The sequence below is a fragment of the Pistacia vera genome, unplaced genomic scaffold (genome assembly GCF_008641045.1).
Source record: "Pistacia vera cultivar Batoury unplaced genomic scaffold, PisVer_v2 Contig223, whole genome shotgun sequence".
NCBI lineage: Eukaryota > Viridiplantae > Streptophyta > Magnoliopsida > Sapindales > Anacardiaceae > Pistacia > Pistacia vera.
Window position 1 is genome coordinate 2,848,926 of NW_022196028.1, and position 143,855 is coordinate 2,992,780.

At 36.6% G+C, this 143,855-nt stretch overlaps 11 protein-coding genes and 3 pseudogenes across 12 annotated transcripts; 5 read left to right on the forward strand and 9 right to left on the reverse strand.

The window, feature by feature from the left end:
- Positions 1-22,061: 22,061 nt before the first annotated feature.
- Positions 22,062-24,758, reverse strand: LOC116130558 (annotated as a pseudogene).
- A 5,579-nt stretch (positions 24,759-30,337) lies between these two features.
- LOC116130560 lies at positions 30,338-32,850 on the reverse strand (annotated as a pseudogene).
- A 2,575-nt stretch (positions 32,851-35,425) lies between these two features.
- On the reverse strand, positions 35,426-39,339 carry LOC116130606 ((-)-kolavenyl diphosphate synthase TPS28, chloroplastic-like). The gene is made up of 12 exons (XM_031416329.1): positions 39,053-39,339; positions 38,774-38,957; positions 38,406-38,620; positions 38,192-38,312; positions 37,979-38,091; positions 37,658-37,884; positions 37,265-37,380; positions 37,005-37,103; positions 36,658-36,906; positions 36,343-36,466; positions 35,893-36,090; positions 35,426-35,693 (listed from the first exon to the last, which is right to left on the reverse strand). The coding sequence occupies exons 1-12, from the start codon at positions 39,306-39,308 to the stop codon at positions 35,460-35,462; spliced, it is 2,136 nt and encodes a 711-aa protein (XP_031272189.1). The 5' UTR covers positions 39,309-39,339; the 3' UTR covers positions 35,426-35,459.
- A 2,553-nt stretch (positions 39,340-41,892) lies between these two features.
- On the forward strand, positions 41,893-43,620 carry LOC116130630 (fatty-acid-binding protein 1). Its single transcript, XM_031416365.1, has 4 exons — positions 41,893-42,308; positions 42,449-42,698; positions 42,793-42,884; positions 43,283-43,620. The coding sequence occupies exons 1-4, from the start codon at positions 41,921-41,923 to the stop codon at positions 43,420-43,422; spliced, it is 870 nt and encodes a 289-aa protein (XP_031272225.1). The 5' UTR covers positions 41,893-41,920; the 3' UTR covers positions 43,423-43,620.
- A 2,716-nt stretch (positions 43,621-46,336) lies between these two features.
- LOC116130543 (protein TIME FOR COFFEE-like) lies at positions 46,337-52,421 on the reverse strand. Its single transcript, XM_031416271.1, has 12 exons — positions 52,180-52,421; positions 51,686-52,084; positions 51,160-51,305; positions 50,811-51,072; positions 50,338-50,707; positions 50,177-50,237; positions 49,999-50,088; positions 49,649-49,880; positions 49,489-49,555; positions 49,316-49,382; positions 48,818-49,207; positions 46,337-48,713 (listed from the first exon to the last, which is right to left on the reverse strand). The coding sequence occupies exons 1-12, from the start codon at positions 52,274-52,276 to the stop codon at positions 46,923-46,925; spliced, it is 3,972 nt and encodes a 1,323-aa protein (XP_031272131.1). The 5' UTR covers positions 52,277-52,421; the 3' UTR covers positions 46,337-46,922.
- A 7,896-nt stretch (positions 52,422-60,317) lies between these two features.
- On the reverse strand, positions 60,318-66,276 carry LOC116130615 (ribosome-recycling factor, chloroplastic-like). The gene is made up of 11 exons (XM_031416340.1): positions 65,978-66,276; positions 65,739-65,880; positions 65,573-65,642; positions 65,387-65,482; positions 64,673-64,770; positions 64,198-64,309; positions 62,832-62,873; positions 62,383-62,439; positions 62,196-62,246; positions 61,787-61,843; positions 60,318-60,610 (listed from the first exon to the last, which is right to left on the reverse strand). Exons 1-11 carry the CDS (start codon positions 66,063-66,065, stop codon positions 60,593-60,595), a joined length of 831 nt encoding a protein of 276 aa, XP_031272200.1. The 5' UTR covers positions 66,066-66,276; the 3' UTR covers positions 60,318-60,592.
- Positions 66,277-67,547: 1,271 nt separating this feature from the next.
- Positions 67,548-72,259, reverse strand: LOC116130561. Its single transcript, XM_031416284.1, is given in 11 exon segments — positions 67,548-67,906; positions 68,054-68,187; positions 68,241-68,505; positions 68,508-68,759; positions 68,762-68,862; positions 68,986-69,617; positions 70,065-70,313; positions 70,704-71,099; positions 71,130-71,832; positions 71,898-71,995; positions 72,119-72,259. Coding segments are annotated over 11 exon segments (3,330 nt in total).
- Positions 72,260-101,595: 29,336 nt separating this feature from the next.
- On the forward strand, positions 101,596-103,338 carry LOC116130636 (probable inactive patatin-like protein 9). Its single transcript, XM_031416371.1, has 2 exons — positions 101,596-102,835; positions 103,003-103,338. Exons 1-2 carry the CDS (start codon positions 101,900-101,902, stop codon positions 103,228-103,230), a joined length of 1,164 nt encoding a protein of 387 aa, XP_031272231.1. The 5' UTR covers positions 101,596-101,899; the 3' UTR covers positions 103,231-103,338.
- Positions 103,339-110,519: 7,181 nt separating this feature from the next.
- LOC116130562 lies at positions 110,520-112,589 on the reverse strand (annotated as a pseudogene).
- Positions 112,590-113,441: 852 nt separating this feature from the next.
- LOC116130635 lies at positions 113,442-115,803 on the reverse strand. Its single transcript, XM_031416369.1, has 2 exons — positions 115,041-115,803; positions 113,442-114,111 (listed from the first exon to the last, which is right to left on the reverse strand). The coding sequence occupies exons 1-2, from the start codon at positions 115,643-115,645 to the stop codon at positions 113,442-113,444; spliced, it is 1,275 nt and encodes a 424-aa protein (XP_031272229.1). The 5' UTR covers positions 115,646-115,803.
- A 10,532-nt stretch (positions 115,804-126,335) lies between these two features.
- On the forward strand, positions 126,336-130,376 carry LOC116130594 (derlin-1-like). Its single transcript, XM_031416315.1, has 7 exons — positions 126,336-126,490; positions 127,164-127,299; positions 128,287-128,360; positions 128,549-128,642; positions 129,010-129,138; positions 129,244-129,404; positions 129,981-130,376. Exons 1-7 carry the CDS (start codon positions 126,474-126,476, stop codon positions 130,102-130,104), a joined length of 735 nt encoding a protein of 244 aa, XP_031272175.1. The 5' UTR covers positions 126,336-126,473; the 3' UTR covers positions 130,105-130,376.
- A 154-nt stretch (positions 130,377-130,530) lies between these two features.
- LOC116130595 (profilin-like) lies at positions 130,531-132,394 on the forward strand. The gene is made up of 3 exons (XM_031416316.1): positions 130,531-130,958; positions 131,454-131,591; positions 132,051-132,394. The coding sequence occupies exons 1-3, from the start codon at positions 130,836-130,838 to the stop codon at positions 132,183-132,185; spliced, it is 396 nt and encodes a 131-aa protein (XP_031272176.1). The 5' UTR covers positions 130,531-130,835; the 3' UTR covers positions 132,186-132,394.
- Positions 132,395-133,769: 1,375 nt separating this feature from the next.
- LOC116130612 (profilin) lies at positions 133,770-135,710 on the forward strand. The gene is made up of 3 exons (XM_031416335.1): positions 133,770-134,051; positions 134,863-135,000; positions 135,326-135,710. The coding sequence occupies exons 1-3, from the start codon at positions 133,929-133,931 to the stop codon at positions 135,458-135,460; spliced, it is 396 nt and encodes a 131-aa protein (XP_031272195.1). The 5' UTR covers positions 133,770-133,928; the 3' UTR covers positions 135,461-135,710.
- A 2,035-nt stretch (positions 135,711-137,745) lies between these two features.
- LOC116130702 (glucan endo-1,3-beta-glucosidase 13-like) lies at positions 137,746-141,558 on the reverse strand. Of its 2 annotated transcripts, XM_031416429.1 has the most exons (5): positions 141,165-141,229; positions 140,816-140,891; positions 138,377-139,651; positions 138,254-138,284; positions 137,746-138,165 (listed from the first exon to the last, which is right to left on the reverse strand). In XM_031416429.1, the coding sequence occupies exons 3-5, from the start codon at positions 139,479-139,481 to the stop codon at positions 138,003-138,005; spliced, it is 1,299 nt and encodes a 432-aa protein (XP_031272289.1). In that variant the 5' UTR covers positions 139,482-139,651; positions 140,816-140,891; positions 141,165-141,229; the 3' UTR covers positions 137,746-138,002. The 2 variants fall into 2 exon arrangements, with proteins under 2 accessions (XP_031272289.1, XP_031272288.1); XM_031416428.1 differs by lacking the exon at positions 140,816-140,891 and having other exon boundaries at positions 141,165-141,558.
- Positions 141,559-143,855: the final 2,297 nt, after the last annotated feature.

The following is a 143,855-nucleotide window of genomic DNA, read 5'->3' on the forward strand; positions in this document are numbered from 1 at the left end:
GGGCTCGGCACTCATCAGTGTGATGCCCGTTATCCCGATGATACCGACAGTATTTCTTGCTGTTCCTGGCCGTTGCAGGAGTTTTCATGGGTTCTGGCTCACCGAGCAGGTGGCTTCCTCGGATTTGTCGAGGATCGCAGATATGGACACATTCAGCGGGGTGTATTGGGCCCTGTCGCGGTCGTGACGGGGGACAGGAGCATAGGAACTTTTTCTGCTCGTAACGGGGTTCTTCCCTTTTCGCTGATCGTCATTGTCTCTTTGCGATCAGCTCGCTGTTATCTCCCGACCTGACATACTGCTGGAGGTGCCGTGATCGCGACGCGGCGAAGTGCCGCCAGCGAATTCTCTATTCGGAGATACTTTTCCGCCAGGTTGTGAATCTGGTGAGGGAAATATGTCCTCAGCCTGTAGTTCTTCCACAGGTCGGTTTCGGGTAACTCGGCTATTATAAAGTTCGGATGGAATCTTCTGGGGCGTGGGCCACCTTGTTGAGTTCCCTGTGAAGCGGTCAACGTAAGACTGGCAGGGATTCGCTCTTTCTTGCCTATGTTGCTGAGGTCTCAAGGCATTGAAAATTTCCGATTGGCTTGGAAATGCCGCAAGAACGTCGTGCTCATCTGAGGCCACGAACTGATCGAACCCGTTGGGAGCGACCTTAACCACGTTTGGCGTGAGAATCAGCGTCACAGACAACATCGGCATTTCGTAAGGTCCGAAACCTGGTGGAGCTCCATCAGGTCGTTGAACTCATACAAATGATCCTGCGGATCATAGTTTCCATCAAACGGCCGCATGTCTGGCATTCTGAACCCTGGTGGAAGTGGGGAGCTGCACTCAGGGAAAATGGGGATGTAGAGACGACCTGTGTCTGCTCGTTTTGCTTCCTTAACCTGTCCAGAGCTCGCTGCAGCTCCTCAATTTGCCTGTAATGGAGCCAATTGGGGGTTGTTTTCACCCGTGCGAGCCCTCCCTTCTCGGTTGCGGTTCAGGACAGTCCGGAGATCGGATTCCTCCTCGCCTCGGCCGGCATTTTCGGCCGCACTCGACACATCTGACTATGGGCATGTGAAGACGACGGGTTGTGAGGGGTACTTCACGACCTCGCGGTGGTACGAACCGCCCCGCGAGGTGTGATAACCCTCCCGCATAACGATCGGGATTGCTCTGTTGGTGGTGATCCGGGACCACCATGCCCAGCATTTTTGCTTGGGTTGCTTGCATCGTGCTGGGACAGCTCGGGGTCCACTCTCTCGCCGAGTCTCAGCTTTGCTGATACCTGCTAGGGGCACCTTGGTATTCGCCGGCCCTTGGGAACCGTAGGCTTATTTTTTGCCACTTTTACCCTTGCGCTTAGCGCTGCAGTGCACGCGGCACGGGCTATCGCCCTTTGCCGCGCTTTCGCGCGACCTGCAGGCGTCTTGGCGGTTGTACGGCTCTGGCTGTCGTAGATGACATGCCTTGGTCCAGACGTCCACCTCTGGTTGACTGTCTGGAGAGTATTATCGAACCTCTCAAGGTAACTCCTGATGGCAGGGTCCAGTTGCGGGGCGTTGGGGTATTCCCAGCAGCATTTTGCGAAATTAGAGGTATGTTGGAAGGGGTGTCCCTCTGGGCCAGGGGGACTCCTTCTGCATGCTGGTTCCCTTGCTCAGGTTCAGATTGGCGGGCCTGTAGCTGTAGGACCAGTAGGTCAAAGATTCTCCTGATGAAGGGTATACACTAAATCAAGCCCTCCTTCTACGCCAAACTGTTGATGCTCGTTTTTACACCAACGAATTTTACGTGTATAATATCAATTGACTGTTCGATCACGTGAAAATGGAATATATGAAAAGTAGAATAATTGTAGAGGGAGTTTTTAAGTGGTTCGGATGCTAAGATCAAGTCCTACGTCCACTGGTTTGCATTGATATTAGTGGGTGTCAGGTCGCGGTCGCGAGCTGACTTACATCAGACGAAAAGTCAAAGAAAAGTTTTTAAGAGAGGAGTGATTTCTGCTGCTTTATGTAAAAATGGCCCATCCCTTAATGAAGGGTCTTCCCTATTTTATACTGAACCGAAGCGTATAATCATCACTAAATCCGTGGTTTGGTGTAATTGTCAGTATAATATCTGCTTTAGTCCATTTCCCTTTTTCCAAGCTGACATCGCACGACTTGTTGCAGGAGAATGGACGCGTGTGGGCTCCACATCACTTGGCAGGTCTGACGTGTGCGTGCTGCTCTGACGGGAGCAGGTCGCCCTTCACGTGACTTTCCCACGTCAGCCCTTATTTCCTGGGCACAACACGCCTCAAGGCGGGACGGCCAACACCTACAATAGATAAAATGAACACAGATTATCAATTGTTAGAAGGAATACACAACGCCGCCATCGTCATGAAATATAAAGCATGATAGTAAAAGCGAAAATGAAAACTCAAAATAAGTATATATATATATGTGTGTGTGTATTCTTCTTTCCTTCTTCTTCTTGATTTTACTTGTGTGTATTCTTACTCTCCACTGTTGTATGTCCATGCATCAAGGCATCGGTTGAAAAGGAAACAAAAGGACCAACAGAAGAACTTACTCGAGAAAAGAGAGGCTTTGAGGGATGATATTTGACGTTAGAGAAAGTTGAAGATCGCGGTGTGCCGCGAACGACTGGAGAAAGGCCAAGTAAGAGATTGGAGAATTGGGAAGCCATGTTGAAATATACTGTAGAGGAAAATATATCACAGGCCAAAGCATATATAGAGTGTATATATGTTGGTGATACAGTGAATCAATGATTTCATATTATGTAAAATTTAATTTAAAAAGTAAATTAATTACTGTTTATTTAACCAAAATATATTGGTCATGACATTAATTTAATTATCATATACGTGTTTGATGCATGCAGTAATTGAAGTTATCAGCTGTAAATAAAACTCATGCTGGTTCATTATTGTAAGATATCTGATAGTCAAATTAGATTAAAAAATCATTTCTAAATGCTATTTCTTTTCTATTACTCATTAAATCATTTTCTAAATTTAGGAAAACACAAAGATACTGAATGATGCTTCTCTCTCTTGGAAATAAAAGTTAATAAGCACAAAGCGAATTAATGGGTAGCCGACATGAGACAAATATATGTGGATGGGAATGAAGACTTCATGGGGTGTGATGTGAGCCAGTCATCACACTGCAATTTCACAGGACAATTAATAGTGCACGTACTATAATCAAAACCACATAAATGGAACCGGCAATGTTCCACGTTTTTCTGGTATATTAATTTCATTTCACTACTTTGAATCAATTCATTGAACATAATGTAATTAGTCATGTGACAGCCAAGAATGGAAAGTCTAGATCAGCGTATACGGACAAGATCATGTACGTCTATACCATTATGGTGATTTCAATCACCGTCCAATGGTGAGATCGATTATCGATATTAATGTGTATATGTAATATTTTTATTAATTTTAAGACTTTTCATTTGTAAGGGGTGTTTAACTAAATTAATAAATATTGAGAATTAAAAATAATTTAAATATTTTGAAAAATTTATAAAATACATTTTCAAATTCAAATCATATTCTCGTAATAACAACTCAACTCAACTTTTTCAAAAATACAATTTTAAATACTCTACCAAGCCTAACTTTAACTATTCAATACAAGTTAAGAGCCCTCAGTCATAATTTTCAATTAATATGCGTTTGTTGGCCAAAAAAAAAAATAATAAAATAATAATAAGCATAATTATTTGTTTTAATTAACAATGAGATGGTTTCATATTTTAAACAAGAACCCATACTCTATGTGAACTCGGAAGTCATAGATGCTTTCTTCCAACGGCAAAATTGTTCTTCGCAATAATCAACAGAAAATTTGATTCTGTTGTTGAAATTAATTTACTCACTTAGCGAAAAAAGAAATGAAAAGAAAAGAAATTAATTTACTCCAAACCTGATTTCTGGCAACACCAACGATTAGCTTATCTGCTATTCTGCTTAATGACGAGATTCTCAACACAAGAGGTGCTTTAATTAGAAACACTTTTGTCAGTTACATGTATCATGTATGCTGAGGCCCATCTCAACCATCACACAAATTAATAATTAAAAAGTGATTTTTAGCCCTACCAAATTCACCGTGTCTCCTATTTTTAGATATTTTTAACTCCCACCAAATTGATCAATATGTTTAACTTCCACTTCATTATGATTCCAATTCCCGCTCTTATCATGACCACTTATTTTTATTTTCATTGTTTAGTGTGATTAGTGAACACTATCACATTGTTTTGTAATATATATACAAGGATGAGAGAATATAACATAAGTAATAAAATATAAATGCATATAAGGGTTATTTTGAGATGGTTTATGATGGTGAATCTGAGCTAGTGGAGTAGTGATATGTTTGGCTCTTGGACAATTGCAGGGTTTGCAGTGCTTGAAGTGTAGGATCTGCAGTATTTGAAGATGGTTTATGATGGGTCTGCAGGGGTTGAAGTGCAGCCTCTGCAGTATTTTGAGATGGTTTATGATGGTGAATCTGAGTTACTGGAGTAGTGATATGTTGGTTGTTGGACAATTGCAAGGTCTCGTGCTTGAAGTGTATATCTGCAGTATTTGAAGATGGTTTATGATGGGTCTGCAGTGGTTGAAGTGCAGCATCTGCAGTATTTTAAGATGGTTTATGATGGTGAATCTCTATTGTGTCTGATGCTGTAAGATTTTTGGTGGTGTCTTTCTATAGTCTACGTTGAATGTTGAGCGGTGTCATTGCATTGGTTTGCAATGACGGTGGTATTGAAGTGTTGATCTGCAGTTTTGCAATGAAGTGTTGATCTGCAGTTTGCAATAGCATACTAGAGTAAAGTTTATATGAGTAGAGCTTTTATGAGAAATTTGTTAATTGTTTGTTAGGAAAATGTAAAAGAGTTTTCGGGTACTAATTTACCAAAATGTGTTATGTAAGAATAAATCAAGTTAAATTAATAAAATAAAGAAATATTCCTATATAACCTCTTACTAATTTAATTCCTAAAATATCAAAATTTGTTTAAAGGACTGATTTAGTCATAAATTCACGTGACTTAACTTAATTGGCATTAATGAAAATATCAAGGACAAAAATAGCTGAAATGCTTTAGGCTACCAAGTCTAGTATGGTCTAATATGCTTTAATTAGACTGTTTAATCATAATTTTAAATGCTAGATTGAGTTAGACTATTTAATCCTGTATAGTCTAACGTTATATATCATTTCTTATTTATTAAGGATATATTGTGGATTAAAGTGTCAGAATTCAGAAGTACGAGCTTAGTAAATATTTAACTAAGCAAACACAAAACGCTGTCGTTTTGTGTTTCTCTCTTAAGAGAACGAATATCTGTATTTCACTTTCCCCTTTTTCTCTTCACACTCTCGAGCTACTGATTCACTTAAGTAGCAATCCTAACTGTATTATACTCATTCAATCAAATACACAAAATTGAAGCTTTGTTTTTCTTTTAATTTTCTCTCAATTTACGAATTTCACTTGGTATCAGAGCTATCGACTAACGTCAATGGCGAACATCTCAAACTCAAATCAATCTGGCACAAGTCTTGAGAAAATGATTCTCAACTCTTCCAACTCAATCAGCTCAGCTTTTCCGTCAAGTCTTCAAGTTGTTACTAACTCACGACCAGAGATAACTACCGCGACAATTATCGATTCTAGAAGTCACAAGTTTTGTCAGCGGTGGGAGCTCACTATCTTGAAGATCACCTACAGGTCTTGTCCCTTGCCCTAACCTTTAATTACTGCAGATCTTGAACATTTGAATGAGTTAGGAAAACTAGATCAAAGGAGAAAGTTAACCCTAGCTATATTTCTTGGAAAAGAACTAACAAATTTCTAGTGACTTGGCTATTAGCGTCGATCTTAGAATGTATGTTTGCTTATGTGTCAAAATGTCAGTCATCTACATCAATTTGGCTAACCCTAGAAAGTGAGTTCTTAAATGACTCTAAATCCAGAGCACTTCACCTAAAAACCTTACTCAAACCACTCAAAAGGACCTAAGCATTAGTGATATGTTAAAAAGATGAAAGAATAGCCGAAAGTTTTCAGCTAGTGGCCAAGTGATATCTGATGAAGATTTATTGCAGTTTATTTAGATGGACTAGGCCCTGAATTTGATGCAGTTATTGTTAACCTTACTCAAGAATGAGTCCAAATTCAACTCAGTAACCTTACAAGAAGCACAATATTTGCTTCAGAGGTATGAAATGAGAATAGAGAGGTTCAATTCTGCAGATTTTCTCATAGTTCTTCAACAATTCTGTCAATATGGCTGCTTAAGTACTCCAGGGTCTCACACATCCACAACTATACCAATGATATCTACGGTAGTTTGCCTGTAGCACACAATTTTCCCTCTATCCAAACTACTGCTGCGTTCACAAATGTATATATCAATATCCTACTCATGTCAACTATTCGGTTCCTCATGTAAATGCTTTAGTGATCAGTTTAATGCATCAGCCTATATTGGGCAGTATGGAGCTCCTATGCAAAACTATAGACCCCTAGCATTCCTTTTTTTGGTAGAGGCAGAGCAAGGGGAAATCCTAAAGGAAAACCCATTTGTCAAGTTTGTAACAAAATGGGCCACACTGCTGTGCAGTGTTATCATCGGTATAACTCACCTACAATGGAACCCCTCCACAATTTGGGAGTACAAACTATGGGATAATCAAGTTGGTATTGGTTCTTCACACATCAACCACAAAGTCATTCTCTTGCTCTGGTCCTAACCTGCCTTATCATGGAAATCAAAACCATGAAAACAATGGTGGTTATCAACAATAGCAGTTTGTCTCACACTTTACCCAACAACAACAGCCTACACCAACCATTAATCGCACACACCTTCAACCTTTAATTACCTAGCCAACAAACACATAACTCATACAACTTACCTGCTCAACACACATCCAGTCAGCAAACACATTCCTCAATTCCCAATTAGCAAAAACATTCTTCAGCTCCAGTCAAGCCTATTTTGCTGTTCCTCATTCCCTGCCAAATAACCTGTCTCCTACTTTCCCACTCACATCACATCAACTACCATCCAAGATCCAGCCTGGTATATGATTCTGGAGCAACAGATCATGTTACTTCAGACCTGAACAATTAAGTGCAAGTAGGAGCTATGATGGAATAGAACACTTCAGGTTGGCAGTGGTGAGTTCCTTAACATCTCACATGTTGGTTTTTCCCTCTTACCTAGTACATTGCAATCTAAATCCTTATATTTGAAAAATGTGTTGTGTGTTCTCGTATTACAAAAAATTTACTTAGCATTTCCAAATTTACCAAGGATAATAATGTTGTGGTTGAATTTTCTGCTGAATGTTGTGTGGTTAAGGACAAGGTTACCAATCAAGTGCTGCTGCAGGGAGATCTTAAAGCTGGTTTTATCAATTGAATTTTCCATCTCCCTGTCCTCACTGTCTCCACTGTTAATACCTTCTTAGCCTGCTCCAAGTCTCCTACTCAAGTCACATCTAATAAGTCCACTAATGAAAAGAGTACGTTAGATAGTTTAGGATCTGTGAAGTTTCTTCCAAAAACAGCACAGACAGTTTAGAATCTGTGAAGTTTCCACTATGTACAGTCAAAACTTAGTTCTAGTCAGTCCCCTTTATTACATGTGTTGAGAATAACAATGAATCTCATGTAGTGATTTTACTTCTAATAATGTACTTCTTTGACTGAATAATAAAATACAGTTCAATGCCATTCTGTTCCCTACATTCTACTATACTGTGTGCATTGATTCTGATTCTTTGCATTCTTACATGTTGCTCAACTACTGCTAATAATTTAATGATACAATCTCTAATAATTCTACAACAGATGCACTGCATTCTCATTCACTTGCTGATACTTCACTTTCTCTGACAAAACTGATATTCATCTGCTGGTCTGTTACATGCTACTTCTTTTTTCATTCTGATTTGATAAATGATACATTACACTCTCAATTACATGACTTTAGTGCACCTTGTCCAACAGCCCTAGTATCTGCATCTAGTAAAACCAGTAACCCTGCTTTACTTTGGCACAAAAGAGTTGTCACCCTCTGCTGAGATGTTTCACAAAATCATGGAACAACTTCCCAAATCAACCTCCACCTTTAAGAACTCCAGCATATCATCTACTGCCTTTTGTGATGCTTGTCACCTAGGTAAAATGCATAGGAATATTTTCCCCTCTCTCACTCAGAAGCTACTTCTCCCTTAGAACTTGTCACAGTGATGTTTGGGGACTAGCCCTATAATGTCTTTTGAAGGATTCCGATATTATGTTGCATTATAGATGACTTTAGTAGGTTTACCTAGCTCTTCCCTTTAAGGCTAAAGGTGAAGTTAGATCACCTTATTAGATTTCATCACTTAGTTGAGAGACAATTCAACACCAAACTTAAGTGTCTACATTCTGATCAAAGAGGAGAGTATAAAGGACTTATTTCTTATCTAACCAGTGTGGAATTCAGTTTAGACACTCTTGTGCCTATGTGCATCAACAAAATGGTAGGAGTGAAGAGAAAGCATAGACATGTGGTGGAAACGGACTAACTTTGCTGCCCATGCTTCAATGCCTTTGCAATATTGGTGAATGCATTTGATACAGCAGTGTTTTTAATTAACAGAATGCTTCTCTGTTCTGAATTTTATTTCTCCTTATCAAATTTTATTTCATATTCTCCTCTTTATTCTACTTTGAAAGTTTTTGGTTGCACTTGCTATCCTTATTAAGGAGATTATCATCAGCATAAGTTCAATTTTCATTCAGAAAAATGTGTTTTCTTAGGATATAGTTTGGTTCATAAAGGGTACAAATGTTTAAGTCCTAGTGGTAGAGTTTATATCACACCAAATGTTAAGTTCAATGAGCTGGAATTTCTTTGATGACAAGTTTAATCTATCAACCTCTACTTCCAACACTTCAGTAGAGTCTCATATTGCCACACCTATAATTAGCTTCCTTTTGAGTCTGTTAAAACCTCAAGTTCTGCTGATACAACCTGCTTCTGATGGATCTCTACCTGCCATTGTATCTTGTGGTCCTTCGAATTCCTGCTCAGCAAATGATCAGCATGATTCAACCTCAGCAGTTAAATCTCTTCTCCTATCTCTGATGCATCTCTTGCCTTTAAATCACCTTCTTTAACAGCCCTTTCTTGAAACAGATTATTTTCCTATTCAAACTCCCAATCTAAGTCATCAAACTCACCTACATTCCTTTAGTTGTGGATTTTACTTCCTACTCTACCTTACCTCCTCACAAACTCCACAAGTAATCATTTGTCTTCCCACTGCCAACCTGAAACAGTTCCTAAGCATCACAGTCTACTGCTGCCTTTCCATTAGTCAGTCACAATATCCATCCAATGACAACAAGAACCAAATCCAGAGTCTTCCTCCAACAAAAATTGGCTTAATATCTTCCTCTACCTTTACTGTTGTTCCTGAACCATGCTCTGTTAAAGAGGCTCTACAAAAGTATTGAATGGCAAGAGGCAATGAACAATGAATTTACAGCCTTACTTAAGAACATACCTGGTCTTTAATGCCTCCTACTGGTGATATGAATATTGTAGGCAATAAATGGTATTTAGAATTAAGTATAATCAAGATGGATCTCTACAAAAGTACAAGGCTAGGTTGGTTGCTAAAGGGTTTCAGCAGACTCCAGGGCTTGATTATTTTGAAACATTCAGCCCGTGTTAAACCTTCCACCATTAGAAAGTTGTTACATTGGCTGTCACAAATGGGTGGGATATTTAGCAAATAGACATCAATAATGCTTTTCTGAATGGAACTCTGAATGAAACTGTATTCATACGACAACCTGAAGGTTTGAGCATCCTCAGTATCCTGTTTTGTCTGTATGTTAGAAAAAGCCTTGTATGGTCTTAAACAAGCACCTAGGGCTTGGTTTGACAAGTTAAAGGAAGCTTTATGAGTAAAGGTTTTCAAAATTCAGTGGCAGATTCCAGTTTGTTTACTTTTCAAGAAGGTGATCAAAAGAATATCTCTCTTATATGTTGATGATATCTTGATAACTGGAGGGAACACAACTTTTATCCACACTTTGATCAAAGATCTTAATGCTCAATTCTCACTTAAACACTTGGATCAGTTCACTACTTTCTTGGTATAGAGGCTGTTAAAACTGATCAGGTATGCATCTTAAACAAACTAAATATATTCTTGACTTGCTGGTGAAAACAAGAATGGCAGATGCACACCCTTGTTCTACACCATTAGCAGTAGGTACCAAGCTTTTGCAGGTGATAGTGAATGCTTTAAGGATCCAGCTTTGTATAGAAGTACAGTGGGAGCATTGCAATATCTCACACTCACCAGACCTGATATCAGCTTCATAGTTAACAAATTAAGTCAATACTTGCAAGCTCCTACAGAAATACAATGGCAAGCATGCAAAGGGTTCTTCGATATCTCAAAGGAACTCAGAATCATGGCCTTCAGTTTAGACCAGCAGCTTCTCTAAACGTTGAGTGTTATGCTGATGCGGACTGGGGCAGCAATCTTGATGATAGAAGGTCTACTAGTGGATTTGTATCTTCTTAGGTCCCAATCTGATTCAATGGAGCTCTAGGAAACAAAAGGTAGTTGCTTTTTGAAGATTAGGGATTTCGTGAAGGTTAGGGATTTGAGAGCAAAAACTCAATGAAGAGAATAAGAAATTCCCGTGTTTTTCATTAATGAACAGTGTTACAAAGTCAGCTTATAGCTGATTATTACAATTCAAAACGTTTAATAGCTGATTATTAAAATTCAAAAACGGCAACACTTTGGCTTTTACAAACGTCACCGTTTCACAATTTGTCTTTGTCAAAGCTTGTCCTCTACCGAAGCTGAATATAGGGCACTAGCTCACACAGCAACTGAAGTTGCATGGTGAAGAATATTTTTTCAGAATTAGGCCTGATTTTTCCTCAGGCACCTGTCATATGGTGTGACAATCTTAGTGCAGGGGCCTTGGCTGCCAATCCTGTATTTCATGCCAAAACTAAGCATTTGAGATGATGCGCACTATATAAGAGATCAAGTATTGGCTAAACATTTGTTGGTTCAATACGTTCCTACAAAGTTACAAATTGCTGATATATTAACAAGGCACTCTCTACAGTTCAGTTTCAAGAATTGAAGGAAAAACTTACTGTGATTCAGTTACCCTGTTCAGCTAAATGCTCTACTGTATTATCTTCTGCTGAAATGTTTGATTGAAATCAGTGGTCTGCTGGAATGTTTCTAAATGCAATCTGGAATTTCTAGTTTTTCTAAATGTCTGATTGAAGAAATCTGATCTGCTACAATGATTCCTGCATATTTGTGTTTTTGTTGGTAAAATCTGCAGATGTGCTTCAATGGATGATGTATGTTTAAGTTTGCAGATTGTATGGATGGTTTTTGTGAATCTGATTGAAGAATCTGATCTGCTGCTGTTTCTAAATGCAATCTGGAATTTTAGTTTTCTAAATGTCTGATTGAAGAAATCTGATCTGCTGCAAATGATTCCTGCAGATTGTGTGTTTCTTTTGTAAAATCTGCAGATGTGCTTCAATGGATGATGAAGTTTGAAGTTGCAGATTGTATGGATAGTTTTGTGGAATCTGATCTGCTGCAATGATTCTTGTAGTTTGTGTGATTTTGAGAAGTTGATGAATTCTGCAGTTGGTGTTTTTTTTATGTTTGAAAAATTGCAGATGTGCTTCAATGGATGATGAAGTTTGCAATGTATTCTGAAGTTTGTGTGCGTTGTTCTGTTGCTTCTGAAGATTGTTTTTACTGGTGTTCTTCAGTTGCAGTGACCGTTGGATGTTAAATTATGGTGCAGTGACTGCTGAATGATGAATTCTAGTGTAGTGACTGCTGGATGATGGATTCTGGTGTAATTGTTCTTGTACTTTTACTGGTGTTCAGTTGCTGAAATGTTCTGATGCAGTTTTTGGTTAAGTTGCACTGGACAGAGTATTCTGAAGTTTGTGTTTACTGGTGTTCAGTTGCTGAAAGTTCTGATGCAGTTTTTGCTTCAGTTGCACTAGACATGGATGTGATCTTCATTGATTACTGCTGAATGTGGTTAGTGAAGAACTTGCTAAAAATTTGCTGCTGAATGTAGTCTTGTGAAGACTGGAGCACTGGACATTGAATGTTGGTCTCCTGATTACTGCTGAATGTGGTTTAGTGAAGAACTTGCTAAAAATTTTTGTTTTTGGAGGCAATTGTTTTGAGTGGGCATGTGGATTAAAATGCTAGGTTATGGAAACCTGGACCAGGGAGTTAGATTTGATGGGCATGTGGATTAAAGTGTCAAATTCAGAAGTTAAGGGCTTAGTAAATATTTAACTAAGCAAACACAAAAACACTGTCGTTTTGTGTTTCTCTTTAAAGAGAACGAATATCTGTATTTCACTTCCCTTTTTTCTTCTTCACACTCTCTGAGCTACTTATTCACTTAAGTAGCAAATCCTAACTGTATTATACTCATTCAATCAAATACACAAAATTGAAGCTTTGTTTTTCTTTTAATTTTTTCTCAATTTACGAATTTCACTATAATTAATAAGTTATTGGATTTTATGGTTGACTTATAAACGCGAAAATGAAAAAACTCAATATATGCGGCGTATATATATCAATATATGTTTCCTTCTTCATTCTTTTGGTTTTACGTGTAATGTATTCTTTACCCTCCATTGTTATATGTTCATGCATCAGATATTAATCATCAGAAGAACTTACTCGAGAAAAAGAGAGATTTATTCGGTTGAATTTGACGTTAGAGAAGTTGAAGATCGTGGTGTGGCGCGAAGCACAGGCGAAAGGCCGAAAGAGATTGGTGGATTGGGAAGCCATGTTGATATGTTCACTTTTGTTTGCAGAGGAAAATATATTCAGGGCCAAAAGTATATATAGAGTTTCCTTTCTACAAACAAGATATAAAAAATCAATGATTTCGTAGTACATAAATTTCTTCGATAAATTATTAATTACGTTTATTTCAATTTTTATGCGAGAACATAAGATTCTTGAGTTTGGGCGGTGGCGTCCCGTTATTTTACTAATTCAAATTTCTGGATGAAATTTTAAAAATAATCTCAAATATTTAAGAATGAATTGATTTACCTTATTTTTATAATGAGATTGTGTCAAACTTCAAATTATATTATTTGAAGTTTTGAAATTAATTTTTGCTTCCTTATTAATTTATCATTTTATACAAGTTTTTTCATACAAAGTATGTTAAAAGTAAATGGTATGTATACATGTAAAATGTAGAATTAATAAATGTTCAATAAATATAGATGAATATTATATTAATAAGTTATGTTACATCAGTTTGTATACATTAGTTTGTACGTATAACTAATTTAATATTAATATATTAAATAATGATATGAAAACACTCGTAATATTAATTAAGTGCCATTATCTGTGATTAATGCATGCAGAAATTGAAGTTATCAGCTATAAAAAGAGCTCCGGTCATGCTAACGAAGCAATAGAATCTAACCAACTCTCTATTTAATTATTGTAATAAATTTTTTATCAACAAATTTGTCTTTATATTCCAAATGAGTAAAATTCAAACTTATTCAATGCATATAATCCTGCAGTCTGATCTGGTACAAATAATCTAATTTCTAGTGGCATCATTACTTCAATTTAATATTGGATTACTGTAATTGTATATTCCATTTTCCAAGGGCTGCTTATACAACAAATGGTGCTTGTTTATGTGTAAGTTGTATGCTGTCTTTTTAGATTTTTTAATTCTGGACTTTAACAGAATGGTCTTACATTCTGTGCTGCTTGTAACTTTCATGATTCCACTTCCCAAGGGCTGCTTATACAACCAAATGGTGCTTGTTATGTGTAAGTTGTATGCTGTCTTTTTAGATTTTTTTAACTTCGGACTTTAACAAAATGGTCTTACAGTCTGCGGCTGCTTGAGTTGTAACTTTCATGAATCTTTGAGAATTGGGAACAACAATAAAAATTAAGGCATGCAGATCCATCGGGCTTCTATATATATATATATTGCATTAAACACGGAATTTCTGACGAGCAAATAGGGGAATTTTCAAGAAAATGGCGAAGCCAAAGTGGAAATATTAGATAAATAATGTTCTATTACCGAATAACTATAGGAAGAGAGACGAGAGCTAGGCTGTGAGACCACTTAAATTAAACAACTACGATGATTGAAAATGTTATATACTCCTTAGAAGTACAAAACCTTGAGATTATTTTTATTGAAAAAGAAAAGAAGAATCAAGAACATGTAAAAGTATCAAACAGCCCAAATTTGAGGTTGTCTAATAGTTTTTTAAAACAGTGGAATGCTTCAAATTAATCGATTTATCCTTGAGTTTGAGAGAGCAGCATTGGTGAGGTTGTTCCAGTTTCTGGATAAAGTTTAAAAAAATGAATCTCAAATAATTAAATAAAACTGATTTAACCTTTTTCTATGACGCAATTGTGTTCAAATTATCCTTTTATTTATATTCTTTATTATTCTACACACATGTATATAGAAAAATATGTGTATATCTCATCGTGTCCAATTTTAATGATCACTGAAAGAAAGCTCATAATATTAGTTAACTTTTATGCGTATTTGATGCATGCAAAGTTGAAGTTATCAGCTGTAAATGAAACTCATGCTAACGAAACAATATAATCTAACCAACTAATTCATTATTGTTATAAATATTTGATAGTCGAATTAAACTTTATATTCTAATGCACTCATTAAATGCATATATAATCCAGTCTAATCTTGTCTTACATGAAATACGAGACATTAACATTAATATCCATTAATCTAATGCACTTCCCACTGGCTGCTTATACGTTTATATTATATATACAGCGGACCCAGCCCCTTAGAGGGGTCCCTTAGAGGACAGGCCTGGCATTTTCTTTTTTAAATTGTTATATAGGTCCGATGAATTTTTTTTATTAATATATATATCCAGACCTATCTTTGAATTAAAAAAAAATATATATATATTATACATATATCTAAACTCATAAAAAGCTTACTATATATATATATATATATATATATATATATTCCACGCATACATCATATTAAAAGTTTAAAACTCTCTTCATTATTTTTTACGTTCACTTTTTTTTTATAATTTTATCCCTAAAATTATTTAACTCTCTTATATTTATGTTACATTTCGTACTATCGTTTTTCCTTTATTTGGTTTACTTAAATTAATTTCCATTTAAGTAATCATTGAAAAATATAAAAAGAGGTAAAATTAATTAAAATAAAATCATTAATCAAAAGTAGAATAATCCTTTACTGAGACTTGCTTAAGATTTGGAGACAAGGAACCCTACAGTGTTTGAACTCAAAAGTCATATATAGATGCTTTCTTCCAACTATAAAATGTTCTTCCCACTAACCAACAAAAAATTTTGTTGTCATCTTCATTAATTTTTAAAACCCAATTTCTGCCCTTCGTCAGTTTCTTTTGAGAAACAATTGAATGGTCCATATTACCTGTGCACTTGGGCTGTGTCTCGTTCTCAGCTCTCAACTTGAACAACAATCAATGTATACCTTAATCCGAGAGAAAGCCACGCATGTGCATATATATGATTTAAAATTGGAAGAGGATCATGGTTAACTTATAATTAGCTGAATTATGAGATTCTGAGCAAGGAAGTGCTTTTAAATATTGTGACTGTTGTAACTTTTCATTACACCTTTATGTCAGCTTTAGTAACGATTAGACTTTAGTAATGTAGGTGCTTTTTTTATTTATTATTTTAACTCACATAGTTGGAGGTAGGATACAGTGTACCAGAAGATTCTGAAATGGTAGGACTCTCATAATCAGTTGTCCAGATCTGAGGTCAGGTTTAGCAAGTATTGCATCGTGTGGGAACAACCGGAACTGGATCAAGGTATTTGGGAGGAGAAACTGCAGGAGGCGATTCTGCCAGAGAATCGTCAAGGACTGTTGTGTCAGTATCTGAATCGGAAGTAATGTTAGCCTGAGGAACCTAAGGAGCAGGTATCAAATCATATAAGGGATCCAATGGAGTAGGTTCATCAATTGTAGGAGACCACCAAGGAGATGGAGAGGAGACCATGTCTTTGGTGGCAAACGAAAAGATGTCTTCATGACACACAACATCTCTAGAAATCAGGAACCTGTTTGCAACAGATCACAACTTTTAACCCTTTTGGAGCATCGGATATCCCATGAAAATATAGCAAGTGGCTCGGGTTCCAAACTTGTCATGTGACCCAAGAGTAGCAGCATAACAAAGACATCAAAAAACTCGAAGGTGACCAATGGTGGGTTGATTCTTGAATAATACCTCATAAGGGGTTTTTCCATGAAGAACTCTGATTGGCATGTGGTTGATCAGGTATATAGCTGTGATCACACATTCACCCCAAAAAGAGAGAGGGATATTGGCTTGGTGTTTAAGTGCACGGGCGACTTCTAGTAAATGGTGATGTTTTGTTTCAAAAACCCTGTTTTGCTGTGGGGTATATATGCAAGAACTTTCATGCAAGATGCCAAGCGATAAGAAAAGAGAAGAACAATAATGATTAAAAAAAATCTCTAGCATTGTCAGTTGTAACCTTTTGGACAGAGGTATGAAATTGGGTGGTGACCATGTATAGAAAGTTTTTTATGTGGGTAAGTGTTTGGCTTTTGGATTGCATGAGGAATGTCCATGTACCCCAGGAGAAGTCATCGACAATAGTGAGAAAAAATATGGATCCATCATGGTTTGGGGTGTGATATGGTCCTCAAATGTCAAGATGGATTAAGGCAAATGGTTGAGTGGTGATGGAAGTGCTTTGTGTAAAGGTGATGCATGCTTGTTAGCTAATGGACAAATTGGACACTAAGGTTGAAGGATAGTGGCACTGTGACCTAATCTTTGATGATGAATAAAAGAAGTTTTATTAATCATTGTATTACAATTGGAAACTTTATTGTTTGTAATACAAGTAGAAAAATTATTAAAAGATTTAGCAAGTGCCTAGCAGTATAGACCTCTATTGCCTCTACCCAAGCCTATCAGTTTCCTAGTCAAAGGGTCCTGAAATTCACATGTATCTGGACAAAACTTCACAGTGCACCTATTGTCCTCGCAAATTTTGGATGCTAAAATGAGGTTGAAGTGGAATGCAAGAGCACATAGTACATTCCTAAGTGTTAAATATGCAGATAATTGGGCAATCTCTATATGAGTGGCTAAGGTTATGCATTCGTTCGGCATGCGAACAAAAGTTGATAATGTGGTGGAAATGGTGGAAAAAAATTTTGGGTGGCAAATAATGCGATCACTAGCTCCTGAATCAATAATCTTAATATCGGTTGTAATAAAATTTAAGCAGTAAGAAGTACTTGCATAGGATGTTGTAGGGGCATTTGTCATGTTATTCAGCATTTGAAGCAACTAATTGTACTGATCCAGGTTAAGAGTGGGAGCTGGTTGATTTCCGAAGTTAAGAGTATCAACTTGAAATGATGAGGAATTGCCATTTTTGTCCTTGGTAGAATTGGGGCGACCATTTAATTTTCAACAGTGGTCCCGATCATGGTTCCTCATTTTGTAATAGTCACAATATAGCTGTCCTTTTCCAGATTTTGAACTTCCTGGCCCGTTTGGCCCATTTCTAGAACCATTAGACCAAGAGTTTGATCTAGTTGACCAGCCTGTTGACCTGTTTGACCTAGACCTTGATGTGGCATTGTTTGAGCCGTTAGATGCGTTTAAAAACGTGATCAATTTTTGGCCGTCAAATTGCGTCAATGAACTTGAACCCTTGATCTTTTTTCCCCTTCATATTAATTGGCCCCTTTTGCTATTTCAGTTTGCCTTAACCCTAGCCGCCCTTCTTCGCCATTGCCTCTAATCCCTGCAAACACCATCGACTCACCAATTGAACAATCTGTGTTTAGCTGGTGTTGACTCTCATCTTGTATCGCCAATTGGAAACTTTGGTGGAGAGTGGGTGGCGGTGAAGTAGCCAAGATCTGAGTTCTAAAGGCCAAAAAAAATTCATTCAGGCCAAGCAAGAAGTGCAACAATCTATTGCGATCTCTGATCCTCTAATATTGCTAGAGAGTCACCGGTTATCCTTCAAGAGTCTCTTCGGCAGCACCCAACTCATTCCAAACGGCAGAAAGCCGATTGAAATAAGTGGTGACATTTTGGTTCCCCTATTTGAGTTCGACAAGGCGTTGTCGGAGGATGAAAGCCTTGGCCAAGTCCAGTTTAACATACATCTCTCTAATATTTGCCCAGATCTCGACGGCCATTTCTATTGGTGGGAGCCCTGCCACCACTTTTGGTGAAAGGCAATTGCTTATCCATGATTAGACCAGCATATTGCATTGGCTCCAATGGCATTGAACATGTGGTTGAGGTGGCGATTGGAATGGTCCATCGAGAAAATGGTCCTTGTCATTTGCGATGAGGGCTTGCCGGAAATCTCATGACCAAAAGGCATAGTTGTCAGAGCCCATGAGAACTTGCTTGATGAGGACTAGTTCTGGTCCATCTGCAACCGGCGAGAATAGCATATCGCCTGGTTCAAGGCAATTGCTGCCGACCGTTTGTACAAGGTGAAATGGGTATGGGTAGGGATTCGTGTTTGGATCCTAGCCCAATTGAGGCAAAAGACCCGATTGTAACCTGGTTAAGGAAAATAACCTGGGAGTAAGGCTGGGTCAAGCCTTGAACCGGTAAAGGAACCTAGGTTATAACCCGACATTCCAAATGGGTAAAGGGCTGGGTCAGGCCTGGATATGTGGGCTGGATCAGGCCTTGATTGTGTGTTTGGGGCATGAGTGGTGATTGGGCTTTCTGTACTGGTTGGGCTTTGTGTAGTGATTGGACCGTCAGTGGTGATTGGGTTTTTGGTGTTTGGATTGGTTTCCATTTTGGAATCTGATAGTTTGTGATGGTTAAAAAAAACACTCTAATCGAGTATCTGTTTGATTTCAGGGACGTAAAAGAGAGGTTAGGTTGATATGGCAAGCGGAAGTTGGTTAGTAGTGCTCTGATACCATGTCAGAGATTGAAGATAAAGAGAGAAGATGTAAGAGAAGCAGACTCACTACCAGAGAATGCTAAGAATGAGAGTAATTGAAACAGAGAGAAAGAATCTCTATATTACTTGTAAGCCCGTACAATGGCAAATATATACAATTCTTCTAAGTGTAAAATATGAAAGACAATGAATTACAAATCCGTATTAATTCAATCAATCCCAAGGATTAAGGTGATTGATTGAAACTGTAATCATCCTTGATCTCAGCATGCAAAGATTGAAGAAAAGCTGTATAGTAAATTCATATCTCATCGCAAACAATACACTTTGAAATTTTTCCAGATTCCATAACATAAAATAGAGAACTTAAACACCAGCTGAACCAGATTCCAGATTCCAGAACTAAGAACACAACAGTAGAAGAATCCAGAACAGAAAACACACCTGCAGCTGAACCAGATTCCAGAACAGAAAACAGAGAACTTGAACAGAAAAATAGCTGAAATAAACCAGAGTAAGCATGAACATGAAACTTTTGATCTCTTTTCTGCTTAGTGGCTGCTGACTACGTAACAGAAAAGCGCCACTCACCTTATTTTATTCCATTTATTCAACACATTCAGTGTGAATGCTTGGAGCAAGTCCAACTATGCCTTTGCTCTCAACGGTCCATCCATTTCTAAGTATATATGCTGCTTTCTAGTTTTTTCCCGCTCTCTTCAATGCATAATTGGTTATACCTGGAACTATTTAGAGTGCTTCGGGAAATACTTTATATCAATCTTACGTATCAGAGACCCATCTCAACCATCCCAGCCCACCAACAGAATTAACAATTAGGCGGACGTTCATATAACGTGTGCAAAATTCATTTGTCAATCTCAAACAGAGAACATTTATATTATCGCAAGGGTACCACTGAGGTCAGAGAACACCGATATTTTCATCCCAAAGATATAAGTCACGATGTTCTTAGAAAATAAAAGCAAGTTTCATTTTGACAAGATATAAGTACATATTCGATTTACTCTCTCAAAGAGTACTTTGTCAATGTGAAATACAGATTTAATTCACTCTCTCAAAGAGTACTTTGTCAATGTGAAAGTTAATAGTCTCAGTATCACAATAAGCAATATAGTAAAAACTCTTTGCCACTGTCAGAAATGTATGCTTGACATTAGAGTCGATATCATCTGAGGAATGTTGGAGCACTAACTGCACAAGCTCTTGCATTTCGGACTCAATTTGTAAGTTCGTGATGCTATCACTGTTGTCATTATGGCTACCACTGTCACGTACCTGAAACAAAATTATAAAATAAATAAATTTGAATGAAGAACGAGGAGGTGTAAATCGAATGTAATTTATCACAACCGACTCTTTTGATATTCTAGTTGATGACAACATGATCAGCTATCAGTTTAAGCTTTCTAATAAATCTGAGAGCCATTTTAAAAATCCTGGAGAAGGAGTTTCTGATTATGTTTGAGACACATCAATTTATATGACTACTTATATACAAGTAATATAGTTAAATTAAATTAATCACATTAAGGAAGGTCCAAGAATCATTTGAATTTTCCTATATTAGCCTAAAAGATTGCCCCTCTGATCAGTAGATTAAATTGAAAAAATATCAGATTTAGGAATTGGGAGTAACCAAAGAACAATTCAACACAGGAGAACTTTTAAGATTTGTGTATGGCTAATTTTTGAGTGGAAAAAGGGGCAAAGATTAATTGAATGATTTGAGAATGTTTTCGGGTCTGTCAGATGAGACATATTGTGCTATTAGGTAGAAGCAAACCTTCCTTGGAAATAGAGGCAATGAAAACGCTAAATAGAAATTACGTACGTGTAACAAAAGAGATAACGAATCAGCATTTTGTCCTTGTTTAGGTTATTATATTGATGTCTCTCAAACTGACCTTTTGCTTCTGGTAATTACCAAGTTTATAGCAAATTCTGTTGGTGAGTTCTGTGAGTCGCCTGTACTGAGGATGATGCAACAGTTCATCTGAGAACGGATGGCCACCAATTAGATTTATTGTGTGTACAAGTAACTCTGCTTCTTCTTGATGTCTATCTCCTTCCTCTTGCCACCTCAACAGCCATTTTTCCCACTATATTAAATTTCGAAGAAAAGAAACAAAAAAAGTTAGCACATCGAAATGAGTTTTCTGGGTTGTGGGCAAAATCCTTTGCTTTGGTTTTGGCGGCTGAATGAAATTTAGTTTGTTTCAAGAAAAGTAACTCTTCATGTTTTATACATGGTACTAGCTTGAAATCAGGATAATACACCACGTTAATAACTCAGCCTAATTTTGAACATCAAATTGTGCATTTTTTGAATTACTTACAGCTTGATGTAAATGGTGGCTAATGTCTCGACCTTGCACAGCCAGAGCGTCCTTTGAAAGGTGTTTCAGCGTCCTAAGAAAGATTCGAGTGAGTCCCTGTTCTATTTTGCCAGATCCCCACCTCCTGTATGCATGCCACAAAGCACATTTTAGTTAAGCCTTTTATTCTTAATTTATTGGAAACTTTTATATGCGGCACAAATCTTAAACTTGCATTTGGAGTTGAATACTTTTACTAATAACTATTCATGTTAATCCTAATGACTACTTACGGCTGGAATAAGTTGTTGACAGATCTTTCTTTTATATAGTTGCTTGCATTAATAGAGTGTCTAAATTCATCAACGAAGGTTCTCCTCTGCTCTCTAGAATGTTTTGTATTGTGAAAATAAGACGTGATTGTTTCCAACAAGACTGCAGTCTTAGCCCAACCAATTCGCTCCTGACATCTTTCTGGCTCATATATACTGGCTGCTGCTACAAAGTACGCTGAGAGAAGGCCTCTTCTGCTCACTCCTAAATTGTCAATCTTACATTCTGTGTACCACCTGTGTATCATAGCATGTTTCTTGAGGAAAATTAACATGATTTGAGTGTTGGAAAAAAAGGAATGTCAGATGTATATATATACCTTCGCATATTGTCCCATTCGGTCTGATGTAAAGCTTGGCAATTGTTGTAGTCTAATTTTGCAAGCTCAAGATAGATGTTATTGTTTACATACAACATCCTGTAGGGGTAATTACATAGCCATTAGAATATAAATCGAATCAATGAATTAATCGAGATGTTTAAGATTGTGTACGAGTACTGCACTAAGTCATTTGTGCACCCATTCAATAGTACTATTACACGTGTATTACCTTTAAAACTAATTAAATATGATTATGATTAATTAGAAGATAGAAAAATGAAATGCATCATATTGTGATCAGTGATCACACAAATGAACTAAGGAATGAACAAATAAAAGCATACCTATACAAGACTGGCTAATCATGATAAACAAAAGGTCTACTAAAAAATAAGAGGATGGCATATCGCTGTGTGTTGTAGCTAATCTATAACATTTTGAGCATGGTAGATTCGTGAACTAATAAGTTGGTTGCTTCTAATATTTCAGTTTATCGAAAACAAGGACTCTTGGTTGAAATCATGACAAATGAACTAAGGAATGAACAACCAAAACCATACCTATACAAGACTTTGGCTATCCAAACGTCATCTCCGGCGCCATATTGTTCAATGTACAGCCTCGCGTCAACTCTAGGCAAGCTTGCGTACCATGGAACCTCCAATGCGAACCTCACCTGTATTGTAATTGTTATTACATTAATTATTAGTCCTTCCTTTTTTTTTTTTTTTTTTTGACATATCCACAATTGATAGAATTCAGATGTCCGTAAGGTCAAATTATCTACCATGGTTTTAGATGAAATAAATGACTTTTTCCAACCCAAGGTTTGTCTTAATGACACTTTCCCACCCAAAAAGTTTCAAAATATCATTATCCCACCCAATTTTTATATTTCATTACTACCAAAAGCCGATTTCTACCGATTCCGATGACAAATTCTCTCTGTCACCACCATTTGAACCATTGATCTCCTCTCTACAAAGCCCCTCTCAGTCCGACATCTGATTTCTCGCCGATTGCCAACTATCGCAAAACTAGGGTTTATTGTTCTTCGTTGATTCTTAGCTGATTTCAACCATGAATATTCAATCGATCATCACCATTTGATCCATGCATCCACTCTACGAAAACTCTCTTATCTTAGCTCCTAGTAACTCGTTGAACGTTGGCTAAGAAAGTAAAGTGTATTTTTGCTATTAACAGAATACAAACGTTGGGTGGGAAAGTGACATTTTTAAACTTTTTGGGTGGAAAAGTGTCATTAAGGCAAACCTTGGGTGGAAAAAAGTTGTTTACTCTTTTAGATATTATATCAATTCTATTAATTAGAAAGGTTATTTTATCTCTGGGATCTTAATGTGGGTGTGTGTGTATATATATATATGAATTGTAATTTGTAAGAGAGTGAGTTATATAATCTTTAAATAGTGTTTGTATAATGTTATTAAATAGTGCTAAGGTATCATGCAGCGCCCTAATTACAAAAGCAAGCAGTAAAAAATAACATGTGTTTTGTAAGGGTTAATATTTCTCAATACCCTTCCAATTAGAAAAAATACCAGACGGCGTGGATGGTCAATTAATAAAATCAATATATGCATTTCAATAACAAAAATAACTTAAGCTTCACTTTTATATGGGTTAAACTTTCTCAATACCCTCCAGTTTAGAAATAAATTTGGTGGATTGACAATTAAGGGTAAATTAATAAAATCATTAATGCCTCTTAATAACAAATAGCTGAGCCTTCATTTTTTTTTTTTTTTTTTTTTTTTAATAAATAGAGAAAAGAAGTTTATAGACATTGCTCCGTACCTCACCAGGCAAGTCCTTAGCTATAATCCATTTATCTAGGAGCTTATTAGCCACCAGTTTTTCTCTTAAAAATTTTGCTGAAAATTGCTTGGCATTCTCAGGATCTTCTCTCCAGGGAATCGCACCTGAGACGCCCGATACAAGTTTATATAGGTGTAACAGCCTCGGTAGATTGCCCATAATAGCAGAAGAACTCACCGCCCTTCTCAAAATGCTGAAAAACATCTGTCCCAAAAAATAACAGGATCACCATAATTTATGCAACAAAATAACGTACTTGTCAGAGATTTAAATTGAGTTCCTTAAACTGACCAGCAGAAACCTCATAACCATGTAATCTTAATAGTCTAAAGCCCATGGATGTATCATCAATATCATGAACCCTGCCATTTCTTCCCGAAGAATACCCTCTTCGTCCATTCTGAAATTTAATTAATGAATTAGTACTCTTTAGGAGAAGAAATTAAACTCCTTTTCATAGATGGGCTGTTTAGTAACTTTAAAAAAATAAAATTGTAAATAATACGTACCTATAAACATATTCCGTACATTCTTTAAATTGTGCTGAAAATATCTTGAAATTCCGAGACGCTGCAAGCGATCCACAACCCAAAGACGTTCGAACAGGTCAACTGGGTATACTTTGGTACTAAATTGGAGTAAATCCATAAAAATTCTTTAGAACCGCTAATTATGGAAATTGAAGGAGAAATTGAGATTTCTAGTCGAGAATTGACAAAGCGCGTCTTTATATATACCTCCACCTTGAATCTTTGAACAACTTTTGTTAAAAATTTCAAGCAATTTTGATCTTTAGTTTGCATGAACGCATAGGCATGGAGGATAAAGAGAAGAAAATGCCCCATCTTGGAATTGCAATTTTAGAAGCTTTTCCCAGTTGAACTAAGGTCTGGCATTCCTTCCAAGCTATGAAGTAATATTGTCGGTACATTGTGCATTATGTCCTTGGGTATCCTATTTCACGCGCACACGATTGGTTTAATAACCACAAATTACAGTATAATGGTAAAAATAAATAAAATAAAAATTCAGAACTAGATAAATTCATAACTTATTGACTCTTATTATGATTGATGTGGTACTCAGTCCTCACTTGAGAAGAAAAAAGAACAAAAAAAAAAAAAATTTGAAAATTGAAAAATTGTTAAGATGAACGTTTGAAATTTTATACCTTTTGAGCTTTAATTTCTTCTTCGCATAGATACTTGCAAGACAGGAGAGTGATCGGGTACTTCAATTTCTAAACTGCGAGCTTTTTCTAGAAGTGAAGGTAAAACAATTTCAAAGCCGCTAGGCATGTCTCATCATTCTCATTTTCGAGCTTGGATATGTTTCCTTGAAAAATGACAACCCTAGAGCCATGACAAAAGGTTGACTTGATTCATGTAAGTCTTTAGGAAGAGATCCTTTAGACTAAGTAATATATATATATATATGCTTGTTTCTATATACCTTTTTCAAACTTATCGTGATGTATATTCCATGTCTTTGTGCTACAACACAAGCAAGGTGCTGATTAAGCGATCATAAGTGAAAATATATCAGCATCACCCCATGAACCATCTGGGAGTTGATTATTTGCAATCCATTGAAGGGTTTTGGGAATTGAGGGGCACCACTGCCTTGAATATCTTCAATAAGAGCAACCCATGCAGTGTCATAAGCGGATATGCTTATTTCTCCATCGTTCAGAACTTACATGGATCTTATAATATGGACGCGTTCCTTGATCTCATTTGGTAGAGAAGCCTTAGGAAAAAACAAATCAAATTAATATTTCCCACAAGTGATGGCTGATGGTGCAATGGAAAATGGGTTTGTGATGGAGCTGAGAGAGTTGAAGGAGATATTTCTAGGTTGTATGAGTTTTTTTTTTTTTGCTGTAATTGTTAAACAAAGTGAAAGGTGATTATATATATATCCTAGCATTTGATTTAAATCATTAACTTCTATTATGAATAAATCCAAAGATAAATCCTAGCATTGATTAAAATGTTGATTGTCGTGTGAGACGTTTGTGTAATTATGGGTAGGCCGTTTTTCCTTTTATTGGTGGCTTGAGTCAAACATATTTATCCTTCAAAAGCTAGATTTGAATTTCACTACCATTAATATTTTATATGAAGTTTTAGTCTTTTAGATGTTATAATTGAAAATTCCACTGACTCTACTCTGATCCACCTTATTAACAAATTTATTAAAGAGCCAACCTTCTTTCTAAGGCCAGGATTTCCAAGTTCTAAGGCTAATATACTTTGATGGTGGCAGATTTTCACTTGTAACTGGGAGCAGCTAATTAATTGAATTTCATATATAATTATAGCAACTAAAGCAGTTGTATTAACACACAAGTTGAAACAAAAAGCAATAACCCATTTTTTCTTTTCTTTTTTTTTAAGTTCACGATGAAAAAAAAAATTGTCGTACTCAATAACCTTAAAGCGTCCTCTTCAATGTCAGCCACTGGTAGTAGGTCATTGTGCAACACATCTGCATATTCTTGTTGAAGAGAAATTTTATTAAATATACAATAATACTTGTACTATCTGAGATATGTTTCAATGTATTTATGCAGTATTAATGAACTTTCGATGTAAGATCCGTTACTACATCTTACCTTGGATGTGATTTTCCGATGAGAACTACTGTTACTGCATCTTGGGCAAACGTCGGAGTGAACTCGTTTGCCTTCAAGGCGGACGGCCAAACCCTACAATAATAAAATGAGACAACAGATTATCAATTGTTTAGAAGGAATACACACCACGCCGCCTCATCATGAAATATAAAGCTTATGTAAAAGCGAAAATGAAACTCAAAATAAATATGTATATATATGTGTGTGTGTGTGTATTCTTTCTTTCCTTCTTCTTCTTTGATTTTACGTGTGTGTATTCTTTACTCTCCACTGTTGTATGTCCATGCATCAAGGCATCGGTTTGAAAAGGAAACAAAAGGATCAACAGAAGAACTTACTCGGAAAAAGAGAGGCTTTGAGGGATGATATTGACGTTAGAGAGAGTTGAAGATCGCGGTGTGCCGCAACGACTGAGGAAGGCCAATTAAAGATTGGAGAATTGGGAAGCCATGTTGAAATAATGTTTTCTTTTGCTTTGTAGAGGAATATATTCACAGGCCAAGGCATATATAGAGTGTATATATGTTAGTGATACAGAGAATCAATGATTTCATATTATGTAAAATTTAATTTAAAAAGAAATTAATTCTGTTATTAACCAAAATATATTGGTCATAACATTAATTTAATTAGCAAATACGTGTTTGAGGCATGCAGTAATTGAATTTATCAGCTGTAATAAACTCATGCTGGTTCATTATTGTAATAGATATCTGATAGTCAAATTAGTAAAAAAAAAAAAAAATATGTGTTTGTTTTATTATTCAAATTACTATCCTATCTGATCCTATTCAAAATACATATTTGTTTCAATATTTTCAAATCCATCATATTCTATTCAACTCAAATATTTAATTTTTTTAACCTCCTAAGTTTGTTATTAACTAAACACCCCTACAATAAAAGTTTATAAATTGACAAAAACCACCCCGCCCACATATTCTCGATAGCCGACTACCACCATCGAAAGGTGGCTAAAATTTAAAATGGCGCACGACTGGCTGGATGTGGCTAGCCCTGCGTCAATCTGGTCTTTTCTGGCCAGATCTAACCGAAAAAATGTCAAATCTCCAACCAAAGATCTAGCTATTGAGGTCATATCTGATCACATTTGGTCGTCAACGACGCATGCACAACCAAGATATAGCCGTCGTCAACGACAGATGAAAGGCTAAATCGGCACACTACTGACCAGATCCAATTGCTTGTTGTGCCATTCTGACGACTTTCGCCACCGTTCGATAGGTGGCTGGCTGCCGACATTTAATGGTGGATGACGATGTTTTTGTTAATTTTAAAACTTTTCTTTTGTAAGGAGTGTTTAGCTAATTACACAAATAGAGATTAAAAATAATCTAATATTTTCAAAAAAAAATTTCCAAATTTATATAACACATTTTCAATTAAATCATATTCTCACATAACAACTCAACTCAACCTATTCAAAATACTATTATAATACTCTACCAAAGCCTAAACTTTAATTATTCATACAACTTAAAGAGCCCTCAGTCATAATTCAATTAATAATGCGTTGGTTCAAAAAATAATAATAAAAAATAAAGCATAATTTATTTTTTTAATTAACAATGAGATGGTTTCATATTTTAAACAAGAACCCATACTGTATTTGAACTCAGAAGTCATAGATGCTTTCTTCCAACGACAAAATTGTTCTTCGCAATAATCAACAAAAGATTTGATTTCTGTCTTGAATTAATTTCTCACTTAGCCAAAAAAATAATAATAATTTACTCCAAACCTGATTTCTGGCACACTAAACGATTAGCTTATCTGCTATTCTGCTTAATGACAGATTCTCAACACAAAAGGTGCTTTAATTGGAAACACTTTTATCATTACATGTATCATATCGCTGAGGCCCATCTCAACCACCAACCAAAATAATCATTAAAAGTGATTTTGCCCTACCAAATTTATCGTATCTCCTACTTTAGATCAATATGTTTAACTTTCACTTCATTATGATTCCAATTCCCGCTCTTATCACGACCACGTTATTTTTATTTCATTGTTTTAGTGTGAATAATGAATAAGCACATGAAATTTGCATCATCAGCTAATAATATGACGGACTATCATCATGTAGTGCTTTTCCTTTTTACTGTTTTAACTTCTGCCGACTTTGAATAATTTCCATTTCCTAATTAAGCATTGGAATGTTGCATTTGATACTTTTACTATTAATTTTGTGGAGGAATCAAGAACCGACCTGTTTCAGGAACACTTCAAACCACATTCCCATTTGTCTTGGCCCAAAAATAATCCAGGAACATTAAGTTGTTAGAGCGATAATCCCATCAAAGGAAGTCAATGGTTTGATCCGAAGATATACTCACTGTGTTCCTATAATTAACTTTCACATTAATTTTGACAGAAGTGTAGACAATTCAATCCACTCTCTCAAACAGTACTTTGTCAATGTGAAGGTTAATAGTCTCGGTATTACAGTAAGCAGTATAATAAAAACTCTTTGCCACTCAAAATGTATGCTTAACATTAGAGTCATGTCGTCTGAGGAAAGTTTGAGCACTAACTGCAGAAGTTCTTGCATTTCAGACTCTATCTGTAACATTCTGATGCTCGTTATTATCATTATTGCTACCATTGTCATGTACCTGAAACAAATTAAAGCTAATTAAATTTAATAGAGAAAGAGGAGGTCTTAATAGATTTAATCTATGTACAAGCAAACCTTACTAAGAATGGATGCAATGAAAGGCTAAATAGAAAATATAAGAGTGCAACAAAATCTTGTAAGAGATGGGCAATTAGCAATTTGTCCTTATTTAGTTTTATAAGTCTCTAAGACTGACCTTTTGCTTCTTTAATGACAAGTTTGCTGCAAATTCGGTTGGTGAGGTCTGAGAGTTGCCTATACTGAGGATGATGCAACAGTCTCTAAGAACAGCGTTCAGCAATTATATTTATTGTGTTAACAGTAATTCTGCTTCTCCTTGATGCATATCCCCATTCTGATCTTGCCACTTTATCAGCCACTTTTCCCACTGTATATATATATATAGAGAGAGAGAGAGAGAGAGATAAACAGAAGAGTTAACACATTAGGATGAGTTTCTGGGTAGTGGGCATAACCGATTACATTGGTTTGGCGGTTGAATGAACTTTGGTTCGTTTCAAGAAAAATGTTTGTTCATGTTTTAAGCTTCAATTCAAGATCATAAAGAATCTAAGAATTCATAGTGATTGAAAATTTTGAACATCAAATTGTGCAATAAATGAATTACTTACAGCCTGATGTAAATGGTGGCTAATGTCTCGACCTTGATTCACTAGTGCGTCCAATGAAAGGGGTCAAGCGTCCAAGCAAGATCCGAGTGAACCTCTGTTCTATTATATCCGATTCCAACCTCCTGTATGTCAGAAATCACATTTCAAGCAACTTTCAATGTAAATTTATTGAAAATTGTATAGGGACACAAATCTTAAACCCGCATTAGGAGTAAATTTCTCTAATAATTGCTAATCACGAATTTAGTGAAATCTTAAATCTAAATAGTTCATCACGTTAATTCCAATGATTACTTACAGCTGGGACAAGTTGTTGATAGAAATACAGTTTCTAAATTCATCAACGAAGCTTCCCTCTTTTCTCTAGATGTTTGTATTGTGAAAATAAGAAGTGATTGTCTCCAACAAGACTGCAGTCTTAGCCCAACCATTCGCGCTTGCCATTTTTCTGGCTCATATATACTGCTGCTGCTACAAAGTAGCCAAGAGAATGGCTCTTCGGCTAGTTCCGAATTGTCAGCTTCCATTCTGTGTACCACCTGTATATCATAGCATTTTTTTTTGAGGAAAATTAACATGATTTGAGTTGTTGGAAAAAGGAATATCATATGTATATATATACCTTTGCATACTGTCCATCATCTGATGTCGTGCTTGGCAATTGTTGTAGTCTAATTTCGCAAGCTCAAGATAGATGTTATTGTTGACGTAGGGCATCCTGTAGGGTAATCATATAGCCATTATAATAAATTAAATCATTGAATTAATCAGGATGCTCCTCTCAATAATACATCGCACATATGCATTAACAAATAAAGATTCTCGTTAAAATCAAGACAAATGAAATAAGGGATAAAGAAATAAAAGATAGACCTGTAAAAGTCTTGCCAATCCAATGTCATCTTCACCACCATTTGTTCTATGTAAAGTCTGCCTCGCACTCTAGGTAAGCTTGCATACCATGGAACCTTCAATGCAAAGTTAACCTGTTATTATCAATTATTAATGTCTGATATATATATATATATAATTGATAGAATTAATTAATATCCTAAGGTGTCCAATAAGTTGTCATGATATAAGATATTATATTAATTATATTAATTAAAATGGATTAAGTTAATTAAATTAGTAATATATTTTTAAAGTAATAAGTGTATTGATACGAAAACATTACCCTTTAATAACAAAAATAGTTTAAGGCTGCACTTCTAAATATAACAGAAAAAATGAAAGTTTACACACATTTGCCTCCGCACGTACCTCACCAGGCAAGTCCTTGGTTATAATCCATTTATCTAGGAGCTCATTAGCTGCCAGTTTTTCTCTTAAAAATTTTGCTGAAAACTGCTTGGCGTTCTCAAGGATTTTCTCTCCAGGGAATAGCACCTGAGAAGCCCGAAACAGGTTGAATATTCCAGTAACAGCCTGGGTAGATTGCCCACCAAAGCAGAAGAACTCACCGCCCTTCTCAAAATTCTGAAAAACATCTTGTCAATGAAAGAACAATAAGACCACGATAATCTATGCAACACAATATTGTACTAATTTCAGATAACTTTTTATTTAATTTCCTAAACTTACCAGCAGAAAGCTCATAGCCATGTAATCTTAGCAGTCTAAATCCCATGGCTGTGTCATCAATATCTTGAACCCTGCTATTTCTTGCCCAGGAAATACCCTCTTCAGTACAATATCTGAAATTTAATTAAGTACCCTTTAGCAGAAGGAATTTCCTTTTCATAGATGGGTTGCAATTATAGTAAAAGAATTACTTCTTTTGCGAATAATATGTACCTGTAAACATAATCCATACATTCTTTCAACTCCGGTTGGAAATATCTTAAAATTCCCAGCCGCTGCAAGCGATCCACCACCCATAGATGTTCGAACAAGTCAACTGGGTATGTGCTCGGTACTAAATTAAAGTACATCGATCAAAATTACTTAGAAACCAGACATGTATGGAAAGTAATTTCAAGTCAATAATTGACAAAGGACTTTTCTATACCTCCGGTATTGAATCTTTGGACAACTTTTGTTAAAAATTTCAAGCAATTTTCATTTTTAGTCTGCATGAATGCATAGGTAGTGGAGGATAAAGAGAACAAAAATGAACCATCTTGGAATTGCAATTTTAGAAGCTTTTCCCAGTTCAGGTCTTGCATTCCTTCCAAGCTATGCAATAGTGTTGTCGGTACATTGTGCATTGTGTCCTTGGGTACCTATTCACGCGTACACGATTGTTTAATAACCACAAATTACAGTATAATGGTAAAAATAAATAAAAAATATTCAGAACTAAGTAAATTCATTACTTATTGACTCTTATATGATTGATGTGGTATCCTCAGTCCTCACTTGAGAAGAAAAAAACAAAAAAAAAATATTGTGAAAAATTGTTAAGATACGTTTGAAAGTTTTATACCTTTTGAGCTTAATTTCTTCTTCGCATAGATATCTTGCAAGACAGGAGAGTGATCGGGTACTTCAATTTCTAAACTGCGAGCTTTTTCTAGAAGTGAAGGTAAAACAATTTCAAAGCCGCAGGCATGTCGCACATTCTCATTTTCGACTTGGATATGTTTTCCTTGAAAAATGAAACCCTAGAGCCATGACAAAAGGTTGACGTGATTCATGTAAGTCTTTAGGAAGAGATCCTTAGACTAAATAATATATATATAATGCTTGTTTCTATATACCTTTTTCACACTTATCGTGATGTATATTCCATGTCTTTAGTGCAACACAAGCAAGGTGCTGATTAAGCGATCATAAGCTGAAAATATATCACATCACCCCGAAACCATCTGGGAGTTGATTATTTGCAATCCATTGAAGGGTTGATGGGAATTGAGGGGCACCACTGCCTTGAATATCTTCAATAAGAGCAACCCTGCAGTGTCATAAGCGGATATGCTATTTTCTCCATCGTTCAGGGAACTTAACGGGATCTTAAATATGGACGCGTTCCTTGATCTCATTTGGTAAGAAGCCTTGAAGAAAAACAAATCAAATTATATTTCCCACTATGATCTGATGGTGCAATGGAAATGGGTTTGTGATGGCTGAGAGTTAAGGAGATGTTTTCTATGTTGTATGAGTTTTTTTTTTTGCTGTAATTTGTTAAACAAAGTGAAAGTGATTATAATATATCCTAGCATTTGATTTAAATCATTAACTTCTATTAATATGAATAAATCCAAAATAAATCCTGCATTTGATTAAAATGTTGATTGTCGTGTAGACGTTTGTGGTAATTATGGGTGGAGGCCTTTTCCTTTTATCGGTGGCTTGGAGTCAAACAATATTATCCTTCAAAAAGCATAGATTTGGAATTTCACTAGCATTAATATTTTATATGAAGTTTTAGTCTTTTAGATGTTATAATTGAAAATTCCACTGACTCTACTCTGATCCACCTTATTAACAAATTTATTAAAGAGCCAACCTTCTTTCTAAGGCCAGGATTTCCAAGTTCTAAGGCTAATATACTTTGATGGTGGCAGATTTTCACTTGTAACTGGGAGCAGCCAATTAATTAAATTTCATATATATAATTATAGCAACTAAATGCAGTTGTATTAACACACAAGAATTGAAACAAAAGCAATAAACCATATTTTTCAGTTTTTTTTTTTTTTTTTTTTTTTTTGAGTTCACGATGAAAAAAAAAAAATTTGTTGTACTCAAATAACCTTAAGAGCGTCCTCTTCAATGTCAGCCACTGGTAGTAGGTCATTGTGCAACACATCTGCATATTCTTGAAGATAAAATTTTATTAAATAGACAATAATACTTGTACCATCTGAGAAATATGTTATCAATGTATTTATGCAGTATTAATGAACTTCGATGTAAGATCCGTTACTACATCTTACCTTGGATGTGATTTTCCGATGAAGAACTACTGTTACTGCATCTTGGGCAAACGTCGGAGTGAACTCGTTTGCCTTCAAGGCGGGACGGCCAAACACCTACAATAGATAAAAATGAGACAAAGATTATTAATTGTTTAGAAGGAATACACAATGCCGCCATCATCATGAAATATAAAGCATGATAGTAAAAGCGAATATATATATATATGTGTGTGTGCGTGTGTGTGTATTCTTTCTTTCCTTCTTCTTCTTTAATTTTACGTTTGTGTATTCTTGACTCTCCATTGTTGTATGTCCATGCATCAAGGCATCGGTTGAAAAGGAAAGAAAAAGGATCAACAGAAGAACTTACTCGAGAAAAAGAGAGGCTTTGAGGGATGATATTTGACGTTAGAGAAAGTTGAAGATCGCGGTGTGCCGCGAACGACTGGAGAAAGGCCAATTAAGAGATTGGAGAATTGGGAAGCCATGTTGAAATATATGTTTTCTTTTGCTTTGTAGAGGAAAATATATTCACAGGCCAAAGCATATATAGAGTGTATATATGTTGGTGATACAGTGAACCAATGATTTCATATTATGTAAAATTTAATTTGAAAAAGAAAATTAATTACTGTTTATTAACCAAAATATATTGGTCATAACATTAATTTAATTATCATATACGTGTTTGAGGCATGCAGTAATTGAATTTATCAGCTGTAAATAAAACTCATGCTGGTTCATTATTGTAGTAGAGATGTGATAGTCAAATTTTATAATAACAAATTATTGTGTTTCTTTTATTATAAAGAGCCCTCAGTCATAATTTTCAATTAATAATGCGTTGGTTTGCAAAAGAAATAATAATAATAAAGCATAAAGCATAAAGCATAATTTATTTGTTTTAATTAACAATAAGATGGTTTCATATTTTAAACAAGAACCCATACGGTATTTGAACTCAGAAGTCATAGATGCTTTCTTCCAACGACAAAATTGTTCTTCGCAATAATCAACAGAAAATTTGATTGTGTTCTTGAAATTAATTTACTCACTTAGCCAAAAAAAAAAAAAAAAATCAATTTACTCCAAACCTGATTTCTGGCAACACTAAGCGATTAGCTTATCTGCTATTCTGCTTAATGACGAGATTCTCAACACAAGAGGTGCTTTAATTAGAAACACTTTTTGTCAGTTACATGTATCATGTATGCTGAGGCCCATCTCAACCATCAACCAAATTAATAATTAAAAAGTGATTTTTAGCCCTACCAAATTTATCGTGTCTCCTAGTTTTAGATATTTTTAAATCCCACCAAATTGATCAATATGATTAACTTTCACTTCATTATGATTCCAATTCCCGCTCTTATCACGACCACATTATTTTTATTTTCATTGTTTTAGTGTGATTAGTGAACACTATCATCATGCATGTGCTTTTCCTTTTTACTGTTTTAACTTCTGCTGACTTTGGGATTATTTCCTATTTCCTAATTAAGCAATTGGAATCAAGAACCGACCTGTTTCAGGAACACTTCATTATGGTACCCAATTCCCATTTGTCTTGGCAAAAATAATCCAGGGAACATTAAGTTAGAGCGATAATCCCATCAAAGGAAGTCAATGGTTTGATCTCGAAGATATACTCACTGTGTTACTATAAATGAAAGCGAGTTTCAATATTATTTCCCTTTCACATTAATTTTGATAGAAGTGTAGATAGAGATTCAATCCACTCTCTCAAACAGTACTTTGTCAATGTCAAAGTTAATAGTCTCGGTATTACAGTAAGCAGTATAATAAAAACTCTTTGCCACTATCAGAAATGTATGCTTAACATTAGAGTCAATGTCGTCTGAGGAATGTTTGAGCACTAACTGCAGAAGTTCTTGCATTTCAGACTCTATCTGTAACATTCTGATGCTATCGTTATTATCATTATTGCTACCATTGTCATGTACCTGAAACAAAATTAGAAGCTAATTAAATTTGAATAGAGAAAGGGGAGGTCTTAATAGATTTAATGCTAAGCAAACCTTACTAAGAATGGATGCAATGAAAGGCTAAATAGAAAATATAAGAGTGCAACAAAATCTTGTAAGAGATGGCGAATTAGCAATTTGTCCTTATTTAGTTTATATTGATGTCTCTAAGACTGGCCTTTTGCTTCTGGTAATGACCAAGTTTGCTGCAAATTCGGTTGGTGAGGTCTGAGAGTTGCCTATACTGAGGATGATGCAACAGCTCCTCTAAGAACCAGCGGCCAGCAATTATATTTATTGTGTTTACAAGTAACTCTGCTTCTCCTTGATGCATATCCCCATTCTGATCTTGCCACTTTATCAGCCACTTTTCCCACTGTATATATATATATATAGAGAGAGAGAGAGAGAGAGAGAGAAGAAACAGAAGAGTTAACACATTAGGATGAGTTTCTGGGTAGTGGGCAGAACCGATTACATTGGTTTTGGCGGTTGAATGAACTTTGGTTCGTTTCAAGAAAAATGTTTGTTCATGTTTTAAGCTTCAATTCAAGATCATAAAGAATCTAAGAATTCAGAGTGATCGAAAATTTTGAACATCAAATTGTGCAATAAATGAATTACTTACAGCCTGATGTAAATGGTGGCTAATGTCTCGACCTTGATTCACTAGTGCGTCCAATGAAAGGTGGTCAAGCGTCCCAAGCAAGATCCGAGTGAACCTCTGTTCTATTATATCCGATTCCAACCTCCTGTATGTCAGAAATCACATTTCAAGCAACTTTCAATGGTGCCTTTCAATGTTAATTTATTGAAAATTGTATAGGGACACAAATCTTAAACCCGCATTAGGAGTAAATTCTCTTTAATAATTGCTAATCACGAATTTTAGTGAAATCTTAAATCTAAATAGTTCTTCACGTTAATTCCAATGATTACTTACAGCTGGGACAAGTTGTTGATAGAAATACAGTTTCTAAATTCATCAACGAAGGCTTCCCTCTTTTCTCTAGAATGTTTTGTATTGTGAAAATAAGAAGTGATTGTCTCCAACAAGACTGCAGTCTTAGCCCAACCAATTCGCGCTTGCCATTTTTCTGGCTCATATATACTGGCTGCTGCTACAAAGTACGCCAAGAGAAGGGCTCTTCGGCTAGTTCCGAAATTGTCAAGCTTCCATTCTTTGTACCACCTGTATATCATAGCATGTTTTTTTGAGGAAAATTAACATGATTTGAGTTGTTAGAAGAAAGGAATATCATATGTATATATATATATATATATATATACCTTTGCATACTGTCCCATTCAATCTGATGTCGTGCTTGGCAATTGTTGTAGTCTAATTTCGCAAGCTCAAGATAGATGTTATTGTTGACGTAGGGCATCCTGTAGGGTAATCATATAGCCATTAGTATATAAATTAAATCATTGAATTAATCAGGATGCGTCCTCTCAATAATACTATCGGACATATGCATTAACAAATAAAGATTCTTGGTTAAAATCAAGACAAATGAAATAAGGGATAAAGAAATAAAAGAATAAACCTGTAAAAAGTCTTGCCAATCCAAATGTCATCTTCACCGCCATATTGTTCTATGTAAAGTCTCGCCTCCACTCTAGGCAAGCTTGCATACCATGGAACCTTCAATGCGAAGCTCACCTGTTATTATCAATTATTAAATGGTCTGATATACATATATACAATTGAAAGAATTAATTAATATCCGTAAAGTGTCAAATAATCTGTTATGATATAAGATATTATATTAATTATATTAATTAAAATGGATTAAGTTAATTAAATTAGTAATATATTTTTAAAGTAATAAGTGTATTGATACGAAAACATTACCCTTTAATAACAAAAATAGTTTAAGGCTGCACTTCTAAATATAACAGAAAAAATGAAAGTTTACACACATTGCCTCCGCACGTACCTCACCAGGCAAGTCCTTGGTTATAATCCATTTATCTAGGAGCTCATTAGCTGCCAGTTTTTCTCTTAAAAATTTTGCTGAAAACTGCTTGGCGTTCTCAAGGATTTTCTCTCCAGGGAATAGCACCTGAGAAGCCCGAAACAGGTTGAATATTCCAGTAACAGCCTGGGTAGATTGCCCACCAAAGCAGAAGAACTCACCGCCCTTCTCAAAATTCTGAAAAACATCTGGTCAATGAAAGAACAATAAGACCACGATAATCTATGCAACACAATATTGTACTAATTTCAGAGAACTTTTTATTTAATTTCCTAAACTTACCAGCAGAAACCTCATAGCCATGTAATCTTAGCAGTCTAAATCCCATGGCTGTGTCATCAATATCTTGAACCCTGCTATTTCTTGCCCAGGAAATACCCTCTTCAGTCCAATATCTGAAATTTAATTAAGTACCCTTTAGCAGAAGGAATTTCCTTTTCATAGATGGGTTGCAATTATAGTAAAAGAATTACTTCTTTAGCGAATAATATGTACCTGTAAACGTAATCCATAAATTCTTTCAACTCCGGTTGGAAATATCTTAAAATTCCCAGTCGCTGCAAGCGATCCACCACCCATAGATGTTCGAACAAGTCAACTGGGTATGTGGTCGGTACTAAATTGAAGTACATCGATCAAGATTATTTAGAAACTAGACATGTATGGAAAGTAATTTCAAGTCAATAATTGACAAAGGACTTTTCTATACCTCCGGTATTGAATCTTTGGACAACTTTTGTTAAAAATTTCAAGCAATTTTCATTTTTCGTCTGCATGAATGCATAGGCAGTGGAGGATAAAGAGAACAAAAATGAACCATCTTGGAATTGCAATTTTAGAAGCTTTTCCCAGTTCAGGTCTTGCATTCCTTCCAAGCTATGCAATAGTGTTGTCGGTACATTGTGCATTGTGTCCTTTGGTATCCTATTTCACATGTAAGTGATATGAGGATGATTACCCGAATATAATCTTAAATAACCAGCCATTTGGTGACTTAAATTATTAAACAACAACCCAGTGGACGAAAACTACGAAAAAATTGTCACTCACAATGAAAGTATTAAGTTAGAATCTAACCTTGTGAGCTTTAAATTTCTCTTCGCATGGATGTCTTGCAAGACAGGAGAGTGTTCAGGTACTTCAATTCCTAAACCGCGAGCTATTTCTAGAAGGGAAGGGAAAGCAATTTCAAAGCCGATAGGGATGTGCTCATCATTCTCATTTTCAAGCTTGGATATGTTGTCTTTGAAAAATGACAATCCTAAAACCATGATAAAGGTGACATATCGATATATTGTTAGTCTAACCATCAAGTATTTAAAAAAAAAAATACAAATCGCTTCTTTTTCTAGATAACTTTTTGACACTTTTCATGATCGATATTCCATGATTTTAGAGCTACAACACAAGCCAAGGTGTTGATTAAGCGATCGTGAGCAGAAAATATTTTAGCATCACCCCATGAGCCATCCGGGAGTTGATTATTGACAATCCATTGAAGGGCAGATGGGAATTGAGAAGCACCACTGCCTTGAGTATCTTCAATAAGAGCAACCCAGGCTGTGTCATAAGCCGAAATGCTTATTTCTCCATTGTTCATGGAACCCAACATGGATCTAACAATATGGATTCGTTCCTTGATCTCATTTGGTAAAGAAGCCTTTTCACACTAAACAAAGTAATCACATCAGTACATTATGTTTTAATCATTTTTTTTTTTTTTTTTTTTAACTAGAAAAGAAAAAAAAAAATGGTTAGTTTTGTGCTTAAATGACCTTAACTGCTTCCTCTTCAATGTCATCTTCCAAAATCTCAGTCTCATGCCACTTTATCACTGGTACTAAGCCATCTTGGATGAATATATATACAGACTAGTAATTTATAATTGCATGAATTAATAACTATCAACATTGTACCTTGGATGCGACCGGATTTAGAACTATTATTGTTACTGCATCTTGGACAAATGTAAATATTAATTCTGATCTTGTCTTCAAGCTCGGACGGCCGAACTCCTGTATAATAATTAAAATAGACACAAAAATTAATCTTATCAACTACTTTCTGTTTCTTTAGTTTCTTGGTGTATATATATATATATATATATATTGATTTGATATATGAATAATATGATATACACAATACATTATAGACTTTGTCCAATCTCTTTATGAAACTTACCACTTCTTTATTAAACTAACGTCCCATCTAAAACTAGAGTGTTACATAAAATATATGATTATTACCAAAAATCCTAAAATCAGAATATCAAATATATTCAAAAATTAAGATTAAAATATAAAAGAAATAAATGAATCTCAAATTATTTGCATTTAATTATTAAGTTATTATAAATATTTTACTAAAAATTTATTAAAATATCATTAATTAACGATTAAATATAGTCTTGATTAAAAAACTATTGAAAATATTTAAATGAATTTGACAAATTAATAATCCGATCATAAAAGCTTGAACGGTATTAATAAGTAGTGAAACTACAAAAACTATTGCTAAATATATTTTTCTTTTAATTAATTAGTTTCTTTTTTATCTTTTTCTTTTCCAGTTTGATATATACATAATTGTTTCAATAGAATGAAACACTTTACCAATGATTTTTTACAAATTGTTCGAGGGTTTTCTGAACGAACAAAAAAAAAAAAAAAAAAGCATTTTATTTATCTTAAAAAATGCATTTTATAGAAATATTACAAAGACACCCCTATAATAAACTTATAAAGTCCACCTTTAAAATGATATTTATTATTTCTTTAAAAAAAAACTCCCCAAATAAACGATTGTATATAGCAATTTTCTTATGTTCTTCAGTATATTAATTTTTATTATGTAATTATAAAGTATACTAGTTTTGTGATGGATTCTGACATGGTATCAAAATGATCTCTTTTGCACGATCTATCTACCAGTAAAACTTTTAAAAAGCCTATTATTATTTTAGATTATTTTTTTTTTTCATATTTTAAGTATTATCTTTCTTTCTCATTCTCTTGATTTATAAATGACAAAACATTTTATTTTTATTTTTATTTTTCCTGGTGTATTCATACCCTTGTATTCTATTTATCTAAACTTTCTTCGAATTTATACCTTACTCATATCTTAATTTAAGTCGATTTTTTAGACAAGCATTAGATTACTTTTTTCTTCTTCTTCTTCTTCTTCGATTTTACCTGTGCATGTGTGTATACACGTTACTCATGCATATCAAAATACCGTTAAACCATGTAAAAGAAAAATAGAAATACATTATACATACATATATATATGTATATATATATATATAAACAATCAACGTACAGAAGAACTTACTTGAGAAAAGGAGAGATTTTGGGGGAAGATAATTGACGTTAAAGAAATGAGATTGTGGCACACCGGAAACCACTGGAGAGAAGCCAACAAAAAGATTCGTAGAACCAGAAGCCATATTGATGTTTAATTTATTTTTGCTGTGAACAGAAAAATTAAAATAAATACATAGCCAAAGCTCCTATGTAAATATTTATATACAACCGACGAAGTGAACATTAGCTGCATGGAATGGAATCAGTCAAACTCTGGATTGTTGTCCCATGCATGCTTTGCCTCTCTTTCTCTCTCGCTCTTTCTTTTTCAATCTATTTTTAATTAACGATTATTTCAAGGTTTCAGGCAAGAACAATGATTCATAAAATAATTATTTGTGACTTTCTATTTACCCATTTTTTATTGTATTATATCAAAGATTGAAAACTTGTCTTAACATTTTAAATTAAAAAAATAAAAACAAAAAACTATATTGATATCTAACCATTTATTAATGGGATTGGATTTTTAAACCTAAATATTTTACTTAAATTATTGATATGAATTTTCAACCGTTAATGAGGTGACAATAAAAATAACTATCTCCAACTTCCATCTCATATCCGTTATATTGTAATAAATTTATAACCATGAATTTGTATTTCAATTTAAATCATCACTTTATGCAAAAGGATCTAATTTCGTTTGAAGCATGAAGCTTACAAATATCACTCTATAAAGTGTTATTTTGCAATTTTAGCCGAAGGCCCAACCCAAGCTCCACGGCCCACCACAAAGATACCTAATTACTCTCACGTGCTTCCACGTGACACATTCATACTATATAAAACCCAACTTATTTACATTAATTTATGATAACAAAGAAAAAAAAAAAAAAAAAGCATTTTTCTAATTTCGATGGTTTCACTGAGGTTTCCATTCTTGTTTTCTCAACCCACAAATCACCAATACACCACCAACCCAACACATGGAACTTCCCGCCCTATCTCCGTCGCCGTCGCCGTTGCTACCGCCTCCGCCACTGCCGCAGTGGCTGGCATCGCCGCCTACCGAAACCATAAACACCCATTTGTCGAGAACGCCCTGAATTTTCTCTTTGCCAATCCTTCCTCCTCCCACCTCTGGGCTTCTCTCTCTTTTGCTGACAGTTCTTCAGCTACAGTTGTTGACTCCAAAACCGGCGTCTCGTTTCCTTCCGAACTCGGCGGTTCTCGGAAACTTCTCGGAATCGGGTTGAGGAAAAAAAGAATCTTGGGATTGAAGAACATTGATGTCTATGCATTTGGTAACAATTTTTTCTTTCATTTTTTAGTTTCTTCAATTCTATTAATGCACAATGCAGACTTCAATTTTATAAAAAGATTTAATTTTTTGAGTTTGATTGTTCAGCATCATTGTGAAATTATGTATTTGTAAATTGTACAGGTGTATATGCTGATCATGGTGATGTGAAGAAATTGCTGAGGGAGAAATATGGGAATTTATCCATTTCTGAACTGAAGGAAAACAAGGAGTTTAATGATGATATTTTGGAAGCTGATATAAGCATGACTGTTAGACTTCAAATTATTTACAGTAAATTAAGCATAGGTTCTGTTCGAAGTGCTTTTGAAGAGTCTGTTGGAAGCAGACTCCAGAAGTTTGGGGGATCGGATAATAAAGAATTGCTTCAAAGGTGTGAAATAGCATTCTTTAATGCTTCACTGGTGATTCCATCAAAAAAAGTGTTATTGTTGTTCAGACTAATCTGATGGCGCATTTGATTGCAGGTTCACTTCTCAGTTTAAAGATGAATACAAAATACCACGGGGATCTGTCATAGATCTTTCAAAGGAACCAGGCCATGTACTTCGGACAACAAGTAAAGTGTATTCGTGTTTTCTATGATTGAGCTTAGATAATAAAGCTAATAGACTGTTTATTTTCTTTCATTGGTCCTGTGGTTTTTCGTTCATATTGGAATGTTGAGACAACTGCCATGGAATTTGGACTAACATTATATTACACCAAATTTTGATTGAGGATGACCGGTCATGATGTTTCTTTGGCTTAGAAGCTGAGTGATAGGATTTATTTAAGGTTCAGGCTTAATATAAGAAGTGGGTTGTTTTCTTTGGCACATGAAATTTTAGTTTTAAGGATTAACATTTGCTAGACTAGAAGGGAAGAGTTTGTTTTATGCTTGACCCTTGTCTATTTATGCTAGGAATAAAACAATCAAATGCTAATTTGAAATTCAAATTTGTATAAATTCTGCAGTTGATGGTAAGGAGGTGGGAAGTATCCAGAGCAAACTCTTGTGTCGCTCAATAATGGATCTGTATTTCGGGGAGGATCCATTTGATAAGAAAGCCAAAGAGGACATTGAGCTCAATCTTGCATCTCTCGTTCAGAAGTAAATAAGTAATCTTTTTCTTTTTTAAATCTTCTCATCTTTTAACTGTACGGTTTAGAACTTGTATCTCTTGACTTTGAGTAATTGCTTTTATAATATAGTATATCGCAATACATACGTCAGATAACATCAATTATAGTATCCTACATCAATGAAGGACCACAAGTGCTTACAAAATATTCATTGAAAGAAACTTTTCAATTTCATGAATCCCTACGTCATATACTCAAAGTTAGTTTATTTACGTTGCTTTGGTTTCGTTCTTGGGGTGATATAAGATTAATCATGTAATCTTTGTTTAATTTTCAAGATTCTCTTGTTTAATTGTTAAGTAATAAAATATTACGTAATCTTTTATTGTAAATAGTATTTACTGTTGGTAATATTAAGGGTAATCAAATTACCTTCCTAAGGGGTGTTAATATAAGATTACTGAGGTAATCTTAATTTTGACTTTATTTTGTCCTTAATCTTTTATCATTTTAGACACATTTGCCCTTCTATGTCTACCAAATAACAATTTGCTCAGACCTCCTACATTTGAGAATTTAGCTAAAACACATTAGCTACAAAAAAGTGTAAAAGTTAACAAAATACCTCTAACCACCCAAGACTACCATCGGCCGTTAGCCACCATCGTTGGCCGTCGGCGAAAGTCGTCATATAGGCGCAAGAGTGGTAGGATCTTACCGGTCGTATGCCGGTAAGGACGTTTTCGGCCATGGATTTGTGATTCATGGTCGAAAACGACCAGATCTGGCCATGAAATGGCCACTGTTTCACGGCTGCATCTTTGGCAGTGAAACGACCATATTCACGGCCAGATCTAGCCATTTTTAGCCATTGATCAAAGATCCATGGCCAGATTAGGCCTTATCGGCGCACGACCAGTCAGATCCAATCGGTCGTGTGCCATTACGGCGGCTGCCGACAGTGGTGACTGGCTACTAGCAATGACTTGGGGTGGGTGGGGGTGATTTTGCTATAAATTAAAGTTTTATATGGCTAGCATATTTTAGCAAAATTTCAAATATAAGAGCTTAAAATAAATAATTTAAAAAATAATATAAGAAAATAATAATATTATTATTGTTATTTAAAAACGGAGGACAATTCTTTAATAATCTATCTTTCCAGTAATATAACATTCTCCAATAATACAATACCTTTAATAATCTATCTTTCCAGTAATATAACATTTTCCAATAATACAATATTCAACAGACCCTTTAAGAAATGTATAGTCAACAGTTTGAAATGATGAAGTACACTGAAGAAGTCAGGCGTGTGGCTTGCTCTCACATGCACTTGGTTCAGAATTAGAATCATGCCTTCAGTGGATTCTACTTCATCTGTTATTCTTCAGGCCCAGGTCATCCAGTTGGGTCGACCATAATTTCCCAAGATAGAGAGAGACAGAATTTCAGTAAATGGAAGAGCAATGAGAGTTTCATTCCGTTGTGATTTGGTTCCCTGGTGTGAAGTACAGAACAGAGGCATTCTGGGCCGACTACTTTGATTACATGCACATCTATTGCAGTAGCTTGGAATAAAAACCTTGACAATCTTCGGAAGTTCTAAATAATGTACTGATCAAAGGTTGTAGAGGCGAACTGCTGTACNTGGGTCGACCATAATTTCCCAAGATAGAGAGAGACAGAATTTCAGTAAATGGAAGAGCAATGAGAGTTTCATTCCGTTGTGATTTGGTTCCCTGGTGTGAAGTATAGAACAGAGGCATTCTGGGCCGACTACTATGATTACATATACATCTATTGCAGTAGCTTGGAATAAAAACCTTGACAATCTTCGGAAGTTCTAAATAATGTACTGATCAAAGGTTGTAGAGGCGAACTGCACTACAGTCAGCCGCGCCACGCTGACCCCGAGCAATCTTCTTTTAGTTGCAGGGCGAAATCCAGCAGCCAATTGGTAGCTTTTAAATAAACAACTCAGTAAGAAGTTCAATTTTAAGATTGTAGGGTTCAATAGTAACTCCAGGTTTAAAATCGCGTTTGGAAAGTGAGATTGGAGTTTACCATATTAAAATAATTAAATATAACTTTTTTATTTCACCTGGTGATAGAAGAAGATATCTTTCATGGGCTACGTTCCTTCAGGCTAGGTTGTAACTCCAATTTTTTGGTGGTGGAATCTTTACCGACCAATCAATGTGGTATTTAAACCTTTTTATCTACCCAGGAATCTGCATTTCTTTGATATATATATATATATATGTCATCTCACGTAAGAAAAAAGTAGAAGTGATTTAACCCAAGATATTGAATTTGTCTCCACCAACTAAATGCTCTGCATTTGAATAAAGAATTCTGTTTAAAATTGCTTTATTTTTTATTTTATTTTTCCCATGAACAATTCACAAAATCAAAGGTAATAAGCATCATGGTTTGCTCCCAGAATCAGCAATGGCAAAAATATCAGCCTCCACTTACACTGGTGGAGTGGCAAAGCTTTTTAAGAACTTTAAGACACCGGGGACCCATGGGTTGCTATCAGTACGATTACAATTTCACTCTTTATATGATTCTTGGGGGAAGATAATGAAGAAGAAGAACCCACCATGTGCTTACTACAAAACTAGCATCCAAAAAGTCAGGCACGTGATTTCACATCTCAGAAAGAGATGCCAGGATGCCTGTGGTTGAACTTGCTCAGTCTAGTTTGAAACAACTACAATAAGTTGAAGAGTTTATCACGATTTTTCCCCTAAGGTTTCATAAGATAACACATTTCCCCCTCAGGCATCTAAAGTAACAATTTATTTTTTATAGTCAAACTGTTTGGCTTTCCCATTCATCATCTGACTAATACATTTTACACTAAATCCATTGTAATAAAGTGTAAGTTGAACGAAAATAGGAGCGAATTCTTTTTGTGGGTTGGGTATTGCGTGGCTTGAATGCAAAGCAAGTTGGTCCCAAAAATCGGATAAAGCAAAGGTAGGTACAAGAGATAAGAAAACAGAAACAAGATTAGACCAATAAGATCAATCGCTTCTAGCTTTCAACAATTCTACTATCTTCAAGATTTTCTTCTCTATTTTGACTTTAACAATATGCCAAACAAAGGGTCCATTCAATAATCCCAAAATGAAAAGAGAAAGATTAGTTTAAGATACTAATATAATAATAATAATAATAATAATGAATTAGAACGATTAGTTTCTAATTTCTATGCAAAAGATTAAAAATTATATACATATTAGTATCAAATCAGGCCAACCATATTCCCCTTAAATATTGGCAGGTCCCCAGTCTCCACTTTAAATTCTGTACCAGTACGATCTTGTCAGAAGATGACTGACTCTCCCTGAATCTTTATCTTATTGCAACTGTAATTTTACTTGGTGCTCATTCTTTCGTTTCCACCTCTTCTGGTATGTCTGCAAGAAACCCACGTGTGGGCAGTCAAAAATGTGCAGGAGACTAAAATGGTGGCATTCTGGACAAAATTTTGGGCCTGCATTCTTGCTGCATCTAGGGTTTAGTACTTGAGTTCAGAGAGGTGGCTGGGGCACGTGCTCAAGATGGATGGTACGTTTCTTCCACAAACAGGGGAGTTTTTCTGGCCAGAGCTAGCTGAAGAATTCTCAGTTTGCTGTGGTTGCAAAGATGGAATTGATGAGCCAGCTTTGCTGCTGGTGGAACTAGTTCTCAGGTTTCCGGCACTTGGCGAAGATCCAACAACTAGGGGAGATGGAGACTGGCTGCTAGTGGGTATTTGTTGCCCTTGGGGTGCCAAGCCAGACTTGGAATTTCTTTCGAAAGATATCTGGGTACGGCCTTGTGGGGATCTCACTTGCTGCTGCTGGGAAACATTCTTCAGAGTTGGGGAATTGGATGATCCCAGTGATGTTGGAGGAACTTGAGAAGTTTGGGTTCTTGTTGAGTTCTTCCATTGGGGTGATTGACCAGAACTGTTGCTTTGGACTAGAGTTTGTGGGAACATAGGAGCACTATTCGAGAGCTTGGTGGCAATGGAAGATGAAGACAGGTTGGTTGACGGAGCTTTACTTCGAGCTGCTGCAGCAGATTGTTGCGGATGTTGCAACATTTGCTGCTTATGGAGCTGAAGCAGTTGCTGTTGCTGGAAATTCTGAGAATTAGCAGCGACAGAGGCATTTGTGGTTATTGTAGTCGCAGTAATGGGACGTGAGGACCAATTTCCCGTAACTGGGGATGAAACAAAGTTCAGAGTTCTAGGTGAATGGTCAAAAACAAGTGTCTGTCCATTTGAAGCAGGTGACTTCCCGAAACTTGCTTTTTTTCCATCATCATGATTCGATGAACCTCCTCCACTCTTCACCTCAGATATTTGGTGATTTTTCTGCTGTACAGCCTGAGCTGCGGGTGAAACCTGGTACCCTTGCCGGGCCATATCTGGAAGGCTCTGAAAGATTGCAGGATTTTGGGCCATAGATGAGAAATTAAGGTTTGAAGCAGAATTGTTTCCACCAAAGGATGCAAATGACATGGCGAATGCCTGAGGAGGGATGAGCTCAACTCCACCCTTTAAACTCTTCTGCTGTGATTGTTGCTGCTTCTCACCATGATTACCAGGACCTGCACCGCCAACAATTTGTGATGGCATCAAGGCAAAGTTTAGGGGCTGAAGTGGCATTGTGAAGTTTTGACCATACACACTCGTTTGATTGTGAGAGGCACGGCTATCAGCAAGTGAGGGGGCATTCTCCCCACTCATCTCAGGCTCAAGCTTGCGATTTTGATTGGATGGTGGCACGTGCTGTTTTTGCTGCTGATGTGGTAGCATGCTTGTTGAGCTCAATAAGTTACCACTAACTGGTCCCCCACGTGGCTGCTGAGACTGCGTTTGCTTGTGAGATGATGATGAGGCACTTGAAGTGGTTGTATTTTGATAAGCTGCTTGTATTAAAGGTTGTGAGGGAGGTTGCTGTTGCTGCTGAATTTGAGAAGGATGAAAAATCTGAGATGAATAGAAAGACCCATTAAAGTAAGGCAATGGTTGAGCATGGCCTCTAACTGCTGGTGGGGTTCCAATAGGGGTGGGGACAGGAAATGGAAACCCTTCATTCTGTACTATGGTCAAGTAAGGTGCTCCATTGGCTGCCATATTTGGGTAATTATAACTCACAGCTGCAGCTACTGCTGGTAATGCTGTAGAGCTTACCGGAATTGCAGGTGTTGAATTACCAGAGAATGATGCACTTTTGGCCAAGGCAGCAGATTTTGAAGGCCCAGATTGATTTGCTGCTGCTTGTTGTTGGCTTACAGGGAAGATGAAAGCAGGGGCATGCTACAGATCAAAGTAAAAAGTTTCAAAATAACAATTTGAAATTTTACAGAAATTTTGAAGCTCACAAAATTATCATGACCAAAAATGTAAGGGAAAGAACATACCAAAAAGTTACCAGCTGGGGCAGGATGTGGAGCTTGTTGAAGCACTAGCTGCTTTCTCTGTGCTGGGTCCATTAAACTTGCATTCTCAGAGCTTTTATCTTTCTGAGTAAGACCTGGAAAGTTGGTCGTACCCTGCCCTTTGTCCTGCACAGAATTGAGGTTCACAACCGGAAAGCTTCCTTGCAATTGGTTTCCATGAATTAAGTTTTCAGTGGAGGGAATAACATTGAGACTGTTGGATTTGGCCCCAATTAAAGAAGTAGAACTAGCTCCGGCTGGCCATAAGTGGTTCATCTTTGCAAACTGCTGATTCAAGTATATATTTCGAGCAATATAATGGTGGGTAGCACACCTCTTTGGCCGAGGTTGAGAGAGCATAAACTGGGGAGGCTGAATGTTTCAATTATTCAATGCCAAATCCAATATCAACAGTTACCAAAAATGAACCAAGAAAAAAATATTATGAAAAGCTTAACTTTGCATGACACAATGACATACCTGCTGAGTTGGGGCAGATCTGGCACTTCCATCCATGGACATAATTGTTTGAAATGGAGGCATGTATCTGGTCATAAATTTGCTTCTTAATAATGGAGCAATATTTACTGCACGATATTAAACCCAAAAAAAAAAAAAATTACAGATACATAACGAGGGAATAGATGTCTCACCCCAGAGGTGGAAGACCATTTGGCCAGCCAGCTACAGCAACATGAAAAGGCACTGAACCGGATTGACCTGAAACAAAGCACAAGATAGCATCAATGAATCTATTGAATCATAATTCAAGTCAACTCATATTAACAGGGAAGACCAAAATCGTCAAATTACCTGTTTTTTCCACTTTAGGAACTCCAGATTTAGGTGGTGGTTCCTGCTTTTGACTCTGCTGTTGTAATTTACAGGCATTATCTCTTCCATCATCTTGATTTGGCTTTTCAAAATCAAACTTCGATTTGCTCTTCCCTTCAATAGGCTCAATCTTCTTTTCTTCGACTTCCTGTACTGCTGTTTCCTTCTTCACAAACCTCTCTGCCTTTTCTTCGTCCTTAACCAAAGATTTCTACACAATAAAAAGAAAAAAAAAAAAGCATTGATTATTAAATTACCAGAAAGCAAAAAAATAATATATATATATATCAACAAAGATTATTAAAGAGTGAGTCACTGATTCTACTCACCATATTGATATCTTGGGCCGTACTTGTAGGATATGAGGCGAAATCATTGAAGCCATCCAGTTCAGGAGATAATACCATAGGAGGAGGAGCCTGTTGAAAGGCACTATTCTTCTTCAGAAATCTGACAGCAAAATAGCAACGATAATCTAATCCGGAATGCGACAAGAAGGTACCTCACCATCAGATCAATCTTGAACTTCTCAACGTTTAGGCTCCCAGTCTCCAGTACAGTTGAACTCCTGAGAATTTACAGGAGAAATAAGATTAAGAAAAAAAATTGAAAACTATCATATTCTCAAAGAAAAAAGAGAGAAAAAGCAAATATTATTTGATGCTCACGCTTGTGTCACTGTCGAATCCATTTTACAGCAGGTAGCACAAGAATCTTTATCAGCCGAAATCGGTTTTTTCTCTGTCACTGGACCGTTTGGGCAATCTGATCCTTCAATTGATAGTTTTACATCACGTCGCCTGGCTAGCTCTTCCTGTGGCTCCACCATCACAAATGCAACTTTAGGAGCATCTATTTCATTAGAAGCCTCACAAGATGCCACATTCAATTGAGATGTTTTCTCCGATTTCGGTGTAGATATTTCCGATATCGGTGTAGATATTTCCGATTTTGTCGGTAGCTGCTCGCTTTCAAACATAACTACGGAACCAACTGGGTTTGAAGAATTATCAACCTCGACTTTCTTCTTCTTCGTGGCTGCAGACGCGATAGTTAAGGGAAAAAGAAAACATAAACACATGCGGGGTAGAAAAACAAAATATTGATATTGGATTAAAAGCTTAAATGAAATAATACCCACCGCCACCAAGATCTGATGAAGCGCCGTCTTTCTGAGCCAAAACTGAAACAGATGGTTTTGTGTCTTGATTGTTACTAATACCATCTTTCGATTCAAGATTTTGCGCTGTCTTTCCCATGCTATCATCTTCCTTCTTCGAGTTATGGGATTGCTTCTTCAGCCCAAACAAAACCTCAGCAATCTCAATCTCGATATCATCTTGTTGAACTGAGCTAGAAGATTTCGCAACCTTTGGAAGACGAGTCTTAGGTCCATTTGGTTTCTGCAACATCCATCACAAAGCTCAAAAAGTCAACCTTTTAATTTCTCCTCCAGAAAACAATAATCAAATTCAAAAAACAACACTAACCATCTTTTTCCTCACTGAAACATTAGAAGATGAAGGTGAATTAGCCTCAAATCCCTCAATGCTCCGACTCGAAGTGGAAGCTCTATGGTCTTCCCGAAATCCACCATTTCCAGAAGCCCAATTCTCATGCGACCTTTTCACGGAAGCTACAAAACCATACACAAACGCCCATCAGACCAAGTCTCCAATAAAAAAATTAAAAATAAAACAAAATCCACATTTCTTGTACCAGAGCGGGCCTTCCTTGGGACCTTGACTCCACTCATCTCATCGGCGGCCTTCAAAGCCAGCGGCGTTGGCCGGCCGTGTCTAGTCGGAGGTAGGGATTTTCTACTATTTTGATTGGACANAATGCTCCGACTCGAAGTGGAAGCTCTATGGTCTTCCCGAAATCCACCATTTCCAGAAGCCCAATTCTCATGCGACCTTTTCACGGAAGCTACAAAACCATACACAAACGCCCATCAGACCAAGTCTCCAATAAAAAAAATAAAATAAAAAAAATAAAAATCCACATTTCTTGTACCAGAGCGGGCCTTCCTTGGGACCTTGACTCCACTCATCTCATCGGCGGCCTTCAAAGCCGGCGGCGTTGGCCGGCCGTGTCTAGTCGGAGGTAGGGATTTTCTACTATTTTGATTGGACAAAGACGAAGAAGAATATGAAGTGGTGTTGTGAGAAATTATGTGAGCTACTCTTCTTTCCTCAATTTCATACTCTTCTTCATCCGCTACACTTTCTTCTGTACTTTCTTCTTCTCCTTGGGTTAAACTATCGCCTCTCCGACGCTTGTGGTGACTCTTATGATTCGAAAAATCTCGATCTCTATATCTTTCTCTATCTCTATCCCTATCCCTATCTCTTCTGTTAGCACGATCTCTTAACCTCACTGTATCCTGCAACTCCATCTCTTCGTCTTCTTCTGCTAAAAAATAAAAAAAAAATCGTAAGAACACCGATTCAGTATGCCTTAACTAGAAAAAAAAAAAAAAAACATAGGATAGAGAGAGAGTTATCAACCGTGTGAATCTCGAAGACTGCTTGTTCTTTGCCGACGTCTCGACAATCCGTTCGTTGCCGCCATGTTTGATCTTCTAGCTTCTCTGCTTCTGTCCATAAGCTTCAACCAATTTACTTAAAAGTCACAAACACCAATTCACCATAACCTTACTGTTTTCAGATTCAATCTTTTCAGAGCCTCAACCTCCCCTCTCTCTCTCTCTCTCTCTCTCTCTTCTGTTGCGTCTCTTCTTTTCACCTGGTTTTGGTGTTCTTTTCTGCTGAAATCTCATCTCTTTCTTTTTGTATGCTCTCATTCACTCACGCGAAACCTACTCCAACAAGAGTCGACGGCTCAGATGTCTCGATTAGTCTTAAACACGATCTTATCCGTTGGATGGAAAGTTGATCTGACGGTCATATCTGGCAGGTGCCAACATGGCAGAAACGTCAATGTCTGATGGAATATAGCCATAGCGCACTTAATGGCAACGTGGCACATTATATTAATATGTGAAGATATCTTCTTTATCCGCATTCTCACCACGCGGTCTACGCGCGTGAGACATATCCCAGTCACGGGGCTTTATGACATGCCAGGTTCATTCACTATCAGTAGATCCCACCTAAGGTTCACACCTGTCGTATCCTGATTCGTCGCAGCGACAAAAAGCAAATATATTTTCCCACTCGTTCATCACCAGTCGCACGTAAAGCCGGTTGCCCGCCAATCAAAAGAGGGCAAGGTAAAGTCCACAAAAAGCATAGAATAATCACGTGAGACTTGAGGACCCAAATTCACCTGCTCCAGCGGGTCAAATTTCAGTTTTATTTTATTTTATTTTTTCCAAAAACTCCAAATGGGACCCATCAAAAAAGTTGGACGGATAAAAAATGATCCTTTCGAGATAGAAGAATTTGTACCGTCAGATTGAAAATCCGACGTGGACAGAAAGCGAGTCCTACCTGGCAACCCATCCACCTACCATCACATATAATTGAACAAAATCGGACGGCCGAGGATCATTTGGCAGAGAAGAGGAGTCACAATCACAATCACAATCACAAATTCACAATCACTGAAGTTGCGCGAGAACAAGTGGGCCCAAGATGGTTTCCAATCACAACACGTCCTTTGTTAAATTTGCTGACGTCAACACCTTACCTCTTTCACTCCCGCTGGATGCCAAGTAAAGTTAACTATAAGAGGGGAGATGATAGGGTGCGTGCGGGTGCAGCAGTATCTAAAATAAGTAATAAGGGAGGGTGGGGCCAGGAAGATAGTTGTTGACATATGGTATGGGGGATATTATAAGTGAGAAAGGCCACGTGGCGGGCAGGCCACGATCCAAGGCAGCAATCACTGAGAGGGGTGGGGCCGTGATTGTGTTGTTGTTTAACAACTACTCGTGGCCTTGGATCTCGTTAAGTTAGCTCCACTTGTTCATATTTTTTTATTAATTTTTATTTTCTTAAATTTTAAGATTTAAATTTTATTTATTCTTTGTCAAATCTTTGCACATTAGAGAATCAAATTATAAGTTAATCTCTCCGGAGTGGGAAAATAATAAATTTTTAGATGCCGAATGATTTTTTAACCCCCAATCTATCGTGAAACACCCTTTCCCCTTGATTTCATGAAAATCCAGCATGACCCCCACTATTTGAATTCAAGCACTAAAACTTAATAGTAAAAGGAAAATTTTGTTTATTAAACCTTACATATTTAACATTATGGAGATAAAATAAATAAATAAACCTAATCTAATATTATCAATTGACAAGATCATCCTTTTACAATTAAATGTTAACACTTGAATTCGAAAAATGAGGTTAGTATTAAGTATTTTCGAAACCAAAAGGTAAAAATTGTCATGTTACGATAGATTAGGGATCAAAATATAATTCACTCTTTCTTAGAAGAGTAATACTACACATACAATATTTTTATACAACATTATGTGGTAAAATATGATTGACTGATTTTAAATTAAAATTAACTTTCACCCAATCATCGTTTTAGAAACGTTTTCATCCCTATTATTAACATTGTAATCCTCAAGTATACTAATGATATGTACTAAAATGTCACTGATAAAGATTAAAGTGTTACTAAAATATTTTATTGGATTAAAAGTTATTGAGTTAAATATTAGGGATGGCAGTGTTATTATCCCTTCTAGAGAAGGCAAAGGTAGTTTTCAAAAAAAATGTTGCTTGTAACTGCAAGAAAGGTCAAACAACTAAACCAAATTGGCTTTCTTTAACCCTCGACATCAGTTTCAAATCAGTCAAATTAATTATGATTAATTTGATTTTGATATTAATCATAAGATTATCAAATATTTTATCTATCATCAAAAAATCTTCAAGTAACAGATGTGCCACTTTTTTCTAAGTTTATTGCGATAGTTTTTTTTTTTTTTTTTTTTTTTTTACAAGGATGGTTTTGAAAATTATTATAAATTTTATTAAACAGCTAATTTAATACATTATCCAATCATTATTCTAATGTTTTTCTCCAATGATTATCAAATTGCAGGGATAAAATTGGTTCATTATCAATAACTTATAAATAAAAATTCTGTTTAGTGCATAGTGATCCATACTTGTGCATCTAATCTCAATAATAAAGATTAATTAAATCTCGATAAATAATAATTCTCATTAAAAAACATTTGTTGTCTGTCCAACTTGAGACCAACGTGCTAAATTAAAAATTCACTAAATTTATAAGATAATACATTTAGGGGGTGTTTGGTTGGGTTAAGTGAGATTACTGGGGTAATGTCATCTTATTTACTTGATTACCATGTTTGGTTGTCAAGTAATCTAAGATACCAGTAATCTTCAAATACCAATAGTGGTTACTATTGGTAATATAAGAGGTAATCTGATTACTTCCATTTTCTTAGGTTTTCTGAGATTACCAGGGTTATCTTTTTTTGTTACAATTTTATCCCTTATTAATAAAAGTTTTGGACAATAATACCCTTACTTTAAAACAAATTTACATTAATATCCTATTTCAATTTTACCCTTATTTAATTAAAAATTTGGACAATAATGCCCTTATATTTAAAATAATTTACAGACCACCACAGCCACCACCGTCGACAGCGGGCCAACCACCACGGACCACCGTCGGAAAATCGCCGGAGTCCCTAAAAAAGAAGGAAATTCTTTGGGAGGCTTCGATATGGCCGTTTCCAATCATATTGATGGCCGAAAACGGCCATATCGGGCCAGATCTTAACGGCCAGATCTGGCCAGATACGGCCGTTTTCGGCCATCAATATGGCCAAAAACGGCCATAGCGGAGCCTCTTGGTCACGGTGACGTACTCACGGGAACTTTCGGGGACATCCGGTGGTGGTTCGCGGTGGCGGCGGGAGCCAGGGGTGATTTCGTAATAAATTAAATTTTTATATAAGCAGGGGTGTTTTAACTAAATCTGAAATATTGGGGGTTAAAAGAAATTATTCAAAAATTAATAATAAAAATAATATTATATTAATATTTGTAAAGGGGACAATTTAGTAATTTAAATAACATACCCACCAATTTATTCCCCATAACCAACCATATTAATATAACATACCCACCAACTAACCAAACACATTTTCTTAAAGATTCCCAGTAATCTTTCAAGGTAATCTATCTTTCCAGTAATCCAACATTCCCAGTAATCTAACATTCCTGAACCAAACGCCCCCTTAAAACAGACACACACACATATGTATTCTTTGATATATAAATTAATAATCTCCTTATATATCAAAATTGTATACAACAAGAATAAATACAGTTTGATATTTACAAAGAGAGAACAATTTCCTATAGATTAATTCATATATCACATTAACTATGAGCTAGTCCTTACATCACATTAACTCTTTATTATAAGCTAAGCTGATGATGTTATTTCCAACGTCTATTCGCTATGGCACATTAACTATATATAATATGTACATGTATTAAGTTAAGTGTTTTGAAAAAATAAAAAATAAAGAATGTCTCGATAAATTAATAATTTATTAATTTATACGGTTAAATAATATATCGATTAATTAATAAACTTTCATGGTCCCAAGAATATTAATTTATCAAAATTTATCTATATTTGATAATTTGCTTGGACATAAGAGTGTATAAAATTAACCCATGATTTAAATACATAAAATGACGGTGGAAATAAATTTAAGCTCATTTAAAAAAAAAAAAAAAGGATTAGGAAGTGGCTACAGTTTGATTCCTTAATTAAATAAACATTGCTTTAAAAATATTGAAACACATAATGACTCTTTGTATATTCATAATAATATTATATTAATTTCTTAATTACTATTGAGATATCATTGATTTAATTGTACACAACATGTATTATAAAAATTTTATATGGAAAAAAAAAAATGACCCATTAACTCAAAAAGAAAAAAGGGACTATTGAAATTGGATTAATTTAGTGTATTAATTGACCAATTAAAAAAGTTTGAAAATAATGGGCTATAAAATATGCATGAAGATATGCTATTATATTTGCAAATATACCTCGAATGCCATTTGTTAGTTTTCACATTAATTTAATTAGTCACTAATTTAATATATAGTACTTTGTACTAAAGTTGATGACCCCACATTAATTTAATTTATGTAAGAAAGATGCAAATCAAAGCAAGCATTATTTAATTCAAAAGACATATAATCATATATTTAAATTAAAAGCATGCTTCTTATAAGTTTAGGCTGCCCAACTTTCGAGTCTTATTATATTAAAAAATATATATAATAATAATAATAATAATAATTAAAGGAATCAAACCTCACTCCAACTTTCTATATACAAAAACCAATAAATTAAATAATATTAAAAAAAATACCTTAAAATCAAAGAAGCTAGGATTAATTAATTTTTAATTAATCCAATTTGACTTTAGATTAGTTATTAATAATTGTTTAAGTACGTGCACAACCAAAAAAATTATATTATATGATAGTGGGTCAAGACAACCTCATCGAGGCTTAATAATTAAGTAATTAAAATAATAAAATATAGATCAAAGACTAATTAAAGCATCTGATGCAAGTTGGGTTTTAATTCATTAATATACTATTGACAAAAGTAGAAAACATATTTTTGTCTTGACGGACTTATCAATGCTTTAATTAATTAATTAATTGTTTGATTAAGCTTAATTAATTAAGCATTGGAGAGGCACTCAAAAGAGGTTTTGGGAAGGTGCAATGCAAAAGCAGCATCTAAATATTTTAATATTTTTTTAATTGCTTTTTTCCAGCTGTATTATATTAATAATTTAATATAATTAGTTAGGTCTCTTGTTCTTGTTCAACAAATAATTATAAAACATGTGGTGAGATGAGAAGGTATCTTGAACGTCACAATATAATTAAATTAAGTATGTTCATATTTAAATTTATAAAATTTGAAATAATAGAATATTTAAAATGAGTAAACGGCATTTTATCACCCGTGGTTTAATGACACCGATTGGTTTTTAAAATATTATTTTACTATCTGAATTTATATTTTGTTTTCGATTCTGGCATCATTACGACTCCACACTACTACTATTTTCTTCTCCGATCATCGCTCACCAAAACTCCTCAAACCCTACTCTTATTAACCCCGTCAATCGTCGACAATGGAGCGATTAGGGTTTATATAGCCACTCCTCTAAGTCCAATTTCGATCAATCGTAACTACCAAAATCCAACCTTCAGCCACCAAAAGACTCATTGACTTTTTCTTTTCAAAAGCTCTAATAATTTGGACTAAGTTTGCTCTCTGTTCACCCTCTGAATATAAATTTGGATAGTAAAATTATATTTTAAAAGTCTACAGGTGAAAAAATGTGGTTGAGTCACTATTTGGTGGGAAAAATCGTTAACTTTATTTAAAATAGGTAAAAAATTTATATTTATCACAATAAATAATTTTTTATTTTCAAATAGCTGTATTTAAATGACAATATGCAAAGCACGTGACAGTGACACACATCTTAAAGATACATAAGATAAGTTGAAGAATAGAGATGGTCAAAGCTAGAGATGAGATAAGTTCCTTTAAATTTTATTTTTTTAATATATTATTGAGAATATAAGCGGTGGATGGTGGGCCTTTTTCTGACCAAATGACCTAGCAATAACGTGGGTTTTTTTTATTTATATCAATTGGGGTCCATGGCCTAACATTGGAATTAATTTCATACATCTATGTCATGCCTTAAATCTAATTGGCTCCAGTGAATAATATTTTATTTTTCTTTTCTTTTAAATTCATTATGGGGATAAGTCAATCATACATTTATATACAAAATTATATGGTCAAGCTTTTGTATCCAATTAAAATAATTAATAAAAATATGTGTGGACCTCAGCCCTCAGGATGGTACAATATTGTAGATTAGCTAAATACATATAGCAATCTTTATGTTTCTTAATGTTGTAGGGTAACATTACTTCATTAATATATTGAACATTGAATTGATCTAATGGTCAATAGTATTTGTTATAGATATATAATCTATGGATAAAGACACGCATATATGTTATATATTTATGTGATTTATTATTGTTGACTTGTTATATGTATATCTGTCATTTAAAAAATAGAGAAAATCTATAGTATCATAGAAGTATTGTTGACGTCGTACAATAAGTTTTAATAATCATTGACCACAAAACGAATATAAATATAGATGAGAGAAAAAAAAAACAAAAAAACAAAAAAACAGAGGTGATACAAATTTACTGAATGAATGTGATAACGATAGTATTCTAGATGTTTTTTTGGTGTATTTTAAATATGATAATTAGGTAAACAACCATTCAAAATAAATAAAATATTTGGAAGGAAACCTTAAAATTTATGGTTTAGGTTGTGGAAACATTGACAGGGTGATGATTAAGAATGTAGGGTAGGTATAAATAATTGAAACTGGGCCGGAACATATTTGAACAAATCTAGAGTTGGGTCTTTCAAATCTTGTTCACATGATAGAATTGAGATGACTTAAAAGCAATGAAGTTGATGATGAATGGAATCAAAATCAAATACACTTTTTTTTTTTTTTGGGTTTAAGAATTTAAAAGAATGGCTTATAATAATCCACCTTTAAAATTAAACAAATACCCAAAAAGCAGCAGCTGCTTATCTTGATTTTACCAGAGACGTCTCACCTCTGCTGTCCACTAATTTCAAAAACTAACTTCATTTAAAAGGAACATATGCACACAAATTGAACCAAACACGGTGGTGGTGGACCTCAAATTGAACATATTTTTGGTTATTGGAAGTTTCCGAGAAATCTTTTATTTCAACTTTAACTTGGATGAAAAGAATTAATCAGATGCAAAAGGAAATGTACTGGAAGCATCATAATTATATCGACAACTAAACATCCTGGACCCAGAGAGATGCCTATGAACAATACTTCCACAGTATATTGAGATAAAACTCCTGGGAAATCATGGAACTTCTAAAAGACTCACAGTCGGATAAGCTATTTTATGTCACAAATACATTTTTATTCCTAATCCAATACTAAAACATCTAACAACATTCGCATCTCAAAAGATTGAGCCACTTGGAGCAGCATTCTAACATAAAGCTATCTTTTAACCACAGGAAATATGAGACCCGGCAACAAAATATAACAAATAACTACAGATTCAGTCTCTTAAAAACTATTTGAGCTATTTCCTGTTACTCTACCCAAAATTAACACATTCAAGGGGGTGTGAATGGGATAGGCAATGCATGTGCTTTATTTAGCAGGCTCTAATGAACTTACAGCTAGATTGCTCAAATAATACAGGAAATAATTGTACCATCAAGCACTTTTGCAATATATAGCGGCCTTTCTGTCAAGGCTCGTCCAAGGCAGGAATGGAGTGATTTATGTCTTTGTTGTGGGATCTGGCATGGTACAGACTCCTCGTGCATTTTGTACGGTAAACTATAAGCAGAACAGTATGATTGGAAGTTAAACCTCACACATCACTAGATGTAATCCAGATCGAGATAAAAGCATAGGTCATAGAAATGTCTCACACTTCAAAGGAAAAGAGAAACTGAATGGGGCCTGGCATTGTTTGTTATTAAACAGTAAACATCACAGTTATTTGTGAGACAACCGTCTAAAACAGTCCTACTCATACCTTGGTCACCTTTCAATGTTCACAGGAAATAAGTGCATAAATTGCTATACAAAACAACTTTTACCAAAAGCTTATGAGAACAGATTTCCACCTTTCATTTTAAAGCAAAAGTATCATTGTATCACATTAGCATAAAAAATGCCATTCTAGGGGAATAGACAATATACACCATAAACTCACCCAAAAAAGAAAGCTAATTGTACGATTCACTGAAGACATAGCTCACCCATTTACATCTGTGTGCAAACAATCATTAAACCTTCAGCAACTCCTGAAAGAAAACAAAAAATACGTGCTGTGTCAACCACCATACTATGGGAGCCATCAAGTAAATTAATATACTGAAAATCTATAAAAGCAAACTGCAAGTCCAAAACTAAAGTTCATTAACAGGATTGGCCAGACAGATATGGGTAGTCCGTTTTGAAGATTGAATTGCCTGAAAAGCCCTTAAACTTCACTAACTAAGAGCTGTCTTGAATTGACTAAACAGTTCTTAAACTTCAACAACTATGAAAGCTTGACTTGTTTGTCAGCCTTCGGGATTTTAAGTTTTGCTTCCTCAGACACTTGGGCTGCTTTGAGGAAGAATGAAGTTATCCAAGGATGAAATATCTTCTTGCAATCTGACAATTTCTTATCATTGTCTAGCAACATATTTTGGATGAATTTACAAAACAATCACCCTTTTAATCTGCAAATCTCCCTAGTTCTCTATGGTTTACCGCAAGAACCTTTCACTTCCTCCAAAATAACACGATTTTACAATCCATCCATGACTATCACCCTAACAAAGTATACGATCATAAACTTTTTCAATTTTCTTCCCCATTTTTTCATTCAGCATTTCAAATGGGAGTACTAGTAAACCTTTTGCTAAACCGTATATCCTTTTATTCCATAGAAAGCTACTATAACCAGAGAGTTCTGACCAAATTAGCAACCCAACTTAGTCCCATTACCAAGTCAAGTGAAGGCCAACAAAAGCAATTTATAACTAGATTATGGGAATATAAATGGTTTAACTTAAAAAAGGTCAATATGCAGCACTTTATTCAACCTTAATTGCACCCGGCACAACTAGCTATATTGGAAAGGTTATGTTGATTTATTCCTGTTTAGAACGAAGAAGATAGATCTACTTTTGAACAGGAAAATTTGTCTAGTACATGTTCTATTTCGCTGAATTCTTTAACTCCTCAGCAAGATTTTACAACGGAAAGGCTCCTAGTCATATCAACATGACCTGATTTTAAGCATACCACCCCCTAATCAAGTAATAGAGGTTTCCAACATTGTATACAAAGGACGGTGGATTCCCACCATCTTGAACTTATAGCTCCAAAGAAAACAATTTTTTTTTCCTTTTTCCCCTTCAATGTTGTGTTAATTTTAAATTTACCAGACATTCATCCAGTGCCATCAGTTTTATCAAAAGGAAGCATACCTTCTCTTTCTGTTTGTAGATGCTCTCAACCTTCTTCATATACTCATCTGTCAGTTTCTGCATAAAGAAAAGGGATGTTATAACTTCAGAACCCACTAGGACGGTGTTATCTGATAAAAGAGAAATTACAGAATGAGGATACAACAAAGAGAGTCAGGATTCCCAAAGATTTTTGACAGCATCTAGGGAAGCAAGGTCGATGAATTTTTTATGCTTAATAGAATAATTATTATTGTGCCCACCCCCCGACCACCCCCCAACCCCCCTCTTTTCCTTTGTGTGCGCCGAAGAGGGAGGTTTTCATGATCATGTAGCAAAGCTCAGACTTCATTTGGGCAGTTCCCTGGACTTCAGTCCAGGTCCAAAGCTCCCTAAACAACATGGTACACAAAAGCAAGCACTAACTTACCTGCAAATCACTTGACAAGTCCTTCACGTTGTCTTCTGAGAGCTTCTTTTCCTGCAACAAAATGTTGAAGATAAGTAAATACTACTTGAAGTGAAAGAGAAGGATATATGTAGAGTAAGAGAGAAAATGCAGCAAAGAGGCAATAACAAGACTTGCATTGAGAGTAAGGTGATCTAAGGAGTCATACCTTCTCAAGTTTTTCGTAGGCTTTTAAAGCATCTCTTCTTATATTCCTCAATGCAACCTGAAATGGTTGATCAGGCAAGATTATTCAAGAGCACAATTCAGCAACTTTATTGTCCTAAAGTTTTGATATATTGTATCTTATAAACAAATAATTTAAAATGCATGTATATAGTTTGTTTTCTATTACCATGATCAAACTTAATCAATTACCATTCCATGTCTTAGAAATGGATTTTAAGCCATTTCATTTTCCCATTTTTAACCCAGATCTAAAAAATTTAGATCAAAACGTTATATATTTAAGAAAACATTTCCTTGTTGAGTTCTTTGATATCTGTCAATCCCTGAACGTACAGACACAGAGATCATGAAAACCCTACAGAACGTCTATATGAAGGATCATTTACAAAGTTGAGTGAATTTGCAAACCACGGGTATAAGCATGAGTACCTTTCCTTCTTCAGCCTGTTTGGCCACAACTTTTGATAATTCCTGCAATTTATCAATAAATTCCATAATCTCAGTTTTTAGAATGACATCGAATGAACTTATAGTGATCACTTATATATTTAGAGAACAATATGCTTCAATATTAATCACAAAATATCTAGAAAAAAATAATTAATTTAGCATGGATGTTGTCACTGTGTCAACTTTAGAAAAGAATGTCTTGCTAAAACTACTGTTAGGAACATAGAGTGCTACTTATAATGTGTTCTTTAACATGTATGTGAGATCCATGAATATAGTACCCAGGACGCAGTAAACTTTTCAATATATGCACCCTTACAACAAACTGTATTATAATTACTGACTGGAAATATATGAATAAAAAATAGCCAGACCTAGCAACATGGATATCTTAACATTTCCTCAAAACAAGTCAAGTTCATGAAATATCGATATAACACTTGAGTTTTAAGATTGAACTCATAAAGCAATCTGATCCTCCTAAAAGCAGGAAAAGGCAGAAGAGTTATCTATTCTATACAGAAACGTCATTCAGGAGACAGTGAAAATAATGATCTAATTATTCTCCATTAGGGATGGGCACAAAGCCCGGCCCCGTGGGGATCCGCCCCGAATTTTTCAGGATTCGGGCCCGGATCGGGCCCAAATTTGGCCCCGAAATTCGGGGACGGGCCGGGGGCTGGGATAGGTGTTTCCCCACCCCGCCCCGTATATTATATATATATATATATATATATATTAATTTTAATATTTGAAAATCAATTATACATTATACAATAATAATATATATGTAATATATTATTTGTTGTTTGATTGATTATAATGAATCAATAAATCACTATAATTTAGTATGATGGTTTTTATATTTAATATGTATATTATATATTTAATTTTTTTTTTTTGTTGGTATATATAATTTGGAGAAAAGAATAATAAAAGTATAAAACAAAGGATAAAAAATACAAAAAACCCCCAAACAGGGAATTCGGGGGTTTGGGGAACGGGCTTTTTTTTGGGGATTCCCCTAATTCTCCGAACGGGCTTCGGGCCGGGACCGGGGAATCCCCTAGGGCTTTTGGGCCGGGGCCGGAGACAATGGTCCCCGGCCCCGCCCCGGCCTGTGCCCAAGACTATTCTCCAAGGGATGAAGCACAAAAAAGTTAGCAATCTTCCACAAAAGTGGACCTATTCAATTGCTACTTAAAACAACCAAACCAAACATAGCAAGACATAATATAATATATGTACCAATCAATAATTTCATGGGGATTGAACACGCCTTTAAACTATCGGTGATAATACTGTACAACAAATCTTTTCACATTCTCAAGAAAAAGGGAGATACCTTTCTTCTATCAGATGTCAGTTGAGGAAGGGTCAAACGTATCACTTCACCATCATTGTTTGGAGTCAAACCAACATCAGAGCTTACTATGGCCTTCTCTATAGCCTTTAAGCTGAAACAAACAACATGCAAAAGGTAACATGAATTAACAGGATAAAGTATACAAACACTACAGGACATACTCTGGAATCAGAAGTTTTCTATTGCTCAATAATTCCAGAAAATTATATTAATTTTCTTGTCAAAGAAAATGAGTCAAAAGGTCGGAGAAGCTTAACTAGTCCATACACATTTACTTTATTTTCTCAGCTTACCATACAAAGCAGATTTTAGAAGACCTTTTTTCTTTTTTTTTTTTTACATATATATTTCCTAGTATGCATGGGGTGTCTACTGCAGAATATAACAAACTAGACATATAGGTTGGTACTCAACAATGCCAAACTTAATTCATGGCCTCGTATTTATGAAGTACCTTGATTTATCATACGGTTGAACCAGAAGTGAACTTGCATCAGGCGTAGTGACTTGAGCTATGCTCTTCAAGCCGACTGGAGTTCCATAATATTCCACCTAAAAAGGCATTGACATATAGGTTTATAAGAGAGGCATGCCAGGCACTACTTAAAAAATTCAAGTCAATGAATACCAATTTTTCTGATTTTAGTCTTGCAGTATTTCTTCAAACTATGTACATTTTCCTACTGTTGCTTACTGATTACCCTCTCCATTTATTATGTAAGCTTTAGTTTCTATAATGAGTTTGCAGGTGGAGGAATAATCCACTTGAGAACTAGAAAGAGCAAACAGAAAAAAATAACATGAGAAAGGAGAGAAGCAGAGATAGCACATAAGATTTATCACAAAATGGACTTCGCATGGGAAAAGTGGCTCAGGGTAACAGCAGATAGTGGAGTACAAAATAACTGGGGAAATTTCTACGGATGCAAAAGTGAGACACCGAATTTTTATTCAAAACTTAATGTAATGACTTCACCGTCTTAGCTTTAAGATCATTAGTACACATCACATATCAGCATTTATAGTTGGTTCATTAGGTTATGCTCTATTCCAACACAATTCATCTCTCTAAATTTAAACCAAAGCTCAGTTTTACATACACAAAAATAAGATTCAAAAACACAGGACAGAATGCAATCAGCACAGGAAATATTGCCAGGAGTCAAACCTCAATCTTATCTAACATGGCTGGATTTGCTCGCCCTGTCCGTACTGAATTGAAATTGGTCCGAACCATTTCAATAGTCTTATCCATTCTAGCTTTCTGAAAAATTATCCAGCGCAGTGATTATTCAACAACACGCTTCTAGAAAACACTAAACAGAATGTAAAAAACAATCACAAAAACACTCACAACATCTTTTTCAATGGAAGATTTCTCCGCTTCGATTTCTTCAATAGTTGCACACCTCACAAATCTTGTTCTGCATTGTTCACAACAATCAAAATTCAGCCGGACATTTTAACAAACAATAAACAAGCTATTTTATCAATCGAACTAAAACTACAAAATCTCTGACCTCTTGTGCACCAATTGTTTAACAACAACAGATTTTCCAGAGAATTTCACAAGTCTAACGTAGTTTGCAGCTGAGCTCCACTTGCTCACATTCACACTGCCAACGCGGCACGAGGCGCTTTCAGCTCTTCTATGATAAGAATCTGTTAAGAAAATAAAAAAACAAAATTACCAAAATATTTTGAGGAAAAAAAAAAAAAAGAGAGTAATAATAATACCGAAGAGAATTGTATGGAGAACCTGGAAGGAAAAGGAGGGACTTGGAAGGATTTGGTTTAGACTGGAAAATGGAGCGAACAGACCTAGTTGAAGAGAAGTGCGTCGCCATGAAAGCTTAGACTAAAAAGCAAAAGCGTTTAAAATGCGTGGTTTTGTTAGTAGCAGTAACTGAATGAGAGCTTGGTCTTTCTTTGTCAACAAGCTTCGAAGAAGAACAGGGGAATGGTTTGGACTTTGGATAAGAGTTTCGTTGTTACTTCAGGGACCCTGTTTGCCTTTTGGGATAAACTTGTTCTGTACCTGTATTTGGGATGTTTCTTTTCCGGACAGTATTGTTCAATCTTGGGATTACTTTCTTACTCTTGGGCGATTATAAAGCTACAATCTAATTCCACAAACTTTTTCTAACAATCCTGATATAATAGTTGGTCAGCTTGTAATTAGGGCAGGCGAACCCATTGCAAACTATCACGTCGACAGGGACGGATCCAGCCTTCAATTTTTTTTCTTAAATACTCATATGTACAAATTTTGGATTTTGGCCCACCTAACAAAATATGACACAAATATTAATTTACAATTAGTTTTTATTTTGGCCCACCCTAACAAAATTTCTGGATCCGCTACTACACGTCAGAATTATGAGAGAAAGTTTGTAAGATTAGACTGTAAGTCAATCTTTATTGTTGTTTTATATATACTCAAATTTTTTTTTTTAATCTTCATTTAACTATCTTAAAGATCTAGCAGTTGTGCATGTTGGAATCACATGTATTTTCTTTTAGAAAGAAACAAAAAATAATAATGTTATGTGATACGAACTCTACCAACAATTGTGATGAAACCCGATAACAATGATGGATTGAAACCCCAAGATCGTGAAGACAAGATTTGTTGAGACTTGACCCGTCACCTAACAAGATGAAAATCAAGACTACGAAGGCTTGAAACACCACACCAAGAAAACCTAAAAAAAATTCTCTCAAGAATTCAAGGTGATAAGTTTGGTAGTTTGAACGCCACAAGATTAACTTGATAAGTTCAAGAGTTCTTTTTAAGAACTAAGAGGAACACAAAACCTTACAAGATGATAATTTTCTAAATAACCAAAAATCCCTCTTAAAATTCGTAATACCCATCTATATACTTGGAACAACCCTCCAAGAATAGGCAAAGTCATAATTGCAGCTTAAAAATCCCCTAAAATTCGTAATGTCCATCTATATACTTGGAACAACCTTCCAAGAATAGGCAAAGTCATACTTGCAGCTTTAAAAACAACACAAAAATTAACCTAAACAAGTCTCCACGTTTTTTTGGACTCTTGGACTTCTAAAGACAGCAAAAAATAACTAAACAACTAGATTTAATGTATTTTAACATGCCCAGCCAGGACCGCGTCATTCTCCTATTTAATAACTTGAAACTCAACAAATTCAACCCTTTAATGGTCAAACCATGCTGGTTACGAATTTGCATGCTAATTAGTCTCTTCAATTGCTTGGATGACATGGACTAGGCAGGCCTTGATTATTATTTGAGCCCATCTTAGTCTTTTTAGAATCAGCCCAATTCTCTTGGATTAACCCATTTAATACTTCCTTGAAATGTTTGGCTCTAATCTTGTAATTGGGCCACTAGAAAGTGACAAAGAATCTTGTGCAAACTCAGCTCCATTCCCACTTGTATGATTAACATGTCCAGCTCCTTGGTTTCCATCATTCTCCCCCTCTTGAGAAGGATTTGTCCTCAAATCATCACCTACATCAAAAGGAGACAAATCAGCAATATTAAAGCTGGCACTGACACCATACTCACCTGGTAAGTCAAGCTTGTAGGCATTATCATTGATGCGTTCTACTACTTGAAATGGTCCGTCACCCCGAGGTAGGAGTTTTGAATGCCGTTTCTCCGAAAAACGGTCATTCCTTAAGTGCAACCAAACCCAATCTCCTGGTTCAAACACTACCTTCTTACGTCCTTTGTTGGCTTGTTGGACATATTGTTTAGTCCTCCTTTCAATGTTCAGCTGTGCCTTTTTATGAATCATCTTTACAAATTCTGCTTTCTTTTTGCCATCTAAGTTCACACGTTCACTCAAAGGTAAAGAAGTTAAATCCAAAGGTGACAATGGGTCAAAGCCATAAACAATTTCAAATGGTGAAAACTTAGATGCAGAATGTATACTTCTATTGTATGCAAATTCAACATGCGGCAAACAATCTTCCCATGTTTTCAAGTTCTTTTTAATGATAGCACGCAACAAAGAAGACAATCTTCCCATGTTTTCAAGTTCTTTTTAATGATAGCACGCAACAAAGAAGACAAAGTTCTATTTACTACTTCAGTTTGACCATCCATTTGTGGATGACAAGTAGTAGAAAACAACAACTTGGTTCCCAACTTTCCCCACAAAGTCTTCCAAAAGTAACTCAAAAACTTTGCATCCTTATTAGAAACAATGGTCCTAGGCATACCATGTAACCTAACAATTTCTTTGAAGAACAAATCAGCTATATGTGATGCATCATTAGTTTTATGACATGCAAATCAACCATCACAAAAACTGAATCTCTCCCCCTCTTAGTCCTAGGTAAACCTAAAACAAAATCCATAGAAATACCAGTCCAAGGTTCACTAGGTATTGGCAAAGGGGTGTACAAACCATGGGGTTTTAACTTAGACTTAGCCTGTTTACATGTAATACATTTCTCACAGATTCTTTCCACATCACGTTTCATATGAGGCCAGAAAAAATGATCATACAAAATTCCTAAAGTCTTAGCTACACCAAAATGACCATCAAACCACCACCATGAGCTTCTCTCACAAGCAATTCACGCAAAGAACACATAGGCACACACAACTTATTTTCTCGAAACAAAAATCCATCATGCTTATAAAACCTACCAAACGCCACTTTTTCACATGCATTGAACACATCACCAAAATCAAAATCTTGTGCATACAAATCCTTAATATATTCAAAACGAAGCAGTTTTGTATCTAAAATGGAAATTAAAGCATACCTTCGGGACAATGCATCAGCCACCACATTTTCCTTACCTTGCTTGTATTTGATCACATAAGGAAATGTTTCAATGAATTCCACCCACTTGGCATGGCGTTTGTTCAACCTTTGCTGTCCTTTCAAATGCTTCAAAGATTCATGATCTGTGTGAATCACAAATTCCTTTGGCCATAGATAGTGTTGCCAATTTTCCAAAGCCCTTACCAAGGCATACAACTCCTTATCATAAGTGGGGTAATTTAGGGCTGCCCCACTCAACTTTTCACTGAAATGAGCAACTGGACGGCCTTTTTGCATCAAAACAGCTCCAATACCTATTCCTGAAGCATCACACTCAATTTCAAAAGTTTTAGCAAAGTTAGGTAAAACAAGCAAAGGTGTATTAGTTAACTTATCTTTGATCCGATTAAATGTCTTTTCTTGTTCTTTCCCCCACTTAAATGACACATTTTTCTTGATGACTTCAGTAAGAGGGGCAGCTAAGCTACTAAACTCACGCATAAACCGTCTATAGAAACTAGCTAAGCCGTGGAAACTCCTCACTTGGCTAATTGTTGTAGGCGTTGGCCACTCTTGGATTGTCTTCACCTTTTCCTCGTCCACCTCAATTCCTCTCTTACTAACAACAAAACCAAGAAATACAAGCTTATCCGTGCAAAAGGTGCACTTCTTGATGTTAGCAAACAACCTCTCTTTCCTTAGAATTTCCAAAACAGATTTCAAATGCATTACATGCTCTTCCAAGTTTTCACTATAAATTAGGATATCATCAAAATACACAACTACAAATCTACCAATAAATGCACGTAAAACATGGTTCATCAAACGCATAAATGTGCTCGAAGCATTAGTTAAACCAAAAGGCATCACTAACCACTCATACAAACCATATTTAGTCTTAAAAGCAGTTTTTCATTCGTCACCTTCCTTCATCCTAATCTGATGATATCCACTCTTAAGATCAATTTTTGTAAAGACACAAGAACCATGCAATTCATCCAACATATCTTCTAATCTAGGAATGGGATGACGATATTTTACCGTTATGTTGTTGATGGCTCGATAGTCAATACACATCCTCCATGTTCCATCCTTCTTAGGAACTAATAGCACCGGAACCGCACCAGGACTTGTGCTTTCACGCACATACCCCTTCTCCAATAATTCACCTACTTGCCTCTGAAGTTCCTTGGTCTCTTCGGGATTACTCCTATAAGCAGGTCGGTTTGGAATTGATGCACCAGGTATGAGATCAATTTGATGTTCAATCCCTCGGATTAGAGGTAAACCATAAGGTACCTCTTCAAGAAGGACGTCTTCAAACTCCTGCAAAAGAGAAACAATATCGCTCGGCAAAGTACTGATGAGATTATTAGTACATAAAAGAGTCTCCTTGTACATGAGTACAATAAGGGGCTGATGTGAAAATAATGCTTTCTTGATCTCACATTTTTTTGCAATATAATTGAATTTTTCCTCTCTTGCTCTCACTATGGCCGAAATCCTCTCTCTTTCTTTTTCACTCTGATCAATGTTTTTCTCTCCCTTTTTTTTTTCAACTTCGGCCTTCCTTTCTTTTTCCCTTTTTTTTTTTCATTTGATCTTTGTAACTTTAATTAGTCCTTCCTGACCTGATTCGAAGTTAATGGCACAAGAGTAATAGGTTGCCTTTTCAAGAGTGAAAGAATACTTATTTGTGAATCCATTATGCATAACCCTCAGATCATACTGCCATGGTCTCCCCAACAATAAATGGCATGCGTGCATAGGAACCACATCACAAAGCACCTCATCCTCATATTTGCCAATGGATAATGCAACCAACACTTGTCTTGTCATCTTGATTTCGCCACATTCATTCAGCCACTGAAGCCGGTAAGGTTGAGGATGTTTCAAGGTAGTTAAGGCCAATTTCTCCACCAAATAAGTGATGGCTACATTTGTGCAACTCCCTCCATTGATAATGACACTGCAAACTTTGTTATTTACAAAGCACCGGGTATGAAACAAGTTCTCCCTTTGGTTACTTTCTTCCTCCTTAACCTGCGCATTGAGAACTCGCCTTGCTACCAATAAATCTCCAACCACAGCATTTTGCTCATCATCGACATCCTCCAAAGATGGCATGTCATCATCATCTACTCCTTCCTCATTCTGCGACTCAAGCTCTCCTTGAGCATTGATCACTATCACCCTTTTGTTTACACACTGGCTGGCTATGTGTCCCTGCCCCTGACATTTAAAACACTTAATATCACGTGTTTTAGAACTCGAAGCCTCGGTGTTACCTAAAGTAGTGACGGTCTTGGAGTTGACATTCTTAGATAGTTCAAGTTTTGGCTTATTTTGTAGCTGTTCGTCCCTTTTTGGAGCTGTCTTCCACGGACTGGTGGTAGCCATAGGTTGTCCCCTCCTAGCCAATCTCTTTCGTTTAAATTGTTCCTCCATCTTTATGGCTTGATGTACCATATCCGTCAACTCAACATAGTGTTACATCTCATATATATCCACAATCTCACAATTTAAACCATGAAAAAATCTAGCCATAGTGGCTTCCCGGTCCTCTTCTACATTAGCCCAGATCATAGCTACCTCCATCTCCTTGTAATACTCATCCACACTCTTAGAACCTTGAGTTAACCTCTACAACTTTTGATACAATCCCCTAAAATAGTTATTGGGTACAAAACGCTTCCTCATAAGCATTTTCATCTCCTCGCAAGTGTCCATGGGTGGCTCTCTATTCCTCCTCCTATTAATCAGTAATTGATCCCACCAAACAATAGCATAATTGGAAAATTTAATTGCAGCCAACTTAACCTTCTTTAACTCCGAGTAATTGTGACAATCAAACACCTTCTCCATTTTAGTTTCCCACTCCAATAAACTTCAGGATCATTTTTACCTTGAAAAGATGGGATTTTAATCTTTATGTTCCCTAAATCATTATCCCTCCTAGGCCTACCCATCCTAGCTTCTCTATTCCCATACCCACGCTCGAACCTGCCCTGGTTCAAATATGGCTCATTAAACTCCTCCGACTTTGCCTCTTCCTCAACATTCCGCCACAGAACACACCCACCTTGCTGCCTATTGGGATGTCTTGTTGCTGTCCCCTAGGCTGCTTCTACCTTGTCCAACCTCTCGTGAATAGGCTCTAATTCCGCCCTCAACATACGCCTCATCTCCCCTATAAACGCTTGCATTTGGAGGTTCAGAGCAACGGATTGTTGATATTCTTCGGTTATGTCTTCTTCTTGATTATTAAACATGCTTAGAATCTGCAAAACAAGGTTAGAATCCTCACAAGCACTCCCTCACGTATTTCACTCAAGAATTGATACACTTGCACTCGTGTTTTCACTCTAAACGGCTTTTACCCTCTTATGGTCTCACACACTCTTGCCTTTTTCCACTCTTTTGTGTCTTCTTTACTTCTTAATCGAACTTCAAGAAACTAATTCAAAATAATCCAGCAGCAATTCAAAAATGAGAAACAACAAATACTCATAAAAAGATCAAGAACTTGAATAAGGTGAGAAACAAGATTGAAAGGAAGAATTTTTTTTTTTAATTATTGGAATCGTGTACTGAGAATTGATATGAATTGAGAAATTTTCCTCTTTGTGTACTGAGAATTTTTTTTTTTTTTTTTTTTTACAGCAAAGAACAGGAAGTCTGGAAATAGAATGAAAATAAAAGATAGCCAAACTTATCTTAGAACTTGGCTCTGATACCAAAATGATACAACTCCACCAACAATTGTGATGAAACCTGATAACAATGATGGATTGAAACCCAAAGATCGTGAAGACAAGATTTGTTGAGACTTGACCCGTCACCTAACAAGATGAAAATCAAGACTACGAAGGCTTGAAACGCAACACCAAGAAAACCTAAAAAAAATTCTCTTAAGAATTCAAGGTGATAAGTTTGGTTGTTTGAACGCCACAAGATTAACTTGATAAGTTCAAGAGTTCTTTTTAAGAACTAAGAGGAACACAAAACCTCACAAGATGATAATTTTCTGAATAACCAAAAATCCCCCTTAAAATTCGTAATACCCATCTATATACTTGGAACAACCCTCCAAGAATAGGCAAAGTCATAATTGCAGCTTAAAAATCCCCTAAAATTCGTAATATCCATCTATATACTTGGAATAACCTTCCAAGAATAGGCAAAGTCATAATTGCAGCTTAAAAATCCCCTAAAATTCGTAATATCCATCTATATACTTGGAACAACCTTCCAAGAATAGGCAAAGTCATAATTGCAGCTTTAAAAACAACACAAAAATTAACCTAAACAAGTCCCCATGTTTTTTTGGACTCTTGGACTTCTAAAGATAGCCAAAAATAGCTAAACGACTAGATTCAATGTATTTTAACATGCCCAGCCAGGACCAAGTCATTCTTCTATTTAATATACTTGAAACTCAACAAATTCACACCCTTTAATGGTCAAACCATGCTGGTTACGAATTTGCATGCTAATTAGCCTTTTCAATTGCTTGGATGACATGGACTAGGCCTTGATTATTAGTTGAGCCCATCTTGGTCTTTTTAGAATCAGCCCAATTCTCTTGGATTAGCCCATTTAATGCTTCCTTGAAATGTTTGGCTCTAAGTCTTGTAATTGGGCCACTAGGAAGTGAGAAAGGATCTTGTGCAATTTCAGCTCCATTCCCACTTGTATGATTAACATGTCCAACTCCTTAGTTTCCATCATTATGCCTGGAAAAGTAGGGCTGACGCAGAGCCCAGTCAGCACAAGTGGTCAAGGTCTGGATAGATCCTACAGCCATTCAGACGCGGCCATGTCGCGTGCTGGCGTGAGTAGCATGATCCTGCCAGTGTAGTGGGTACATGCCAGTTTGATGAAAGGCTGGAGGACGTCTAAGTGTCCAATCCCTACACAAAGCGAGTAGATCACGCGAGTAGGTGAATAATAGGACGCAAAAGAGGATTTGCACGATACCTGACCCCTTTTTACTGATTCAGTAATGATTACCTCAATGTATCCCACTATAAATAGAGAGATTCTCTCCCGTTTGTGGGATTCGCTCATTTTTACTCTTGATTAGCTATTTTCTCTCTGTAATAGCTCTTTCCCTCTCTCTTTCTCAGTTGTACTCTCATCAGCTCGCTAGTGTGCGACCTGATCCCTCAAATATAAATACAATATCAGTGGACGTAGGATTCGCTTGGTCAAGCATCCGAACCACTTTAAACATTATCTTGCCACCATTTACATTCTCAATCACCTATTCCCGTGTGTCTTTTGGGCTAACTCAGCATTTCACACGTGCGGTTAGTAGGTCTCAAAATCACGCATCAACAGTTTGGCGTTAGAATGAGGGCATGATTTAGTATTCGTCATTCATCAGGAGAATTTCTGACTAACTGGTCCTACAATAGCAAATGGCTCGCCGACTTGAACCTGAGCGAACCAATCATGACACTGAGGAGATCCCCTAAGTGCAAGAGGACACTTCTCCTGAGGTACCCCAAATTCCACAAAATGCTACGCGGGATATTCCTTCAAGTTCACAACTTGACCCTACCATCAGAAGCTACCTGGAGAGATTCGACAATACTCTCCAAACAGTTAACTGAAGGTTGGACTGTTTGGATTGGGGCGTGCCACCCGAATCAGCTGGGGTGGTGCAACCGCAAAAAATGTATGCAGGTCGCGCGAAAGTGCGGAGAAGGGCAATAGCCTAAGCCGCGCGCACTGCAGCATGTCAAAGGAAGGGTAAGCAAATGGTGAACAGCGGGCCTAAGGGCTCCAAAGGGCCGGCGAACACCGACCACGTCCCGAGTAGATACCCGTGGCTTTAAGGCTCAGTGAAAGGTCACAGCCCGAGCCGTCCCATGCCACGTCTCATGAATACCCTGATAAAAGTGCTGGGCGGGGCGATTCTTATCACCGCCAGAGAAACAATCCTGGTCATCATTGTGCGGGAGGTTCCCACACTTTGCGGGGCGGTTTGTACCACTACAGAGGTCGTAAAAATTCCTCGCACCATTCATCGCTATCACACGACTCTAGTCAACGTGTGTCAAGGGCGGCCAGAACTGTCGGCCGAGGCGAAGAGGAATTCGACCTCTGGAATTTTCTCAACTGCAATTGCGAGAGTCGAACTCGTATGGGTGAAAGCAATCCCCAAATAGCTTCGCTGCCTCAGATTGAGGAGCTACAGCTAGCTCTAGATCAGTTAAAGGCTCAGCAAAACGAGCAAGGGCAGATCGCAACAGCGTCTCCCTTTTCTCAGGCGGTATTAGCCGCCCCTCTCTCATCAAGATTTAGAATGCCCGATATGCGGGCGTTGGATAGAAATTCTGATCCGCAAGATCACTTGTATGAATTCAACGACCTGATAAAACTTCACCAGGTTTCGGATTTGGTGAAAGGCCATTGTTTGATAGTAACTCTAACCTCTCATGCTAAACGGTGATTCAGGTCGCTCCTAGCGGGATCGATCAGCTTGTGGCCTCAGATGAGCGCAACATTCTTGAGGCACTTCCAAGTGAACCGAAAGTTCTCAATGCCTTTAAGCTACCTGAGCAACATAAGGCAAGAGAGGGATGAATCCCTCCAATCTTACATCGATCGATTCCACAGAGAACTCAATAAGGTAGCTCACACTCCCGAAGAGTCTGTTCGGACTCTCATCATAGGGGAGTTCGCCCATAAACTGACCTGTGAAAAGAGTTATAGGCTGAGGATGATGTTTCCTTCACCCGCTTCTATAACCTTGCAGAGAAGTATCTCTGTATTGAAAACTTCTTAGCGGCACTCCACCACCGTGATCCCGGCACTTCAGGTAGTGCGCCTTGTCGAGGGGAAAGTAGGAGAGTTGATCGCAGATGGGATAATGACGATCAATGAAAAGGAAAGAAACCGTGGTACGAGCCTAAAAAGTCTTATGCTCCAGTTCCTCGTCGCGATCGTGACAGAAATCAGTATACACCTTTAAATGTGTCTGTATCAGCTATTCTTGACAAGTCAAAAGAGGCCAGCCTGCTCGGAGAGCTTGAGACTATGAAAAATCCCCCATCAGCCAGAAATAGTAAAAAATACTGTCGCTTTTATTGGGATAATAGGCATCACACCGATGAGTGTCGAGCTCTCAAACAGGTGATCAAAGACCTCATCAGGCAGGGGCATTTCAAGGAATATATTGATGACTCCACTCCCGCACAGGAGAAAAATCAAGGAGAACCAGGAAAGAAGCATCGTGATCGCAAAGGTATTTGTAGCGTCGGAATGATCTTCGGTGGACCGCACCTCGCGGGGAACTCGCAAGGTGCCCAGAAAAGATATGCTCGTGCAACCCATCACGACCCCATTAGTGTGATGAACACGACGCGACAACCAATGTTCTGAAAATTGGACTAGACAATGACCTGTTCAAGGGTCCGGTTTCTGGTTTGACCGGTTGGAACGGTCGATTGGACCATAATTAATAAAATTATATTTTAGTCCCTAAAGGTTTAAAATTCATCAAAAACACCCTATAATACTCCCTTAAGGTTTGAAATCTATCTAAAACACCCCTGTTGCTCGAAGATTCTGGTGAGTGTGGCGGCAACGACGATCGACGGGCAATCAAAGCTGGAATCTTGGGGCTTTTGATGTGTAGGTGCCAGTGACTTAGATGGTGGTGCGACGAAGTTCCATCAACGTCGAAACTCGCCGAAATCAACGAAAGAAATCTGACGTCGCATAAAGCCGTAAACTTTAGGTGGACGGCGATCGATGAAGGCTGGACGACGGCGACCGAAAATGGATGGGTTTGGTCATGGAGATGTCGTTTGTCGAATGAGGGTGTTTTCTCCGTCAAAAGATGCCGGAATCCGACGGCGATTGGACCGCGATTCGGCACTATTCTGGCGGTCCAACCGCGGTCCAATCTGATTTAACTTCAAATAACGATTTTTTATATATATCAGACCGGATTTGCCACCGGTTGCCTGTTGAACCGATCTGATCGGACGGTCCAGTCTGATTTTCAGAACATTGGTGACAACCACCAAAGGTTCGCAAGGAGGAGGAAATTACCTTCTCCGAAAAGGATGCAGTTCGATTGCATCATCCCCATGATGACGCTCTCGTGATCACGCCCCTGATAGGGCGCTACGACGTCCACAGAATGTTGGTGGACAACGGAAGTGCTGTGAACATCCTGTTCCAACCAACTTTCGAAAGAATGAACTTAGACAAGGCCGACCTGAAGCCCGTCTTGATCCCCCTATATGGTTTTACAAGAGACCACCTGATCCCCAAAGGAACGATCTCGCTTCCAGTCACGTTGGGTGACTTTGATGAGGTGACCAAGGTAACGGAATTCTTGGTAGTGGATTGCCCATCCACTTTAATGGTATCCTCGGGCTATCTCTGCTGAGGAATTTAAAAACGGTCACTTTGATATACCATCTGAAGATGAAGTTCCCCACCCCGATGGGGATAGGGGAAGTTAGCAAATCTCAGCGCGCATCTTGTGATTGTTATGTAAAAGCAGTGCAGATGGCGTGTAAAGGGAAATGCATCTCGCGCGACATTCCCCGACAGGCAATGATGATCAACTGGATCGAGCCACAGCCTGACCTAGCCGAGGATAATATGGATCCTTATATTTAGGAATGCCCTTCCATTGGGCCAGTTGAGGATCTGTCTGAAGTATCGGTCGACCAGAGTGAGTCGAGCAGAGTGTTAAGGATTAGAAACAATCTCAACCCCCAGCTCACCACTAAACTAACTAGTTGCCTCAGAGGGAATATCGATGTATTCGCATGGTTGCACACAGATATGGTCGGGATCAACCTAAATATTATTTGTCATGCCCTAAACATTGACAATGAAGCCAAATCAGTTCGCCAGAAAAGAACAACAATGGATCTGAAGTGATATGTGAAAGATGGATGCATGGAGAATCAAGCATATCATACTATAACAAGTATAGTCATAGTTTAAAAAAAAAATTCAATCAAATTGAAATAAGTAAGGTAGAACGTGTTACCTTAAGTCCTCAGCAACCTTGGAGACTCTTAATTTCAAGAGAAATTAAGCAAAAGAATATCCACACCGAGGGAAGAAGAAATTTGGCCAAGAGAGAGAGATTTAGGGTTCTTAGAGATTTTGATCTCTCTTTTAAAAATTGATATATCATTTTCTTTATATATGAATCCTTGTAAACAATTCAATAATTGTTTTGGAATTCCTTAAACAATTCCATAATTGTTATGAAGTTGTTAAACTTCTTTAAATTATAACATTGGATTAACATTTAATCATAATTAACAACTTAACTCTTAAATTGTTTACATAACAATTTAACCCTTAAATTGTTTATATGTTTTCAATTACAACCCCTTATAAAGTCCAATTTAATATAAAGAAAATGATTAATATAAATAACTTCATTACCCTCGGTAGGTGCTAGCCAACCTTGGATAATCAACTCTCTTTGGTTATTTCTCTATTCTCCTTAGTTTTTATGTGTGACCTCTTAGGTTCACTGTGGCCTAGTCGTGGGCCCAATATCACAGTCTATTTCGATATGTTTTGTCATAACTCTTTATGGACAAAACTCCCACTGATTATGGTAGGCATCTAGAAATGGTCCATAACCCCTAAGTCACAATGAAGATATACTCCAACGAACCTTTTACAATCATACACGTTGTATAATCAAATCCTTTCGTTGTCTAATCCCAATTAAGAATGGATTCATAGTATGTCAAAATCCTTATCTTAATTTTAATTCAATACATATGGAACATGTCACCATGAAACAACCTTTCATGTAACATTTTATATACCCCGGCCGGAGATTTCCCTTTTCCAATGTATCTTGACATTTGTCTAGGAACTTGCTATCAATCTATACCAAGTCAACGGATCCCATCTTGACTATCACTTGTCCTCACACATAAACAACACATGGCCAAATCGGCTTATTAACACATGGCATGATTAGCCTCATGTTTATACACCATATGAACCATATGCGTTTATGCAGAATCCAACCGTGATATCTAAGTGTTAAGGATTAATAAATAACTAGTACGATCTTATGATAAATCATTGACTCATTTTAAATGTCCATGTGATTCATCATAAATGGTCATATTCGATAAACAGTTCACTAACTACGTATCCATGCTAATGCCCTAGTGAATAAATTATAATCACCCACACTAAACCATCACATGATATTCTACGGAGGCATTCAGCATACCTACTATGTAAATTATGCCTAATTAATATTACCTATGTAGGGATACTTTGATGATTTTGATCTTCTAAAGATTTTATCATCCGAACATTTCACATGTATACATATATATAAGTGAAGCAATGAACCACATGTGAAATAAGAACACTTTCTTCTATTGATAAGATAAAATGTATATCAAACTATATACATTCATATATATATACAAAACATAATGCCTCGGAACCGATGACACAATTGGTTCCTAGGGCATACACTAACAAAACTCCCACTTGCACTAGAGCCAATCATTGTGGTACTAATACCCATCTTCTCAAGATGATGATCTAATTGCTTCTGTGTCATCGCTTTAGTAAGGGGATCAGCTACGTTATCGCTGAAGGTGTTTTCTACACCAAAATTTCTCCAGCTTCAACAAGCTCTTCAAAATATGATATTTATGCTGAATATGTTTTGATTTTTGGTGTGCTCTTGGTTCTTTTGCTTGTGCAATAGCACCATTATTGTCAACAAACAGGTTATCGGATAACTCATGTTCAGAACCACATCAAGTTCAGCTACAAATTTGCGTATCACACACACCTTCTTTGTGCTTTCTGAAGCAGCATATATTCAGCTTCTATAGTGGAGTCGGCAGTGGTTGACTGTTTGAACTTTTCCAACTAACTGCTCCTCCATTCATGTAAAGATGAATCCGGATGTAGACTTTCTATCATCCATATCTGATGAAAATCAGAATCTAAGTATCACTGGATTTTCAATTTTGAACCTCCAACTCAGTATTAAATCTTTAGTCCTTCTCAAGGACTTAAAGATTGTTTTAACTGCTGATAATGGTTCTCTCCTGGATTTGATGATATCTGCTCCAAAACTTACAGCACAGGCTATATCAGGCCTTGTACATAGCATTGCGTACATAAGACTACCTACGGCTGAAGCGTAGGGTTATTACGCATCTGCTGTCGCTCCTAATCAGTATTAGGACTCATATACTTAGAAAGATGTAGTCCACGACCACAAGGCAAAACACCACTTTTGGAGTCTTGCAAGTTGAACTTTTTCAACATTTTCTCTATATACATGCTCTGAGATAAGCCATCAATCCTTTCGCTCTATTTCTATAGATGCGAATTCCTAGAATGTAATTTGCTTCTCCCAAATCTTTCATTGAGAAAACGTTTGACAACCACATTTTAACTTCAGTCATCATGCCAATATCATTTCCCATTAATAAATGTCATCTACAGTAATATGAGGAAAATCATGACATGATCTTTTACTCACTTGTATACAATGGTTCATCCGGATTCTTATGAAACCAAAAGTTTTGATGGTTTCATCAAATCAGATATTCCAGCTTCTGGAAGCTTGCTTCAATCCATAAATGGATCTATGTAATTTGCACACTTTATGTCTCTCGGCATTGGATACAAAACCTTCAGGTTGTTGCATATATAGTTTTCCTCAATAAATCCATTGAGGAACGCAGTCTTGACATCCATTTGCCAAATTTCATAATCATAGTGTGTGCTATGGCTAGCATGATTCTGTGGATAAGCATTGCAATGGTGAGAAAGTATCCTCATAATCCAACCCTGTTCTGAGTATAACCTTTCGCTACCAGTCTAGCCTTAAGGTCTCTACCTTTCCATTTGCACCAACCTTTCTCTTGAAGACCCTTTACAACCAATAGGAACTATTCCTTCTAGAGGATCAACAAGTGTCCAAACTTGATTAGTGTACATGGATTCTATTTCAGAATTATCGCTTCTAGCCATCTTCCAGAATCGATATCTAATATCGCCTCTTCATAAGTTTTAGGATCATCTCCATGATCAACTCTCCACTGAAAAAGATTCAAAAACTTTTTCATGTAGAAAGTCATAATATCTCTCTGGAGGTCGAGATATTCTAAAAGATTTACGGGCTGGAACCATTGTGTCATGCGTTGAAGGTTTTGATCTGGTCACCTATCTGAGTATGATCGATTTGAGACTCTTCGGAATTTTTTGAGTTCAACTTTTCTTCCTACACCTTTCTTCTAAGAATTCTTTCTCAAGGAAATGTGCATTTCTACTGATTGAAATTCTTTGGTCAGTAGGGAAGTAAAATAATATCCTAAACTTTCTTTAGGTATCCTATAAATCGACCTTTTTAGATCTTACATCCAACTTGTTTGTTTAATAATCTTGACATAAGCTGGCACACCCCAGACCTTTAAATAGTTAAGACTAGGTGGTTTGCCATACCACACTTCATATGGGGTTTTCTGGACTGATTTAAATGGTGCTCTATTTAAAATATGCACTGCTGTTTTAAGGCATACCCCCACAAGTAAATTGGCAAGTCCGTAAAGGTTATCATCGATCGCACCATATCCAATAAAGTACGATTTCTCCTTTCAGATACACCATTGTGTTGTGGGGTAAATGGAGGAGTTAATTGTGATATAATCCCATTTTCTTTAGAAAATCTCGAAATTTCGTACTCAAGTATCACCTCCATGATCTAATCATAGAATTTTAATACTCTTTCCAGTTCGTTTCTCTACTTCATTCTTGAATCCTTGAACTTTTCAAAAGATTCTGATTTGTATTTCATTAAATACAAGTACCCATACCTTGAATAATTATCAGTAAAGGTAATGAAGTAGTGAAAACCTCCTCTGGCCATTTCATAAATAGTCCACATACATCTGTATGTATTAATTCCAGCAATTCTTTGGCCCTTTCCCCTTTACTCTTAAAGGGTGACTTGGTCATTTTTCCTTGAAGACAAGATTCAAGGTCGGATAGGGTCTGAACCCAATGAACTTAAAAGTCCATTTCTCCTAACTGGATTGTTCTCTGTCTCCTATATGACCTAATCTATGATGCCAAAGTAATTTAGGATTAATTTCATTTCGAGTTCGTTTATTAGTTATGGAATTCATTATGCTATGCCATTTAATTCTAGCACATACAAACCATTTGTATGATAGCTTTGCCAATAAGTTTATTTCCAAAATAACTAAACAGTCATTCTATTAAATTGTATACTGTAACCATTTTTACCTAATACCGAAACATAAATTAATTCTAGTGGCTTTAGCAAAATACAGGACATTGTACAAATACAAAATGTGTCCTGATGTAAGCTAAGCTGCATGTTTCCATGGCTTCGGTAGCAACATTTGTTCCATTCGCCATTCTTAACATGACTTGATCTTTTGCTAGAGCAGAACTATTCTGCAGATCCTGCAAACAAACACAAATGGTGAAGTAGCAGCTGAATCTAATATCCAGGTTGAATTAGTTGAATTAACATTTAATTCAAATTCAATGACATAGCATTGGGACATACCTGATCCAGTCTTCGCAATGCGAAGAGCTTTAGCCTTCTTAGACTTTCTAGATAAAGAGGACAATTCCTCTTCCAGTGCCTACTTTCTTACACCAAAAGCATTGGCCTTTTTCATTAGATTTATTGGCTTGAGGAGCAGCCTGTTTCTTAAATCCCTTTCCCTTGGGTTTTGTTCCCAATTTCTTGGGATTCATTGGCTTTTTCTTTTTTTGTCTTACTGGAAGAAGCACACTTACAACCTCCTGGCTTTTGCCTTTTCTTTCCTGATCATAAAACTGTTGAATCTCATCAACAAATCAAGAAGTTTTTCTCAATCCTATTGAGATGATAATTATTGATGAAAGGTGTGAAACTTGGAGGTAGAGACTGGAGAACCAAATCCTCCTTGAGGGTATCCAGCATTACAATTCTCAGGCATGTAATTGCCCTAGAGTTAATCATTTTCATGACAGTTCTTCTGGTGACACGCCTTCTTTCAATTCATTCCGAATAAAGTTGAACTTATTCATATTGCCTTATCCTCGAATTCTCATGATACAACTCTTGCAACGCGAGGTAAATTTCATTAGCACTTTTATCTTTTCACACTTTCTCTAAAGCTCGTCACTCATCGATGCCAACATATAAGAGGGAGCTTTAAGTTCATCTTCCTTCCATTTTTTTATTCATTATGCTCATCAGAAGGAGCCTCAGAAGGAGGAGGTTCAGACAGGGTGTTCTTAAACATAGGGTGCGTTTTCTGAATTCAATTTATTGTCAGTTTCCTCAGCCAATCATTGAAATTACTACGGCCAAATAACTTGTTATTATCATCCAGGATTTTCAACAGTAGATTATTCATCTTTCATTATTTTATATTTTAGAGATGCTGCAAGAAAATTAAAAAAAAAAAAAACAAATTAGAGTGTTTGTTATATATATATTTTATTAAGCTAATCTAATTAGCTCCCACTATTTTATTCAAATCCATACTTCCCTGGATAAGATTCGGAAATTTTGCTGGATTAAAATTTCTAGTGGGGAATCAAATTCTTATCAAATTTAATAAACTCACATAATAGAAATCTTGGTCTATAACTTCAATAAGTAGGAAACTATTTCCTTTTATATCACCATATAAGCTATGTACATTTCCTTGCCTCTAGTTTCAGATCACTCACATAATAGAAATCTTGGTACCCTCACTAGTTAAATCCGACCCATTATGCTTTCTTAAAATAGAATCCTATTATACCCTCACATAATAGAAATCTGGGACAATGTGAATTCTATCCAAGAACTAAGACAATCAATTCTAAGTCCTAATTAGCATCCCTCACATAATAGAAATCTTGGGATCTCTAATTTTATGGCAAAGAATTAAGTGATCATAATGGAAGGCATAGACTTAATATTTTAATTAGGGAAGATTTAAAGGTTAGGTTAATTTTAGGTTAATGTTTAATATCTAACCTATACATATCCCACAATATGTATCAACTAAATACAAAACATAAACCCCCAAATACAAACCTAAAACTAAATGTCATGCCATAAAATTAAGTTTCACAACACTTCATATAAATTTAAAAACTTAACTATATATAATGGCATAATTAATATGCATAAACATATAAGCATATTGCATGCTTCAATATAGCATATATGTTATCAAACATAACAAATATACATTATGTTAATATAAAACACATATATCTCAATATTTAATAAATTGCCCATTAATAATCATTAATAAAAATTTATTAACTTTATGGGATATGTAACACTTACATTAAATAAGCAATTATACAACCAACATTTGCAATGAAAAGTTGGTGAGTAAATTTATGCTTATCTTATCACATGGAATATCAATATGCATTAATGATTAATCCAATTAATCTTATCAAACCATAATTAACAATTAAAATGTGTCACACTACTTTCCCATATTTTTGGCACAAAGATAATTTTACCCTTAACTCTTAAGGCAAATTATCTTAATACCCTTAATGTCCATTAAATACATATTTAACAAACACAATGTAACATAACAAATTATGCCAATCAAGATCAAACAAACCCTTTTTGCACCTTACTAAAAAATAGCAACTATTCTCATATGACACAAAAAAAACATCTCCATGTATCCATGAACATTTTAATCACTATTAAAACATTCATTTGAATTGTCTAAACAAGTATGCTCATTAATCAACAATTAATTACAAACTTGTCATGGCCAACTTCAATCAAACACTAAAATTCCATTAAATATTGATGGTTGTACCATAACCTTCATGTTCTTCAAACAAAAGTCATAAGAACATTAATTGAAATAAAAAAAAAAAAAATTCAAAAAGGTGAAGTCTCTCTGGCCGAATTTTGTTCATCAACCAACATGGTCAAAAACAACTTTTTATGACAAATAAAGGCTACAAAGCATGGATCTACAACCTTACAAAGCAAGCTACATATAACTTCACAAATCAAACTTTGGAAAAATTACCCAACATTTTTCAACATATGAACATGAACTTTTGGCCAACTTTAGACAAATAAGGATCAAATCCTTGGCTCTGATACCATTTGAAAGATGGATGCATGGAGAATCAAGCATATCATACTATAACAAGTATAGTCATTTTAAAAAAAAACAATCAAATTGAATAAGTAAGGTAGAACGTGTTACCTTAAGTCCTTAGCAACCTTGAGACTCTTAATTTCAAGAGAAATTAAGCAAAAGAGTATCCACACCGAGGGAAGAAGAAATTTGGCCAAGAGAGAGAGATTTAGGGTTCTTAGAGATTTTGATCTCTCCTTTAAAAATTGATATATCATTTTTATATATGAATCCTTGTAAACATTCAATAATTGTTTTGGAATTCCTTAAACAATTCCATAATTGTTATGAAGTTGTTAAACTTCTTTAAATTATAACATTGGATTATCATTTAATCATAATTAACAACTTAACTTTAAATTGTTTACTAATAATATTAACCCTTAAATTGTTTATATGTTTACAATTACAAACCCTTATAAAGTCCAATTTAATATAAAGAAAATGATAATATAAATAACTTCATTACCCTTGGTAGGTGCTAGCCAACCTTGGATAATCAACTCTCTTTGGCTATTTCTCATTCTCCTAGTTTTTATGTGTGACCTCTTAGGTTCACTGTGGCCTAGCCGTGGGCCCAATATCACAGTCTATTTCGATATGTTTTGTCATAACTTTATGGACAAAACTCCCAACTGATTATGGTAGGCATCTAGCAAGGCTCCATAACCCCTAAGTACAATGAGTATACTCCAACGAAAACTTTTACAATCATACACGTTGTATAATCAAATCCTTCCGTTGTCTAATCCCAATTAAGAATGGATTCATGGTATGTCAAAATCCTTATCTTAATTTTTATTCAATACATATAGAAACGTGTCACCATGAAACAACCTTTCATGTAACATTTTATATACCCCGCCGGAGATTTCCTTTCCAATGTATCTTGACATTTGCTAGGAACTTGCTATCAATCTATACCAAGTCAACGGATCCATCTTGACATCACTTGTCCTCACACAAAACAACACATGACCAAATCGGCTTATTAACACATGGCATGATTAGCCTCATGTTTATACACCATATGAACCATATGCCTTTATGCAGAATCCAACGTGATATCTCAGGTCTAAGGATTAATAATATAATAGTACGACTTATGATAAATCATTGACTACATTTTAAATGTCCATGTGATTCATCATAAATGGCCATATTCGATAAACAGTTCACTAACCGCGTATCCATGCTAATGCCCTAGTGATATAACTTTTATAATCACCCACACTAATACCATCACATGATATTCTACGGAGGCATTCAGCATGCCTACTATGTAATATTATTGCCCAATTAATATTACCTATGTAGGGAATACTTTGATGATTTTGATCTTCTAAAGATTTGTATCATCTGGACATTTCACATGTAATACATATATATAAGTGAAGCAATAAACCATATGTGAAATAAGAACACTTTCTTCTATTGATAAGATAAAATGTATATACAAACTATATACATTCACATATATATACAAAACATAATGCCTCGGAACCAATGACACGATTGGTTCCTAGGGCATACACTAACAATATGCTGCCTTGAAAATTGAGGTAGATAATCTCTTTTGGAATTGACCCATTCGAGAAGCACTCTATCCGAGCTGGGTTGCCAACCCGGTTCCAATAAAGAAACCTTATGGAAAATGGCGGACCTACATTGACTTCACCGACCTCAACAAGGCATGCCCAAAAGATAGCTTTCCCCTACCCAGAATCAACCAGCTCATGGTTGCCACCTCTGGGCACGAGCTGCTGAGTTTTATGGACGTGTACTCGGGATACAATCAAATCCTGATGTATGCACCAGATGAAAAGCATACATCCTTTGTTACAGATCGGGGGCTGTACTGCTACAAAGTTATGCCGTTCGGCCTCAAGAATGCTAGTACAACTTACCAGCGGTTGGTTAACCGAATGTTCTCCGAACAGACCGGGAAATCAATAGAGGTCTATGTGGATGACATGTTGGTCAAGTCGCATGTCGCTTCAGATCACATAGCGCATCTCGTTGAGATGTTCGACATCCTCCGGAAATACAAAATGAAGCTAAACCCCCTCAAGTGCTCATTCGGAGTATCCTCGGGAAAATTCCTAAGATACATGGTTAACCAAAGGGGAATAGAGATCAACCTTGAGAAAATCCAAGCTCTTATTGATATGAAAAGCCCGACCAACAAAAAGCAGGTCATGAGCCTCAATGGGCGAATAGCAACACTCAGTCATTTTATATCGAGGGCAACAGATCACTGCTTGTCATTTTTCAATGTTCTAAGGGACAACAAAAAGTTTGAATGGACTCCCGAGTGCGAACAGGCATTCCAGAGTATTAAAGAACACCTCGAGAAGCTGCCTCTTTTGTCCAAGCCTCTCCCTGTAAGAGATCCTCCTTTTTTATCTGTCCGTCTCTCAGTTCACGGTCAGTGCAGCCTTAGTTCGGGAAGAGAACAGGGTCTAATGACCAGTGTATTAAGCGAGCAAGCGTCTATTAGATGTCGAGTGCAATATCCAGAAATGGAACGATTAGCTTATGCCCTGCTAATCTCTTCTAGAAAGTTACGACCTTACTTCCACGCCCATACGATCTATGTAATGACCAATTACCCACTCAGGCAGGTCCTCCAAAAACCGAAGGCGTCAGGTAAGTTACTTAAATGGGCTATGGAATTAAGTCAGTTTGATCTGAAGTACAGACCGAAAGCAACTATCAAAGGGCAGGTCGTTGCCGACTTTATATCAGAATTCTTATATCATCCGACGAATGAGTCGAAGCAACAGCCCAGCGAAGTCGTTCAGGAAACTACTCAAAATCTATCGACTTGAAGACTCTACATTGATAGATCATTGAACAGAAAGAGAGTCGGGGCACGTCTTCTCCTTTTGAGTCTCGAAGGGGCTCGCATTGATGGCATTCTCCGATTCGGTTTTAAAGCAACCAATAATGAGGCCGAGTATGAAGCTCTACTCGCTGGACTGCAGTTTGCCAGGAAAATGGGTGCAACCGTGATCAGTATCCATAGCGACTCCATGCTGGTCGTTAACTAGATTTTGGGGGAGTACCAAGCCAAGGAAGAAAACATGATCCATTATCTGAAGAAAGCTAAGGCTGCACTTAAGCTATTCAAGCACTTCACGATCACACAGATTCCTAGAGATAGCAACTCTATAGCAGATGCCTTAGTAAGGATAGCCTCGTTCTTGGATTCAGATGCACTGGAAACATTCCTGTTCGGTTCATCGAGACCCTTAGTATCAGCCCAATCGAACAGGCCGTGAATGTAACAGAATCAGTTTCTTAGATGACCCCTATCATTCAGTATCTCATAGATGGGACCTTGCTTGATGACAAGGTCGAGGCAAGGACCCTTTGAACAAGATCTGCTCGTTACACCCTCATCGGAGACCAACTGTACAAGCGAGGGTGTAGTGCCCCTCTCCTTCGATGTGTAACCAGCGAAGAAGCAAATTACATTATGAGGGAGATACATGAAGGGATCTGCAGTAATCACACCGTCGCACGATCTCTTGCCAACAAAGTTGTTCGTCAAGGGTACTACTGGTTCTTAATCCAAGAAAACACCTACAACTTTGTTAAAAGGTGTGACAACTGCTAGCGGTTCGCGAACATATCGCGAGCTCTTTCCCACCAGCTGATAACCATGACCAGCCCCTGGCCATTCTCCATGTGGGGAATTGATCTCATTGGTCCCATGCCAGTTTATAAAGGGGGAGTCAAGTATGTCGTGGTTGCGGTGGATTACTTCACCAAGTGGGTCAAAGTAGAACCGTTAGCCGCGATCACGACCAGAAAGCTCAAGGACTTCGTCTTCAAGAACATCGTGTCACTATGGGATTCCTCATACTCTCATCTCAAACAATGGCAAGCAATTCAACAACGAGGAATTCAAGCAGTTTGGCGACAAGCTGGGTATTCAAAAAAATTTTGCCTTGGTCACAAGGCCGCAAGCAAATGGTCAAGTTGAAGCTGTCAACAAAACCATCAAGCACACTCTTAAGGACAAGCTTGGCGCAGCCAAGGGGAATTAGGCTGATGACCTCCTCGAAGTCTTATGGGCATACAAGACAACTCCGAGAACCTCTACCTCAGAAACCCCTTTTTCGCTAGCATACGGCTGCGAAGTGATGATCCCTGTAGAGGTAGGAACCGATTCATTTCGGAGAGACCTGTACAACAAAGCCGATAATGAAGCGCTTATGCGCACGAGTCTGGACCTATTTGAAGAATATTGCAGCAAGGCTCAGCTAAGAATAGCAGCTTATCAGCAATGCACGAAGAGGTTCTTCGACTCTAAGGTCGGGAAAAGAGACTTCTAGGTCGGCGACCTTGTTTTGAAGGAAGTTCTTCTCGGTACTAGAGAACCAAGTGCAGGAGTTTTGAGACCGAACTGGGAAGTCCCATACCGCATCACCAAAGTGATAAGACTGGGGACTTATCATTTCAAAAGGTTGAATGGTTTTGAAGTACCCCGAGCTTGGAATGTTGAGCATCTCCGACCTTATTATCAGTAATTCCAAGCTCAATTATTCCCTTGTAAAGGTCGATTTAAATTTTTGTAATCTTTGTAATAGCAAGTGTACAATTCTGATCATTTGTAATCATTACAATTCTGTTCGTATAAACTTGTACCAATATTATTGTAAACAGTTAGAATGCGATCTCATATGTAAAAGAATGCGAAAATTGTAAATACTTATGAAAGAATATGAAAAGCAATATCTTTATTAATGGAAAAAAGAAAGAAAGTACATAAGCATAAAGGGAGAAAATAAGAGAAGTGGATCAATGGTCCTCTCCCCCAAGCTGGTCGCCGGCCGCCTGATCGGACGCGGTTTCTTCGGGAACGAACTCAGCTTGTTCATCTTCTGGGTTAGGCCCCCAAGTCGCTTCCTCAACTTCAGCCTGCGTCATGGAAGCAAGCTCGCTCCTATAATCCTTAGGGAGGTCGGACAGATCCTTCTCAGGATTCCTTGAAGGAAGGGCAAAGATAGACTGAATCATCCATTCTGTAGCCCTGTTCTCGATCTTCGCCTTCTACTGCTGCATCTCTGCAATTAGCAAAGTGACGCGACCCCGAGTAAAGTGGAGCTCGACCTCCAACTCTGACAGTTGCTTCTCAGTATTCTCCCACAGCTCGCCCCTATCCAATTCTACTCGCTAAGCTCGCTCAATGGCCGCTTTTAGCTCCTGATCTTTCTCACCGGCCTTCCTGGTGAGTCTGGCCATCGACCTCCCTAGTGAGTCTAGCCACCAGCCTCCAAAGCTCATTCATCTCCTCATCTTGCCTCTCCAGATCGACCTTCTAAAAGTTCACTGTGCGAAGAGCAGCATTTCTCTCGTTCAAATACTGGTTTGCCGAGGTGATGGATAAATCTCTCTCTACGTCAGCGACCACCAAGTCCCACTTAAGCCGCGGATTCTCTTCCCTCATCTCTACCAATCCCTCAGCAGTCCCGAGCTGGACCTTCTGCAGAGACAGGTGCATGAAGAGCAGGGCCTGCATAGCGAAGAGAATAAAGTTAATTATTTCGCATAAGCAAATGTCCTTGCCAAGGGCAGCTCGTTTACCTGGCTCAGGTGGTGGAAGGACGTGGTCATCAGATCCATGGTACCGGAAGCCACGAACTGCTCAAAAACATTCGCGAGCCCGCATTCAAGCAGCACAAAGACTACCAGCTGCAGATGGTCCGATAGATGTCCCATTGATTCCAGGACGGGGGTACCACTGCTCGTCGTGGGCAGAGTCCCCCCTGCTAGATCCTTTCCCAACCTTTTCCCGGGAACAGAGGTCGTCTATTGCCTCACCTACTGACCCCTGGGAGCGATGGAGATGCCGGTTGTGCCACCAGCTGGCCTTCCCAAGCGGTAAGCTTGGTAGGGCTACAACCTCTCGGGCTGGACGCCCAAGCCCTCTAATTCAGACTTTGACTCTTTTGTCCGAATTAGCCTCCTCTTTTTAGGCTTCTAGGCCGTAGTTTTCTACTTAGGGCGAACAGCGCCCTCAGGTCGGGCCGGAGCCACCACTAGTGTGACCCTGCCGGAGGGACTACTGGGAGCTGCTCCAACTTATCTGGTGGTGCCCCTTGAGGGGAAGAAAAATTGCCTTAGTCGTGGTGAGTTGGGCACTTTGGGAGGCATGGTCGCTGCATGCGAACACCGTTAGAAAGATAGTTCGCTATGCGAAGAGTAAAAAAGGAAGTCAAGAAACTTACTCAACAAGGTCTCTAAGGCCGCGTCTTTGTTGAAGAAACCGTATTTTCGCAAGTTTGCGTTTGTCACGAGCAGCCTCACGTTGCACCTTGCTTCGTGCAAGAAACCAAAGGTTGTGATCCTGTTTGGGTCTGCGAGCAGATCTAAGTTGGCCATTTTGTTAACTACCAGAAAAATAAACAGCTCGTTAGCCAAGGGCAAATAAATTCAATGAACTCGAAAGGAAAAATGACCTATTCGGCTCTCGAAAGTGGCAGAGGCTGTCGTGAGGAAAGAAAAAGAACTTCGTCTCATACTGTCCTACATTAGTCAGGTAACTGTGTATCCCCGCTTCTATGGTAGGTCACCTGGACAAGTAGTAGGAATCCTTGTCTTTGCTCTTTTTTAGGATATATGAGCAACCGAGCTGTACCGCAGTCAGCTCGCCCAGCCCGTTCTCACGACAAGCGATGTCCATGGCCACGGCAATCATGTACGCGTTCGACGTGAGTTGCATGGGCGCAATCCCAAAATGATCCAGGACCGACCTGACAAAAAGGTGGAAAGGGATCAACCCCTACCCCTTGAAGATGTCCTCAGAGATCGCGGCCAACACTAGTGACGGATACCAAATTGTGCGTGTCCTATCACAGAAGACCTTCACGCTGATAGCGCATTGGTCTATCACCCTTTCGAGCTCTTCCTCGGTAAGTATCGAGAAGATCTCTCAAATGGGGCCCGCAGGAGCATCCTGCATGGGTGAACTGGTCCCTTCCTCGGCTCTAATCATTGGGGGGTCCATTCTACTGCGGTCTGTAAAAGCGACAAGTAGGGAACCATCCAGTCCTCGTACACTATCTCATACGATGACGTGGAGGAAAAAATAAATGTTTCCTCCCTTAAACCCTAGAAAAACCCTAACATAATACTTAAAGGGCCACCATCAATGGACCTGACTATTCATCTCCGATGAGATACCAACGGACAGTCATCGCATGGCGACTGTAGAAAGCAAAATTAAACCAAAATACGAGAAGAGATTCGTCTTTACCTATTAGGATGAGAAAGATTGGCTCTTCTACTCCGAATATCAGTCAAACACCACTCTGGAAGGCAAAGAACCAAGATTTGCAAAAGTTTCTAGCTCTCTCTGAGAATGAAAATATTGTGACTTTGCCTGAAAAGAGCTTGGGGTTTATATAGCTGAGGAAGTGGCGTTTTGGTTTCTCAGAGTCAAACGACGTTTGGGTGGAAAACACATCTGACCGTTGATCGTGACCACGTGTCATGAATCAACGAAGAAAAGTGACTATCACGGCTCGAAAAATCAGATCATCATCCCCTTCTGTTGAAATACTCAAGCGACGGCACATTTTCCCTCCTCCACATTTAATGCTCCCACGTCCGCATTTAATGCTCTGATAGGGAATGTCGTTTCAACATGACTCGCATTTAATGCGCATAGCTAGCACTTATTATGCTTAAGACACGTCTGTCATAGCAAAAGGTGTTTCATTTAATGTTCTGCTGCAAAAGTGTAACGAATGACATCTGAAGAGGTCGTTCTAAAAAAAACTCTTTGTTTTGTAAGTCGCGAGGTGACGTGACTCTCCAATCTTGCCTCGCCTCGGTTGCGAAGTGATGTGATTCTTTGACCTCAACAGAAATCAGTTGCAAAGCAGCGACCATTTATCCTCTTGAAAACTGCTTAGTGTAAACAGGTCGAGGATTCCACCCAGGTTGGAATCATTATTATAGCACTGGATCCCTAAATCCAGGTCCCTGAATGTAAAGGCAACGATCACCCTAGGTCGCATGTGAGGTGAAGTTCTCTCAACCTCTTTCACAATCAAGTCGCTTCAAATAGCATCAGGCACGTCAAATCAAGGTATTTGTAATTTCTAAGGTTCGATTCTCAAACCTTAAAAATTAGGGGAATTCTGTTATGCTTGGAAAAGTAAGGTTGACGTAGTGCCCAGTCAGCGCAAGTGGTCAAGGTCTGGACAGATCCTGTAGCCATTCAGACGTGACCATGTCGCATGCTAGCGTGAGCATCATGCTCCTGCCAGTGCAGTGGGTGCGTGCCAGATTGACGAAAGGCTGGAGGACGTCCAATCCTTGCATAAAGCGAGGAGATCACGCGAGTAGGTGAATAACGGGACACAAATGAGGATTTGCACGGTACGTGACCCCTTTTTTGGATTCAGTAATGATTACCTCAATGTATCCCACTATAAATAGAGAGTTTCTCTCCCGTTTGTGGGATTCGCTCATTTTTACTCTTGATTAGCTATTTTCTCTCTGTAATAGCTCTCTCCCTCTCTCTCTCTCTCAGTCATACTCTCATCAGCTTGCTAGTCTGCAACCTGATCCCTCAAATATAAATACAATATCAGTGGACATAGGATTCATTTGGTCAAGCATCCGAACCACTTTAAACATTGTCTTGCCACCATTTACATTCTCAATCCCCTATTCATGTGTGTCTTCTGGGCCAACTCAGTATTTCACACATGCGGTTAGTTGGTGTCAAAATCACGCATCAACAAATAACAAGCCACAAGTTATGTAAATCAATTGAAAGTTATAAACAATATGATATAGTAAAATAAAGCCAAAAAATGTAATGCTTGTATGTTATTGATCAAATTCATTCAATCATCTTGATTATTTAAAAATAAAATTAGGTTTATGAGGTAGAAAAGGAACTAAATTTTTTTAAATTAATAGCAAAATCAATTCTAGATAGATTGTGTATGAATTATGAATTAATTTTGCGTCTTATTTAATAGTTTTTCATAAAGGATAAAAGTGTAATTAAAAAGAATATAATAAACAGGGTCAACTAAAATAATTAGTGAGAGTCTGAGAAACTAACAGCACCATCTTAAAATATTAGTGTTAATAAATGTAGCAAAGTAATAAATAATAATGTTTTAGTAAAACTTTAAACAATAAATTTACTTTAGTTCAAATAATTACATGGTCACCCCTAAAGCTTGGTGTGAAATTTTTCTGCCTCCAATTTTATAAAAGTGACGCTAACATCCCAAAATAGAGATTATGTCAAGTAGATATAACTCCGATTGCAGTATTACTTTAACCTCACACATTGAAATTAATATTCGACCTTGTTTCACCAAAAGTTTTTGAGGACACCATAATTTTACCGGAACCGTATTGTAATTAAATTATGTTCGCATTGTCCTCTACACGTGTTACGTCTAACGATAAAAATGTTCATTTTCTCCTAATAAGTTGGCTCAAATTTTTTGTTTGCCGTGTTTACCAACATAGGCACCTTATGTTTAGAGTTGTGACAGTGGTCAAGAGTAAGGGTGACAATCGAGTCGAGCCACTCACAAGCGGCTCGAGCTAGGCTTGACATTAGTCGAGTTGAATTCAAGTTCGATTACAGTAGAATTCGATTAAAACTTGAAAACTCAAATTCAATTGAAGCTCATATTCTCGAACTCGAATAAAATTTGACTAAAACTAGATTATACAAACTTGAATTCCAATTTCAGGTATCGAGTTCGAATTCAAACTCGATTTCTCATGCTCGATCAGGCTCAAACTCAAATTCGATACTGTAACACTAGAGTCGATTTTGATTAACCAGATACTCGACTCGACTTGACTGGATTTCACCTCTACTCAATAATGCCGCAGATGAAGCAATGGTTGCCCGACTTGTCGAGTGTGATCTTGTCCAAGCCAGAATTGTAGAGCGCAATTGGAGATTTTGTTTCGCATGATTTCGTACACTTGATGGCCAATTATCATCATACTGTGCTGTGAGGGGTTGTACTTGAACACTACATTAATTAAAGGATACAAGATTACCCATTAACGATATGATATAAAATAAGGTTTAACTCAATTTAAGAGGTGATTAATTAGCTAATTAATTACTTTAATTACCTAGAGTGTCTTTAACAAGGATTTTGTTCCAACCGGTCACCTCGGTGCCGATCCACTCAGTATTAAAAAAGGGGCAAGTCCAACCAGCCACCTTGGTGCCGATCCACTCAGCATTAAAAAAGGGGCAAGTCCAACCAGCTTCACCACCAACCGGTTGCTCAATCGGATTAGTCCATTCCTTAGCTGCAATCAAATCTCTTCTTTGTGGATTTGATACTAAAAAAAATCATTAAATTTACTTAGTTTCTTNAAATGTCCTCTCGGCCTCCTTCACAATTAGGTCGCTTCGACCAGCATCCCTCCAAACACATCAAATCAAGGCATTTATAATTTCCAAGGTTCGATTCTCAAACCTTAAAAATTAGGGGACTTCTGTTATGCCTAGAAAAGTAGGGCTGATGTAGAGCCCAATCAGCACAAATGGTCAGAGTCTAGGCAGATCCTACAGCCATTCAGGTGTGGCCATGTCGCATGCTGGCGTGAGCAACATGTTTTTGCCAGTGCAGTGGGTGCGCGCCAGACTGACGAGAGGCTGGAAGCCGTCCATGTGTCCAATCCCTGTATGAACCAAGGAAATCACTCGAGTAGGTGAACAACGGGACGCAAATAAGGATTTGCACGGTACCTGACCCCTTTTTACGGATCCAGTAATCATTACCTCAATGTATCCCACTATAAATAGAGAGCTTCTCTCCCGTTTGTGGGATTCGCTCATTTTTACTCTTGATTAGCTATCTTCTCTCTGTAATAGCTTATTCTCTCTCTCTCTCTCTCTCTCTCTCTCTCTCTCTCTCTCTCTCTCTCTCTGTCTCATTTGTATTCTCAACACTCTAAAGTCAGCTCACTAAGTCGCGACCTGATCTTTCAAATATAAATACAATATCAGTGGACGTAGGATTCGCTTGTTTAAGCATCAGAACCACTTTAAACATTGTCTTTCCACCATTTACATTCTCAATCCCTCATTCACATGTGTCTTCTAGGCCAGCTCAGCATTTCACAAGTGCGTTTAGTTGGTGTCAAAATCAAGCATTGACATATTGTATTTTTAATTTTTAATATCCCAAATGCATAGTTTAAAAGGGATGATTTTTAAACACAGATCGCATGACCAACAAATCTCCATTGTCGTCGTTGACACCACATCCATCGGAATCCATTCTTTCCCACTGCCTCGCCATCGAATTTGTCTCAGTTGTAATCGTTGGAATCTATTCAACGTCATTTATAGGTCTCCATCAGTGGTAAAATTTATCGGATCCATTTGGATCTTACCATTTTTTATGTAGACATATTTAATTTTGTCTAATTTATGCAAAGTATCTGAACTAAAGAAGAAATAAAAGTTGTAGAAGACTTTGTTTATTTGCATGGACTGTTTTAGAGTTCTCAAATTTGATTCCTTCTTCATCTAGCCACTCCAAAAATCCCTCTTCATCTCCAAAAAGACTCCTCCAAATCTACAGCCACCCCAACCTCAACTTTCAACTTTACCTTCCTAAAGAATTGCCATCTCCTTCAAATGATTTTATTTTTTGGCTTTCCCATGTTCTTATGTGGAGTATACGAGATTCACTTGGTTATCACCAAATTCATCAATTCTGTTTTGTTTGCATTTCTTTCTGTTGATGTTGGATTTGGACACCAACTATTCACACGTGGGAAATGCTAAGCAGACTTAGAAGTCACACGTGCTCTGAGGATATTTACTTAAATAAAGGGTGAGAAGCAATGTTTAAAGTGGTTCGGATTCTCGAAACGAATCCTACATCCATTGATATAGTATTAATGAATAAGGTCAGGTAGTAAGCTAAGTTATGGCTTAGAGAATACAGGGGAGAGAGAGAGAGAGAGAGAGAGAGAGAGAGAGAGAGAGAGAGAGAGAGAGAGAGAGTAAGCTATTCTAGAGTGAAATTAGCTAATCTCGCAAATGAGAGAGAATGCCTCTATTTATAGTGGGATAAACCAAGGTAATGATTACTAATTCTGCAAATGGGTGGATACCCTGCAAATCCTTCTCTACGTCCCATTGCTCACCTGCCCGAGTGATTTCCTTGACTTATGCAGGGATTGAACACATGGATGATATCCAACCATTCGCTAGCCTAGCACTCACCCACGACATTGACAGGGGCATGCCACTTATGTCATTATACGACATGGGTGCGCGTGAACGGTCGCAAAACTTTCCCAAGTTCTAACCATCCCATGCTAACAAGACTCCGCATCAGCCCTACTTTTTTAGGCATAACAGAAGTCCCTTAGTTTTTAAGGTTTGAGAATCGAACCTTGAGAACTTCACAATTATGCCTTTATTTGATATGACCTGAATGACGTCTGGTTGATCTGACCTAGCTACAATGAGGTCGCAAAACATCTTCCTCGGATGACCTGTTATGGTCTCTTTCCGCAAGATTGACGACTTGGATCAGACCCTATTCAGTGCTGTAATGATGCGCCTCTTATCTTAACCGAGGTCCGTGACCTGGTTATACTTAGCATATTTCTGCTGAAGAAATCACATCGCTCCGCAACTAACATGTGACGAAGAGTGTTCTGTCCCAATGACCTCTTTAGATGTTATCCGTTGCGCTTGACAGCTAATCCATTAATGAGGAGTCCTTTATTCTGACAAATGTGCCCTATACACAATAAATGCCAACCATGCTATTAAATGCAAGCCATGCTGAAACGACATTCCTTATTAGGGCATTAAATATGGATGGGAGCGCATTTAATGCGGAGGAGAGAATCAAGTTGTCACTCGATTATTTCAACGGAGAGATGTGACGATTGAATTTCTTGAAGCATGGCGGTTACTCTTTCTCGCTTATTCATGACATGTGGTTGCGATCAACGGTCAAAGACACATTCCGTCTAAACATTGCTTGGCTTCGAAAATCCCAATTGCCATTTCCCCCACTATAAAAACCCAAGCTCCCTTTAAACAATGTCACACCACTTACATTTTCAGAAAAAAAAAAAAAAAGAAGAAGCAAGGAGCTCTTACTAGACCAGACTTCCAATTTTTTAAGCTGGTGCGTGTCTTCTGCTTACAGGGAGAAGTTCAACCCCCACAGCCAAAAGAAAAAGGTAAAGAAGGTCCTTCCATTGCTTTTTTTTTTTTTAATTATTTTTTCAAGTGTAGTTAACCGATCGATAATGGCGAGTTTCTGTAAGGAATAGGTTTTTAGGAGCCAAGCCATTGGGGGTGGTCCCCAAGGGTTTTTAGGGTTTTGCTCTTCCACGTCGTCGTACAAAATTTTTGTACGAAGACTGAGTAATCTCCATGTGTCCCCCTTTTTCAGACTGTAGACGATATGGACCTTATAATGACCAGATCGGATGAGAGGACAAGCTCGCAGACGTAGTACGCCTCAGTGGGTCCTACGCAAGAGATTCTGTCGGTAGCTACCCAAGATGAAGTATAGGAGGCGGTAGACCAATTCGCAATTAGGGTGGACATCTACCGTTACTGGAAGCATACAACTCGGAATTCACCAAAGGGAATGGCTGCGATCTCTGAAGCTATATTCAAGTGCAGAGCACTGATTCCTTTCCATCCCTTTATCAGGTCGATTCTTGATCACTTCGAGGTCACACCTTTACAACTATGTCTAACACGTGTATAATAGTCGTGACTATGTATATCGCGTGCATTGAGTAAGGTCTTGGCCAACTGACTGCGCTAGAGCTCACTTAGGCAGATTACCTAAAGAAGAGAAAGGACAAAGACTTCTACTACCTCTCGAGGCGACCCACAATCTAGGGAGGCATTCACAATTACCCTAGCAATGTCGGGGCATACAAGACCAAGTTTTTCTTTTTTCATTATGATGGCATCTGCCACTTTAGGGAATCGAGTAGGTTTTTCCCCTGATTATACTTGGTGAATTTTTCCTTTCTTTTTGGCTTTGTTTTCTAACGATATCTCTTGTCTCTTCGCAGGGAACAAGTCAACCAGGTTGACAGACCTTTCTAACCTTAGCTGAATAGTTTAATTCGGTACCCTGCCAGATTACTGTCATGACGTGAAGTGACTCATGACAACAGCGAACTTGAGAAAGTACGGCATCTTCAACTCTAAAGCGACCTTGGAACCCTTACCTCGTAAGTGTCCGTGGTCCCTTTAGATTTTACGTTTGCGTGCAGCAAACCTTTAACTAACAATACTTGTATGCAGTGAACATGCCGCCTAAAGTGCCAAAATCATTGAGGGAGAGAGCATTCATTTTTCCCCGAGTAGGCGCAACAGGACCAGTCGAGGTGGGCTCTAGCGACATCCTCATTGAAGGAACATAGGTGGGGGCGCATCCATTCACTGAACAACCAACTAAAACTACTCAGCCTGCAACTGCTCGCTCAAAGCAGAAAACCATGGGCCAGAAGGCCAAGAAAAGAAAGGTGTTGCAGCCCAAAGAGTTAGAGTATAAGCTGGAGGTCTTGGAGGTATAGCCTGAGAGGTCGCAACCTTATCAAGCTCTTCATGTCGGAGGTAGCTCGAGGCGTGCGATTGGGTTTACAATTGTCCAGAGCTGTTCGTGTAGAGGACAGACTATGGCCTCTAGGAGGAGAGAAGGCAAAGCGTCGGCTGGCGAGGTGCCCTCGGCTACAGGAGCTGACATCCCTGTGTTAGACTCTATGGGTCAGCTTCTGGAGCACCTTCAACCGGTGGTGAACTTGGAGTGCCAGCTTGCCAAAGTTTTTGACGAGCTCATGACCTCTAACCTTACGGACCTGATCGTCAGGGCGGTCCTACTGCAAAGATAGGTAAAATGGTTTATCCTTGTTGAGGACTTTCTAATACTTACTCATTTTCAAGGAAGCAGCCTAACACTTTCTTATTACTTGCGCAGTCTTTGCTCGCCCTGCACCTGGCCCAACAGAAAACCCAACTGGAAGCTACTGGGGGACTCTCCGAGTTGAGGGAAGAGAATGCGCAGTTGAAGTCGGATTTGGCATCTACAAAAGAAGGGTTGGATCTGAACATCGTCNTTATTGAACAAACATATTTGTTAAGAAGAATTTCATGTTTCACGTTTGTTTAATTTTTCCAATCACCACCTGGACATCAAGTCCGTCCCCTCCCAGTACAGAAACATTACTTTCCGTTTGTCCGTAAACGATATGATGGACATTTACGTAAACGATTCAAAGATCAGGACTGAAAATATGAATTAATTAAATTGAAATACTTATGGCATCCAGCAAACAATTATTTAATATCAAAATATAATAAAACTAACTAAAATCCCTGGTAAGAGACATCTTTATGGAACTGATAACTAAGCCCTCTTGTATTAACCGAGGTTTTCCCATTAATTAAGCAAATAAAATAAGATTTTTAATACATAAATCATATATTTATTGGGGGATTATTTGTTAATTAGCATGTGTTGGTTCCATGTTGTTTCGCTACTGCTTCTGCAATGGTTCAGTCCAACACATCAGAGTTAATAAAAGTGTAAATCAAAAAACCCCTAAAGTTTAGTTAAATCACAAAAATCTTCCCAAGGTTTTCTGAAACAACAAAAATCTCTCTATTGTTAAGATTTAAGTGTTAAAATTAATAGTAAGAGGAAAATACTATAATATCAAGGGTCCATTTGATATAGAATTTAAATGCAGATACAATCAATCTTATGAAAATACATTTGATAGAAATGACTCAAATTGTTATGAAAACAGTTTTCAAATACATTCCTAAAAATTAATGTAAAAATAGAAAATGATTAACAGTCGTCTAATATGAAAATCGTTTTTAAATATTATATCAAATAAATTTTCAAATATTAAAAATATTAAGATACAACTATAAAATTTGAATCATATTTTAGTTTTTCAAAATTATTTTTGAATAAAAATCAAACAGGCCCTTAGTAAGTAGTAAAAGTGTAATTCCTCTTTAATTTATCACTAATAGTAGGTGGTATATTTAAATTTCAAAAACCTTTTGAGAAATTTTGTGATTGAATCAATGTTAAAGGGGTTTAATGTTAACCGTTAATTAAATAAATTAAAGGGAAACAGAGGCACACCAAACAACAATTTAGTCAAGCCGAGCCGAGTCAGAAGCCGAGGTTCGCGCTTCCCGTTAATCGATAACAACACGCACAGTTGCACGTGCAAGGACAGTCAATACACGTAGGACTCTCACGACAAAGAAAAAAAATGAACCACCACCAGGAAAATAATTAAATTAAATTAAAAATAAAAAAAGAAATTAAAATATTATATAAATGTATATATAAGTATATAACATAACCACCTCCAACACCTAAAGCGTACTACTTCACTTCCGGTTTTAACTCTCAACAACTCAGAGAGAAACTCTACAGTGAGGGGGAGTGTACAGAAACACTAACAACTCTCAACTCTCACTCTTATACTTCCACTTAGCCCACACCACAGCCCACAGAGATTTTAGAGAGAGCGCGTTTTTTTTTCACTCATTTAATGCGTCTCATCAACAAATCGTGGAACCATTCCCTTCTCCTCTTTCTTTTCACGGACTAATCAAAATCTTTCACGCTAACAATCAATCATTTTGTAAAATTATTTACTGAGTGAGCGAGTTTGAGAGCTATGGAGTTGAGTAAGGTTACGTTAGAGATCTTTTCGAAGCTGGAGCAGAAATGGTTGTCGCACTGTGAAACCACCAAGAAAACTCGAGTTCTTAGCATCGATGGCGGAGGAACCACATGCATTGTTGCTGGCACTGCTTTAATCCACCTCGAGGACCAGATCCGTCTCAAAACTGGCGATCCTGACGCTCGAATCGCCGATTTTTTTGACATTATTGCTGGCACTGGCATTGGAGCTCTCCTTGCTGCCATGCTTGCCGCCGATGATGGCTCTGGCCGTCCTCTCTTCACTGCCAGAGACGCTGTCGAGTTGATCACTTGCAGAAACTCTGAAATTTTCAAGGTTACGTTCTCTGGAGTTCTTCGCCGCCGACGGCGATTCTCCAGCAAGAGCATGGATAAGGTTTTGAAGGAAATCTTCAAGAGAAATGACGGCAAGGTCCTCACTCTGAAAGATATGTGTAAGCCACTCCTTGTTCCTTGCTTTGACTTGAAAAGTTCGGCTCCGTTTGTCTTCTCCCGTGCCGACGCGTCCGAGTCGCCGAGTTTCAACTTCGAACTCTGGCAAGTATGCCGCGCTACATCAGCGACGCCGAGCCTGTTTAAGCCGTTTGCTCTAACGTCCGTCGACGGAAAGACAACTTGCTCGGCCGTTGACGGCGGTTTGGTGATGAACAATCCAACGGCTGCAGCGGTTACTCACGTGCTGCACAACAAGCGCGATTTTCCGTCAGTTAACAGTGTGGAGGATCTGCTGGTTCTGTCTTTGGGTAACGGTTCGCTAATGGGTGGATCTTGTGGTGGGAAACTCCGTCATAACGGCGAGTGCTCCACGTCATCGGTGGTTGACATTGTTGTTGATGGAGTCTCGGAGACCGTAGACCAGATGTTGGGGAACGCTTTTTGTTGGAATCGTTCTGACTACGTTAGAATTCAGGTATATATTATAAACATTTATATATCATTACACTCTGTTTGGTCTCCCAGAAAATGCAAGAAAATGAAAACGAAAATTATTTTTATTTGATTTTTCCTTATACTTTTAGTAATATTTATTTTTTGTTGAGTGAAAAAATGGAGTGATTGACGGCGTGAAATCTGTAGGCAAACGGTTTGATGAGCGAAGGAGTGGTGGGTCCGAGAATGGAGGAAGAAGTGTTGAAAGAGAGAGGGGTGGAGTCGTTACCGTTTGGCGGGAAGCGGTTACTGACGGAGAGTAACGGCCAGAGAATCGAGAGCTTTGTGCAAAGCCTTGTTGCATCTGGGAAGACCAGTTTACCACCCAGTCCCTGCAAGGAATCCGCCGTCAGCCCTCTCGTTAACGGCCATTAACCAGTTTTTTATTTTATTTTTTATGTTTTGTTAACCATTGTGTAAGTTGTAACCAATCTCAGGTTCTTTTCCACTTAACCATCTTTTGTCCTTGATCTTGAGTTAAATAGCAGCTAATAATTACTATCAGTTTAATTAATTACTCTCTTAATTATGATTTATAATAAAGAACAAAAAATGGAATTTATTAGGTAAGAAAGTAAAATCAAAGTGAATGCATGAAATTGCAGGTGGGGTTGAGCAGCCCAAAAATTGAAGTGGTCCTCTCCTCTCAAAGGGAAAATATTAATTTTGCTGTGACTATAAACGTGAGAGAAAAATTACTCTATTATGACAAGTCATGAGGTGAGGCCGTGAAGTAGAGGGTCCTTATACGATGATAACAGAAATGTCACATACATGAAATCGAAAATGAGATACCCTCTCTCAAAGAGAGAATTGTTTTAAATGACAAGTTCCAAATATTAATTGGCATATAGTTAAAATACTTCACGAAAACAAGATGATAGGTGCAGAGGAAAGTTCATTATAATGTCACATGGTTATTGATCAGACACTGCAGCTCATTTTTCAATATATATATATTTTTTTGTTATATCTCGAGATATTTGTAACAGTTAAAACTTTACTAATATAACAATACACTTTCAATTTCACATATTGCTCTGAAGAAAAAAAAAAATGTCACTTATTTGATGAAAAATAAAAAAGAATATCAAAAATTCAAGTGGTTAAAACTGAAGTATTCGGGTTATTAGAAAGTCTACTAAATAGACATTATCAAATGACATTTTTTGATGATAAATATGAATAAGAAACTCCGAGAAAACTCGCGTTTTCGTTAGAACATAAAAACAAGACTTTGAAGCACATTTTAACCTAGTTAAGAATAGAATTTCCCCCATTTTCGTTAGTGAAATTTGTTGCCATGAATACATGAAGTAGCTTTGGATGTGGGGATGGAAAAGGAAAGATCAAAGAGAAGAAGTAGCTTTTGAAGATGATCAACTAAAAAGTAACACAGAAAGGAAGCAACTTTTTAATTCTGATTTCACTTTATATTATAAATTTTTTTTTTTTTTTTTTTTTTTTTTCATTGATGGCAAGCTCCTCAGAGTTCTCATCACCTCGACTTTGGTAGGTAAAAATTTTTTTTTTTTTTTCATTAATGGCAAGCTCCTCAGAGTTCTCATCACCTCGACTTTGGTAGGTAAAAATAACATTTTGTGTACTTCTCCACTAAAGAGACAATACACGTAGTGCTAATTTTGAATTTAGAAGGGTCGCCGCCTAAGCCTAATTAAATGTTGTAGCTTTCTATATTTTTCTCTTTAATTTAATTAGTTAGGTAGAATATACTTTACATTACACCATCTTTAATTAATTAGGTGACAATGACATTATGTAATGACAAAATTTTGCACCTTAAATAACTTATTTTTCAATTGCTCGAAATTTTCCTAGCCGGCCTCCGCCAACCTGGTCGATGTGGACTCGGCCTAGGCACCACGTTACCTGATTTTACAGTGTTAACAAACCGAAACTACTGGACGAAGATAAACAGAAAAAGTCAAAAAAATTCTAGATTTTAGTTGAGATTTCTTTGTATGTGAGCTTCCTAAATATGGAATTTACATACATAAACAGACCAATCAGATTCGGACATCTTGCGTGGTAAAATTCTCCAACCCGGGATTAGTTAAGAAGCCCGAAATGCGCCTTTGTCATCACGATACTACTAGGGTTCCTTATAAATAGACACGACGGCCAATTCCCCTCACTAGTGGGAAAAAATCCACTCTTTGTAATCCAAATCATACATATACCCAAATAATATATCAGTGGATGTAGACCTTGTTTGTAAGTCGAACTACTTTAAAAACACTCTGTTCTCATATCGTTTTTCAGGAGACATGTTATTGCTTCAACGTTTTAGTTGGTACGGAATTTGACATTAACAAGACCTTAAGTATTTGTAGTTGTTATATATATATATAATCATATTTTCGTTTTTGAGCAGGGGTGTTTGATATTTTTAAAGGAGTTTTGGTATTTTTAATATTTTTTTGAAAGAAACGGATGAATTTAATACTAATTGATCCCATGACAGTCTAATGAAATTATATGAAAATGTCTTTCTAAATAAATAATGAAATATACATTATAACAATACTGGTATGTAATTTATATGTTTAATAACGTTACAAGAAAGAGTTTGAATCATATTAGTACTGTTTATATAACACATTTAATAACTAAAAAAATTATTGGTCTTAAATAGATTTTTTCTTAGTTTTAATGCTTCTTAATCTTCTATTGCTTGAGATTAACTTAATCCTTTTCTTCGTAAAAATGTGCGAATTAAATTCAATTTGAAGCTCTTGGCAATTTTGCCCCTGGTCGGATGGAATATATTATCTTAATGAAATTAACTGTTTGATTTGACATAAATTGTTTTATCTTAACTAATTTTCATGTCTATGTCTCTATAAATTGACAAGAATCTCCAAGCTTGGAGCCTCATAATAAATCGGCTAGCGAGAGTGGCTCGATCTCAATTCCAACATAAAAAAAAAAAGGGGGTTTTCAGAGACCACCTTGACCTGTACCCGACAAGCTTGGGAAACGGGTTAAATCCCAGGGTGAACCTTGCCCCTTTGGCCCACCCCAACAACGCTTATTAAATTAACAAATTAAAAAAAAAAAAAAAACTCCCCTGTGAGCTTTCTTTGTTTTATGTGTAAACAATATATGAAAAAATAAAATTAAAAATAACAGTACGTGGCTCAATGCTTTGGCTGTTTAGTGTTAGATTCAATAGATTATAAGATTCATTATAATATAATTCTTTCTTCGTATTTTAGTACATTATTATTATATTTTTTTGGCCAGTGGGTTTTAGCTTTAGGGTACTTTTTTTTTTTAAATTATTGAGGGATGGTAAGAAATCATGAGAATTGACAGCAAAAAAAACTCAATAATGCCCTTATCTTGTTGCTCTTATCTTAGAAGTGCAATTCTTTTGTACCAAAACTTGTACTTACATTAATTTCAGTGCTCCGACATGCTCTGATATTGACCATAAACTTTGCTGCAACCACAACAGTTCCAACCCAAAATCTCTTCCTTTATTTTGGGTAATTTATTAAAACTTTACCAAATCTAATGTTAAATCAAATCCAGTCCTCAAATATTAACAGGATTATTATCATACATTACTTCAGTGATCGTTTATTATTTTATAAGGCTAGCCTTGTCATTTACGAAAGTGTCAATAAACAAGTTATTCTCCCACAGGGTTTGATAAAAACTAGAATAAAAATTCTGCCATAAGGTAACTGTAAAACATAAAAGAACAAATTCCACAGTAAAGTAAAGCTAGATTCTAACCCTAGAGAAGCTCCAAAGTGGTAAACTTTACCCTATTTTTACATTAATATAATTTTATTATAAAGATTAAAAAAGCTTGTGGTAGGCTCTCTAAGCGACTCAAATACTCTTATTGCTTTCTTATCACTGCATATTTTAAGGAGGACTGTTTCTTCTTTCAGCAAAGCAGATTCTACGTCCGTACTCAATCAATATGGCTTCCTCCTTTAAGATGAATTTTTTTTGTTGTAGTTTTGATTTATTACATTACCACCCCTGAAATGTCGCACAAAAGCTTTCTTCCCAATTTGGGAAATCAATACTTTTAAATTAATAGCTCAAAGTTTTGGCAGAACAACACACAGTTTTAATTAACCAACCTTTGGGCGGTCGAGTGATTCAATAGAAACTTTTGGGTGTATTACTCAAAAGATCCTAAGTTTAAGTCTCTCATCGGTTGCTAATAGGGGTGACCACGAGAGCTTTTACTCGTCAGTAGTTTCAAGGTTTTGGAAGATTAGTTGAGGTACACGTAAGCTGATTACTCAAAAAAAAAATGTTTTAATTCTTGAATGTAAATATGGTTACTTGATTAATCAAAATAGCAAATTGTATATTCAAAATGTCTACTTTGCCACTTACATCGTTACATTTCTTAACAGAACCTCTATTTATGAGTATCGACATTAAATTTTTTTGAATTAAAGGGAGAAAAAAAAAGTGTTTTCGCACCAAATGTTAAGGGTGACAACGTAATCAACTCTTTTTCCTTTTTCAAAAAGAGAGATTTTAGTGGGTTTTTTGGTTGTCGCCGGCCAAAACCCTTTTGCTTAGAGATGGGTTTAAGAGTAACAATATAGGAGATATCGGAGAATTAAAGAAACGAGAGTGTGAGATGAAGCTTTAAATGCATGGTTGGTGGGAAATCTAAATCATACTCCTTTTATGATGATGAATACGTAAACTTAGAACCGTATGATTAAGACATAAGTTACCGTTTGATTGAGTGGTGTGAGGTTCAAGTGATATATATATTTATGCTGTGGTGGTGGGGCAGTTTAAACTTCATTAATTGGATTAAGCACCAAGTTATTCTCTTTAATTAAGAATCGTCAATATTAATATTCCCACCAAACCAACCCCCCATTTTCCTTTAACTAACTATTGAATCTTATCTTTCATATGATCTTGATCTTTTGTTATTCCATCACTATGCTTAAAGATTTTGAAAGATAATAAACATCATAATATTAACTTGCCTTTCATTAATCTATTGGGATAATATTTCGTCTTTTTTGTTTTTATCATCGGGAATATCCTAATCGGCTTTCATGCTCTACAACTAATCTCTTGAGACCTTAGAACTATTGATCGAATAAGAATTTCAATAAGCAGTTACCATCCCTATTAGTGTCTAGAGAGACTCTAACGTATACCTCAACTAATCTCTTAAGGCCATAGAATTACCTGTCGAGTAAAAACCCTAGTAGCCCTATTAACTTGTCTTTCATTAATCTAATTGGATAATATTTGTTTTGTTTTGTTTTTTTTTTATCACTGGGGTGTTTGAGTTAGCTTACACGCACCTTAACTAATCTTTCGGGGTCTTGAAGCTAGAGACTCAAACTCAGAAACTCATAAAACCTCTTTTTGCTCTTTTACCATCAGACTATCCAATGGTGGTTTAATATTTGGTTCTTATATGATTAATTTAATCACCAAGAACATAACTTCGTATCTTTGGTATTATCAATGTAACACGATATCTACACCGATAGCGAACATCGTCTCAAAACAAGATTCCTTTAATGTCATCTGCATCAACAACAATCAACACTACAACAACACTTAAATATATATATCCTTTTGTTATTCCATCACTATGCTTAAAGGTTTTGAAAGATAATAAACAATACGGTATTAACTTATCTTTAGGTATTAATATATGGAACGTCCAATTGAGGTACATTCAATTCCAACAATATAATATAAAAATTGCAGGAAAAATTAATTTAGCTCAGATCTCTATAAAAGTGTATAATATTTCCATGGAAACAAATTGAATTCATTCACCTAAGATACTGATAGCATTGTCCGGATAATAGGTAAAAGAATAATTCATTTCTGTACTGGTTGCACGGTGCTCCTTCATAAATGAATCTCAATTGTTAGGTATACAAATATATTCGTTTGGTAATTGGTATGGCTCATAATTCCTCTTGGTTGGTCCATCGCCATACTTATTTTTATTACTGTAGCTCAGCTTTTACTTAATTTCACGTAGCAGTGAAATTTTTAGAGCCCTACCTATCTTCTTCTTCTTTTGCGAGACACTTTCATTAATGCTCCATTCTTTTATCCTTTCTATTTGGTGAAAAATTAACTGTAAAGAGATCTGTTTATTTAATTACAGTCGTGAATATAATTTGACTGCATGGGAAATGAAAAGGTTACAATGCAATGCAAATTAAAGTCTTAGTTTTTTTTTTTTTTTTTTTTTTTTAAGTCAACACTTGATTTGTTTGAGATCTTAATTCTTTAGACTCTCATGGCTACAACCAACACAGAACCTCACCGCCCATTTCGCCATGTATCGGTATCTCTCTTGCATGCACACGTGTGATCCTCTTCTCTCGGCTTCTCTAACTCACTCTCATCATATATACAGTATTATAAAGTTTATATTATAATAATAATAATAGTGTGTGACACATTATATATTTATAATATATTTCTGAGTGCGAATCTATAAATATAAATGTATGTGATATGAATTTTACAGATTATGATAAGATCTTGTCTCCTTTATTTCTATTTTCTTGATGGATTTTAACCATCTTTTTTTCAATTCTTTTGTCATCTTCTCCCCTGTCTATTCCCTCCTCACCTTTACATTCACATTTACTTCATTAATTATCAGCTCCTTTCTCTCGTGTTCTGAATTGTTTAACCATTAAAAGAGTCGGTTTTAATGTTTCCATTATTTCACTTGTACGAGTGGATGAAAATTAAATGGCTTTCACAATTCACACCACAAGAAATTCAAGAAAGTGAAATATATACATATTTATTCACAACTTTGAAAATAACTAAAATCCATGTGGAAGTGTTGAATAATTTCAATAGTTAGGGCAAAAATGAATATCCCAAATTTATATAAGTAGAAATATATAGCTGTTAATTTGCAGTACCAGTTGGTAGTGTCAGGAGATTCCATGGAACTAGCTAATATATCAAACAAAATCTCTGCAAGCCAATCGAAACCCATATTTCAGCCTTATCCACTATTTTCTTCTAATTACTCTTAATTTGTTACCTTAATTAAAGTTTCAATTAATTAACAAGGGAAAACAAATAAAAGGGTTCTCGAAAATATAAAATTTCAACATGTTATTCCGTTCCTGGGACATCGAAATTGCTGAAAGGGAGGTGGAAACTTTTAGGAGGAAAAAGGAAGTGGTCGTGGTCTGGTTTGCTGAATTACATGTTTGGTTCTTCCATTTTACTATGTCCAGGGCTCAATTTTACATGGAAATTTAAACACGTTGCGCACATGCAGGGACGGTGGATCGTCTTTCAATAAACCTCGTGTAGAAGATGAAGATGAAGATGATCAAGATTATGATACGTTTACTAATTACACATTTAATGATTTGACAAAATCACGCCACTAATTGTTAACTAAAAATCTTAGTTTAATTGAAAAAGATCTTCGTCTTCCGGGTCACAAGAAGAAGCTAACTGGCATTAGGTCAACACCCTTTTGACTAAACAGGTCTCAAACATTAATGAACGAAGTGTTAATTAATTAATTTAGATTAAAATATAATTAAACCAGGTCTCTCAGAGGATCTGATTTGATCGCAGTCTTCAAAGCCAGATAATACAACTAATTAAAATTAATTAATGTAAATATATTACTAGGGCTCACGTGGGGCAAGTTGCTGNTGTTTTTTCAGATCATACAACACAAGTTCTTCATTCCTTTTCACTTTCAAGAGAAAATTATCAACACCATTATCCCATTCCCGGGAAGGTGGATTCAAGAAACTGAAAGGAAGTAATCGTGTTACTTCAATCAATCAAAACCAAATTAAACCAAGATTCCTTCACCCCGTATTCTTTCATCATCCATACATCAAGAAGCCCTTCATCATACCTACAAATCAAACATGATCTCCCATCCACCACAGCCAAATCAATCACTGCTTTGGGAAAAGTAAAAATAATCAGGCTGAGGCAACAAACTAATAGCTTCTGTACTGACATCAAACGCAACTGTTGATTTATCTTTACCCAACTCTGGACTACGAGGAAACAACCAATGTAAAACACTGGAAATAAAAACTCCATACATTCTTCTACGCTGAAGAGGATCATAAGTTCCAGAAATATGGCGAAAACGATTCGGAAAGATATTGATTGTTTTCCAGGAATTAGATTTTAAACTGAAAATATTAATTTCATAATCTACTAACCAACCGTTAAACCTCACAATTCTCACAACTTTGTAGTCATCATTAATGTGGTCATAACCAAATCCCGAAAACACAACACCGCAAAACGAAATATGGGAAAGTCATTACAGACAAAAGTTAACTTGAATAAATTTCTATTTGAAGGGTTGAATATGAAGATGTCCCGGGGCTTGTTTTAAAATCTGACCTGTTGTGAGACCCGGCAAAGTGACCAAGTCATGGGTCAGTTGGTCCAACCCAGTTGGGTCGGTCAGTTGAACTCTTCAATAATAAAAGTATTTTTAAAAAATTATAAATTAATCCTTTAAATTTTAGTATATTATAAATACTCCTAAAAATTATAAATTGGCCTCTAAAATTTTCATTTATTTTGAAATACCCAAAAAATTACATTTGTCCCTAAAGTTTTGAAATATTTCAAAAATACTCCTAAACATTGCCAGCGAGCAAGCCATTACATGAACCAGATACTTCTGTGTCTTCGCTGATGTTTTGTTGGTGGTGATCATAAAGTGGGGTGATGTCATCGAATGAATTAAGGTCCATTGATTAGAGGCTCAAATCTTTGGCAATCAAACTAAGATGGGATCTTAATGAAATGGAATAATTCAAGTGAAATTTGGACTGTCGATTAGGGAGAAAATTGGTTTCAAAGACAACGAAATCGTAATAGAGTTTTTACAGGAAGTCGGAAAAAAATGTCAAAAAATTGAAATCTAGTGGGATGCTAGACAATTTGTGTTTGGAATTTGCCATTGATGAGGAGGAACCAATATCTTGATAATGCATCTGTTTAAAGTCTCTTTGATAATTTTTTTAATAACTGAAAGTTGAAAAAGGAAGACATTTCTCCAAAGCAAGTTTTTCTCATTCTCTCTCTAGATTAACTTTCACCTTTCCTGCGTGGTTCCAGCCTTCCAGGTAATGCTTTTTCGCCCTTTTTCATTAAAATAAACTATTGTCTCATCTCATTTTCTTTCTTAAACGAGAAGATTATCCTTGTTAAAAGACCTATTTCAATTCACAATTTTGTATATATAATTTTTCTATCTAAAATAATTTTTATTAAAACTAAATTTTTTATGAGTAATACAACACTTTCTGACTGATATCCTAAAATTGTGTACTTGGCTGCTACAATACCAAGCTCGAGCTCGAGCCATTAGAAATTTCAATTCATCTTTTGTTTCTACGACCAACAAGATAATTGAAAAAGTGAAGCAAGAACTAGCTATAAGCAATAAAGAATTCAGCTCCTCAACTCAAACCCAATACAAATATTGGAAAAATGGAACAGAAGTGAATTGTAAGTAAGAAAGTATCTCTCAAACACTGGGTCAAAATTTTGCATACTAGCGCAACTCAACAGTACAACAATTGTGTTTCCTCTCACTACCAATCTGTACAGTTATATCTTATGACTGTAAAATTGACACTGTTACTCGTTAAGAAATCAAATTTAAGCAATACACTTACACTTTCAGTGGACTGCTTTTTGTCTCTCATCCGCATCTTCTTGCTCAACCTGAAAAAATTTAATTTGAAACATCAAGATTCACTCTAATCGTATTGATGTCAACTTAACCATGCAGAAACAGAAAAATAGCACTTGCAAAAAGAAGGATGGTGTAACTACATCAATCATTAAACCTCGTAATGCAAGAGGAAAGAACATAAATACTTGGAGATAAACCCTCACCTCAACAAGTACCCTTGCTTTCTTCTTTAGTTTGGCACCAGGTTCATCTTTCTCAAGCTTTCTCAAAGCCAAGTTAGATTCTCTTCTCTCTCTTTTGCGATCAACTGCTACTGTTTCCTCATCATCATCCACTCCAACTGTATCATTACACCAATATTAAGTTCACAATTATATCCATGAATAAAATATCATTTCAGTTTGATGTTTCAGACACTCTGAAAGAAAACATTCCAGAACCAGAGAGTGAACAATCAAAAGTGTACGAGACCCAAACAACATGTTATAGTGAGGTGTAACTTGCTATTTTATAACATAAAAGCGCCTCCTAGCAGATGACAATTGCGATTAATTAATCCATTTAAATGAAGGTTTTAATCAGCAACCAACACATATGTGAATAACTAATGAACGCATGTATTATGAAAAGTTGATGGATGCATACATATCCCATCGTATTAAAAAAGGCAACAAAAAGAAAGCATTGAAAACCAATTTTACCATCATCATCATCTGCATGGAACTTAGTAATTGCAAGACCACCAAAATCTTCCATATCCTCCTCCTCTTCAAGATCATCATACCCTTCAACATATTCTATTTCAGCTTCCTCCTAGTTTCGATCCCAAACAAAGGAAGTTCAGTGATAACATAATGATACTTCNGTTTTAAGAGAAGACATCTTGTTCATCGTGGCAAAGCTCCTTTCTAAGTTTATGTGAGAAAAGTCTGCAAGCGTCCATGCTCAGATCAATGGCGGCTGAAAGTGCTATAAACAGTGCAGCATCCGCCATGCAAGTCACGTGCTGCACCCCAACTTGTACCACAGGTTTACTAACCTTTCCTTCACCTTCTACACTCGAACCCATCACGAATCCTTTAACTGGAGATCTTAAACTCACTAAAGAATCTCTCATAATCCTACTATCAATGCAAAATTGGCCTCCCTTTTTTACATTCATTGTCGCTTCAGCAATGGAGATTCCACTGTTAGGGCCGCTATCGGTAACGAGCTCAAACTTGTAACCTAACCCATCAATCGGGCATCTCTCACGCCATGCTTCGAGACGGCCCCATGGTTTCCAACTGCTTACGGAGAAACCGTGAGGTCGGAGGATCAGCCATGCGCCAGGGTTTGAACGGGACACGCGGTCGGATCCTGGTGACGGAACAAATGGAGTGATCATGGAGGCGGCTGCCACTGGAGAGCCAGATAAGTCGTATATCATTATCATCCATCCTTTGCGCTCCCTTCCTTGTCGTTCTCTTTCGCCTGAAAACGTTCTCATCCATCCTCGATTGTTGGCGTTATTGTTGGTAAAATCTGATGGCAGAGATCTGGTTTCAAGAATCACAAACAACAAAATCTTAGAACCCAACCGACTTCAAACATAGATATGTCAGAACAGTTGACAGGAAATTGAATTAACGTGATGTACGTAACGACCAAATATTCTTGCACATGGAGGGAATCAAAAGTAGTTTGATACAGTATATATAGATTTCAAGTTCTGATTCGTTTGACCAAACTAGCAACGGATTCCATTATTAATAATCAAATTAGTGATTTTAGTTAGAAATTTGAGCGCTTTTTATTGTTTAATTTTCTTAACCATAGAAGTTCGTGATTAGTCACAGTGCATGGTCAGTTAAGTTGACATTCTCTTTTGGCCATAGACTGAAATTATTTGAAGACAAGATAACCAAGAACAACAGAGAAATCAAGGAATGAATCGTGAGCGTTAATTGAACCTACTAAACTTAGGAAAAGTAAAAGAAATAGTGGTGCCAAATGATAAAGACTATTGGGTGGAATTGTGATTGAATGGGACCAAGTTAAAGCGTCCACTAGGGGCCAATTGTTGGTTACTTTGATCAGCCATTTTCAAAGTAAATTAGCATGAAGGAAACTAAAAATGGAGGTTAATTTCATGAAAGAAACAAAAAAAGGGAAAATAGATAAGGTGGTGGCCAACTTAGCATAATAAGACATGTGATGTGAGTTACCAGCTAAGCAAAGAAATTTGACAACCCACATGATCCCTACTTTATCAAAAAAGCATATCCAAATACGGAATTATCTCAACACTCTCCAAATTAATGCGACAAACAATAATTTCTCAGGAAAAAAAATAAAAAAAAAATTATTAAAGTAATGATTCTTGACCACCCCACCACCACCACCACCACCACCATCGCCAACAGTATACGGTTACATTACCCTACAAAAAACCCATATAATCAAAATGTTGAAAAAGAATTGTTACCTGGATCTTGAGTTTCGGTCAGCACTGAACTTGCAGCTGAAAACAGGTTGCCTGATATTATTATTCCCTTGAATCTGAAAAACGACAGGACTACACTCCGGTTCCCCGCCAAACTGAAAAACAAACCGGGGGTCTGGTTCAGCCCGGACCATTAAGTGAAGCCGAGCCGAAGGCTTTTCAGTCTCAGTACTTCCCAGCTTCAGCCACCCATTACGGAACACAATTGGCTTAGACTCAGCTCCTGAGAGGTCAATAATTACGTGTACACGCCCCAGCAACTTGCCGGAGTTAACGCCGCACGAGCTACCCATGCGACCCGTGTAGACGGAGACGCGAAGAGTGACGGGCTTGGCTGAGAGGCGGCGGATGGCGGTAGCGTCGAGGTGGAAACCCAAGGCGGAGGTAGAGGATTCGGGTGGAGAGTCGTTGGGAGATGTGGAAAGCGGTACAAGAGCAGTTTGTGAAGGGAAATTCTTGATCTTGAGCTTGCAAAAACATGGAGTGGCGGATGGATGAACTCCCGGACCGGCTGGTTTAGGGGCGGCAAGTGGGAGTTTGAGAGCCAAAGATTCGACAATCAAACGTACGAATGGGCAGGGATCCATTGGTGATTGTAGTAGTTGACTGTATGTTTGGATTTAAAAGGAATTGAAGAATGATGAGTGAAACTCGAAATGTACGTCAGTTGATGAGATAGGGGAGCTCAAGAGCTTAGGAAACATCTATGTTCATGGACTCAATTGAATGTCGGCTCATCTGTCTTAACGTTTCACTTTCTCTCTTTTATTATTATTTTTAATTATTTTGGTTTCACCACTTTTCTTCTCGCGGGAAAATGGTAGGAGAAAAATTACAGTTAAGATGATGCTTATGTAGGGTCACTGGATGGGTACCCAGTTAACCAAATCACTGCTAAAATTTGTTGGTGCCTTTATATTATTAATTAATTAGGCAATAAGACTGTAATTTAATGCTGATCTTGAGTACAATATGCTTGTTGAATACTCAAATTGTGTAACATAATTATTAATTAATACAAATATTGATTGTTTGATGAGCATAGACGTATAAATTGAAGTTAATATATGGTACAATAGGTAACATCATAGATTCATAATACGTACAAGTCAATTGTTATGTTAATTGCAAACAAAAATTATATACATTTTGTAGTGTGTGGCATTATCACGTACTATTTTTAATTAATTTTAGCAATTATGTCTTCTTTTTAGGTTGCTTAAGGATTTGAAAATTATATCGTTTATGCTTCATCACTTATTCATTGTATATTGATTTGATTGGTTAAGTGTTAAATGTATATTTCATAACATTTTAAACATCACCGTAAATATACCTATATTAAAATACAAAAATTAAATAAGAATTATATAATTTTACATTTTTCAGTCATTTAGTTTTAAAAGAAAAAAGTAAATAATTTTAAAGGAAATGATAAATTGAGGAGAAAAGAAAGATGAAAATATCGGGGGGGAAATATAAATGGGTCCCGCAGTGGGGAGGGTTACAGCTGTGTTAAGGTTGTCACCACGTTGTCATGGGAGACTGGCTATGCGTAGCTGGAGTTGGATTGGGTGAGAATTTTCCTACATTTCCAAATCGTCTCCATCTCTAAATATCAGAACAAGAAGAAATCTGTTGACGTGTCATTCGTTGACGCCTTCCCAATCAGTTCGCCGTTTTGGACGGCTTCTTGACGGCGCTAATTGCAGTTAATCACTTGTGTTCATTTTTTATTCTCTATGAATTGGTTCACGTCTGGTCAAGGATGGTTGTTGAATAAATAGGCATAATAAAATGAGCTTAATTAATTTCTGGATGAAGCTTGCATATAAAGTAATGTAATGCAATATCCTCCCAACAAAATAAATTAAATAAAAACATTTTTAAAATTTAATTTAAGAATACATGCATGCTTCAAATCCACAACTTTTTCTTTTTCACCTTAATTTCTTGTAATATTAAAAATAAATTATGAGTGTTCCATAATGTTTGGTTGTTTTTGAAACCTTATCCTTTTGGTTTTGATTTATTAAATGATGAAAGTTGAGAGTGAGGGGAAGGTGGAAATGTTGACAGGAATAAGAGGGGACCCTTAGCATGCATTTATCAGTGACCGGAGCGTGGGGAGCAAGCGTGTAGGCGCACCATCCCTATTGCTTGCCAAAATCAGGTTTACAACATGATGTTTGTTTCATTTCTACGCTACCAAACACTTTTTGCCCAGTAACACAAACACTTACCAAATTCATTGAGTATTTCCAGTTCAAAAGGAGGTCAACTCAACCCATGGACGCCAGCTTTCTTAGATTGAGGGTCACTTTACGCCCTCAATTACCACCTTAACAACACCAAATCATTAATCTTATCTACCACTTTTGCATATTCCATTCCATGGCCCCATTTTAGCATTTTTTTTTTTATTTTCTTTTTGACACCGTCACAGTCACAGATAATATTTTCATGTTTATGTTGCGGTGTTGATGAATTATAAAATAAATAAACAGAAAAAAGAAAAGTGGAAAGCAATTTTAATTAGTTAGAGTGGGACAAGGGTTGGTTAATCTGTTTGCCATGTAAGCGAGGCAATTAGATGGGATCGATATATGGATGCATGGCACGTACGTGAGGTGGAGTGATATGATTGGTGATTCACTATGGGTGGGGTTGGTCGCTGCTGGCACAAAGAAGATTACTACATTTTATTTTAGTTTGGTCAACTGCCCAAATTTTAGTTTTTACTCTTTAAACACTTGATGCCGTGGTCAAGTAATTAAAGTTTCATAATGTTAAATCATAGCCTCCTATTATTGACAAGGTTTTCCTCTTTTTTTTTTTTTTTTACAAGTAATTAAAAGGTAGTGGGTGGGTTGTGAAAATCCAGAAGAGGGGGTTTTCCTATTATTGTGTAATGTTGGAGCCTCAGCAATCCAAATCAGACATGTTACATCAATGTCCGTTGACGCAACCCAAGTCACGACAATATACAATCTGTTCCACTTCTCTTTCCCTTACACCCCACTTGGCTGCGTGTTGCTCACGTGCTCCCTCCCTCCAATCTCCACAAATCTTTGGTGACAGTATCAAATTTTCTCAAAATGCAAAATATTTAGCCTCCGTTTGGTTTATTATTGGATAGTTTTAGAATAATCTTTTAAAAAAAGTTAAATTAGATGGATATTACGATATAAAATTTTAAAAATTAATATAAATATCCCCTATATTTATTTATTTACTAAACAACCTTAAATATAATATTCAAAGTTAACAATACACCCCCAATCCACTCATAAATAAGGACAACCGGCCACCACCGCTAGAAAGTAGTTGGAGTTGCCATATCAGTATATGATTGGCTCGATATTACCGATCGTGCATCGATATGACATTTTTTTGTCAGATCCACCGTGAATCTGATAGGAAAAGACTAGATATGCGGCTAGATCTGACCATTGACGGCCATATCTGGTCACATTTAATAGTTAACGACAGCCAAAGATACGACCGTCGTTGACGACTGTCTACGACCAAAGATTTGGCTGTAGATCTGGCATTTTCTAACGCACTACCGGTAAGATTTAGCCGGTAGTGTATCGATACACCAAATTCCAGCCAGCTTTCGGCAATGGTGGCCGGAATCTGATAAATTTGGGTTGTTTGAGTGTTTTTGTCAATTTTTAAATTTGTTTTGGGGGTTGTTTAGTTAAATTAATAAATTTAGAGGGATTAAGGGAATTGAATAATTTAGAAAACTATTTTCAAAATAGGTGAAATAAAGTTAACTTTTTTGGGAAAACTTTTAAGAAAACTAGAAAAGTTTTCCCAATATGTGAACCAAACAAAGCCTTATTTATTTAAGAGTAAACGACATATTCCCAATACTCCAGATTTAGCAAAACTTAAGTTGATATTATTGGTTTAATTTATTTCAGATTTTCACTCTTAAACTAACACTGTTAGTAACTATTAAAAATGGTAAAAAAATGATAGGTGAGATCAACAAGTGAGAATATGAATTTTGTAAAAGAGACTATGGAGAGTCCAACAATAATCTTGAAAATGATTTTAGACTTCGAAATCAACAAAAAAACTACCACAACCCAAAACAAAATATAAACCAAGTTTAATGTTTGAAATAAAAAAAAAAAAAAAAAAAACTAAAAACCATTGGTTTGAATGCTATTAATGTAAGCTTTATTTTCCGAACATAAACTCATCTTCTATCACAGAAAGCGTTGGTGTGCTTTAGTGCGTTAAAATGCGTTCTACAATAAAAAGTTAAAAATCTATTATAATAAAGAAAACGACTTGTGAGAATCTAAAATAAAGATAACCAATGTATAAACTTGGGTTTCTCTAAACCTCGGATGCCAATGCGTCTTTTGCTCTTTATTTAACGATGTATTGAGAATAATAATCAAATAAAACGTAAGATGGATCCAGGCAAGGAAACGATAAACGCCAAGGTGACATCAGGATGAAGTTGGCAGACAGGCAAGGTGGTTTGTTGTATGTGTGTGACTCAGACCCACCCGCCCATTTCCAATGATACAGTTAATTATAATAATCATAATTAACTGTCACGGATTTCATTGCTACCCAAACAAACTAATATTATTGTGCTTCTTTGTCATCATAATCATGGTTTAGGACCGCCTAAACCACCACGCCATTTTCTCATCAATCAGTATTACAAACCCTTTTTTTTATTTACTCTAATTTTGAGATAATATATTTCAGCTCCTCATGGCTACCTACCTCCAATAATACTTCCATGTATGCTCAAGAGAAAAAAGGGCAAATAAAGAATAAGAAATTGCTCATTAAATCCTTTTTATTATCCAATTACAGCTATATAAAAACATAATGTTGAAGTCTCAAGGACTAACTTTTCATGCCAACCTTAAACAATAAATTTCACGGGCATTATCTCATATTAAAAATGATTAGATTGCTAATGATAAGTTAAAATAAAATTACTTAAATATTGCTATAAAATAAAATAGAAAAACAAAATTCAAGTGTTATTATTTTAATAATTATGTAGTTAATTTTAAGACTTAAACCCAACTTGGCAACATAAACTTAGTTAAGGGTTTGTTATCTTCACACTGTAGCTTTGTTTGTCTTCGTCTTTACATATGCAAGTCAAAGCAATATTCTAAAAACTGGATCAGATCGACCGATCGAACCGGTCCAACAGTCGACCAATGTAATACTTTCTCTCTAGCTAGTATACTCGGAAAATAATAGTAAAACTCACTATTCACTCCCCACATTTTCAACTAATTATGAGTGAAAAGACCATTTTACCCCTAATGAAAGTTTAAGAGATTTTCTTCACACTTTTTCAAGATAACTTTAATAAAATTTAACTAAGGGTATTAGGGCATAAGTAAAACTATGTACCTCAATGTGGGCGTTACAATTGACCTCTTTTTCGGTCTAAGATTTCAATTTCATTGTTCATTCAATCCCTAGTTTGATCGCCGACAAACGAGAGGTTACCAAGTGCCAGAGTTAGAAGGCTTTTGTAGAGTGAAGACCGATGGTTCAATGGGTAGTGTCGGATTGAATTTTCGACGTCGGAATAAGCCAGAATTTGGCCAGAAAATTCAATCCAATATGGGAGTCACATCCAGCAAACGAGGGGCTACCAAGTACCGGGGTTAGAAAGGTTTTGTAGAGTGGAGGCCGATGGTTTAGTTGGTGGTGTTTGATTGAATTTTAGAGGTCGAAATAAGCCAAAATTTGGCCAGAAAATTCAACCCAATATGGAAGTCACGATCAGCAAATGGGGGGCTACCAAGTGTCGGGGTTAGAAGAGTTTTGTAAAATGGAGGCCGGTGGTTTAGTTGGTGGTGTTTGTTTGTTTGATTGAATTTTGGAGGCCAGAATTTGGTTGGAAAAATCAAACCAATAGCGACGATGTTTGCAAGTCACAGTCGACAAACAGAGGGCTATCAAGTTCCGAGGTTAGAGGAGTTTCGTAGAGTGGAAGACGATGGTTCAGGTGGTGGTGTTGGATTGAATTTTTGCCAGCGAAATCAGCTGGAATTTTGCCGGAAATGTCAAAACTCGAACAGATCACAAGAGTGTATTTGCTATATTTTAAACCTATAGGGACTGCCAGTAGTTTTTAGGGGTGTGTTTGTAAGAATTTAAACTTTTTGGACCATCGATTAAATCCATGGTTTAACCATGAGAGGTGAAGGTGTTTTTAAGGAAGTTCAGTTAGAAGTACAAGGGGTTAGGATTAACCAAGACTTCTTTCCTTTTGATTTGGGTGGGACCGATGTAGTTTTGGGGGTTACTTGGTTGAGCTCACTAGGAGATGTTTGGGGAAACTAGAAAAATTTGACGATGAAGTTTGAAGTTGAAGGCAAACAAGTGGTTCTACAATGAGATCCCCCCCTAATTAAGACAGTGGTGTCTCTCAATGCCATGCTGAGATCATTATACACTTCAGGAGGTGGTTATTTAGTCGAATTTTGCTCCATTGAGTATAAACCAGAGCAGATAGGAGAATCAGTGGATCCAAGGGTAGCCTTAGTGTTGGAAGAGCATGACCCATTTGTTTGACCAGCCTACTAAACTTCCTCCCAAAAGACAACATGACCATGCCATAGTTCTCAAAGATGGAGCTCAACCCCCAAATATAAGACCTTATAAATATCCCTATTTCCAAAAGAATGAGATTGAGTGAATGCGGGGAGAAATGTTGGTGGCAAGAATCATCCAACCTAGCACCAATCCTTTTGCTAGTCTAATTTTGGTAGTTAAGAAAAAGGATGGCAGTTGGCGTTTTTGTATAGACTATAGGGCCCTTAATGGTATAACTATCCCTAACAAGTTTCACATACCCACTATTGAAGAATTGTTGGATGAATTAGCACGAGCCACTATTGAAGAATTGTTGCTGATGATATATTAGAAGTTTTCAAAAATTTAGATACGGATGAAAGTGAAAATGTATGATACATGTACATGTAACATATAAGTTTATTTTTCTATGCATAGCATAGGTTTATTTTATTTTGTTGGATTAATTTCATCATGTAACCACAATATTCGTCCGTCATAAGTGAAGCATTAATAAAATTTCAAAGGTACCGTCCTTGTTTTTTATAAAATGTAATTTTAAAAATTTAAACGTTTTAAAAATTTTAAAATTTTAACAAAATCAAAATTTTTAAATTTTTTGAGAAAAGCCTAGGCTGATCCATGAAGGCATGGCACGGCCCACCGAGCCATGGGCCGTGCCTTGAGCCTTGAGTTTTGGTTGTTTGGCACGGCATGACACGATCCGTAGCACAGTGGGCTACGAAAATTTTGGCACAACACGACTCACTGCCACCTTTACTTACCATAGTTGTATTAAAATGATGTCGTTTAAAGCCTTGTATGGGAGAGATCCTCCTATTCTCCTCAAATTCACCGATTATCCTTCCCTAGTAGAAGATGTTAACTAACAAATACTTGACAAAAATGCCATCCTGAATGAGCTCAAACACAACCTAGAAGTAGCTCAAGGCCACATGAAGGAGTAGGCTGATCTTCATCGAAGACATATCAATTTCACACCAGGAGATTATATGTATCTAAAACTCTAGCCATACAAAAAACTAAATGAAAAGCTCAGTCCTAGGTTTTATGGTCCTTTTGCTGTTGGGGACAAAATTGAACACGTTGCTTATAAGCTGGATCTCCCTCCTACAACACGTATCCATCAACTACTACCTTATTTTCTCATAGAAGACCTGGAGCTTCAGGTTCAACTAGCTTATGTTTTGTCAGTGCATACCTTTCTTGATGGTTCTAAAGATGTTCTCATTAAATGGAAGGACTTACATCCCTTTGAAGCTACATGGGAGCCATTTGATGTAATCAAAACATGGTTTCCTTAATTTCACCTTGAGGACAAGGTGGCTCTTCAAGGGGGGGTATTTATAGACCGCCTATTACTAAGGTCTACAAGTTGAGGTGGCATAAAAGACACTAAAGGTAGATGGGTGGTAATGGGAGTTTGTTATGGGAATCTCGACGTGGCAGGTTAAAAGGAATGATTAGAGTGGGGATAAATCAGTAAAATAACTAGTATATATAGTTAGGAAGAGTCTTGGGGAAGGGTTAAGTATTTTCATCAAAGCTTTATCAATAGAGGTCCCTAGCTCCTCGAATTGCTAGGAATTATCCTTGTTTTGTGTTTACTTTATTGATTTGGTCTATTTTGCTCTTCAATACTTGTTTTACTCCTCTATTGATTAATATAAGTTTGTTGTTCAATTGTAATCTGTTATTTTGGGTGTTGTTTGCTTGGGTTTGATTCATTTTGGCAGGAGTTCCTATCAGTGTGAAATAGCAAAGCTCTTGCTTTTGCTTTCTATGCTATCTGTGAAATAGCAGAGCTCCTGTTTTTTTGCTTTAGTTCAATGCTTTACTTGCCTGATACAAACAAACATGATTGCCTTTTGTTTTTTTGAAGAAAAAATTCACATAATACTTTTCTTCTATTGTACAATACAAGGGAAGTATTATTTGGGGTCTTGAGTATGTTTTTTTGTTTTTTCAACTCAAAGCGGGTAAGGTAAATGTAAAATCAACTTCCAAGAAAGAAATATGTCCATGATAGTTTCCTCTCACACATAAGTATCAATAATTAGAATACATTCACATAAGAAATTCCAATTCATCTTTCGTTTCTACTACCAACAAGATAATTGAAAAAGTGAAGCAAGAACTAGCTATGAGCAATAAAGAATTCAGCTCCTCAACTCAGATCCAATACAAATATTGGAAAAACGAAATAGAAGTGAATGATGAGCAAGAAAGTATCGCTCAAACATTGGGTCAAAATTTTGCATACTAGTGCAACTCAACAATAGAACAATTGCGCTTCCTCTCATTACCAATTGTGCAGTTACATCTTATGACTGTAAAATTGACACTGTTACTCGGTAAGAAATTAAATTTAAGCAATAGACTTGACACTCTCAGTGGACCGTCTTTTGTCTCTCATCTGCATCTTCTTGCTCAACCTGAGAAAATTTAATTTGAGATATCAAGATTCGCTTGAATTGTATTGATGTCAACTTAACCATGCAGAAACAGAATGTGCCATGGCCAATGACAATCGCTTCCAAAATTTTGTTTCAGTTCAAAAAATAACAATTATGAGACATTTGCATATAAGATTGTTTGAATCATTTTTGACACAAACAACTGTCAGCAAACTTGTACTATCAACTATCAAGTCTTAAGTGTTACCACAATTAAGCCATAATTTACTGGAACCATGAACATATGCTATCATGATATGTAAGTCAACAATTTCACCAGGAACCATTTACTTTTAATCAAATTAGGAGTCTATGGAGCTATTCAGCACTCTTTGACAGTAGCTGTTTGTAATTCCCAATCAAGTGGAAGATATATCTTGAGACATAAGAAGCAGTGTATACCTGGTCAAGCAGAAGACTCACTTGGCCAAGAAATTGCAGTGATTGTTTTGTGCCTGATAACTTGCCATATAACCTCATCGTGCTCCATCTTTACTTGTTCTTTATTTAGGATTTATAAATAATAGAGAGTTTTACACAAGAAGTGAATGAAGGGATACAAATGAGAGAGGAAAGGAGTTTCAATAACTTCGAACTTTAGTTTATTAAAATGAGAATAAAAAAGAGTGTGATTTAACATATATTTTGAATGAAAAAGGAAATCGTAATCACTTTAGGGTTGATTCAGTAAGTTCCCTCATTATCAAGAAGGCCTATGCTCTACGTTGTTATTCGGATGTTGTGGACTTTAGGTTTGATTCAATAAGTTCCCTCATTATCAGAAAGACATATGCTCATAATTGTAACCAAATGGCCCAATTAGTGAATGACTATAAGCTTTCAATAACAACGCCCAAAGTTCAATCCCACTGGTTTACACGTGGGATAACACAACAAATAAAATAAACGACATCTGCCCCCCTATGGCTTAGCAAAATTTAGTTCCCACCCCTGGTTTCATTCATTCTACATTCCCACCCTTAAATTAACAGAAAATCATTTAATCTGACGGTTAATGGGTAAAATGATCATTTGAATTGCATTAAATCTTAAATAAAAATAAAAATTTTAAAATAAACCTTTACACCTTAAATTTCTCTCACAAGCACCCCTCATCACTCCCCTCCCTTGTGGCTGTTGGAAAAATATATATTTGGTCGGATTCTGGCATTGTTTGACATCATTGCCACCACTACTAACTTCCCCCACTCATCCCCAACAAAACCCATCTATCCCTCAGCCTCGTCCGCCTCCATTTTGACCGAATATGAGCCTTTTCTTTGCGATTTTCCTCTCCCTCGCGGCTGTCAGAAGAATCTAGATCTGACTGGATTCTGGTGTCGTTTAACATCACTGCCATCACCACTACTTCCCCCCACTCATCCCCGACAAAGCCCATCCATCCCCCCAGCCTTGTCCGCCTCCATTTTGGTCGGATTTGAGCCTTTTATCCTCGATATTTTCCTCCCTCGCGGTTGCCGAAAAAATCCAGATCTAGCCAGATTCCGACGCCGTTTGACATCACTGCCACCACCACTAACTTCCCCCACTTATCCTTAACAAAACCCATCCATCCCTCAGCCTCGTTCGCCTCCATTTTGAACGGATATGAGCATTTTCTTTGCAATTTTCCTCTCCCTCGCGGCTGTCAGAAAAATCCAAATCTAACTGGATTCTAGCGTCATTTAACATCATTGCCATCACCACCAGCTTCCCCCACTCATCCCCGACAAAGCCCATCCATCCCCTAGCCTCGTCCGCCTCCATTTTAGTCGGATCTGAGCCTTTTATTCTCAATATTTTCCTCCCTCGCAGCTGTCGAAAAAATCCAGATCTAGCCAGATTTTGACGTCGTTTGACATCACTGCCACCACCACTAACTTCCCCCACTTATCCTTGACAAAACCCATCAATCCCTCAGCCTCGTTCGCTTCCATTTTGGTCAGATATGAGCATTTTCTCTTGATTTTTCCCTCCCTTGCGACTGTCGAAAAAATCCAAATGTGTTTGGGTTAAAAAGTAATTTATTGGTAAGGATAGCTTGGTAATAACATTCACATATTGGCCCGAACCTAAAAATCATTAACAGTGTTAATTTAAGGGTGGGTATTGAAATAAATGAAACTAGAGGTGGGAACTGGGTTTTCGCTAATCTTTGGGTGGGAACATGTGGTTTACTCAATAAAATACACATACAATGGATTGATGGACTACTACAGAACCTTCTGGTTGGTACATCCTATGCTATTAACTTTTAACAACCGGTTTTCAACTCTTGGGTAAACAATCCATTAACACCACTTAAAGGGAAGATCTAAAACTGGGTTTTCAGCTGAATTAGCTTCTTGGGTCGCCAATGTCTACACCTGCTGAGTATTACCCTTTTCTCTTTGTCTTCATATTCATACTATTAACTTGGGTCTTTATTTTCTTGAAAATTCACTTCTATTCGTGTTTTTATGTTACTAATTCATTACCTAATGTAATACTCAAATTCAAACATGGTTTATGGTATTGGACTTGATAGGTTTGTAAGTGTGGGTTCGCCGATTCAAATTCAAGCGTTATTATTTTATTATGTAGTTAATTTTAAGACTTCGTTAAGGGTTTGTTATCTTCACACTGCAACTTTGTTTGTTTTTCGTCTTTACATATGCAAGTCAAAGTTAAGCGTTGCAGTTGTTAGATTTTAGTTTGCCGAGTGGCAGCTAGCTGACCAAGATGGATTTCTGTTTGCTTGCTTCTATGTTATTGCAAAACTAAGGGTACAAAAATAAGAAATGACGAAAACTAAGCAAAAAGAACATGCTTATCAAACAAGATATCTTGTTGTGGTGTAGAATCTCAATTATAGTGCGTGCTTTGATTTTAACCATTAGTTCAATGCTTTACTTCCCTGACAGTATGTGAAATAGCAGAGCTTTGCTTTCCATGCTATTTGAGTCTCTACTCTGGGTTTTTTCAATGTTATTTTTGTTTTAAGAATTGAAATAGTTTCAGTGACAATTTTTTATTTGTCTAATCCTTGTTGTTCTTCCTTTTTCAGATTTTATAACTCACTTCCACCAATATGCAAGGCTTATGGGACATTGTGCCTTGCAGTCACTACAGCTTGTCAGCTCAGATTATTGAATCCTAATTATCTTGGATTAGACTATGAGCTAGTCTTTTTACGTCTTCAGGTTTGGGTTCTATTTTAATGAATTACAAACCATTAGCTAGATTATTCTATTGATGTTGGAAGAAAAAAATATCCCAATTGTTCTGAAGTTTATGTTCCGACAATTTTAACTAAGTAGGCTTGTACAGATGTTGATGGATAATTTTATCTTTTATTATGATTCAATGCTTTGTTGTTATAAATATATTTTCTGAGAAGATGGTTTAGCTTGCATGAATTTCTGAGTATCACGTCTCTTGTGTGCTGAGCTAGTTCTTAAAAGAACAAATAGCCAGATTGTGTTTGAAATACGTTTGCATTATGTTCAGGGTATATGGATTGGAAAATAGCTTGTACCAATCTGATAGTTCTAACTGGCATAAGGATATCAAATATTTAAACTCTTACAATTCGACAGTGTTTGAATATTAAGGCTGTGCTTATCTCATTTCCTTGAGGTGTAAAACTCTTTGTTTTCCTGGGGAAGGATGTTTTCAAATTTCCACAAAGTTCTCTAGTGAGAATTCGAACTTTAAAACAACTTTTTATTTTTATATTTTAAACTGATATTTGGCTCCTAAGTGTATAACTGGGTACTATATATGTGTTTCCCATAGCATCTATATGGCAGAATGCTAGAAATTTGTGTTTCCCATGTTGTTGGTTAAATATGTGCCAGAAACAATCTGCAAACCAAGCCAGTCCCTTTTTGAGATTTGTCAAATGACCCTGAACATATTCCATTCAATCTCCCTCTCTCTCTTTCTAGCGCATGCGCGCACACACACACACACACACACTCACACACACACACACACACACACACGCACACACACTCAATTATAGACCCATATGCTCTTAACATACCAGCAAATTTGCACTGTTATGGATTGGCTTTGTTGGTATCTTCTTTTGGAGTTTGATATGAGATCTCAGTTAACAAAAACATTTCAATTTCTTTCTCGATTATCCTGTAGACTTTCTTATTATATTTGACTTGCAATCATAGGTGTGGAGGCTGTTTACAAATTTCTTTTTCATTGGTTTTTTCTCAATCAATTTTGGGATCCGCCTTCTGATGATGTAAGTATTATATCTTGAAAACTTTCAATTCGGAGCATCAAAATAGTTTGATTTTATTGTGCAACTCCAGTGGCTTTCCGCTATGACAACCATGTGGTAATTTGATAACATGTGTGTGGATTTTTCATTTTTCTTTTGTTTTTTCTCCTCGGCATTAACTTGCGTGGTAATTCTTATTAACTTTACAGAGCGAGATATGGAGTTAACCTAGAGAAGGGACCGTTCGACAGACGTACAGCAGACTTTTTGTGGATGATGATATTTGGAGCCTTGTCATTGCTGGTGTGTGCCTTCATCTTGTTCAGCTTTCTGATTTAATGTTTTACTGATCTTTTTCCTTAAAGATGATTCACTATGCAGATGACTAATTAGTTAAGTGGCACAAGCTCATATGAGCTGGAGTCTTGAAATTTTGGTTCTAAAGCAAAAAATGCAAATACCCTTTTTCAAGAAAAAAAAAAAAAAAAAAAGGAACAATTCTATTGCCTTTTTTGATCTTTTGTGTTTGGTGTGAATAATTTGAATATATAGTGACTGTAGTTGTAATGATCAGCTCTGTGTGACTTTGTACTTTATGAATTCTGAGCATCTTTGACCATTTTGCCTTGCTAACGTCATTGTTTGGTGGTACTTGTCTTCTGGATTCAAGGTGTTGTCAGCCATCCCCATATTTCAGACTGGCTATTTGGGGATATCCCTTGTTTTTATGCTTATCTATGTCTGGAGTAGAGAATTTCCGAATGCCCAAATTAATATATATGGCCTCGTGACGCTTAAGGTATGTGAGCTATAGTTTTGAGGATGAATGCAATGGGGTGGTTTCTTGGATTTGTTTTATGAGCTAGCTTGGACTGTCATATTCATTTTTCTTTTTAATTTGTAGGCATTTTATCTACCATGGGCAATGCTGGCTTTGGATGTTGTTTTTGGTTCACCTCTGATGTCAGACCTGCTGGGAATCATCGCAGGACATCTATATTACTTTTTGACAGTGTTGCATCCACTTTCAACTGGAAAGAACTTATTGAAGACTCCGAAATGGGTGTATCCTTACTTTGCTTGGTTTCTTAGTGTGAAAAGTTATGCAGTTCGGAGTATTGTTTAGCATATGGTGCTGAATGTGAAACCATCATGAAAGCCATCTTCTCTCTTTCTCACAACCACACCCACCCCCCCACCCCACCCCGTCCCCCCCACCCCCACCCAACTCACACACAGAGTTATATCAATCTTAGTCTGTTTTCTGCTAATCCTTTTCCATTGTACAAGGGAATTATTGCAGTCATGGACATTGGACATACATGCATGTACAATATGATGTCCTTAATCTTTTTCCAGCTCATCTTTTCTGCTGCACCACGAAAATCATTTCTGTCATTACCTGATGAGTCACCAACACTGATCCATATATCTCATGCATAACCATACAGCATATTATCTTATTGTATTATTCCAAGTTTCTTTCCCGTTCATAATGAGACTGTGAATCAGCAACACTTTAACCCATATTTTTCCCATGGTCATTAATTTACAATAATCTCATAGTACTCTGTGCAAAGCAAAAAATGAATCGCTAGTACATGATTTTTGTTGATTGCTGCTATTTCTTAACTTTTATAGACATAAACTTGTTGCAAGGTGGAGAATTGGAGCCCCATCCGTCAACCGTGGTCAGTCTACTGCCCCGCCTGAAAGGGCAACTGGTGCGGCTTTCAGTGGAAGATCGTACAGACTTAATGGATAATCACAATGGTTGTTACTTTCAGTAATCGCATACTGAACCAGAATATTGACATGTTATTGCAACTTCCTCACCATTTTTTTTTTAAATGATCCCACTAACAGAGGGAGTTTATTTTCGACAGAACAAGAGCAGACAATCAATAGCACTTGTGATAAGTTTTTGTTTTGTGTTTTCATTTAACGTTTCTGATTGTGTTTTCCCAAGAGTTCCTTTGTAGAAAAAACTAGCAAAAACACCATTGATTGATGCAAATGGAACTGTTTACAGATGTATTTCTGCATCGATTCTATGCAAATCTTTTAAAGTAATGCGGTATCAGGAATTGAATTTATTTTTGCAAGAATATAAGTTGTATTAATAATTGAATAAGCTTTTAAATTTGTAGATATAGTTATACATATTGTTTTAAGGAATTACATTTTAACTATGTTTATTATGTGATTATAAAGGGCAATGTGTGTCATGGTTTGACCGTGGATACGTTGGGGTAATTTGGGACATAAAATGGTTGATTTAACAGAAAGTGTGGATTGTGAAACACGTAAGAGCGTAGAATGCGGAGGTGAATGGCACTTCTTAAGCAGAGCTTAACGGACGCCTACTAATCCATCATCATTCTCGCTCTCTCTTTATTTCTATCAAACTAACCAAAACCAAACCAAATCAAATCTCTTCTCCAAACACAAAACAGAGAAACCAGATAACATTACACACACAGAGAGAGCACAAAAATGTCTTGGCAAACATACGTAGATGACCATTTGATGTGTGACATCGATGGCCAGCACCTCACTGCTGCTGCAGTCATTGGTCTTGATGGTAGTGTTTGGGCCCAGAGCTCTTCCTTCCCTAAGGTAACCTTCATTCCCGTGAATGCAGGACCACCCGTTGATGGTCCCATTGTTATGCTTTTTTATTTTTCATTATGTAAAAATATGTATCTTGATTGTTGTAGGGATCTATTGTGGGGATCAATTCATTAACGTTCTAAACGCGAATTACTTAATCAACTGAATAAAATTTTTGGGTTCAAATATGTTTCGATCAATCAGGATTTTATGTATAAATGTATATGTGGACATCAAAATCGTGCTGCAAGTTTGGTATGGGAGGGATATGACTGATCCCTAATTGAATAAGTCTTGTTGCATATATCTCTTTTGCAATCTCAGTAATGCTCTTTTCATGGTAAAAATTTTATTGGGGTCCGTAATTCTTGTTTATTTGTATCCTAATTTCTAAATATTAGTGCCTGAAAGTGGCAACATTTAAGGGTTGTCTACATATCTTGATATTTTCAGATTTGGAGGATTTGCTAAATGGTGTGGTTTTTGTTTTGGTGTTTGCAGTGCAAGCCTGAGGAAATCACAAATATCAACAAAGATTTCGAGCAGCCAGGTCACCTTGCCCCAATTGGCTTATTTCTGGGGGGCACAAAGTACATGGTAATCCAGGGAGAAGCTGGAGCTGTCATTCGTGGAAAGAAGGTGATGTATATGGCTATATTAATATGTTACTTATCCTTAAATTACAATGATTTTTTATTAAGTATTAATGAATGAGTAATTCACTCTAACCTTTCAATCACTTCTGAGCATAGACATAGTTATCTAAGCAATTCATCTTTACCTTTCTAAATGTCTCTTTTGCCACTTCAGAATCCACTATAATTAAGGTTTCATTTTTACAGGTTCAGGTTTTTGTATCTTGCTTTAATTTAACAACTTGAAAGTTTTTTATTTTAATTCAGTAGTTTAAAACGTTGCTCAGTTGATAATATTAAATGTTTGGTGCAAGCTTGGAAATCTGAAACTTCAAATTCAAAGAACCAGACCTTGTCAAAGTTTTTCATGAGCTTTCTGCATTTTCTTAGTCTAATTTAAAGGCAACTAGTCATATTTTATAATGGTTTTGTGAAAAAAAATACTCGTATTTTGGTTTGTCAGGGATCTGGAGGTGTCACCATAAAGAAGACAGCTCAAGCTCTGGTTTTTGGGATCTATGAAGAACCTGTGACTCCAGGGCAGTGCAACATGATTGTGGAAAGGTTGGGGGATTACCTCATTGATCAGGGCCTGTAGACCTAGGTCTATCAATTATTCTAGCATTTCTTTTCAGATTACAAATTTTTTTTTCCATTTTTGTGGACTTTGTGGTTCCAAGTTTGCATCTTCTTCTTGAATTGAGTGAGGATGATGCAGATAATAACCATGTGAGGACTAAATGGTTGTTTGTTGTTTGGTTGTTTTGTTTTGACTAAATGTGAGATTTTGGCTTATTCCTTTATGGGTTTTTTCTGCCTGATTGGATTTGGCACACTAGTTTTAATTTCATTATGGTTCAAGTAAACAAGTGGTTTGTATTGAATTGGGCCGGGTTGTTATAAAAGCAAAAGGTTTGGTGGCAAATGGGAATATGGATTTTGTTAACAAAAAACAAAAGTGGTGGAGCTGAAGCATTCCAATCTCAACTCGTAAGGTATATCCCCTCAAGGCCTCAACCCAATGCCAATCCATGGTTGGAAAGTGATGGCCAGCGAATCCCCTTTCAATTTTGCCTTTTTTTTAAAACAAAAAGAAGAAAAGATAAAGCTTGATATTGATTAAGAGTGAGACCGTCTCTCTAATTATTATTATTATTTTTAAATAAAGAAACGTAAGTGTATGAATGAGTATGGATAATTGTGCAATTTAAATATAACGATTTTTTCCTAACTAAATAATGATTTAATGACTTTTTTTTTTATTTACGTATTTTTAAAATATTATTTTATTATTTATATTTATATTCTAAAGATGAAAAGAGAGCAAACTTAGTCCAAATTATAAGAGCTTTTGAAGAGAGGAAACTGATAAATTTTTTGACGGTGAAAGATTAGATTTTGGTGGTTGGGATTGATCGAAATTTGAATTTAGAGGGACAGTTATATAAGCCCTACTTACTTGATTATCGACAATTGGTCAGGTCAGGAAAATATGGCTTAAGGGGATTTGATAAGTGATGATCAGAGAAGAGATTGTTGATGATGTAGGGTTGTAACGATGTCAAAATCGAAAACAAAATATAAATTTATGTAATAAAGTGATATTTTAAAAATATGTGAGTGAGAAAATGTCATTAAACTATTATTTGAGTAGAAAAAAAATAGTTTATTTATTTAAAGATTTATAAGTTTCACGTGAGATTCATTCTTATTTCAATTTTTTTATTAGCTCATTTAAAATAAAATTTATCTATTTTTCTTAAAAAATAAAATAAAAAACTCCTCTTAACCATCAAACGGCATTAAAAAAAAAAAATCAAATATTAAAAACCTTTTAAAAATATTAAACACCCCTTAAAAATTATAAAAAAATCCTCTTAAAATATTAAAATTACGAAAGCTCTCCTAATAAGGGATTTCTAATTTAGGAAAGAAGTGGACATCTTACAATTGGGAAAATGATATTTTGTAATTATAACAGTTTTTTTAAGTAAATTAATGGTTTGTAATAAATATTTTAAAGTGAAGATAAAAAATAAAAATTAATCGCTCTTTAATTGCTTTCTTGATTGTAATTATAATAAATAAATAAATATGGGATAATATTAATAAATAATTGAGTCGGTAAAGGAGAGAAAAAGAATAGCACGAAAAAAAAATAGATTTATTTTAATTTGGAGAAGTAGATCTCGTTGTCTCAACGCGTTGCTATATCTGTGTGTCTGGTCTCTCTTTACTCAAAGCTTTCATCACCAAACCAACGCTCTCAATACAATACTGGTTAAATCTACAGCAATTACACACCCAAATCAAATCTAGGAAACTCTCTTACAAGAAGAAGATGTCGTGGCAAGCTTATGTCGATGACCATCTCATGTGCGATATAGAGGGCAACCACCTCACTGCTGCTGCTATCCTCGGCCAGGACGGCAGCGTTTGGGCCCAGAGCGCTAACTTCCCTCAGGTTTTCACTATTTTTCTTATTAAAGTTGGAGAATTTTATTGTGCTGTGTTTGCTTTTGGTTTTCTTCGTCGCTCTGATCTTATTCACTCTTTATTGAGTTGATATTTTTTTTGTTTCTTGTTTATGTATACTGATCCGTATGGAACTATGGATGATTGATTTTGATTGGATCCGTAATGTGAGGTATTGGTGATTTGATATTTGGGTTTGGTTGAGGTCAACTGACAATGATTTTTGCTGATTCAATCAATCTGGTTCTTGCTGTCCTGTCAAAAATAGGGTCGTAGTTCATGGAAATGAGTACTGCATGTCCTTTTTTCTTTATAGATTGGCCTAGCTTTCTTTGTGTTTCTCTTTCTTGTTCGTTGATTTAGCTGAGAACATGTAGATTTAGTTGTGGAGGATGAGGCTCTATATCCCTGGTTTGAAGGTTAAAAAATGGATTCACGTGTTAAGATTGATCTTACCTATCGCACATGATAATTATTCGAAACGATGAGGAAATAAAAATGCTCTTTGTAGGTCAGTTTATTTGTTTCTTGCTCTATTTTATTTTTTCCCAAAAAAAAAAAAAAAAAAAAAAAAAAGATAGGAAACCCGATTGCACACCTGTATGAGGATCCCTGCAGATATTTTCTACTCCTTTGATGGTAACTATTATTCATTGTTTTGTTTTGGTTTTCAAAGCTTGCTTGTCAGGCTCCAAAGGGGCTCAAAATAGCTCATGATGAATCATATTCTTAAAATGCTATGCATGTTGTTGTTTTCATATCAACCCATTACATAATGTTTTTGTTGTGATCTTTTATAGTTAAAGCCTGAAGAAGTTACTGGCATCAATAATGACTTCAATGAACCTGGTTCACTTGCACCAACTGGTCTATATCTTGGTGGGACAAAGTATATGGTGATCCAAGGGGAGGCAGGAGCTGTCATTCGGGGAAAGAAGGTAGTGAACTTATATCTGATCTTTTTTTTTTTTTTTTGGTTTTCCTCTGTTCATTATGCTTCTGAAAGCCTTAATGTGCAGTTGCGAGTTCTTTAAAACTTATATGATTCTAAACAACTAAATGAGTGGGTTTTGATTATTGAATAATTAGCTCGTGCCTTCCATGGACTAAGTGTTGCCTAGAAGTACAATAATCTAGAACTAGATAGTTAGGTGAATAAATTATCCTTTCTCACCTGATGCTGTTATGTTGGAACGTTAAGTTGCCTCTTACATTTGGTTTTGTTTCATAGCTGATTGTTGACTAGTTTCATTTTAATTTCAGGGACCTGGTGGTGTTACTGTCAAGAAGACCAATATGGCCTTCGTTATTGGTATCTATGATGAGCCAATGACTCCTGGACAGTGCAACATGATTGTGGAAAGGCTTGGTGATTATCTTGTGGAACAAGGTCTTTAGTTGGTTTGTATGTCTGTTATTTGTTTCACTTCTTCTTGGCTTCTCTACAAACTTGCATCTTCCGAGCTGCAATGTAATAATATTTGGAAGTATTCAAAGTCACGGGAATTCTGTGTGGAAAGAAATAGTTTGGTGCCTGTGAAATTGATGGATATGATGGCTTACTTTGATGTATGATTGTGGTTGTCAAGTGAGTTATCTTATGAATATTATAGTGGAACATATCTAATGGATGTGTTGATTTGATTGTCATTAAATTTTAAAGTATTCTTCGTTTTCTATATGCGTTTATCTTGGTCATTGGAATACATGTAACCCACTATCATGATGGATGGTTAAGATATATTTATATTATATTTGTTAACAATCTATCTCTGACCCTTGTGTTTTGGGCTATGAACAATGGATTCTATCTGTTCTTCTTCGGTTGAAAGCAAAGCCCCTTTCAAGGGATCCAGATCCTCAGTATTCTTAGAATACTGAAAAATTGAGGAAATTTCGAGTCGGAGTTAGGACAAAGTTTGAGGAATTATCGAGTTGTGTTTGTGAAGCTAAAGGAGAAGATGAAAGTAGAAAGTGAAAGTTGCAACAACCAGCTGGCTTTGGTGACATAAAGTAATCCCTTTGCTTTGTCAATTAGAGCAATATTTAAATTTCGAAATGGGTGACAATATCAGAGGCTCATGACATCAGTGGCACCATTGCAAGTTCTTTCAGGGTAACTGAAAGGGCGAACCACTTGTGCAGACCCAAGGTTTGTCATAATAATAAGTTAGTATCCAAAATGTTTTGAAACGACAAATAGGTATCTTTCGTCATGTTCTGTTAGTGATTTCTGTTTATTAATAGTGAAAAGACTAAAATACCCTTAAAAGTTTGAATTTTAGTTATTTATAAATTTAAAAATTTCTAAAAAACAACCTAGGTTTACAAATTTAACTAAATACCCCAATATATAAAATTTTTGTAAAATAACAAAAACACCCTCGCCAGTCGCAATGCCAGATTTCGGCCACCACCATCGAAATCTGGCCGGAAAGTTGTGTTACGACACAGACCAGTCGGATCTGTGTCGTAACGCGTCGATCTGGCTTTTTCTGGCCAGATCCGTGGCTGATCTGGCCGAAAAAGGCCAAATCTACGGCTAGATCTGGCCGTCGACGTCACAAAACTCCATCTGCGGCGTCGACGGCTAGATCTGGCCGGAAAAGGCCAGATCTGACTGCTGTTTCGACGACTAGATCTGGCTTTTTCCGGCTAGATCTGTGGCAGATCTGACCGGAAAAGGCAAGATCGGCACGTTACGACACAGATCCGACGGGTCTGTGTCGTAACGCAACTTCCAGACCAGATTCCGGCGGTGGTGGCCGGAATTTGACACTGCAGGTGACGGGGGTATTTTTATTATTTTACAAAAATTTTATATATTGAGGTATTTAGTTAAATTTGTAAACCTAAGAGGTTTTTAGAAATTTTTAAATTTATAAAAAACTAAAATTCAAACTTTCAAGGGTATTTTAATCTTTTTACTATTAATAAACAGAAATCAGAACATGACGAAAGATACCTATTTATTGTTTCAAAACCTTTTGGATACAAACTTATCGTTATGACAAACCTTGTGTATGCACAAGTCGCTCTTCCTAACTGAAAAGTCGAAACTAAGAGCTCTCCCTAACTGAAAAGTCGAAACTAAGAAATGCCCATGACGTATACTCGATATAGGTGCGCCAGAGAGCTACATGGCTGACTGCTTTAACAGCCAATGATTTAATTTTTTATTCGGTCAAAATAACCTCTCAACGACAAAAATAGTCCTTTCTAGCAGAATGACAAATTAGTCCCTACACTGTTTAAGTCTAAGATGAGAATGATTTTACCTTTTGTGATTTGATTTTGACAAAGAAGAATTTCATATTCAACGATTTGGTTTTGAAGAATCCCTTGAAGCCATTTTAGTGGCGAGAAGAAGGCATTANCTAACTGAAAAGTCGAAACTAAGAAATGCCCATGACGTATACTCGATATAGGTGCGCCAGAGAGCTACATGGCTGACTGCTTTAACAGCCAATGATTTAATTTTTTATTCGGTCAAAATAACCTCTCAACGACAAAATAGTCCTTTCTAGCAGAATTACGAATTAATCCCTACACTGTTTAAGATAAGAACGATTTCACTTTTTTGTGATTTGATTTTGAAGAAAGAAGAATTTCATTTTCAACGATTTGGTTTTGAAGAATCCCTTAAAGCCGTTTTAGTGGGGAGAAGCAGCCAAGGCATTAAATATTGTTAAATCTGAAACAGCATACTCGAAATTGCAGTCCCTTTAATACAAGCAATATGCAACAATCAAAAGCTGCAAGATATGTGCAAAAACATATAATTAATCTTAACTACTGGAATGAAGCGGTGATAGCTATCAAATATCATACAAAACCAGAGGGCGAATTCCTCCACTGTAGTTACATTTTCTCCCATCAAAACTTCTACGGAAAATTGTCCAGATCAGTATTTCTCCTCCAACTCAGAGAGGCACCACTCTCATATTAGTATCGAACTCTTCACAGATCCTTCAATATTCAAGAGGATTGACAGAAAAGTCACAAGTAAAAAACTTGTAGTCCATGTAAAGGCCACATTACGTGCAGAGGAAGAAGTAGAAGATATCGCTGTTGTATTGCTGCTGGCTGCAGTTTTGTTTGCCCTGTAAGTTTATTGCAAAACAAGTTTTAGTCTATGGAGTATGACTACACAAAATTTTTAAACAGGCTGCTCTGAGGTATTGAACTTACCCCGCGGTCATATACAAGCAATTGTCATAGCCTGCACAAAAAAGAAAATGCACGTTAATTGATCCACGAAGAGGCTCCAAACACAATTGAAGCAATGAATAAGTTGGATGTGGAATTACATACTTGGATTTTTGTCAACTTTGACCCCTTTCCCTCCAAAACTACAAGCAATATCGGAAGCCCCATTCTGCTGGTAGTAACTGTTGAATGCGAAAGATGCATGAGAGAGTAGAGTATCTGGTTCAAAACAAGGCTGGCTAGGCTGAATAGCAGAGCAGTCCACATTCCCAGGGCCGCATGCCCAATCTAATGCACTCTGCAAATCCTTTTCAGAAGCCTTGGTGGAGGCTATGCACCATGTAGTTCCATTCAGACTAGTAACATTTGAATCTGGTGTCATATCAACTGCTCCTTTCCCAGTTAAATCCAGGTTATAGACGCTTGTCTGGTCTGGATAAAACAAACCCCAATTTCTCTCAGATTCCAACCCAGGTTTCCTGTTCTCATTGAACAATGAGAAAATATACACATCTAGCTCCTGTCCAGCCTTTGCAGGAGTGCCTGTGTCATTTATGACATGTCGGATCAGATTGGTGTTATAAGTCTGTGCATTATCAGGAGTTGCAGCCGTCTCTTTTGGTGAACCTTTGGAGGGCCAGCCAGTTTCAGTTACCATAACCTTGATTGTTCGGAAATTCAGAGCCATAAGTGCAAAGTAAAGAGCATCAATCTGTGCATCAAACATGTTTGTGTAAAGCAAGCCAGTGTTCGGATCTATGACTTCTGAGGATGACTGAAATAGAGCATAATCTAGAGACACATTGGTGGAAGAATCTCTATATGCATAGTATGGATATATATCTATCATAAAAGGTGACTGGTTCTCGGCAAGGAATTCCAGCATGGGTTTCAGGAAAAATGCAAAGCTGCTATTAAAGGCCCCTGCAGAAGGTGGGAATGATCGGGACAAAACCCCAAGGGAATGGGTAGTTGAAACTTTAATCCTTTTCTGCAGACCAGCTTTTTTTAATGCCGCGAGGACATTTTGCATTGCAGGCACAACTAGTTTAGAGGTATTACCGGGGATTTCTGTGACTTCAGCACCAACAGTTATGTATGTGATCTTAGTGGCTGGATAGTATGGAAGGATGCTGTTCTTCAGCCAGGTTTCTGCATTGGATTGGAACTGTGAAAATGGCAATAAATCTGAATTTGGGACCCCAATCATGAGTTCAACTCCAGTATTTGCAAAAGCTTTGAGGACCTGGATATTAGAATCATAGATCCTTAGATATTTGATGTTATGTTGTTGAACCAGCTGTGCTACTTTATCAGGTGTTGGGAGGTCATCAGCATTTCTTCCATAGCAAACTCCAACCGTACTTCCTCGGCAAAAACCTGCCACAATATGACAAGACATATTATCCCAATTAAACTGCTGATAAAATTTAAACAAGCCCACACACACTAACAAGAGAACACGTGAGAAGTTCTCATTTGTGCAACTAAAAGATGTGAGTTACATTTGTAATGATAGGTAAAAGTGATTGCTTTTCTTGTCCCACAGAAACCCACGACTTTGGAGGAACATCAACTAGTGTTGCATTCTACAAACTGACTGACATTGTGCCAGTGAGAATAATTACGATACTTCAGGGAACTTGTTTCAAACATCTTTTGCAATATGAACATTCTTGAGTATTCATTGTCTACATGGAAAATTCCCAAAACTGGTTTTTCTTCATAAAACATATGAGACCCCAGTCAGCTAACTTTCCATCATATACATCAATTCAATTATGAAGTTAGAGATGGAGTCTACCAGACCACATATATACTTTTACACAACTGAACTACTTATTCATGAAACATACATCTCCAACGGAGTAAAATCAAGCTTTAATAGGTTAATTACCCAGAAACTCAGGGAGAACCATCACATTTAACCATCCCTCTTAAATTCAGATCAGCCACAGCTATTAAAGTTACAATGGCATAATGAGCAACAAAACTAGTTATGGAAAAGTTAAATTTCATAAGTCAAAAGTGCCTCGACAGCAAATTCCGCCACTGTGATCAAATACTACATTAAGGAAAGAATGAACTACTTGACGAAACATAAGATAAGGTATACATGACTTCTAAAACACAAGTTTACCCAATGTAGCAGTTTTACTCTTTTAGAAATATGAAAGCTTGTAAAAAGACAATAATGCTCTCACAATAACTGAGGATAACACACCTGAAGTAGAAGAGCGTATCACATTGTTGTAAGTAAAACATACATATCAAACAAAATCACAAGAGGGTCCACAAGCTAGATTATTGCAATCTAGCCGTCCATCAATTTGAAACTCTACCTACCATAGGTAAGACTATAAATGCATGTATAATATTTCGAAATTTTTTTACCAAATTAGTGGCAGGAAACTTCTAGTCGCAATGCTTTTGATTTTACCCTGTTTTTTTGTTGGGAAAAAAAAGGTATTATCGTTTGGTGGCACGTTAAAGAATGAAGAAATGTAACACCTTATCAAAGAGAGAGAGAGAGGAACATATTACAGGTTAGCTAATCAACTCCTGATAAAGAAAATGCAAACCATTGGTACTTCAAAATTTCTTCAAGAAAAAGTTTGTACTGCATTACAGAAGAAGCCAATTAGGAAAAAAGATAGAGAAAATGAAAGAGGTTAACTGTGCCAAAAGAAAAAGAAAAATAGTTGAGGCACACAGATTTGATTATTGAAAAGCATGTTACCCTTCAAAATCAAAGGCCCCAGAAAATAAAGATCTTGTTAGATGGAGAAAAGAAGAAAACTGAAGCAGTAGTAGAACAAATGGATGTAAAAACAAGTGGATACAAAGTATGAGGGAGAGAAACAGAAGAAAAAAAAAAAAAAAAAAAACATACCCAGAAGCAGAAACAACAAAGAAATGGCAAAAGTAAGCTGAAATCCTCTAGCCATTGCTGAAAATCGCCCTTCTCTCAGAGCTGAGCAAAACAAAGTGTTTTTATCTTCAACTTGGCTTCACTTTGCTCTTGTATTGGCGGAGCTTTTGAAGTTGTAACGTGCTTCTGGTCTAGAGTAACGTCTTTGTCTGTCAGTCTGTGTGTGTCCTTGTATGCTTTTAGATTTTGCTTCTCTCGGAGCTCGAGAGACGGAGAGAGAGAGAGAACCCTTTGGGTTGGGTTGGGTTGGGTTGGATGTAGGGTGAGTTGAGTGTCAGGACTCGGGACTCAGGAGTAAGTGAGACCGTTCGGACCGGATTTCAGAAGGGTATTAATAAAATATAGTTAAGAGTGCGTCTGGATTCCGCGCATAAGCATGTCTGTTCCCCACTGTATATACTGGATGCCTTTGTTTAACGGTCCTTATTGTCGATAAAGCACCTAAACATATGCAATTTTTTTTTTTTAAATATTTATTATTATAATTTCATTGTTCTTTGTTTCCTGCTTTGGTAATGGCATTTCCCCGCCTCTCTCTCTCTCTCCCACTTTGGTTAAATTTGAAGTAAATAGGGTTTAGCATCTTCAATCTCGTACATTTCAAATTGAATAAGAGCTTTTAATAGGTAATTATTTATGGGTCCCGACAATCTTTGTAATGGAGTGCTTGGATTTTTTTTCACGACCTTTTTGGTGGGTCATTCATACAGTTACAAATTATGGGTCTATCTATGTTACTCCACACGCTCACCCTCTGCTGATAACGTACGTCGGTGGTTCTTTATAAGTGTATGAAAAATAAAGAATGTAAATTAAAGTCCAGGGTGTGTGCATGTTATGGCTGTTTGTCTCGTTGCAAATTGATCCAGTGCCAGCTTTGATTTTGAAAGAAAAAAATATTCTCCTTCAACATTCCGATCAAGTTTTATTATTATTTTTATCAGCCTTATCAGTGTCTGGAGGAACTTAAATCCCTTTATTAATTTTCTTTTATTTCTCCTGCCTCTTTTTCACTCATCTTCATTTTCCAAATCTGAAGACAAGAATTACTCTTCATTTTTCACATCTTAATGAATGCTAACAAAAGCTATTATTAATATGCTCACAACGTTTCCAAAAACTCATTCAAAAGGGACATAATTATTATTAGTTTTTTGTTTTTTAAAACAAATTATGCAAAAACTCTTATAAAAATGAGTAAAATAGTTTTTAGAAAACAGTTTCCAAATACAATCTTAAAACTAGTGTAAAATTAGAAAATGATTAAACATGGTTTTCTATAGCTTTTAATTTGAAAACAATTTTTATTATTTGACAAATATTTATTATTGAAAAATAAATTTAAATAGTAAAATTAAAAAAACGTAAGCTATTTTCAAAATAATTCTTCTTCAACTATTACGTTAGGGATTTTTCTTTCTTTTTATTATTATTATTTTCTCAATCAATTAAATTTATTCACATTGGATCCACCCTCTCTGCCTCCTCCATATGTAGACCTGGCAAAACGGATCCAGACCTGCGGGTCAACCCTTACTCGACCCGACCCGTATTATTAAGGGGTAACACGAGTAAACCTGCGGGTACTCGTTTTTTGTTAAAAGAAAACAGGGGAAATCCCTAACTCTCAATCTCTCATACTCATTCACATTCAGTCATTCTCTCACAGTCATCTGTCATCCCAGTCCCACCATCGTCGGCTTGTCATCTCTTCTCTCTCACATTCAGTCATCCCAGTCCCATCGTCGCAACGTCGCCATCTCTGAACTCCTCTCTCTCACATACCATGTCGTCGGCTTGTCATCTCTTCTCTCTCACGTCGTCGACTCGTCATCTCCTCTCTCTCACCGTCGCAAGACTCGCGGCTCTCCTCTCTCACTGTATCACATCGTCGTCGTCACCGTCGCAAGACTCGCGGCTCTCCTCTCTCACTGTATCACATCGTCGTCGTCACCGTCGCCGATCAGTAAATTTCTTCGCTTTCTTTCTCTTAGTTTTAAACATCACTTGCTTTTATTATTCACGCATTAAACACTTGTCGTCGAAATGTAACTGTTGCTTTGTTGTTCGATTGAGATGATCAGAAACTGGGAGTTGATTGTTTAGTTTTGAGGTAGTTTCAGTTGTATTATTTAGTTCTTTCATTTTCCTAGGTTTGTTTGGTTGCTAAGAAAATGTATGAAAAAATAGTTGACTTCAGTAGCTTTTCGATGTTCAAGAAATAAGTAAAACTAGTATGTAAAACAAGTACCTGCGGGTCCACCTATACCCGCATAGGGTAGGGTACGGGTTTAATTTTTTAGACCTATATAACTCGCCCATATTGGACCCATACCCGTGATGACCCGGCCCACCCACCCGTTTTGCAAGGTCTATCCATACGTCACAAAAGAAAAAAAAAAAACTAATTTTTAGCCCCTATAGAATTTTTAGTGGCCCCCGTTAATAAGTATACCTAATTTATATTTTAAAATGGGAGAACGACATTTTCCCACCTAAAGTTTGGCAAAACTACACTTTCTTACCTGTCAAGTTTCAAAACAACACTTTCTCACCGATCGTTATGTTCCATTAGAAAAATCCATTCTAAAAAAGGGCAAGACGGTCAAAACAGAAAAACATATTTTTCAACGTCAATCCTTAAGCTTCCTC

What these genes read in the sequence shown, in the direction of transcription:
- LOC116130606 (XM_031416329.1), bottom strand. Translation starts at nt 39,308, where the DNA reads ATGTTGGGTTCCATGAACAATGGAGAAATAAGCATTTCGGCTTATGAC. An exon ending in ATTGGCAAGACTTTTTACAG is followed by an intron (nt 37,104 to 37,264) that starts GTTTATTCTTTT and finishes ATTACCCTACAG; the next exon opens with GATGCCCTACGTCAACAATA. An exon ending in GTCATTACCAGAAGCAAAAG is followed by an intron (nt 35,694 to 35,892) that starts GCCAGTCTTAGA and finishes ATTTTGTTTCAG; the next exon opens with GTACATGACAATGGTAGCAA.
- LOC116130636 (XM_031416371.1), top strand. Translation starts at nt 101,900, where the DNA reads ATGGAGTTGAGTAAGGTTACGTTAGAGATCTTTTCGAAGCTGGAGCAG. An exon ending in CTGACTACGTTAGAATTCAG is followed by an intron (nt 102,836 to 103,002) that starts GTATATATTATA and finishes TGAAATCTGTAG; the next exon opens with GCAAACGGTTTGATGAGCGA.
- LOC116130702 (XM_031416428.1), bottom strand. Translation starts at nt 141,219, where the DNA reads ATGGCTAGAGGATTTCAGCTTACTTTTGCCATTTCTTTGTTGTTTCTG. An exon ending in TTTGTTGTTTCTGCTTCTGG is followed by an intron (nt 139,652 to 141,164) that starts GTATGTTTTTTT and finishes ATATTGTGGCAG; the next exon opens with GTTTTTGCCGAGGAAGTACG. An exon ending in CAAAGTTGACAAAAATCCAA is followed by an intron (nt 138,285 to 138,376) that starts GTATGTAATTCC and finishes TTTTTTGTGCAG; the next exon opens with GCTATGACAATTGCTTGTAT.
- LOC116130615 (XM_031416340.1), bottom strand. Translation starts at nt 66,065, where the DNA reads ATGGCGACGCACTTCTCTTCAACTAGGTCTGTTCGCTCCATTTTCCAG. An exon ending in AACAGGCTGAAGAAGGAAAG is followed by an intron (nt 62,440 to 62,831) that starts GTACTCATGCTT and finishes CAACCATTTCAG; the next exon opens with GTTGCATTGAGGAATATAAG. An exon ending in CCTACGAAAAACTTGAGAAG is followed by an intron (nt 62,247 to 62,382) that starts GTATGACTCCTT and finishes ATTTTGTTGCAG; the next exon opens with GAAAAGAAGCTCTCAGAAGA.
- LOC116130594 (XM_031416315.1), top strand. An exon ending in TAGTCTTTTTACGTCTTCAG is followed by an intron (nt 127,300 to 128,286) that starts GTTTGGGTTCTA and finishes TTGCAATCATAG; the next exon opens with GTGTGGAGGCTGTTTACAAA. An exon ending in TTGGAGCCTTGTCATTGCTG is followed by an intron (nt 128,643 to 129,009) that starts GTGTGTGCCTTC and finishes TCTGGATTCAAG; the next exon opens with GTGTTGTCAGCCATCCCCAT.
- LOC116130635 (XM_031416369.1), bottom strand. Translation starts at nt 115,645, where the DNA reads ATGGATCCCTGCCCATTCGTACGTTTGATTGTCGAATCTTTGGCTCTC. An exon ending in GACCGAAACTCAAGATCCAG is followed by an intron (nt 114,112 to 115,040) that starts GTAACAATTCTT and finishes TCTTGAAACCAG; the next exon opens with ATCTCTGCCATCAGATTTTA.
- LOC116130612 (XM_031416335.1), top strand. Translation starts at nt 133,929, where the DNA reads ATGTCGTGGCAAGCTTATGTCGATGACCATCTCATGTGCGATATAGAG. An exon ending in AGAGCGCTAACTTCCCTCAG is followed by an intron (nt 134,052 to 134,862) that starts GTTTTCACTATT and finishes GATCTTTTATAG; the next exon opens with TTAAAGCCTGAAGAAGTTAC. An exon ending in CTGTCATTCGGGGAAAGAAG is followed by an intron (nt 135,001 to 135,325) that starts GTAGTGAACTTA and finishes TTTTAATTTCAG; the next exon opens with GGACCTGGTGGTGTTACTGT.
- LOC116130630 (XM_031416365.1), top strand. Translation starts at nt 41,921, where the DNA reads ATGGTTTCACTGAGGTTTCCATTCTTGTTTTCTCAACCCACAAATCAC. An exon ending in AATAAAGAATTGCTTCAAAG is followed by an intron (nt 42,699 to 42,792) that starts GTGTGAAATAGC and finishes ATTTGATTGCAG; the next exon opens with GTTCACTTCTCAGTTTAAAG. An exon ending in CCATGTACTTCGGACAACAA is followed by an intron (nt 42,885 to 43,282) that starts GTAAAGTGTATT and finishes TAAATTCTGCAG; the next exon opens with TTGATGGTAAGGAGGTGGGA.
- LOC116130543 (XM_031416271.1), bottom strand. Translation starts at nt 52,276, where the DNA reads ATGGACAGAAGCAGAGAAGCTAGAAGATCAAACATGGCGGCAACGAAC. An exon ending in CAGTCTTCGAGATTCACACG is followed by an intron (nt 52,085 to 52,179) that starts GTTGATAACTCT and finishes TTTATTTTTTAG; the next exon opens with CAGAAGAAGACGAAGAGATG. An exon ending in AGTTCAAGATTGATCTGATG is followed by an intron (nt 50,089 to 50,176) that starts GTGAGGTACCTT and finishes GCCTTTCAACAG; the next exon opens with GCTCCTCCTCCTATGGTATT.
- LOC116130595 (XM_031416316.1), top strand. Translation starts at nt 130,836, where the DNA reads ATGTCTTGGCAAACATACGTAGATGACCATTTGATGTGTGACATCGAT. An exon ending in AGAGCTCTTCCTTCCCTAAG is followed by an intron (nt 130,959 to 131,453) that starts GTAACCTTCATT and finishes TGGTGTTTGCAG; the next exon opens with TGCAAGCCTGAGGAAATCAC. An exon ending in CTGTCATTCGTGGAAAGAAG is followed by an intron (nt 131,592 to 132,050) that starts GTGATGTATATG and finishes TTGGTTTGTCAG; the next exon opens with GGATCTGGAGGTGTCACCAT.